Source organism: Bicyclus anynana, chromosome 16, assembly GCF_947172395.1.
Source record: "Bicyclus anynana chromosome 16, ilBicAnyn1.1, whole genome shotgun sequence".
Lineage (NCBI taxonomy): Eukaryota > Metazoa > Arthropoda > Insecta > Lepidoptera > Nymphalidae > Bicyclus > Bicyclus anynana.
Window position 1 is genome coordinate 7,827,637 of NC_069098.1, and position 144,179 is coordinate 7,971,815.

General features: G+C 36.2%; 6 protein-coding genes across 22 annotated transcripts; 3 read left to right on the forward strand and 3 right to left on the reverse strand.

Moving 5' to 3' along the window:
* Window positions 1-1,953: 1,953 nt before the first annotated feature.
* LOC112056039 (uncharacterized) lies at window positions 1,954-13,966 on the forward strand. Of its 9 annotated transcripts, none has more exons than XM_024096376.2 (8): window positions 1,954-2,093; window positions 5,497-5,613; window positions 5,882-6,118; window positions 8,055-8,297; window positions 9,438-9,602; window positions 10,570-10,800; window positions 10,928-11,007; window positions 13,660-13,966. In XM_024096376.2, the coding sequence occupies exons 2-7, from the start codon at window positions 5,523-5,525 to the stop codon at window positions 10,996-10,998; spliced, it is 1,038 nt and encodes a 345-aa protein (XP_023952144.1). In that variant the 5' UTR covers window positions 1,954-2,093; window positions 5,497-5,522; the 3' UTR covers window positions 10,999-11,007; window positions 13,660-13,966. The 9 variants fall into 9 exon arrangements, with proteins under 9 accessions (XP_023952144.1, XP_023952147.1, XP_023952148.1 ...); XM_052886189.1 differs by lacking the exon at window positions 1,954-2,093 and adding an exon at window positions 2,113-2,264; XM_052886190.1 differs by lacking the exon at window positions 1,954-2,093 and adding an exon at window positions 4,939-4,960.
* A 2,221-nt stretch (window positions 13,967-16,187) lies between these two features.
* Window positions 16,188-23,650, reverse strand: LOC112056038 (uncharacterized). Of its 4 annotated transcripts, none has more exons than XM_052886194.1 (9): window positions 23,424-23,649; window positions 23,096-23,222; window positions 22,608-22,782; window positions 22,378-22,470; window positions 21,265-21,408; window positions 20,677-21,162; window positions 20,487-20,578; window positions 20,000-20,061; window positions 16,188-17,998 (listed from the first exon to the last, which is right to left on the reverse strand). In XM_052886194.1, exons 2-8 carry the CDS (start codon window positions 23,167-23,169, stop codon window positions 20,007-20,009), a joined length of 1,119 nt encoding a protein of 372 aa, XP_052742154.1. In that variant the 5' UTR covers window positions 23,170-23,222; window positions 23,424-23,649; the 3' UTR covers window positions 16,188-17,998; window positions 20,000-20,006. The 4 variants fall into 4 exon arrangements, 3 of the variants coding, with proteins under 3 accessions (XP_052742154.1, XP_023952140.2, XP_023952142.2); XM_024096372.2 differs by having other exon boundaries at window positions 23,096-23,269; XM_024096374.2 differs by having other exon boundaries at window positions 23,316-23,649.
* Window positions 23,651-24,017: 367 nt separating this feature from the next.
* Window positions 24,018-29,908, forward strand: LOC112056035 (uncharacterized). The gene is made up of 3 exons (XM_052886101.1): window positions 24,018-24,437; window positions 25,413-25,616; window positions 29,144-29,908. The coding sequence occupies exons 1-3, from the start codon at window positions 24,313-24,315 to the stop codon at window positions 29,460-29,462; spliced, it is 648 nt and encodes a 215-aa protein (XP_052742061.1). The 5' UTR covers window positions 24,018-24,312; the 3' UTR covers window positions 29,463-29,908.
* Window positions 29,797-47,755, reverse strand: LOC112056036 (serine/threonine-protein phosphatase PP1-beta catalytic subunit). 2 transcript variants are annotated; one of them, XM_024096368.2, is made up of 7 exons: window positions 47,597-47,755; window positions 45,474-45,605; window positions 42,548-42,763; window positions 41,630-41,821; window positions 34,762-34,913; window positions 33,444-33,578; window positions 29,797-31,125 (listed from the first exon to the last, which is right to left on the reverse strand). In XM_024096368.2, the coding sequence occupies exons 1-7, from the start codon at window positions 47,643-47,645 to the stop codon at window positions 31,027-31,029; spliced, it is 975 nt and encodes a 324-aa protein (XP_023952136.1). In that variant the 5' UTR covers window positions 47,646-47,755; the 3' UTR covers window positions 29,797-31,026. The 2 variants fall into 2 exon arrangements, with proteins under 2 accessions (XP_023952136.1, XP_023952135.1); XM_024096367.2 differs by lacking the exon at window positions 47,597-47,755 and adding an exon at window positions 47,112-47,310.
* Window positions 47,756-47,984: 229 nt separating this feature from the next.
* Window positions 47,985-72,760, forward strand: LOC112056173 (nuclear factor related to kappa-B-binding protein). 4 transcript variants are annotated; one of them, XM_052886118.1, is made up of 23 exons: window positions 47,985-48,754; window positions 50,242-50,535; window positions 51,357-51,473; window positions 51,997-52,370; window positions 53,060-53,190; window positions 53,731-53,985; window positions 54,330-54,442; window positions 54,946-55,061; window positions 55,786-55,902; window positions 58,232-58,417; window positions 59,198-59,344; window positions 59,793-59,886; window positions 60,853-61,608; window positions 62,092-62,199; window positions 62,961-63,056; window positions 63,148-63,247; window positions 63,993-64,060; window positions 64,132-65,037; window positions 66,069-66,218; window positions 66,835-66,916; window positions 67,736-67,791; window positions 68,543-68,593; window positions 69,818-72,760. In XM_052886118.1, the coding sequence occupies exons 1-23, from the start codon at window positions 48,311-48,313 to the stop codon at window positions 69,941-69,943; spliced, it is 4,887 nt and encodes a 1,628-aa protein (XP_052742078.1). In that variant the 5' UTR covers window positions 47,985-48,310; the 3' UTR covers window positions 69,944-72,760. The 4 variants fall into 4 exon arrangements, with proteins under 4 accessions (XP_052742078.1, XP_052742079.1, XP_052742081.1 ...); XM_052886119.1 differs by having other exon boundaries at window positions 66,838-66,916; XM_052886121.1 differs by having other exon boundaries at window positions 53,785-53,985.
* Window positions 72,761-73,873: 1,113 nt separating this feature from the next.
* Window positions 73,874-85,531, reverse strand: LOC112056172 (mucin-5AC). 2 transcript variants are annotated; one of them, XM_024096544.2, is made up of 3 exons: window positions 84,258-85,531; window positions 81,362-81,493; window positions 73,874-80,959 (listed from the first exon to the last, which is right to left on the reverse strand). In XM_024096544.2, exons 1-3 carry the CDS (start codon window positions 85,299-85,301, stop codon window positions 80,882-80,884), a joined length of 1,254 nt encoding a protein of 417 aa, XP_023952312.2. In that variant the 5' UTR covers window positions 85,302-85,531; the 3' UTR covers window positions 73,874-80,881. The 2 variants fall into 2 exon arrangements, with proteins under 2 accessions (XP_023952312.2, XP_023952313.2); XM_024096545.2 differs by having other exon boundaries at window positions 73,874-80,956; window positions 84,258-85,529.
* Window positions 85,532-144,179: the final 58,648 nt, after the last annotated feature.

Below are 144,179 nucleotides of genomic sequence, written 5' to 3' on the forward strand. Positions count from 1 at the left end.
GCTATCTGCGGTGCTAAGACAAGAGAATCGAATTATTAGTCTGACAAGTTCATTGATGACACTCCCATGTATGCGGGCGACTGGGGGAAAGACATTGCAGGTGTGAAATCGTGCGTGCGGGGAACTGAGGTGCATCAGTCGTGGGTTTTTCATTCATTGCTACCAGTGTGTGGGAGACTAACAGCCTGAGATGTTAAGTTTTCTGGTATTGTCGTTAATGGTTTTCACTTAACTAACGATTTAATCGTAACAGTGAAACATTTTATGCGCCGTAATAAAATTTCAACAGCGTCAATGTGTTACATTCTATAAATATTCGAGACATTTAGAGGACGTTCTTTATTGATGGAGCTGACCTTGCAGACGGTTTTCGAAAAGAAGATTCAATTAAATTCATTTATTACGAGCTTAAATCATAACATCCGGTGGCGTATTAGAATGTTTCAGAATAAATATAGAATAATTCGCTGTAGAAAATTTGCTACGTTTAATGCTCCAATGGGTCCAGTGGTTATCCTGTGTGGTTTAGGATGAGGTCCCTGGTCCTGGGTTTGTGTCCTGAGCTCTATTAAATATTGAGCTTTATAATAAAATGCTAATATTACTGGCTACTTATAAAAATGCAAAATGGTGATAAACTAAAAAACAAAAAAAAAAATCTGATTTTGTTGTGGGCTCTTCTGTGACAAAGGCGCTTTGAAACCTTCGTAACTTTAATTTTAAGTATCGACTAATTATAATTACCTAATAATATTATTATCTGAGGTTTTGAAAGTGCTGGTAAACTAAGACTAATTGAAATAAATGAATTTTGAGTTTTGAGTTTCTTTATAGTTTTTCTTCCAAAAAAAACTGAGCCTGTAGTTAGTAACTTGGTGGTGTTCTCAGATCACAGAGATCTCAGAGAGATCTTTAACACGTTGAACTGTCGGTCCCGGTCACCGGTTTTGTAACGATTCACTATCATTATCTGATAGTGACTGTCAACTTGCATTGGAGCAGTGTGGTGGGTCAAAGCTCCATATCCCTTCTCCACAAGGAGGACAGCCTAACCCTGTTGTGGGCCATTAATATAGACTGATAAAGATGATGATAAACTACATTTGAAATGATGATCCCTTCAATAAACCAAGATGTATAAAGAACGGTTTTGTGACTTTGAAATATGTTTGGGATCGTTTTTCATGTAGTCTATTTATACATCAGCATTTATAAAAAACTATTTATGCACTGCACATCTTGGAAAAAAATGTTTCTTGGAATATCGCAACAATATTTCTAGTTTTATCTGGAAAAATAAAATACAATAAAATTATTTAATTGAATCGAAAGCACTGAATACATAAATAAAATAGAATAGATGACGTCCAACGGACTGTTAAGATCTACAGCGTAGCAACTTGCGTTATTTTAAGTAGTAAAGTATTTATTTTGTAAAGAAATGAATGAAGTTAATTCATTTCTTTACAAAATAAATACTTTACTACTTACTTTACTAGCGTTTATAAACCTTTCTTTGGATTTTTTACGATATTAAATGCTGACAAATATAATTAAAAAGCTTTTTTTAATTATATTTGTCAGCTGATTTTATGTTTGGGTGTAGTTTTAATTGTGTATAATTGTAAAATTTTATTTCAAAATACAAATTATATGATATTACGGTTTACTTAATTTCTTCTTTACTTCTTTAAATATAATGTTTCATCAATGTTAATTGTTAACCGGGACCCAAAGCACAGGATGTCACCCAAATCCAAACTATTACTAAGTATTTCTTTGAATGAATAAAGAAGCTCAATATTTCATAGCTCAGCCCTGAACTTAAACTCAGGACCTCGTCTTTAGAAGCCATATAGTACTGGACCAATGAGATGTTATGAAAATGAAAAAAGTGTAATTGTAATAAATGTGTGAGTTTGAGGCATTTGAGGCTGAAAGTGAAAAGTTCATGTTGGGCGGGCGGGCGGGGGCGGAGCGGACGGCGGGCGGGCGCCGCCGCGCGCCCTCAGTGCGCGCCCAGCCAGGTCCGACACTCGACGTCGGCTCGTCAGACAAACAGCACCTAACATTAACGATCAATATACTAATCGGTAAGGCAAGTGGTTCCTAGTTATTAAAAAAAAAATATGTTTTTGAAAGTGTTACGAATCTTGTGGCCCGAAGTGTAGCCTCTAACTCCGGATGTTTATTGTCCATCTCTGTTTGTCGTTTCGTTTCGCGGGTGTTCGTAGACGTTGAGGGTAACTTTGTCTGCACAGCACGTAAGTTACCTAATGTTTTGTTTTAAATGAAATTAGCAGCTGATGTTGTAACAGCTCATATTTGAAAATTTGAGAAGCTATTCTCGTAATCTGGTGGATAGATGATAGCGGTTGACAACGTAAATGTATTTTCTTTGCGTAGCTACGTGGCAAATTATGCTGTCTTCACATAATTTAAATAATAAATCAAAAGAATTTGTAAATTATGAATAAATGTTAAGAATAAAAGGTTTTTGTAGTAATGGTAATAAAAATAGGTAATTAATTATGTGATTAATAGTCTTGCTATTCAGAGGGTTATACCGCTAGCATATTGAGTATCCATGGGTAAATAAATAAATAAATGGCGAACCTATTATTTAATATTATTTTTAATACTTTCCTTTCAATATTTTTGAAATATTTATGAATATAATAATGTTAAATTATGTAAATTACAATCTACTTTCAATTTTAGAATAAATTAAATTTTATAGTAAATTATTTAAATGGTATTTCAAATGAGGACTTGTATTTTCTTTTATATGTATTTTTTATACAAACTGTACGGATGTTCATAGCCATAAACTACAAGACAAATAGTGCAAGACAAGACGATGTGTGTGCACCTGTTGCGCGATACGATACGACACGACGCAACGCGACGGTCCGTGGCATCGGGAATGTTGTGAATTTGATCCGAGCGAACGCTTCGTCTATTTTGGGCAGCTCACACCCGAGCCAAATTTGCGATCTCGGCAAATCGACGCGCCTTCAAGTATTTTTGTATCCGTTTCATAATACATTTTTTTTGGGTTACCTATCTCTCATCACCTAGTCCACTCGGCCAGGTATGCTTGGCATACGATGGGAGACTTAGTCTAGGATGACTCATATGTATTAAACGGGTCACAGAAAAAGCCAAATTAGCAAAATAAATCTGACATTGGCCTTCATTGTTCATCTTGACCTACGTATTTTTTTTATTTTGTTCCTGTTTTTCCAATATAAATTTATTTATTTTATGATGTTTTAAATATTTTAAATATTTTCTTTTTACTTAATACTTCTATTTATGACGTAAACATATAAACTATTAAAGTCTCTGAATACTTCAAAATACAATGGAAGGACCTACAGTAAAATTACTATGAATTTATAATAACATTCATGAAAATAATTAAAAATAAATTTAATTTCAAATTTTTATAAAATTCCATGATTCCATTTTACAATTTTACTACCAATTAGATCAATTTGGTAATTTGTAAAAAAAGTCATGATTTAAAAAAATATTTTAATTCATTTTCAACAGTTAAATAATAATATTTGAAATCACTACAAAACAATACCTATATTTTTAATACAAATACATAATTGTATTAAATTGAGTTTCGATTTAAAATAAAGCTTGAATCAAATTGCTATTGGATGCCAGCAATTAAAAGTGAAATAAGCTGTGGTAAAAGAGTTTTATTTATTTTTAAATAAAAAAAAAACCAATATCAAAATTCAATTAGTAGGCTCAATGTCAAGTAGTAGGCTTAGTTTATAAGCACTTTTAAAACGTCAAGTTTGACTATTTGTACAGACTCTACCTCCGGTTCGGAAGGCAGGTTCTGCCTCAATATTTATGAATTCTAATAAGAAAGAATAGCTGTAACAAGTTAATAAGAATAAAATATGTTTAGTTGATCAATATTGCTGCCGATATGAAAATTCAATGCAAACGTCTAATACTAATATTATAAATTGCGAAACTCTGTATATCTTTTCACGGCTAAGCCGTTGAACCGATTTCTATGAAATTTGGTATATAGATAGATTGGAGTTTCTTGCCGGTATCTTCTCAGCAGAACCTGCCTTCCGAACCGGTGGTAGAATCTTTACAAATAGTCAACTGACGTGTCAAAAGTGCTTGTAAACTGAGCCTACTTGAAATAAATGATTTTTGATTTGATTTGATTTGATTTGATTTGGATCTTGGAGCAGAACATAGGTTACATTTAATCCCGGAAAATCCATAGTTCTCGCGGGATTTGTAAAAAATAGAATTTCACGCGAATGGAGACGCGGTCGTCTGCTAGTAGATTAATAAATGTATATTGAACGTCTCACCTATTCGATCGACCTGCGTACGATCGAAGTTTTGATGAATGGCACAACTGGCTTGCTAAATATAAAGTATGACGCAAACGCCTCAGATATTCCATAGCACATTCAGGGAACTCATGAATCTATCGAGCAAGACGTAGGCGGATAGTTTAGATTAGAGATTTAATTAATTGTCTTAGCTATCTTCGATCTGTATTTATTTTGTTTAATTTGCTAATAGATATATTTATCTATTCGTAACTTGGCATGACCAGAAGTATATATGGAGATTTTCTTGGCTGTTATACAATATAAACATTGATATTAGTCATGCAATAATAGCTGTGAACCTAACGTTTGTCGAATTACTTGATAAAGAATACTACACACCAAGAGTTACTTAAAATAGAGTCTGCAACACTCCGCTGACTTATTCACAACGAACCTCACAACAAGGTCGCGACAAACGCTAAAATAACTAAGCGATGATCAAACATTGGTAAAAACGATCGTTTTCGAGTTACTCTTCACGCTCGTTAGGTTGGCTGTCGGCCAAGTCCATGGGCCAGTCGAACCGGAGCAGCCACGGAGACGGCTATTTGCGGCTCGGCTAACTACTAACGGTACAAACGTCATTGCTCTATTTACGAGGAACGTGCGCGCTATTGTATTCATTATGTCACCCACCTGGTCTACCCTGACTTCTACTCGTATAGTTTGTACAGAACATACAGAGCAAACTCAAATGTACTCGTATGTATGTATGTGTATGTACTCGAATGACTATTATAAAAGGCCACGTCTCCCTTCTTATAGGACAGGATATTTGAAGTTTAGTTATAATACCAACGATGCTCCAATGCGAGTTGGCTGGTGATAGGGTGAAATGTTTGACCATGTAACGATCACTGTCAGATATCATATTGACCGATACTTTCGGCTTAACATGGTACATGGGTGTAAAACTACCAAAGTTTCCTGCAACTGCAAACTGAAAGTTTGGTTACTTGAGCAGCTCGGAGGCGGGATGTTCATCAATAGTTCATAGCCCGACCCAGGACATACGAACTCAGGTGACCTCATGATTCGAAACCACCATTATACCATCGAGGCCATTTTGATTTTGATTTTTATTCTAAGTAGTAATTTTTCTTTGCAGAAACGAGCTCGACATAAACCACCAAAATGTTTAAAAGTCATTTAGAGATGATTGGCAGAAATGAGTCGCCGTCGAAGAAAGCCAGATTTTGGCAATCCTTCGTGCGATCTCTAAAAGGTAATTAAAACGTCAATAGAATAAATGTATAGATGCAAAAATAAAAATTAGGAAAAAATTAATAAACATCATCTAGACATATCATCTTTTAACGCAAGAATTAAGAATGAAACGAAAAATAACATGGTAACCTAAAAGTCTAAGGCACACCGGATCTACAATCATGAATGCTTGGACAATGTCACCTTAAAATTTATCTGAACTCATGACCATATTTTATTGTTAAAATCAATTGATTCCTTGAGACTGACGCCTGTTTTTGGTACAGGATCGGAAGACATCAGAGCCGAAGAGAGGTACAGGCCGTCGCGCCGCAGCGTATTCCCGGAGCTCTTGTCCACCTACCCCTACAGCAAATCTATCTACGATGACCCCGTCGCCGCCGCCGAGAGGATCACAGTCCCCGGATACCGTTACCTGCCAGTCCACCGCGAAGTATACGGCTATTCCCCACGCCCCATCTATGCCCACAACTACCCTCGCTCTCTCGAACAGTACAGGCCAAGTTAGTATCGAACTTTTGGATACATCGATTTGCCAAGTCGTCAACGGATGTTATGATTGTAATAAAAGTAATAGATTATTGATAGCTTGCTCTAAATTTAAATTCGTTGACGTTATTTGGCTTCACACCACATAACACCATTGCTTTGGCAAAAACGCGTGTAACGTGTTTACTTACTCGCTATATATGTTATCTATATTCTTAATTATCTTTTGTATTATTGTTTGCATTATGTTATTGGCATATTTTCTGATATATATTTAGTATCATCTATTTAAGTACTGCATTGTTTATTCCATATATGCTATACAGAAATATAGTCGTTTATATTCAATGCATTTTATAATTAATCCTAAACTAGGACTAATGTGGTAGGCACACTATAACAATGCATGGATGTATATATTCGCATATTTATTTTGATTGTTTCAGCAAAAGCCTGGGCAGTTTAAATGATTAAAATAGATAACTTACTGCGGACATACTTGTACTATAATACTGATGTCAACGAAGAACAAAATATAAATAATGAACAAAGAAAAATATTTTGTATTTGCCGTTTGTAAATTTACAATATCTCAACAGTTCATGTAAATGATCATTATTCTTAATTAAATGTAAATTTGAAATGTTATATAACATTTGTATACATTTTTAATAAAGCTTAAGCATTTAAAATTATACGTGGAGCCTGTTTAAAGCTCGGAGATTTAAATCATAATGAACATTGTATTACGCACTACATAATACACTATCACAAACAGGCAATTCAATATATTGATATTCGTTATTTATAGCATTTCAATATTACCAGTTATTGATTTAATTATATAACATGGCCATCCACAATCAGTTAATTTTGTCATAATACACTTTTCTTTAGGGGTAGAGATACGTATACCCCGAAAAAATACTCCTAGTTCTTGTGAATCATTTAAAATAACAACAATAGTTATCAATTCAGTAACATATTTATAAAACAACAGTTGAATACATTATTGCTTTTGTATCTTTTTAGCATTAAATGTTTGCTTGCAAGTTTTGTCCGAATCATATTTCATTATTGCATGTATTATTTGTATTAGTATTGACATGACATGTATTATTATTATTATTATATAGAAATCACCTCTTACTCATAACACCTACTCACATTTATAAATATCATTAAAGTTTTCTATATTATTGTTAAATCTTCAAGCATTGGTCAGGTGACACATTTTTTTTTATTTTACCTATTAATAATATGCCCCCTTTTATCCTCCTTATGAGTATAAAATTATATAGTTCATCTTCATATAACAAGTCTTGCGTGAATAGAGGTGAGTTCTTATTCAAAATATAATATAACTTTATTATTAACATTTAATTAAAGCATATAAGCTAATGCTGTTTAACAAATCACTAATATTGTAAATAGTTGTAATCTACTTTCAAGTAACTTTATCTGTTAATTTAATTCTCTATATTTTATTTGTGGTCTTCTTTTAGTTTTATCCTTTGATAATATTTTTTTGTTTGGTTTATTTTAATTTGCCTTGAATTTCATGTCATGTAGTGCATCAAACGTATTATGACGTAGTCTTGATTACGAAAGTTCCATAACAATATCCGTTGGTATCCTGTTCCTGTAATTCGTCACTATTAGGAACAAGTACTTAACAGTTTATTGGATAAATAGCTTTAATTCTAACAAGACTACTTTCGTTTACCTTTAATTTAGCATAAGTATCTAACGTGGGTACTTTACGCGTTACCTACCCTCAGTTACTTATGTTATTAATGTAAAATCTAGATTATTATGCATTTGGTTATCTTTATTTACTTGAGTATTCCATGACTTAACTCCCTTCACTTGATCGGTTAGTTTTCTTATTAATTTGAAACGTAAAATACTTTGCACTTGTATTATATGTGGATGTGTTTACTTCAACAGTTTACCACGTACCGAGGCGTCTGAGGCGAGGCGTCGATCCCTTCGACGCCCACAAGGCTTGGCAGGACCATCTCGACAGACTGGCCGCCATCGACCGTCTGTACCCCTCTCGCTACGGCCTCTACTTGAAGGACCGGGCATACCCCATCACCGACTTGAGCGCTCCCATCATCGACCCTCTCTCTCCTAAGAGCCTTAAAGGCATCGAATATGAACCCGACTCCAAACCTCACTGGGGAACAGGTAAATTCTAAAACAAACTTTTAGCGTATAAATAAGCTAGATTAAGAGCTGCCAAGGTTGGTCCATTCGAATTTCGCTCGAAATTATCTCGCTTTGAGGTTACGTCTATTAAAATTGACATGGTTGAGGTACCTGCCACTTGGTCTTTTAACGTGTCTCGAAAAGACTGATTGTTATTGTAAGTTACGAATGGGCGAAGCTCGGTGAGTAAGCTGGTCTACGTTACGAACTGGATAATAGATGACGTCAATCGTGCTGTAGATGGTTTATTACAAAAGGTATTAAATCTTTTTGCATTTAAATTGAATCGATCTATTTGAAAGCGAATCACGTGGATACAGACGAATGCAAAGGAAACATCACTCTCTGTTGGATTCAATTAACATTGAATTTTAATAGCTTGAGAGATTACCTATCGTTATTTAATGATATAATTGAGTTTATTTAAATCGATTGGAAATAATTAAGATCTTTACAATTTTATATTGGAGACTATAAATTTTTAGAATTTAAGAACTTGAATATAATTGTTTGTTAAACTAGTATACAAGTTTCTATTTATTTGTTTTTCTAATTTAAAAGTCATTTTTGTATATAAAATGTACGACAATACGATTTAAAAACAAATTGATATTATACAAAATCATTGTTAATCAACACATACATACCCATAACTAAAAGTAGGCCTTTTTAATTTTTTTTTTTGTAATTGTATTGTTACGTACTTTATAAATAGTACAAAAACATACTAACCCATTCATATTTTTATATTAAAATTTAAAAGACCGATCCGTGTTTTGATTTAGTAGTTTAGTAACCTTCCTGTCATCTTCTATACGTCTTTGTAAAATAAGACATTCTTAACTTTCTCAAGGATTAAATATAACCCGCAATGTTTTCTACAAAAAAAAAAAATCGTGCATTCATTTTTGTTCATCTGACATGTGCATGAAACGCATTGTATATAGCGCAGCAAGACTCACCGGAACGATCACATCTAATAAGTACGATATTCATATCGGTGAACACTGCACTCTACCTGATCTATCAGAAATCAAAACAAAACAATCCGAATGATTAGTACCGCGCTTGAACGTGTTGTTTCAATGCGCGGTACTGACTATGAGACTTACCGTGAAGGAGCGTGGCCAGCGAGGATATCGGACGTGTTCAAAAAGGATCCATTCTTTGCCGAGGCTGAAAAATGGGCCGGTTTTGACCGATCACTTCGAGGGAGGTCCCCGACGCCCGTGAAGCCGAGAATAAGTCCGCCGCGTGACTCTGAGATCGCATTCGATGCCGACGGTAAGGGCAACAGGCACCCTATCTTCGACAAATCTCTTCTTGTTATAACGCCTTAGCCATGTGGCACGTCGATTCTCTTTCTACAAACGCTAACGCTAACAAAATGTATGGAAATGACAGATCAGATCGACAACTTGTTTACGTGACCTGTCGATAGTCAATGTCATTCCCATACATTTTTGAATTTTCGAAGCGTTAAAGTTTGTAGAAACAGAATCGACGTGCCAAATGGCTAACGGCCCAGTATAGAATCTGAGTCCAAGTTTTTGCTACCGTCTTCTCTCCAGCACTTGTCACATAATTGTTATTAAAGTAGTTAGATGTTTTATCTTATTAAATCAGTGTCTTCTTTTATTTCTCCCGTGAATATGATTTCAGGACATCCTATATTCACTATAAAACATTTTCTATAGTATTCATTACTTTCTGTATTGAGGTCACCTGCATAGATCGTCGTTGCGATTGCATGCAAACTATCATTATTAAATTGTGTGCATATTTTTTAATAACCATTGTGTAAAAAAACATAATATTATATTTTGCACAACAATGGCATGGCACCAGAGCATGTTAGAATACAAATACTTTTTTTAGATTTACAAACCAATAAAATTTCTAATGAAAAGCTGCAGAAAATATAAAACAACTACAAGATAACAGGACTTTTCTGCAAAATCATAATGTGTATGAGACATTTACGAAAAATATGTTCTATCAGTAACATATAACGATTAATAAAAAAATATTTAACATGTTCAATATCACTTATAACGCCTACTTTATAGGTGTAACCAAATGATATTTTAATTATCAGTGGAATCATTTAAAGTAGATTTTAGTTAATATATGTAATGAAGCTTCATATGTGTATCAATAACAATATTGCTGTGCTTATTGCAGTGCGGGAGCGATGACGTCATAATATAAACGTGTCTGTTGTCTGGGCATTAATCATTGTGACATATAGGTGCGCCGCTATACACCGCCAGCGGGCTTCGCCGCAGGCCCTGGGCCGACATTCTGAACCCGAGCCCGGCTCTGCCTTACTCGGCGATCATTCGGGACCCCTTCTGGTACGACTGGCCGGAGCTACGCCCCATGGCCCGATGGGACAGGAGCCCCTCATATATCCGCGACTCTTACCTCTCACCCGTCAAACGCACCTTCCTCTGGGACAAGCACCCGATCAGGCCTTTAGGTTAGTGGGTTGCTGTTATATAGATGCTTTATCGAGCTGTAATATTGGCCTACTTTCTCATCAGCAGCTCTTGATCATTTTTTTTTTAATTTACAATTTGCTAATATTGAATCTCTCATCATGGCAGATCTAATGGTGTACGACAGATTAACAGTGGATGATTTAAGCAAGACAATGCCGTTCATGCGTTGTATATAAAAGTATCAGGTACTTTCTCAGTGGGTAAAGAACAAATATTTGCACTTGGATAATGCAGTTATGAGTATTGTACCTCATGTCAATAAACTCATGTTTGTATCCTAACAACTTTGTCACTATCTTATTTAGTGACTCTACCATTACTCAGATCTACATTGGTAGAGTTTCAGTCTAAATAGAAAACCCTTTGAATTTTGTGTTTTCCCGTTTACTGTAGTTTATAATTAATTATAAAATAGTGCATCAACTGTAGACTCCTCATTATAAATGTGTTTCAAATATTTTACTTAATGTTTCATAACTTTCCACTTTTTCATAATGTCGTTCGCAGCATTGATGCCATAAGTATTTTTATTAATACGAGTACATATAATCTAACCCTATACCTGTACTTTGCCTTAGTTATAAGCCCCCTGGAACTGTTTTCTTTCCGTGTCTGCCTAATACCTATCCTGCTATACGTACACCTTTCATAACATATTCAAATCTATACTATATCTAAACTGACTTTATTTCAATTTCTTTTCTAACTACCTAATCATTGTTAAAATATAATAAAAATATAATAAAAATATAATAAATAAAAGAATAGGTAGTTGGACAAGGGCGTCGCCAGCCTTGTTCCCTTGGGGGGAAAGTTAATACTGGTAGTATTATAGAGAATGAGTACAAAAATAGTAGGTTATCGTAGGCGTCAAAATCACGTAGCTACATTAATTGTAGCGCTACGAGAATACCTCTACGACGATTATTATTGCAAAAAAAATTGACTGAATAGTCTTTTGGTTCAGGCTATATTTTTGTAAATTTCTAAGGAAGGGGGGAAGCTAAAACGAACTTGACCCCCCCTCTCCAACCCCCTTGCGATGTCCTTGTAATATTACGCCTGACAAAGCAGCTGTGATGAATAAAATAAAACACGGAAGATATGAACGAAACGTATAGGGTGATTTTCGGTGATTCCGATTTGATGTTACTTTGTACCTACCTAAGTTAATACAACAACAACTCGAAAATTCCTCGATTCTCATGCGCTGTACTGGACAGCTCTTTGTACGGTCGTCCTCGAATGGTTTTGGATGTCAGTTCTTTTGAGCAGGGATTGCCCAATGGAACAAATTACATTTTTTTCAAGTTTCTTGTAAAATAAAATATGAATTGTAGGCCAAGAGCATACCATATGTACACTAATTGTAGCACTTTACCTTTACAGCGATTTTTATTGGAAAGCGAAGCTCCTGGGTATGTCTGAACATTGAGTTTGCGTTTTTCCAAATAATTTATTAATTATTATTAAGTAGGTACAATGTGGGTTTATGCAGTTATCAATAATAATAACCGTCGATGCAGTTAACTGTATAGTTAACCGTAAAGTTATAGTTACATTTTGGCCACATCTAATTTTTAATTAGAAATATACTAATCTACATTAAGATTAATCTACAATTGAAGCTGCAAGCTGTTTGGGTATAAAGTAGTTTTTTATTTTTATGTTTTTTTCATTTGGATTATTTATCTTCTATAAAAAGCTTGGCAACTTCGTTAATAACACGAACGCGGGGTCGGGGGACGTGTAGCGATGAAAGAAAAGCCCTGGGTAGGGTTCTGTAGATTAAGTTAGCACTTTATTCCCGTAATGCACAAAAATACCGATAACGACACCCTATACCATGGGATAGACGATATAAAACTTCATCCTCACTTTGCATGTAGGGAAGGAACCCCAAGTTTTTTTTTAATTTTCTTTTTACCACTTTCTAGTGTATCTACAGATACTGAGCAATCGTACTGACATTGGGGATTACCAAAATTTTACTAATATTTGCTTTTACACGTAAGAGGCCCGTGTAGTCCGGGGGGGCCGTATCATTGATACGGCTGATACAGCAGCTACGCCCCTGGACGACACGTAATTGCAAAAGGGCAGGATAGTCCTCCTGTAATTGCATTACAGGGGGACTATTCTGTAACGACACTTTTATCACTTCGACTGTGTGAGCTACGAACATTTATCTATCGCTCTCTGTTTATTGTTTCGTGTTAGACAGAGATTGTATAGTATAGAGGTGAATTCAAAACTCGCACTCGAGTTTTACAAAACATCGTTACTGAGTAGTCCTACAGTTTCTATAGATAGAGAAAGTGTGTGCCGGAACTCACTTTACTGTCTTCAAAATTTTCCGTCCATTTTTTTTTAATATTTGCCATATCTTATATATATGACAAATATTCCCATTTCCCTCCAACTAGTCGGGAAAGACTGTATTAGAAGTGGGTACGACAATAGACCAACGGGGAGGGGATCGAACCACCACACCTCGGTGATGACTCCGACCACTCTTACCGCTGAGCTATTAAGGATTTATTTTACTTTGGTTGAACATTTTAATCATTACAATTTGAAGGTAAAAAAAACATCAAAATTAACATCTAAAGAGAGAGAGAAATCTCTAAGTGTATTCACATTGACCTCTTATAATAAAAGATCGATTTGTACTCACTAAAATACCGTCACGATTTACATACCCGTACGACCATACAATTACTCTTTATCGTTTAACATAAATATTATGAAAATAATATTTACCACTAAACCAACTCTACAATATAAAAAAACTTGGTCGTGAGTTATTATTATTAAATAAAAATATTTTTTTTCAGCTGCTGCTTTCTAAAGGGCCGGTCATCGCTCCTTACTTGCTAAGTTACATTTTATAATGCCTACCTATTAAAACATTTATTTTTAATTGTTCATTTGTTTAAATTATGACTATGTTACAAATTAATTATTTTGACATCGCGTACAGTATTTTTCCGGTTCATATTTTTTTAAGATCTCAAAGACTGCATTAACATAGTCACTGCCACGGAAATGAACTTTGTTACAGTGAAATTGTTTTTATTATATTAATTATTATTATTTTTATGTACTACAAAACTTAAAAAAATCAATAAAATACAAAAACTCCGAATTATTTTATTTCTCCTTATTTTTAAATAAAAAGAGTAAAATAATAATTAGGTACTCTTACCTAAATTAAGGTTCCAGAACAACAACCGAAAACATAGTCTGTCATGAATGAGAAGTCCGCCATATTGGACTTAGAGTGACGTCATTTTAATTTTCAAGTTACTCTCAGCAAGCCCTTACATTTGAGTGCAAAAAACAATGCCATGTATAAAAAGATCGCCATATTGGATTTAGAGTGACGTCACATTATTTTTGGAGATATACCCAACAAGTCCTTTCACTTGTACCTACTTGTAAAGTCCGCCATCTTGGTTATTCGTCATATTGTTTTAGAATGACGTCACACAGCTAACTACACATTCTCATCCATACTACTAACGTACAAAATTTCTTCAGAATTTAAAATCCCAAACTCTTAAATAGGCTCTGCGCGAGATTGCAGAACTCTTTTGGGATTTAGCCTCTATGAAAAGTTGAGAGCCTTCTTAAAAAGTTAGTCTTAATAGTAGGGCTCGAAGTTCTGAAAACGAAGACTCCTAAATAGATTTAGATTCGAGGCTACAGAGCTATTTGGTCTTTAAGCCTTCAAGTGGCCTAAAAACAGAGTTAAAAGACTAGAGTACTAAACTGAAACCGCCACTGTAGCCGACGATTCTCTATCTACGTTCGCAAACGCTTCGAAAACTAGAAAAATGTATGGAAATGACAGATCTTGATCATGTGACTTGTCGATAGCAAAATGTCATTCCAATACATTTTTCTACTTTTCGAAGCGTTTATTCAGGTCACGGTTACCTCCTCCAGACAGGTAACGGTTACCTCCTCCAGAATGGCCCTCTAAGCCGAGGTCCGAGTCTCATAGGAGACGCTCTTAGAGAGCCGTTCCGTCCTCTTTCTTTCTTTCAGCCTTCGGGTCACATCAGGCGATGCTTCAGCGCTCGGTGACGCCGTAGTGGTTCCGCAGGGAGCTATCGGCACCTACTCAGACAGAAAAAAAAATGAAGCGTTTGCGATCGTAGAAAGACAATCGACGTGCAACTTGGCTACGAGGGCTAAAGTAGGTACGCATTTGTAAAGGCGTTGTTGGCCAATATTATTTCCTCTAAGTTTCAAATGGAATAATCTAGTAAAAAGACAAGATTTTTAGTACATTTTTCATTTCTGTATCATTCTGAAGAGTGAGCCCAATTTCGGAATTCTCCTTAGAAGCTTCTATGCCTGCTGGAAGTGCCTTAGTTTTGATGATCGGTTAGTCGTTTTGACAGTCTCCGTGGCGCAGTGCTATGTGCGGTGGATTTACAAGACGGAGGTGCTGCGTTCGATCCCCGGCTGGGTCGATTGAGGTTTTCTCTATTGGTCCAGGTCTGGCTAGAGCTAGGTTTGACCGTGATTAGTTACCCTACGGCAAGCGATATAGCGTTCCCATACCACTTCTATCTTAGATTGCATCATCACTTACCATCAGGTGAGATCGTAGTCAAGGGCTCTAAGTTGTAAAGAATAAAAAAAGTCAGTGACAAAATTAAGAATCTTTGACTAGTTAAAATTCTCAGGCTTCTGTGAAATTTATTCTAAATATTCCGTGTCTATACAATGCCGGCCTGGGTATTGAAAATTCAGGATTCTAGATTAATCTACATCGAAATTGGCTAGAATTGCTTCGAGAAATGTATGGTATGGCTGTGCCTCTTCTTAGCTTAACCTGGCGAGGGCCCCCAGATAAGCACTTGAAAAAACACGGTTATCTTGAAATCACAGACAGACACTTCAATTTTATTAAAGTTAAGATTTATTTTAGCCGTGGTAGCCCAGTGTGTAGGACCTCTGCCTCCGATTCCGGGGCATGCACCTCCCAACTTTTCAGTTGTGTGCATTGTAAGAAATTAAATATCACGTGTCTCAAACTGTGAAGGAAAACATTGTGAGGAAACCTGCATACCAGAGAATTTTGTTAATTCTCTGCGAGTGTGAAGTCTTCCATTCCGCATTGGGGCAGCGTGGTGGACTAAGGCCTAACCCCTCTCATTCTGAGAGGAGACTCGAGCTCAGCAGTGAGCCGAATATGGGTTGATAACGAACTGTTGTACACTACAGCTCGCCGCCAAACTCGTTTCACGCACACTAAGAGCGCACTGCTTCAAAACTCCTATTTTAAGTCTGCCAAAAAAGGTCAGCACGTTCTTATGGAAGGCGACTTAATAAAACACAAATATTTTAAAACGTGTATTTTTTATTAATAGATAATATTGTTCTTATCTCTTAGTAGCGATCCTCACCAGGCAACCTTAGGATATCAAATTTAATATAAACTATATTAATTTGGTGAAATAAGGGTCCAAAATATATCGATATCTATTAATAAAAGTTAAAATTTTTTTAAAGAGCTTAATTTAAATATCACGTATTTTTTCAAATTTTCCAAACGTTTTGTGACGTCACTAACACGTGATGTCCTAAACGTCGAACTAATTGTTAGCTAATATTTTTGGTATACGCTCCGTTTGTAAGGGATTTATTATAGTGACGTCATGAAACAGTTGAAATATAGACCGTCATGGCCGACAGGCGTTTTGGCTCGTATTGTCAAAAACATATTTAAAAACTAAAATTTTCATGTAATCAAGTCTTTAAAAAAATATGAAAAATATTTCTTCAGTCTAGTCTAGAACGATAATGAACTATTTATGACCATTTAAAAAAAGTGTCAACTAGCCTATCGCTCTTGTGGCCTGTGGGTTCGCATATGTATTAAAAACTTGCTTTTTTGTTTACATTTATAATTGCATATCTCGCAGGAAAATGGCTTTTCATCAGTGTGGGTCATTGTGTGTCTTAATAAACTACTTTTTTGTGCACATTTATAATTGCATATCTCACAGGAAAATGGCTTCTCACCAGTGTATGTTCTAATATGCTGTAATAAATAACTTTTTAACGCAAATTTGCAATTCACATCTCACAGGAAAATGGCTTTTCATGAGTGTGCGTTTTAATATGCCGTAATAAATTACTATTAATTGCACACTTAAATCTCACAGGAAAGTGGTTTTTCACCAGTGTGAGTTTTAATATGCAGTAATAAATGAGTTTTTCGTGCAAATTTACGTTTGCATATGTCACAGGTAAATGGTTTATCCCCAGTGTGGTTCATCTTGTGTTGTAATAATTGATTTTTTAGTGCACATTTATAATTACATATCTCACAGGAAAATGGCTTTACACCAGAGTGGGTTTTAATATGCTGTAATAAATGACTTTTTCGTGCAAATTTACGTTTGCAAATCTCACAGGAAAATGGCTTTTCACCAGAGTGGTTCATCTTGTGTTGTAATAATTGATCTTTTTGTGCACATTTATAATTGCATATCTCACAGGAAAATGGCTTTTCACCAGTGTGTGTTTTAATATGCCGTAATAAATGACCTTTTCGTGCAAATTTATATTTGCATATCTCACATGAAAATGGCTTTTCACCAGTGTGGTTCATCTTGTGTTGTAATAATTGATGTTTTCGTGCACATTTATAATTACATTTGTCACAGGAAAATGGCTTTTCACCAGTGTGCCTCATCTTGTGTTCTAATAATTGATGTTTTTGTGTACATTTATATTTGCATATCTCACAGGAAAATGGCTTCTCACCAGTGTGGGTTTTAATATGCTGTAATAAATTACCTTTATATGCAGATTTATAATTGCAAATCTCACAGGAAAATGGCTTTTCATCAGTGTGAGTTTTCTTGTGCTTATTTATATCCCTTTTTCGTACACATTTATAGTTGCATATCTCACAAGAGTAAGGTCTCACGTGTTGATTCTCACCAAGTACAACTTTCTTGGGTTTCTTGAATATATCGTGTAACAGGACTACACAATTTGTGAATCTATTTGTATCTGATGATGATCGATTGTCCAGTTCGCCATTGTTAGTTAGAAGGATTTGTTCACTTTTCTGAATAGAAGGTGCTTCTTCAGTTGCCTGCACTTTGTTCTCGTTACTTGCAGCAAGTCTCGCGAACAGTGGAGCGACTGAAAGAAAACATTCTTCTTATAATTTACTCCGACAAACCTTTATTACAGCTCTACTCAAATATCCATTAATCTATACTTATAATAAATCTGTAGAGGTCTGTACATGAAATATATTTCCAAAATAACTATCAGGGGGTGATTAGTGATACTGATGCCAAAAATGCAATCAGTAAAATTTTCGTCTGTCTGTCTGTATGTTCGTTGTAGAAACAAAAACTACTCGACAGATTTTAAATGAAACTTAGTACAATTATTCTTCATACTTCTGGGCAGGTTATAGTGTAGTTTTCATCACACTAAGATCAATAGGAGCAGAGCAGTGAAGGGAAATGTTGGGAAAATGGGAGGACTACATTTTTAAAGCAATACTATAAGGGCTGGATTAAAGAGGTCTAAGGGCGGACTAAGTCGCGGGCGTCCACTAGTACATAATAAGTCTCGGCATAGTTGTAGTACCAGAGGTGCAGGGTTTGATTCCCGGCCATAAGACTATTGTCGTTCTCCCTCCAAAGTCCAAACACGGGCTATTTACTTAAGGGGAGGGGAGAGGAGTAATAGCCTTTCAAATGACTCTCCCAGATCAGAGTAACTTATTATGATGGGGGAAAACCACTGAAAAATCTTGCTATACTTGTGGTGAGGAATTTGTTAGTTGGATGCAAGGTGCTCCTGAGTAGAAGTCTTTACTTACAGCGTAATGATAGAGTACTTAAAATTATACATGAAGCTCAAATTCGTCTTGTAGGCCCTCTTCAATCCTAGGTTATGCATTTATTTAGACTTTATATAGTAAGTATAGTATAGTAAGCGAGTTTGCCGGGGCCTAAATGATGAAGCATTTAACGAACAAAGCTGTTAGGAAGCTAGGACATTTGATACAGCCAGTCAAGATAGCTTGCAACATAAGAATGTCACTCTGATTTCTTCTTTGCTCCAGGGTGTCTATTTTATAGTTACAAACTTCTTCATAATTGTGGAATCGCCGCCTGTAGCCTTGGAAATGCCTATCTTGTACCTATAATATAATAGCGAGGCCAAATATTACACAAATATTCATCTACAATCTCACCTGATGGTAAGTGATGATGCAATCTAAGATGGAAGCGGGCTAACTTGTTAGGAATAGGATGAAAATCCACACCCCTTTTGGTTTCTACACGACATCGTACCGGAACGCTAAATCGCTTTACGGTACGTCTTTGTCGGTAGGGTGGTAACTAGCCACAGCCGAAGCCTCCCACCAGCCAGTTTGATGAAACCTAGTAGTTTGTAGGCTTTATCCGCTAAAACGTCGATGTGTTTATTCATCGATAGTTTGTTATCAATTAATATACCCAGATTTTTGACTGAACTTCCATTGAATATAATGACATCATTAAATTTATAATCGAAATTTATAATCTTTCTTGCGAATCAACAGTGATAACATTTTTTAGTGTTGACAATTACTCTATTCCTAGCATAGTACTCAGTCAAATCATTTAAGTCTTCTTGTAGTTTGAAACAATCATCAAGGGAGCGTATTTTATAACAAATATTTTTGTCATATCACAATTCAAACAATTTCTGTATCGGTGCTAGAGGATTACCAGCAAAATCTTTCTATAACTTGCATTAAGACCTAGGTCTCTATAGAACTCCAGCAAGTTTTATATTAGAGCTGGTATCCAAAGCTGCTCTAGTAGGATCATACCTGATTTGGCTAGCCAAGAACAACACGAGTGGAGAAGGAGAGTGTTAATCAATCGTCAAGGAATTCCTTAACCCTACGTCCTTTGGTCACAAGTTCATGACTCTGTACGGAGTTTTTCTCTCTGCCACGCGATGGACCTGGCACACGCATGGTGAATCCATGTATTGCTAAGATATGCATCTTATATTTCAAAGAGTAAACAAACAAATACTAATCCCACAAAGGAGAGAATCACATCCTTTTGTGTGTTTTGCCACACAAAAGGATATGATTCTCTCCTTATAAGTAAACACTTAGTTACGTACCTAAAGCTTAAGCGCAGTCTGCAGCCGGGAGAGGGACATCATTCAGCCTCAGACTTCCTGTTCTGTGAAATAAAGCAGAAGAATGTGAGTTTGCCAGCTTGACAGCCACAATAATACAGTTGTTATTTTAAGTAGCAAAATGAATGGACTAGGCAGATAGCCCACCTGATGGTGGAACAGTTCGCAGGGTGTGCAAGGAACATCCTACAATTTATCCATCAGCCTGAGGCGTAGGTGTCGAGCCTTGTGGGCCTGTAATTACACAGGTACTAGACCGGAATACTCACAGCACATTATCCCAGACTTGTAGTGCATAAGCAGTGTTATGACACAAAAGTGTATTTCAGATAGCATTGTGCTGGTGACAGTTCGTTTCGCTCTTGAAAGTTAGCTGCGTTTTGCGATAATAGTACGTATTGCAGATGTCATAAGGCAACTGTCACTTTACCCATGCTATCTGAAAAACACTTTAGCGTTGTATACTGACTTGTTCTGCAGCATAAATGAGTCACAGCTGCGGCTCACAGCTGCACGAAGCTCCCACACTTGTGATGCACATGGAGTGTCGCTGCCAGCGTTCTGCCAAATACAAAACACATTTACAACATGTCTGTCTGTCCACAGAGGATATATGATAGATATGCAGAGGCAATATACCACCTCCATCGAGAAGGTACCTGGTGATACTTGCTCATGTGTTCCTTGTATGCAGGCTCTTGCACAAAGTCTGCAAAACAAAATGCACATTCCAAGATAGCACTTTCACTCTTGATCAAACTCTGTGTTGAGGCCACATGTTCTGCTGCTTTCCAACAATTAGCTTCACTTATAGCTTCATCCAGTAGCCTTGACTCTAACTCTATGTTCCTGTCAGAGTATTCATCATCAAAGGCACAGTCATTGTTGGAATTGTCTCTGTGATTGTCATCTTTTTGTGACATTTCCAAGTTATCAGTACTTGATATGGAGTCAGAACTGCCTTCATTTTTCACCGCAACTGTTGCAACACCTCCCACTACAGTTTCCTCTGCTGCTGTCTGTTTTTCTTCATCAGTGTGATCTATGTACAAGTCACAATGGTTAACTCCTAATGTTGTTTGTGTCAAATTACACTTCAGATGTGCAGTTGTGCAGTTCAGCAATTCTTTGTGTTTTATAGTATTCTGAAACAAGGTCAATGTTAACGCCAAACAATCAACTCGTCAAGACTTAACTATGTATTTCAGGTTTACATATAAATGAAATTGTTAATACTAAGTACTCACTAATTCATGTTGTCCAACTAAGTCTGTCATCAGTGAATGGGCTCTCAAGCTCAAGTCTCTAAATCTATTGAAGTTCATCAATTTTTGAGCACACAGCACACAGAGTGTTTGCTTCAGGTTTGCTTGACAACACAACTGAAACAACTGCACAGAAACATGACTGATAAAAAGAAAATATTATAAAACCAGACTACTTAAAAGTAATGAACTGAAAGGAGAAGAACAAATTTCACAATCCTACTAATATTGACACCTTTGACACCAGTGAACCTGTGTCCTTTTACCACGGGAATTGGGTGGAATGGTCCCTAATTTAGGACTGATCACCCGTCTGGCCTCGTCAGACGTCCCCTCAATAAATATATATCCTACTAATATTATAAACGCGAAAGTTGTTGTTACTATTTAGTGCCGCAACTACTGAATCGATTTAGCTTTTTAGTTAATTTGAAATGGAAATAAATTTCATTTTGGATTACTTTTCATCCCAGAAAAATCTATGGTTCCTGAGAAATTTGTGAAAAAATTAATTTGCAAATACTTCAGTAAACACTTTCTCAGTAACAGAGTAATTAAATAATAATCAACAGGCATCAAATTATTAAGTTTTCAATTATCTTTGTCCTTAATAGCTTTTTCCATAGAATACTATATTTTCTTTGAGTGTATTAAATTTTTTACATCCTAAGTAATACATACTAAAATAATACATTTTTCTGAAAAAATGTTGGTAGCCCTAACTGTAGGGCATGCCAAAGAAATTGACATACACACTTACATACGCTCAAAGAACATTCACACAAGGAGGGTCTATCTGACACAGTCAGGTAATGACTATAGCCAGATTTACATTTATCTGACATGTTGTGTTGTGACGCATCAGAACAGAATTGGTTTCATACATTTTGTATGTGACACATCAGAAGCCATCATGACATGTCACAACAGATATATGTAAATGTTACCATACAAAATGTATGATGCCAATTCTGTTCTGATGTGTCACAACACAACACGTCAGACAAATATAAATCTGGCTTAATGAGACAAATGTTGACCTATGTTCTATATCTCTATACAGTTTCAAGTAGTACAATATGATTGTCAACTCACAGACAGTCCAGTTAGCTGTTCATATGCCTCCTCCAACTTATGTTTGCTCATTAGAGTCAGCTTGCTGTCAGTGTCCAGGCATATCATGCACATCTGTAAACATAACAATAGTCACAACTGCTGGCATTGTATTTACATGTTACAAATTAATTAAATTTTATGTACTCATGTTCGTAAGATCTTTTATTATTAGTGATTGTATAGATCAAATAAAAACATAATAAACTTACCTGCACTGTTGACGGAACAGCATTAGAGTGGATCTCCTTCACACTAGTGTTTGTATTAAGGAAGTCATCATCTAAGAAGTGCTGGGAGCAGACCACAGCAGTGTCGGGCAGGTGATGGTCTTCTATGCTGAGGGCTCTGAGCAAAGCAGTACAGAGATTTCCTTCCCTGGGTAATCTAAATCAACATACATGGTATTCACAGCTGTGTCTTCACTACTAAGATTTTTTATTCAATATATTGATAAACATATTGAATACAGAGTTACAAACTAGGCAATGGAATTATTCTAGGATATAACTAGGATCATAAAAAGGAACAACTAAAGCTCAGTCACTTGGTACACAGTGTGTGAGACAAGGTCATAGTTATAGGTATTGTTAAGGTAGCTTCTGAAAGTCAGAAAAAGGCTTGTCGACAAAGAGTTGTTAAGTTGTCTGTGAGATTGGCGGCTACAGCCGAAATTCAGGTGATAAATAATTCTACTTGCCCATAAAAGGTAATGTTCTCTGATGTTGACACATTGTCTGATGTATTTTCGCAAAAAGGCACACAGCACTGCATTATTGCTTCTTCGTCACAAATACAATTGATCTCTGATACTGCTCTTTGGCTCACTGTAAAATGTAATCTGCTTCACTTCTTAGTTCTTAAGAGGGAATACCTAAAATTCACGTTTCACGTGGTATTTAACATTATGATACCGTTACCTTTGTTTAGATTCAATGATACTTTTAGACTTTCTATTTATTGTAATGTGTTTTGTACGGTTTAGTTTACAGGAAGTGTATATTTTTAATTTTTTATCCAATACTAACATTCACAATTTTGCAGAAGACAAATGAAATGACACAATCATAAAGTGTAAATTATTTTAAAGGGGAATTAATGAAGCTATTATATCATTGAACATCTGAATATGAACCACAAAAAATACTTTTAGAAATTTTGAATTTTTAAACCAAACGGCTAAATTTTGATTTGAACAATACTGTTTGGTTTGGTCTGTTTCAGTCTGTTTGTTTTGTTTATTTATTTATTTCTGTGGTTTATTTGCTTGACAGTTGACAGCAAGGAAGTAACTACGACAGTGACACATCATTTGGTTTTTTTACTAACAAGCTTTATGGCTCTGAGTTCTAGCCTTTTTGAGCAACATCACTTGAAATGAAAGGTGAATCTTATAGTGTACATTAACTCTTTGTTATAACCAGGGTTTAATAGGAGCTCATACGCTTAGTTTGGACTACTTTAGTATTTTAATCAAGTACGAACAATTTTTGGATTTACCGCCCAAAAATTGTACGTACTAATACGGCTTTTAATCTATCTACAAAATTCATTCTTTACTTTAGTCTATGGCCATTCATTGATTTTTGGTCTGTGATTAGACTGAATCGCGTAGACTCCCGTGAACGTCAACGATTTGAATTTGAATTAATTGACCGTTGGATTTTGAGTTGACTATTGTTTTTTGTTCTGTAAATAAATTGTATTTTGTTTTGCAAAGAAAATGTTATCCTACGGTTTTGTGCACCCTTAATTAATTTACTCTTTGGTTTCGTGCGTGCTTGTGGGCCAGTATGGCGTTTTAGAACAGTAATAAACAATTTCTGTAAATGTAAAAGTCCGTTGAAAACCATAGAATTACATAAGGATCGAAACACAATTATTAATTCACATAAACGAAATCTTTAATTCTTCAAAATGAGTGAACAAGTAGAAGAAACTCAGGAAGATACTAAGAATGAAACTTCTATGAACATGTCAATGGTTACTTTTGATATCTACAGGATACTCAAAGAGTTTAGCAACATATCGAATCTTGTCACGTAAGGGCTTATTATGTAGTAATAATAAAGATATGATTTCATTGATTTATTATATTATTTTTTATCTTGTTAGTTATACGTACCAGATGATGCTTCGCAGTTTCATATGCATAGTTTAGTTCCCATTCCCGTGGGAATATGGGCTTAAAAGTTTTAGCAGACTCAAAAGTGATTATAAAAATAAGAAAACTAATGTCGAACAAAGGTTATGATTCACAACATTTGTCAGGACAACTTAATTAACAAATCAAACAGTAACCAAAGTAAGACCCTAGAATGGCAGAGAATGACCTTGAGTGAAGTCACATACTTGTGAACGTGTGTAGGGTTAAAGGATCCTTTGACTGTTAACAAACACTCCCCTTTTCTACTCAAGTCACTCTGCCCGCCTATCCCAAGTAACCCATAAAGAATTACACAACAAGAGATGTGGACGGCTCGAACGCCACAAGCACACTGACGCCGTCCGTACTGCAAGTCATTGCAACACGGCAGTAACAAAAGATAGCCAAGACTCACAAGTAACGTGGCTTTCTATCAGTAAAACAAATTCTAAATTGGTTCTGTAGATCTAGAGATCTATCTTTAGACTCCCAACAATCTCATAAACACACAAACTTTACTTCTTTCTTTTATTAGTTTAGATGAATATAATATAAATTTTTTTATATTACAAGTGGTCTAGTTTACATACCACCACTACTTTTGAACTTTCCAGTTTTACTATTCGTATTTATGAATTACATAAATAGTTCGGGGGCCAAATCACCAGTCCAACCAGTCTGCTTGAAACAATTCATGAAATAAGATGCAGCCGCAAGTTCATGCAGTTTATACTTAAAATAATTTCACATGTATGACAGGAAATAGTTAAACTCTGTTATTGATTGCTTAAATAGCAGGTTGGCAGCATAGAATATTGGTCAAAAGCATCCAAGACTTCATTAACATGATAAATAATAATTTTTGTTCTAGAACCGAGGAGTTCCTTGAAACTGTTCCCAAACTTAGAGGTGTTAAATGGGTGCAACTGTTCAATTGTGTAAAACAGAATATTCTAAATGAAAAGGAGCAGGAAATGAGCTCTATGTGGGTTTTTGAAAACATGCCGAGGAAACTTGAGATCCTAGAGAATCAAAAGGCAAAATATGCAGAAACTAATCCCAATAATACTGTATGGTAAGATCTTGTATCCTACTTCCTACTAATATTATAAAGGCGAAAGTCAGTGTGAAAGTGTGTGTGTAAGTATGTTTGTTCCTCTTTTACGCTGCAGCTACTGAAACGATTTGGCTGAAATTTGGAATGGAAATAGATTTTACTCTAGATTAACACATAGGCTACTTTTTATCCTGGAAAAATCCATCGTTCCAGCGGGATTTGTGAAAAAACTGAATTCCGCAGACGAAGTCGCGGGCGTCCGCTAGTGTTTTATAAAAGCAATCTGTACATTGAATATAATTACTAAAATTTACAAGGGTAATAAAATAACACACAAAAGTAAGTTTCTTTGAATTCACAAAATTTTTCATGAGTATTTTATCTTTTAATATGAAAATACCCAAGCGTTCCACAATACTAAACTTCGTAACTCACTTACATTCCAGATGGTCAAAAAAAATCTTGAAGGTTTGATACAATTCATTTAATTAACAAAAACATAATAATATATATTATTTCATATATTATATCAAGCTTTTTTTTATAATGGTTTAGATTAGATAAATATTAGTTTTTTTTTCTTTTATGGTCAATTGGTTAACAGATTTTAGAATTTAAACAAATATGGTGCGAGTGTCAGTGTCTTGTAAAGGTTGATCTTCATTAGAAGTTAGCACATAGACATTTGAAGACATGACTTACTGTAAGTCATGTCTTCAAATGTCTAGGTCATGTGTGTGATAACAGTTCAGACAACTCAGACAGTCATCAGTCTAGAGTCTGTTTCCCAAGATTTTTTTTATTGTTTACAAGTTAGCCCTTGACTACAATCTCACCTGATGGTAAGTGTTGATACAATCTAAGATGGAAGCGGGCTAATTTGTCAGGAGGAAGATGAAAATCCACACCTGATATGTTTTCTACACGACATTGTAATAGAACACTAAATTACTTGGCGGTACGTCTTTGCCGGTAGGGTGGCAAATAGCTAACTAGGGTGGCAGTCTGGGATCAAACCCAGGACCTCCATGTTGTAAATCCATCGCTCATACCACTGCGCCACGGAGGCCGTCGATATGGTGAATAAGAAATTGCTTCTTGTATCTTTCCATTTCATCCTTTACTGTGCAGATTGTGGTGTAACTCATCATTGGTGATAAGTTACAGAGAGTTGGCGTTTGTACCCTTGATTATGTTTTGCATTCTTTGTAGGATGTTTATTATTTAGACTATAGTCAGATTGGGTAGGTATTTTAAACAATGTAAATAAACAAAAACATATGATTCAGGGGTACTCAACATTTTACTAAAGCATTATTCACGAATATTGTCATGAAATAAAACTTCCTTTGATAGACAATTTTTTTATATTTTATGTTCCTATAAACTGTTATTTATCGAACAGATAATGTTTCACTTATATTTAGGGTTCCGTGGTCAGTAAAGAACCCTTATAGTTTTGTTTTTTTATTATGTATAAGCAAGCACCGCTTAGCTGTACGCTAGATTGTAAGCTATGAGGCAGCCTTTGGTAGAATGCGCTTGCCTAGAAGATGCCTATTCACTCTTGACTTGAAGATACCCATACCCATGTCCCTCTGTCCTTCTATCTGTAACTCAATTACTAATAGAAAACTGTAGCTTGACTATGAAAATTATGTACGCGATTATAGGCGTAAATTAAAAACTTGACAAGTAGTTTTTACTCGTTTTCTCGTAGTGTGGGTTATTGTTAGATATACGTTTTTATGTAGAATTTGATGAGTTTGTTAAGACACTACTTTTCAATTTAGGCCTCTATTTGTAAAATATTAAGATTTAAAGTGCTAATTTAATTTCGTACTAAACTAAATAAAATTAAAAACAGTAAACGAACAACAAATAACAATAATAAACAATAACAACGAAACGAGAACAAAACGAAATAACAAAAATTATAACAAACTGGATTTAGTTAACGAATACTGTGAAGTAGGAGTATTAGTCACAGACAAAAAATAAAGTAGTGTTCTGTGCTGTGAAGTGTGAACTGTCAAATCTCAAATCTTCTTTCACTTAATACAAAATCAAAAAATTAATCATAGTTTAAGGTAATTCTGCAATAAATGAAATATTTTATTCACATTATAATAAAAGAAAACATCATTTGAATTACAACTTCTTTCTTCTTTTGATATGATAATACGATAATACGATTTATAAAATTAATTAAAGCTCTTATTTAATTTTATAAATGCATATTAATACCCATAAAACTCAATCTTTGTTTTTCAAAATGGTTTGTGACTCATGTCTGCTTGGGGTATTTAAGGTTCTTTTTATGTCGTTTGTGTTGTATTTCTGCAAACTCTATTTAATTAACATAGAGGAATTAGACATGGAAATGCATCGCACCCAAATGCAGCAACAAAATTGTCTGTCGTTTTTAGAGGGGGACGAGGTAAACTCACACATCGAAAAAATTTAACAAGAATAAATAATAATTATAATCTGTACACAGAATATTCAATTAATGGATCAATGTTTTGCTGTTCGTTCGTTCGTTAGAAGAATAGAATCGATTTTTCTTTTATATATTGTTTTAATTTATTATTAATTATAATTATGTTTTTGACGACCTCCGTGGCGCAGTGGTATGCGCGGTGGATTTACAAGACGGAGGTCCTGGGTTGGATTACCGGCTGGGCCGATGGAGGTTTTCTTAATTGGTTCAGGTCTGGCTGGTAGAAGGCTTCGACCGCGAAGGCGTACCGACAAGCGATTTAGCGTTCCGGTACGATGTCGTGTAGAAACTGAAAGGGGTGTGGATTTTCATCCTCCTCCTAACAAGTTAGCCCTCTTCGATCTTAGATTGCATCATCAGTTACTGACTGAACATCAGTTACTGAGTGAGACTGAAATCAAGGGCTACCATGTAAAGAATAACAACAATAAAATAGAAATATTTTCAAATTAAACGTCACGTCATCTTTTAGTGAATTAGAAGTTGTTGATCGTTTTTCATGCCATTGACTGACTGACTACTTACTACACAAACCGGAATTATTAGGGAGCTTTTTAGACGACGAAAACGATTACAACAATCAAACATCGATACAATCGATAACGCGTTAGATCGTTGGTTGTTTGACAGAGAGGTAACGTCTTGCGGGGCAGGTCTTTCTATAATTGGTCCGTGATAAGTAATTTGTTGTATGTGAATCCGGACTCAAAAGGGCTAGAACCCAGAGCCGTAAAGCTTATTATTAAAAATAAAATGTATGTGAATCGAAACGAAAAGTGTCGCTTAAAAGAACCTTTTTGAGTAGTATTATTGTTGTGTAAAAAACCTAAAGTTGTGGACTATAGTTAAAGTGTTTTTCAGATAGCATGGTGCGGTTGACAGTTCGTTTCACTCTTGAAAGTTGGCTGGTTGGATAATACTATGTATTATGGACATCATAAGGCAACTGTCACCATACTCATGCTATCTGAAAAACACATTACACATGCACTACTCCACAGTTGTGACATGATAATTAAATAGTTAACTATTTTCTTTATAGGAGACCTCAACACAACGTTAAACACCAGCTAAGGGCTTTTGATGCAGCTAGTCTACGAAAGCAAAAGGCATTGCTCATTTCTTTGGTAGAGGAAATTGAATCAAAAGCTACTAGACTCAGAAGATTTATAGGAGCTAAAAGAGTATATTTTAAAGCATTACAAATGGACATTCAAAAATATAAAAAGAAAAATGAGGAAATTGTGACAAAAATAAATGAAAAATTTAAATGTCATGGTACATTAGTAGATCTTATGTATCCCAATAAAGTTGAAGTGAATGACATTGGGTATTCATCAGATTCGGGAGTAGAAGAATAAAGTAGTGAAATATTGAGTAAAATTTATATTTCAGAAATGTACAGAGAATCAGAGAAATTACAACAAAATATTAAATCTAGTTTTAAACTCAATTTACTCTGAAACTATCTTTACAGCATAGAAGAAAAGGTGAATTATTATGTAAATAGAATTACAAATAGAAAATCACAAAATCTATCTCGCAACATAACATTATGTATTAGCTAATATAGAATAATTAACAAAGGTAATTTATATTTTTGTAAGAGCAGACAGGATTCTACATTTTGGAAAAGCAATGTGAATTCTATACTACATAATTTGTGAAAATACGCTTTTGAAATAAAACACATAATAGAATATTAATGGATTAATATTTTAACAAAAAAAAAACAATTACTTTTATATGTATTAAAAGTCAAATACAATGAATATACTCAGAGAAAAAGAAACAAAAAAAAAATAAACTTCTTACTTTAAATAGTAATATTTATTAATGAATATTATCTGATATTGTTAATATAGCTAAAAAATAAAATTGTACAATGCAAAACCTGCATATAATTTTTAATATTTCATACAATATAATATAGCAATTGCACTATTGTTGCGAGGACTACACTGCGTCTACCACCATTAGTAATCAATTCATTTTGAGGCATAATACTAATAATAAATTTGTGAAGTTAAAGCCTCAGTGGGAGATTGTGCCAATCTGCCAAATAATTTTGAAACATCTACTTAACCATTAAGTAATACTGTGTGCAAAATAATATTAATTTCACTGGGACATCGCTTCCCTTGGCTTACCGGAAATTGCAATGGAGTCCTAAAAAATGTAAATCAACTTGTTAGCTACCACTGCAAAATGTTATCCTCTCTTAGGCCATCTCCGACAGCGACCTAAATAAATAAAGCTGATATATGAAGACTCAAAAAATGGAGAATCCTCATGAAGATTTAGTTTTTTGAAAACTCTTAACATTTCTCCTGAGACAAAATTACTTTACATTACCTATAATTTCGAGTCAACCAATTTTTTCGTCACCTAAATCGAGACCTATATAATAATTTACATTTATAGGCACATTAGTTATAGAATAAACAAAGCGTTGGTGTTGATACACTACAACTTAAAAAACAAATTTCAATGTATAAGACGCTCTCGTCCAATGCCCGCATCTTTAAGATCGCTAGCCATCTTCAAACATCAATATTAACGAAACAATTTGTCTATAATATCAATAGGTCAACATAACATAGATCATCCGATGTTGGGCTGCATCGCCAGGGACCGAAAGAAGCCAGTCACGAGACATCGCCGAATAAAAATGACCAACTACCCTCACAAAACCTCTGTAAACTAAACTCAATAAATTAATATCACTCAAGTAAAATTAAAAATAAGAAGGCACAAGCGATAATAATAATAATCAATAAATAATTAAATTTTAACAATACACAGCATCTTATTCGGCTCTGTCCGATGACAACATGAAATGTAGTAATTACAATTGTACTCGATATAACTAAATTATTTGTAGCATCCGTCTCACTGTGCAGCACACTGGATCCCAAATGTCAGTTATTTCTTTTTGGGAGGCGATCTCTGAGGCGTGGCCGGTCTGCCGCTGTTGATGCCGTTGTACTGGTACTTCGCCTTCTTCTCGGAGGGCTTTAATATCTGTGGACAAAACATCGTTGTCAATCCATATTCGGCTCACTGCTGAGCTCGAGTCTTCTCTCAGAATGAGAGGGGTTAGGCCAATAGTCCACCACGCTGGCATGTGGATTGGCAAACTTCACACACGCAGAGAATTGAGAAAATTCTCTGGTATGCAGGTTACCTCACGATGTTTTCGTCACGTGATATCTAATTTCTTAAAATGCACACAACTGAAAAGTTGGAGATGCATGCCCCCGGAGCGGATTTGAACCCACACTCTCCGGAATCGAAAGCAGTGGTCATATCCACTGGGCTATCACGACTCTTTCACACAAAATACATTTCACTTTTGTCCAATAGGCTAGTTGACACCTTTTTTAATGGTCTTAAATAGTTCATTATGGTTCTACTAGACTAAAATTTTTTTTTTTCATATTTTTGTGAGCTTACATGAAAATATTAGTTTCAAATATATTTTTGACAATACGAGCCAAAACCCCTGTCGGCCATGACAGTCTATTTTTCAACTGTTTCATGACGTCACTACAATAAATCCCATACAAATGGAGCGTTTGACAAAAATCGAATTAGTTAACAATTAATTCGACGTTTAGTACATCAAGGGTGTTTGTTAGTGATGTCACAAAATGGTCGACAGCGTTTTTGACGTTTGGAAAATTTAAAAAAATACGTGTTATTTATAAGAAATCCTTAACTTTTATTAATTGATATCGATAATTTCACGAACATTTCAACACGAAATTAATATTGTTTATATTAAATTTGATATGAGTCAACTATCCTATTTCAATTTATTTATTGCACAGTCTAATTTATTTTGAATTACATTCTGACATTTCGCAAGAGACCTCTTTGTGACAGAGAGAATCTTTAATAGTAGATAATGAAATAATAGGCGTTATTAAAGTACAATTATGTTTTAGTATTTAACAATAAATTTATTTATATTTAATTTCATAATTGAAAGAAGACCGACGTTTCATACATTTCTGGGCCCAGATTTGATGAATGAACCATTTAGTTATAGACTAATTTAATTTCAGTTTGATTGACAGTTACATATAATAATAATAATATTACATATAATGAACGATTTCAACAAAAACACACATTGAAAAAAAAATAAACAACTGAATGAAATTAGCGATTTTGATTTATTATATATTTAAAAAAAAAAGGATTTTTTGTCATTTTATTTCGTTGTTTTTACATGCTGGGCCCAAAATATCTGTTTTCTTGTATGTAATAGATAGTTAGTTTTGATTCTACAAGACTATTTTAAATAAACTAACTCTTAATTTATTTATTTGTTTATTTCTGCTGTCAAATCAGTTCTCCTGTGTTCCTTGCATGTCATGCAAAGTGTTGTTATGAACAATGGTATTTAATTCAACTTAACGGTTTAACTGGAAATTAGGTAAACCTTCCAGGTTATTTAGTCAACTTTCAGGTGCTTACAGTTTAATTCATAGTCGTTGTAGGGGCACCCCCAGGGGATCATTCACCCGCTGAGTGTCAAATTTTCAATCAAATAGAAGTTAAAAACTAACTTATTCAAATAAGTTCCAAACTAGCCATACACATTCCAACAAATTCACGTCAATTGAGCAGTTTTATTTCATTTCATTTCAGCTTTTTTTTTGTTATTATCGTAACACAATGAAAATTAAAAACTGTGCTTGTAGCCAAGACGGCAATATCTTTGAAGTTATTTAATTCACTCTTTGAAGTTATTTGACATTCTGGTACCACTATCTGTTAGTGGCATGCAAAGTGTTTCAGACCAGGGTATGCAAGAAAGAAGATGGAAAAATATTGGAGCTAAGATATCAATGGATCCGGGCCATAACTGGATTGATAGCACCATTGATAATAAAATTATGAAAATCACAACCCTCTAATACGCACTATAAAATGTCTCTGGAGTAGTCAGCACTTTTATGCTTGCATGACGTGCACGACCCTCCTGCCTTTGCAAGATGCTGCCTAAAAACCTATTAGGGATATATACATACCTTCAAAATTAGTATGCTAAACGTGTTATTTGTATCTTCTTACATTAAATAATGTGGACTAAAGATATATTTCAGAAACCAGGAGTTTCAGAGAAACAGAGTTTTTTGGTTGCGTTCAACTGAACCAAATAGGGTAGTCGACACTTTTTTAATGGTCTTAAATAGTTAAATGTTATTGACAATACGAGCCAAAACGCTATAATTTTAGCCATGTTTGATAATAAATTTAATATGTCTTTATCGTTTCATGATATTTATGCCATGGGTCGCATGTTAGACTTAATTTGGACAAATCCATACCTGAAATGAGCACATGAGTGTCTCGTCCACGGACATCATGCCCCCGGCGTTGTCGAACTCGCCGCAGTAGTTGGGCGCAGAGAACAGCGTCACCAGCTGCCGCTTCGCAAAGAACTCGTAACCGTCTTCTACAACCTGAAGCAGATTGTAAATATTCACACTAGCGGACGCCCGCGACTTCGTCCGCGTGAAATTTAGTTTCTCACAAATCCCTCGGGAACCATGGATTTTTCCGGGATAAAAAGTAGTCTATGTGTTAATCCAAAAGCGAAGTTATCACAGAACTGATCTGATCGCAGATAAACCCAGAAAAAAAAATGTGTTAATCAAGGCTATAATATATTTTAATACCAAATTTCAACTAATTCGGTTCACTAGTCGAGGCGTGAAAGAGTAACAAACATTCTTATCATCAAAATCATCAGTTTTCGCAAATTTCGGGAAACCATGGACTTTTTCCGGATAAAAAGTAGCCTGTGTTAATCCAGATTAAAATCTATTTCCATTCAAAATTTCAGCTAAATCGCTTCAGTAGTAGCGGCGTATTAGATTAACAAACATCCAAACATCCATACAAACTTTCACGTTTATAATATTAGTAGGAAGTAGGATTCAGATCTTCAGATTTGATCAATTGACATTGAATGTGGAAATCCTACTAATATTATAAACGCGAAAGTTTGTGTGGATGTTTGTTTGTTTGAATGTTTGTTACTCTTTAACGCCACTACTACTACTTTTTTTTATTCTACACAAGTTAGCAACCTTGATTACAATTTCTACCTGATGGTAAGTGATGATGCAATTTAAGATGGAGGCGGGCTAACTTGTTTGAAGGAGGATGAAAATCCACACCCCTTTCGGTTTCTATACACGACATCATACCGGAACTCTAAATCGCTTGGCGGTACGTCGGTAGGCTGGTAACTAGCCACGGCCGAAGCCACCAGCCAGATCTGGACCAACTAAGAAAACCTCAATCGGCCCAGCCGGGTATCGAACCCAGGACCTCCATTTTGTAAATCCACCGCGCATTGCACCATCTACTGTAGCATTTTAGCTGAAATTTGGAATGGAAATAAAATTTACTCAGTCTGGTAAAGTGTCAACTTTTGCTCTTAATTTTTTCCGTCTAGCCCCCATTCGCAACGCGCATTAAGAAACTTCGTTCCAAAAAAAATATGGTTCCCCCAAGATTCATAAAAGACAAAACTTTGCGCCAACGGAGTCTCGCGACTTGTTTGCTTGTTTTCTGATAAAAAAATCATCGTTTTGAAAAAAATCTAAAAAAAAATATTTTATCTCGGTCAGGACATACCTGATGAGCTCTGCAGATCAAGTCCAAATCGTGTCGGTTGAGAAATTTGCTGACGACATCTGGCCCAAACGTGAATGACACCCCGCGGTCGTTCTCGCCCCATCCTTGCACGTCCTTGTCTGGATCCGACCACAGCAGATCGCAAAGTAAGCCTGTAATTAAATGAAATTTGAGTATTATGGTGATGATTCTGCGACTGTGATATCGACTTCATAATTTTATAAAAAAAACTGGCAGACTTAATAATCTATACTAATATTATAAAGCTGAAGAGTTTGTTTGATTCGCGCTAATCTCAGGAACTACTGGTCCGATTTGAAAAAATCTTTCAGTGTTAGATAGCCCATTTATCGAAGAAGGCTATATGTTATATCTTATCACCGTATTCCTTCAGGAACGGGAACCACGCGGTTGAAACCGCGCGGCGTCAGCTAGTAAAATAATAAGTAGGCCCAATGTTTTTATTTACTTAACTAATTTTGGTAAGGCTTCAGTAGACCCTATTTGCATTACGTTTTAGCTATGATTATGATCTGAATTGATGTTTAGTCAAACATGTCCGAAATCCAAACTTAGCGCTATTTAGCACTTTTAGCGACTACTGCAAGGATTACTTATTGATTGAATTAAATAACAGTAAATCTACGGGAATTTTCCATTTTCAAAAAACAGGGTTACTTAAAAAAAGGAGATCTGTTTAAAAATGACGGCTACGGCCAAATTAATACGGCCGAATATATTAGCATTCCATGGTTTGACATTGCGAGTCACGTTGCAGAGAGAAAAACTCCTGGCGGAGTCTTGGACTTGTGACCAAAAGACGTAGGGTTAAGGAGATGATAAAGCTCTAATGTCAACGTAAAGAGAACTAAAATTCAAATGTTCCAAGGTTCGTAATATGTTAACACTAATACTCGTAAGTGAGTATTTCGTAAGAGACAAAATAGGTAGTGATAAATAACAACTCATAATTAGCAAAATCTATATAAGAGTCATCATCATCATCATTATCAACCCATATTCGGTTCACTGCTGAGCTCGAGTCTCCTCTCAGAATGAGAAGGGTTAGGTTCCTTCATCGTTTGAGACACATGAAATTTTATTTCTTAAAATGCACACAATTGAAAAGTTGGGAGGTGCATGCCTCGGGGAACCCACACCCTCCGTAATCGAAGGCAAAGATCATATCCACTGCTATATAAGAGTACCAACTGAATCCAAAATCTAGGTATTTCGTTTACTTCAAAATGGTTTGGTTTAGAAGCACTTTTAAAATGTCTTTATCCGCATGCAGTGACTTTACTACTGGTATACAAACTGTATTTTTATACCCTTTTTAGGTACTGACTTTTATCGCTTTTATTTAAAGGGGAACATAAAAACATCCTGCCAAAATTTCGGGTCAGAGCAACAACTTCGGATGACAAAGAATGATAACGAATAATGATAAGATTGATAACTAATAAATTTATCAACAACAAACCAACAATAGTTATCTAGGTATTGTCCCGCATTAGTCATACGGGTCTTATACAATTTTTGGGACACCTGCTATACTAGATCAAGTCTGGATAGCCCCTTTACCCAATTTTAGAAAGGCTAAAAGTTTGCCATTGCCTCCCTGTGCTCCTACCATACAGTAGTCAATTATAGATTTTGGCCTGTGGTAGATTTGGAAGGTAGCAGGTTTGGGTCCAGATCCTCAATTGACGAATTAAAAACGTGATATTTTAATATTTTCTACAACATATCGCGCCAACATTTCTCTAGAGACCATTAAAGATCACTTGAAAAGTTTTCAACGGTTTTCGAAGAGATGCCGCGAAGCTACGTGACGTCTGACTTTTTTTTCAATTCAATTCAATTTTTGATTTTATGGCTTGCTGCTGTACCAACTGGGTACAATTTACTTCGCCAATGTCGCGTGGTAAGGAAGACACACTTTTAGAGGTTGATTGGTGTAAGCTGGGAATCAAGAATTGATTATTATTCACCTTAATTTTGACACTATAAATAGCGGATTTTTTTTTGTTATTGTGGTTGTTAGTCAAATTTCTAGACTCTTTTTTCAAGAAAATCGCTTTATATTTGCACAATTGAGAATCTGGAGCCTTGAAACCTACCTTCCAAAGCCACCACAGTCCATCATAATAAATAATTAACTACAGTAATTATCTATGGCAGGGGCTGACAAATTTTGAGCTTTCCTAAAATGAGGTATGTCTGGCCAAGTGGCTATTGCAGTCTCTCCTCTCGGCCTAATATTAGATACTATCTGACGCTCCGCGGTTTTACCTGCGTAGTTTCACGGTAAGAATACGGGGACAATATATAGTCTATGACACTCATAAATACTTTCAAATAGTGGTAAAGGAATTTTCAAAAAGGGTTCAGTAGATCCAGAGATTACCCCCTACAATACCACAAACTTTACTTAGATCGATAAGCCGATCACACAGAGAGCGCGTATTGTATCGCCTATAAACCTACGTTTAGCTATGAATGTCCATCGATTTAGATGATGACAGCATTATTGCGTCGTAACCTCCAATGTCAACTGTAACTATACTGTGGCCAAACTAGTACGTTGCAACCAATTTGCAGTTGTAGCTATTATGTATTATGTGGAAGTGCACCTACCGCAGATTTAATATAATGAAATAAGTATTAGCTCGCCTTCGCGGTTTTACCGCGTATGTTCTAATGGGAATATTGGAATAAAAGGTAGTCTATACAGTAAAAGCTCCTTATTCACGCTTCCTTTATTCACGTTTTCACTATTCGTGGATTAAAAAATTGCGACCCAATTCCTATATTCGCGGCTAAAAATTTCGTTATTCGCGGATCTGACTGACGATACTGACGTAAAATCTGCAAATTTAAACTTTAACTTGCAAATACCTATTGCCGAAATTGCGAATGGATGGTTTAAGAATGCCACTGCTTAAAATCACTCTGAATTTAAAGAAGCTTTTAAAACTGTCAAGCAAGAAAAAAATACAAAATACTTCAAACCATTGTCTAATACTGAAGATAATAGTTAATCAATAACTTTGATTATTGAACTTTATATATTTGTTGTTTATTTTGTCACCCAAAAACGTATCCCTTATAATCTGATATGAAATACCATTCCATATTCACGGTTTCTGTATTCGCGACACATTTAGAGAACGCATCCCCCGCGTATAATGAGCTTTTACTGTACTCTATGTGGTAGTATATTACAAATTATAAAATTTATGATAAATGGTACCGAGTTTTTTTATATTACATCTTAGTTATAACTTGGTTTTGTACCACTGGTCGTGTAAATCTAAAAGTTTGATTGTCACTAATAAAGAAACATGAACAATATAATCCTAAATCTTTGAATACATATAAAATGTAACGAAAATAAATACTGCAGATAGGTAACTGTACATTAAAAATGTAAAGCAATTATTTTCACGCACGCCGAAAGGAATGTTTGGATAGAATGGAGAAGCATTTGATGAAAACTTTAAAATATTTAAAATCTAACGCCGACAAGACAAGGTCGCGTGCATCTGCTTGTTCAGAAATAAATTAGTTTGTTAGTTCTAATCGAACATTCGCTTTTATAAAACCGAACGAATAACCTCATAGCGTTCTTATCGCGTAGGCACATCGGAAATGTTTATGGTATGGAAATGGTTGGAAGTATAAACCAACTTATATCGAGTTCAGGTAATAAACTATCGATTTTTCTTGAATCCAACGTTTTTGGTGCGCTCTTAATAAAGGCATTAGATGATTGGATAATAACTTGTCCAAGTACAAGTTATTATTCTGTAGGCACAGTCGGGTGCAATCTTTACGATATTGCCGAAATTAGGAGACCCTACGCGCAGGTCATACATCAAGTACGCTTAAATTCCGCGCAGGGTGATGAACTGCCGCCGCGCCTCTACGTGACCGATGATACCTACCTAAAATCTTGTATTGCATAGCGATAAATGTTTTAACGTACCTACCAAAGTATTTAAATTAGGTACTTTACTGTAGATTTACTGTATGACTAATTATTACCTACTATTATTTATCTGTATACTAGCGGACGCCCGCGACTTCGTCCGCGTGCAACTCGATGTAAACTTTCAACTACCTCTAACCTACCCTACCCCTACCATACCCCTACCCTACCCTTACCCTACCCCTACCCCACGTTGAAATTTTTCCTGAATTTTCTATGCTATAAACCTCACGGTGCCCGAGACCTTTTTAACGAATGCAAAACCGTGGAAATCGGTTCGTGCGTTTTGGAGTTTAAAGCGTCAGGAAGGAAAACCCGACTTTTATTTTATTTTTTTCATTTTTTTTTTATAAAAAGTATCCTATGTGCTTCTTCTGGCTCTAAACTACCTCCTGCCAATTTTCAGCTAAATCAGTTCAGCCGTTCTTGAGTTATGAGTGGAGTAACTAACACGACTTTCTTTTATATATATATAGATTTTAAATGGGTTTATAGCCTGAAATAAAGACATTATTATTATTATTATAGCATTGCTCACGTTGTACTGAAACGCCCAAAATTTTCAACATGTACAATTGAACAAATAGGTAAATACTATCAGTCAATCATGGAACATCCTCTAAGTTAAATTCAGTAAAGTAGATATTCGCAGTAAAGATATTAGCCAGATACCATAAGAATTAATGTACGGAATTATATCATTATCCACCACAACGGGCGGTGCGTCAATCTCACGTCGGATGTTCTAAGTTTGGAAACCATTTAATCCAGTTACTCAACAGTCACACTTAAATCCGATTTTAAACTAATAAGGTCATTTGTAATACATACTCAAATATCTACTTGAAATGTGATATTGACGTTGAATTCATGAAAATAAGGCACCATGTTTGTCAATCTGATATATGTTTTTTATTTTTATTATTTACAAGTTAGCCCTCGACTACAATTTCACCTGATGGTAATGCAATCTAAGATGGAAGCGGGATAACTTGTCAGGAGGTTGAAAATCCACACCCCTTTCGATTTCTATCCAGCCAGGGACCAGCCAATCTGCCCAACCGGGGATTGAATCCAAGACCTCCGTCTTGTAAATACACCGCGCATATCAATGCGTCACGGAGGCTGTCGAAATAGTGTTACAGTAGGAAAGTATTGAGTATAAGTATGACAGTGCAATTTAATATTTGGAGAATCCTATGTCATAACATACAAAATCTACCCGATATGTGTCACGCCACTAATAAAAAACTAGCGGACGCTCGCGACTTTGTCTGTGCCAAAATAGGTGAAAGCCTTCATTCCTTTTTTTTTTATCCCATAACACATTACATTATAAGTGGACCTTTTTCCTACTTGATGGTATGCAAAAACTTTTCTCTAGAATTTGATGGTTATTCTGCTATTTGAGATAAAATATATAACTAAATTGGTACAGCTTGAATGTTGTACGACTTTGTTTAATATATTCTTGTTCGTTAAACTTTGAAGGCGTTTACATAACAAGCCTCAATAGCCAGTGCCAGGATTAAGGAAACTTGATGCCCTAAACAACATTCCCTTATTCGCCTATGTCTCCTTCGGTGAACTACAAAGAATTAATAACAAACGCGCGGAGTTTGAAACTTTGTATGCTCGTTTTTTTGGCTTTCTTTCTTTTCTTTTAATTAATTTCTAAATGGCTTATAGACTAATCTAGAACTGTCAATAGCACCACGGTTGATGATGACCCGGACTTAAAGCCTTCGATTCCCCGCCCGTTAAATACTAATCTGTTTTAGTATCGGGAATCGAACGGATGAGCTCTCGGGTCTTGGGTTTGGTGTCCGGCCTAATGCGATTGGACCATTGCCGTACACGAATAATTTTTATTACATTTTTTACAGAATCCTTAAATGAAACTTTTATATCGACAAAATGTTTTGTCGTTTATCGAACGTTAGATCTAGAACGATAACCCCCTCGGTAAGGTTAGAGTACGATTTTGCTGGTTGTTGGTGACATCGCATGACTGCACCCTTCATACAGATCTTGAAATAATAATAATGAATTCTTAAAACGGTCTTCATATTGTTCAATGTATTGTTTTAGTACGACGAGCACAATAGAATGGCAGTCTATATTTGACAATAACCGATCTGAGATCGTGATAGCCCAGTGGATATGACTTCTGCCTCCGATTCCGGAGGTTGTGGGTTCGATTCCGGTCCGGAGCATGTACCTCCAACTTTTCAATTGTGTGCATTTTAAGAAATTTAATATCACGTGTCTCAAACGTGAAAGAAAAACGTCGCGAGGAAACCTGCATATCATTTTCTTTAATTCTCTGCGTGTGCGCTCTGCATTTCAAGCACGAAAGCGTGCTACTATTGAGCAGTTGCTATTTATTAGCATGTGTATGACAACATTGCTAACAATGACTATGCTTATTTCGAGCTTGCTCAAGAATCAACAGTTGTGCGATTTATGAGCATGATGAAGAACATGCTCGTATGGAGCATACTTAATAGCACGTTTTTAGCAAGCTATTTTAGAGCATGTGTAACAGTACCTTTAGACAGAGAGAGATGAAGGTGAAGAGAATACAGAATAGCAATGCTGATCGACTAGCATACTCAATAAGCAAACCTGTTCAGACGCGCTAAAAGCACCCCCTTCCACCCGCGCAGCAAGTGGCATACTCATAAATCGCATGACTTGATTTTTGAGCAAGCTCGAAATAAACATGCTCACTATTAGCAATGTTGCGATGCACATGCTGATAAGTAGCAAATGTTCAATAGTAGCATGCTTTCGTGCTTGAAATGAGCATGTGTAACAGTAGCTTTAATGATGATGATGATGATGATGATGATGAAATCTAAAAAAAATTACCTGTGTCAGGGACATCAGTGGGTCTCATTATCCGTCTGATCTGCTCCATACCCTGCAGGTCGGGCGACAGGCCTCCGTGGCAGCAGAATATCTTCTCGTCGATGATGGCGGCGATCGGCAGGCAGTTGAAGCAGTCCGTGAATGTTTTCCATAGCTTTATGTTGTATCGGCGTTTGCATTCGTCGTAAAATCCTACAGGTTAAATAAAATTGCTATAGTTCACCGCTTCGTCGTTTTTCGTTATTACTTGGGAATATTATCTACGTTTAAAAATTATCTATGTTCATTTTTGATAGTTATATGCCATTTCATGATGATCTATTTCTATTATGAATTCAATAGTTAGGGCGCAAACAAACACACATCTATAATTTTAGTGTGGATGAATTATAAAAACAAAATAGTAACACTTTATGACAAAGCTTGTCTGGAGAAATACGACAACCATGATAGCCACACACAGCGTTACTGTGTGTTTTGGTCTTAGGGTTGCCAGTGAAATTACTCACATGAGGCTCAAGAGTTATGCCTCAATGATAGGAGTGATAGAAGCACTGAGCGTGCTGTAGGAATAACCATTAGGTGTAACTTATGTTACATTTTAAATATGACCATTCCCCTCCAACTACTATCAACTACAACAACTAGTCGAAAAAGACTATAAGGAATTGGTACGACGATAGATCATTGGGGCAGGGATCAAACCAACACCCCATAATGATGAGTCAGACCGCTCTTACCATTGAGCTATTGAGGCTATAAATACATAATTACACCATCTTTTCTCTGATGTCCCTTGAACTTAGAATTTGGATTATAGAGGATGGAATTTGTATCTTACTTGATTTAAATTATAAGCTAAAATTTATATTAACTTTAGTAAGTCTGTGTATAAGAATAGAAGTAATAAATGTTTACCATATATACGATTTATACTGGCGCACTCGTGATTGCCTCGTAACAGAAAGAAGTTTTCTGGATACTTGATTTTGTAAGCAAGCAAAAGGCATATGGTTTCGAGAGACTGCTTGCCACGATCCACGTAATCGCCCAAAAATAGATAATTGGCTTCTGGCGGAAACCCGCCATATTCAAATAAACGCAACAAATCTGTGTACTGGCCGTGTATATCACCTGCAAACAAAATTTATGATTAATTTTATTCTTAACTAGCTGAGGCCTAGTTCCTGTTCCAGTAGGATTACGGGGATAATATATAGCCTATAGCCTTCCTCGGTAAATGGGCTATCTAACACTGAAATAATTTTTCAAATCGGACCAGTAGTTCCTGAGATTAGCGCGTTCAAGCAAACAAACAAACAATGTATTCAGCTTTATAATATTAATATAGACTAGCACACGCCCGTGGAACCGTTTGATAAAAGCTCTCTAAAGCAATATCCTATGCATGCAATGTTTTGTATCTTAAAGGAATTAGGCAGCGTTTTGCGTTTTCAATGAAACTCCCAGGCGGTTTAACTTTTTTCGACACCTCCGAGAATTATTCAAACAAATTAAACAAAACCTGCTGAATCACTCTATTGATGAAAACTGCATAAAAATTGCAAAAAAAAACTGCATTTTCGAGTTTATCGCAAACAGACAAACAGAGTAATTTATACCGTCTTTGTAATACAATCTGTAGTAGTATAGTATAGAATATATATGAAGTCTTCTCTTCTAAGACGCGCGAAGGCGCGTTTGGAAGCCTCGTAGCTTTAATATTAAGTTTTCGACTTTAATTATCATCATTAAATCATGACATAACTTGACGTTTCTTAGTTGCTTCTATACAAAGCCTAATTGAAATAATCTCAAACTCAAAAATTTGTAATTTTGAGTTTGAGGCTCTACCAACTAGGAGAGCTGTCTTACCAACTAGACCTAAATTACAACACAACAAAATTAACAAAAAAAAAATTTAATAGTGCAATTGCTTATAGTAAGAAAGGCCAGGACTCAATTCCTGGGCCTTATTATCTGAAATCGAACTAGAAAATCACGCGCCTAAAGAGGCAGTTCTCTATTTTGAAACACCGCATCAGCAAGTCATACAGCCAGTTTCTTCATGTAAAGCTAAAGTAACAGTAAAAGTAGTAAGTAGTAAAGAAGACTTTATTTTTCAGTGAATAAGACCGTCACTTTTGATTTATGACGTACTTTGACTGTTACTTGCGATGAAGAAACTGGCCGTTAAAGCGTCGTGTGAAACGGCTTTTATAGCAAGATTATAATATACTAGCAAACGTCTCGCGGTTTCACCCGCGTAGTTCCAGTTCCTGTGAAAATACGGGGATAAAATATAGCCTGCGACACTCACTAGTAACGTGGCTTTCTAGTGGTACAAGAATTTTCAAAATCGGTTCATATCCAGAGATTAACCACTTTATAATATTAGTATGGATATAGATTACTTTTAATCTTCTCTGAAGTTGCAACACATCAAACTGCATATTTATAACCCCATTGGGATCTGTTTTTATATAAATAGCTTGGCAACTTCGTTCGTAACACTCCCAATGTTGCGCGCGGGTCGGGGGGCGTGTAGCGATGAATGAAAAACCCAGGACTGATGCACGTCACTTCCCCGCACGCACGATTTCACACCCGCGCAAACTTTCCCCCTGTCGCCCGCATATCATTGGAGTGTAATAAACGAACTTGCCAGACTATAAGTTTACGTTAGGTCTGAACATTCGCTAATACTCAACAAATGAAGACATTACAATACAGACAGATCTTAGAACCAGAGCAACATTTACACCTTATGTTCAGAGCAAACTCAAAGTTTGGGGCATACTATAACTAACTTTATGTTAGGTCTGCACATTCGCTAATACTCAACAAATTAAGTTATGAAGACATTACAATACTAACAGATCTCTGAACCAGAGCAACATTTACACCTTATTTTCAGAGTAGACTCAAAGTTTGGGGCATACTATAACTAACTTTATGTTAGGTCTGAACTCACTAATATTCAACAAATGAAGACATTAAAATACAGACAGATCTCAGAACCAGAGCAACATTTTGGCACACTTGGTATGTGTGAGTCATTTCTCTTAGTCACATATATCTATAGTGAAATCATTTTATTTAAATGCTCAGGTGGATTTTAACAATACAAAACCATTTCTCTTTATTGGAATGTTAATAGTAAAATATTTTTAGTTTTTGTATTACAACTAAGTTAAACTATACCAGTTATGTTTAATTACAGTTCATTTCATGTAGGATGGTGTAGGTGACAGTTCGTTTCATTCTTGAAAGTTTGCCGCGAATTTCGATAATAGTATATATTAAGAACATCATACAGACGACTGTCATCATACCCATGCTACCTGAAAAACACTTTAATTCTTATTTCTTTGAAGTCATTACTGCTAGTTCTAAACATACAGAAAAGAGACAAAGCCAGACTTGGGACCAGGGTGTAGGATATCCCCTTCTCTGTTCATGTTGTCCCTGCCGAGCTAAATTTGGTAAGTTTAGCAAAATTAGAATGACTTGGAAAGCTTGTAGTAATGTTACATCAATACATAAAATTGAAGTATTAATAAAATTTCAAAACAACCATGTTTTCTTATGTGCTTTTAGGTATTTACACAATGCTAAAACACAATTAAGCTTTTTATAAAATTTTAAGTCTATCTGTTTTCTCTCTAAATTATAAGTCTATTTGAGATTTGGAAATGCTGAACAAATTTTAATAGGACGTTTATTGGTGGATAGAGGCAGTTATTGTGCTGCATATAGGCTATTTTTATTTTAGGGTATTTGTAAAAACCTAATTGCACATGGATGAAGTTGCAAGTATGAAAAAAAATTAATTTAAGCTCACCACAAATTTTCAGTGGGGCCTCTAATTCCAGTAATATGGGCTGCTGTAGGAATATCTCCCGGGACTTTGTGCAGAGCCCTCTCACCTCCGACTCTGACATTTGCACTGTCTTCCCAGGGCGGCATCCTCGAACTGTGACAAAAATATATCTAAATTTATATTTAGTATTAAAGAAATCTATCATTTACGTTGAAGCAACACAACAGCAGATTATGCAATAAATGTATAACATCACTAAATAGCTATCATACAGTTAGCTAGCAAATTTCATTTCTGGAAAGGGTTTTTTTGTAGAAGTCATTAAAATCATTCACACACATGGATAATATTATTATTGAGACAATTCATAAAGAAATAACATTTAACCTGAGTGTTTTAAAATATTCATGGGTCACAAAGAAAGAACTACACTTTGAATTGGTTTCAAGAAATCTTTTGGAAGTTAACTTGTTAAAGACCAATTTGAATGCAAAGCATGCAAAGACATTTACTGAAGAATTAACACAAGATGAAATACAGGAGGGATTTTATTTAGTTAAATTTGACCAACTGTATGGTTGCTAGATTGCTTTTAATGCTGCCTATAATATACATTGCTTGTTGCCTTACGAACATTTTGTAAAAATATTGCACAACATAAAAAGGGACACAGAATATACACCACTAACAGTTAATACTGCAGACATGCTAAATGTAGCACCAACATTTTTTTACACATTCAGGATATTGGAGGATGCTATATATACATTTTTTTTTATTTTAACTTAATAACATAAACCTGGTTTAAAATATTAAAACAATCCATTAACTTTTTTCATCAATTGCCTCATAATGAATAATGAATTATACTCATTAGAGCATTATTAATTGCTTAATTTTGTAAAGTGATTCATGAAAAAAGTGATATAAGACATTCAGCAAATGACTGCACATTGGATACTATCACTTGAGCCCTTATGATAGTTAACATGATCTCACAACAATCAATGTAATTATTTTCTTGATGCTCAAGATACAAAAATTTTTTTACTTGAGTGTCTCTAGTATCAGAGTAATTTAATATGAAATATTCCATTTTACTTTTCAACATTGATTGAAATGAAGTCCACAAAAGTGCCTGATAGAAAATGTAGGTATATACGCTTAATTTGTATTTCCATTTTACATAATATATTGCAATTAAACTTTAAAAAAAATCTTAGATAACACATTTCAGACTAAGGAATTGTTGTCATTCATGTCATGAAATAAGGTATAAAGATTCAAAATGTGGTACCACAAGTTTATGTATGATACTTTTAATGTCAATGTATTAAGGTAAGTTTGTGTATAGCAAATACATAAAAAGTGTCAGGCGATAGAAGCATGTGCGGCCAGGCTTAGCTCTTATATATATTGCAGTTGTGTGCTGTATACAATGAACAATGTGAGTGTTTTGCACCAAAGCAACCTTGTAATATTTTATTTCAATGGTTTATTCATTGGGGAATTTCAACGTACAGCATAATCATAAGAAAAGAAAATCACATGTAAATTGATGAAACAAAACAAGAGCAGTCCGTTTGAAAGGAATAAAATAAGAAAACAAATATAATTTCTAGCTCAATACTGAATATAGAATTTTGGAGGTAACCATACATTCTCCTGAAAAGATGTCTTTGAATTTCCCTTTTCTCCGTGCTGTTTCCTGTTGCAGTCTGTATACTGATGTAACCCATAAAAAGCAGCATGATAAAGTGAAATTAACAAATAAAGTAACATACAATGCGAACAAAGAATAACAATAAGCCCATGAACTGTTCGATGCTATGGATCCTGTCATACACTTGCAATACTCGAGATACTAGACGTTCGGTGACCGTCGTCCTATTTACAATACACGCTATTGTTAACACAAAAATAGCCGTCTACAAGGCTTTTGAACATGAACATCCATACTAGATTCAGATAAGAATTGAGGATAGGTAATCGATTTATTTATGAGTTAGACGTTCTATACCTATACACTCAACGATAATTACGCAACTATAAGCCAAACATATACTGAAATATTGATTTACATAATACTTTCATAGGTGCAGATTTTAAATTTAGCAGTTTTAACAATAATAAATGTAATTTACCTTCTAAAAGCCTGTGAATTAGACTGTCAACATTGAGTTCGTCAGCCATATTTACTACACCACGATTTATTAATGTCAAAATAGAACGAAGTCAAATCTTCCTGCACCGAACATGGACAAACTAAACTAAAGTAAAATGGTTTTGGTTTTGGTTCTTAACAAAACATTTTAGGACTATTGTCTAAGGTCAAACTCAAAAAGCTAGAATCCATAGTTTTAAACCCAGTTACCCACCAATGTAAGATCACTTTACGTGCGATAATTACGATTCAACAAAAACCGGTAAGTATCGTTCAAGTTAAAATAAATTTGTAATCTACGCTATGGCTATAGACTAACTGTCAAGAGCATAGACAACATATATTTTGTTTTTAAATTCTATTTTGAACAAGCAAAATGTCGCGGTTCTGGGTTGTCAAGCTATTTTCTCATCGCAATGTGCCGTTCTGGCGCATAGTATGTATGAAACTCTGCAGATTGTCGTGTGCGTTGTATTTTATTTTAGACAAGACTTGACGGCTGTTTAAAAAACTCCATGGCTCTTTGTTGGATAATGTTATATCAGTGATTCGGTTTTTCGTACACATCAGGAGCAAAACATAGCGAAATATCGTCTTAGTGTATGGAAAATGTTTTTATTTAGCGCGTGATGCATCGTAAATGAGTAGCGCGGATACATGAGATAATTTTTTGCCCCAACCCGTTCGATTCGTCATGGAGGAGAAGGTAGAGAGTGAAATCAGCTACAGTAGTAGTGAGAGTAACAGCAGTAGCAGCTCTTCTAACAGTACCAGTGCAAGTTCAGAGTACGACGAGGAGGTCACCGAGCCCGTGCGCATTCTGGGCCAGACCTTGGAACTTCCACAGGAGCTCTGCGAGAATTATGACATTTTCAAGGAATTCTTTTCTATGAAAACATGGGAATGCTTGGAGGACAAGCAAAAAGAGTACCTCAAAGAGTTCCTACCAACATTCCCTGACAATGACGAAGAGGAGAAAGAGACCACCATCAAAATGCTGTTCAACTTTGAACCATTCCATTTCAAATCGCCAATGAACCATTTCTTTACAAATTTGAAACAAGGCAACTACAGACCAGATATTGCTAGAATGAGGAAGTTTTTAACCAAGGCCAGGGCCAAACAGCATAAACATAAGGTAACTCAATGTATATTTTCTGTAGACATGAAAATCTATCAAATATAACAAATAACATAAACAAACTGAAATAAACAAAAATGTTTCTCATCACTTATTCATAATGTGATCATTAATGATTTTCATTTCACTATTGAATTACAGATAAGTTTGTAATGAATACATTTTGTACAAAATCATTTTATTTTCGAAAATGTAGTATAGAAAGTAACTAGCAGACCCGGTCAAGCTTCGCTTTGACTAATATGCACTTCTTCCCTATCCCTACCCTACACTACCCTACCCCTACCCTACCCCTACCCTAAACCTTGACAGGTACTAAACAAAATAACATTTATTGGAAAATTATACATCTTTCATATTTATTCATCAAGTTTTCATTGTTTTTAAGATGTATTCTGCTTTTCTTGGCGGAGATAAATCCAACGATACAAAAACCATAAAAATCCGTCCAGCAGATCTTGAGTTATAAGTGTTGTAACAAACACGACTTTCTTTTATATATTTTTCGATATTTTTTTTCACATCTATTACCTATTGGTACTTAAAAAAACAGTTAATTGTTGTTAAACCAATCTATAGCACATATAGAAGATAAAAAATAATAAAACAAGTGTTATTATTATACTAACATGTTAAATGCTTTTATGGATGTACCTGAAGTGGAGCTAAGTTGTTGGGTGTTATTTCTTATCCATTGCTAACAGTTTTATACTGAAGCAGATAAAATGTTGAGAAGAGAGCTCTAGGCAATAGCTTGGCAACTTCGTCCGTAACACTCCCGATGGTCCGTGCGGGCCGGGGGGAAGTAACAATGTATTAAAAACCCACAACTGATGCTCCTCACTTATCCGCATGCACAATTTCACACCCGCAGTCTTTCCGCATATCATGGGGGTGTCATCAACGAATTTGCCAGACTATAACACCAGCATTGTATTGGTGTTACTGCATTTATTGTGGCAGAGTAGGCATTTCTTTTAAAATAAACCTTGGCTAGGCTTGTTGGGGGCTCTTCTCGGATCAGGGCAGGTTTGGAACCCTCATAACTTTAATTTTAAGTTTTCAAACTTATTAGCGTGATAGTTTTACACAATTAATTTAATGTTAAATATTATTTCTTTCCCAATCCAGTTGACGAAAGATATCTTCTAGAACAGCAGTAAAAAGCTTAGGAGATATGGGGTCACCTTGACATACACCTCTTCCTATCTTGATTTCTTTTCCTTCAGTCTCTAGTTTTATTTTTGCTCTACTTTTAGAATAAATTTTTAGTATCCTTATATTGTTTACAAACTGTGCTCTTAGTTACCTGGCAACTCTATCTAGTACCTAGGTCTAGGGAAGAAACATAACTTCTAAATATTTCTTTTCAGAAAATTTGATTAAAACAGACAATTGGTTTAACTACTCATAGGGAATTTATATTTATGTCTCAAATTACTTTATTTGTACTTTAAATATATAAAATATTTTTAAATTTACAGACAAAGTCATATTATGCAAAATTGTTGCCAGAAGTGCTAATATCAAGAGAGAGATTGTTGGCCACTGCAAAGTCCGCACCACCTGGACCTATACCCTACCTTCCAATTATGGCCCCAAAACCATCTAATAAGAACAACTATAAGCCAATCTATGTCAGAGCTAGACAGAAGTATTTTGAAGAGTTGTCTGCTATTTGGAGTGAAGTGGGTGGTGATGAGTCTGAAGATGAGAACTATCCAGAAGGACCGCCTGAGAACATGTTTAAGAAAAGGAAAACCATGCACCCAGGACAGGTATTTAAAACAATTAAATACAATATGACGTTTCAGAAATATTTTGTTTATATTGAAGAACATCAGAAGTGCAAAATTATCCCATTCCTTCTGTTTTGATGGCACTTGTAAATAACTATATGTATACCTATGCATACTTGTGCCCAGGCAGTGACGTGCATTTCATAGATGCAAAACTGCCCTGCCTAACTTGAGAACTCATTGATGATCCGAAAACGGCAAAACAATTTTCTATTTTGTATAATTTGTATTTATAGTGCCTACCCTAGGTAACAATGTTGTGTACAACAGTTAAAGTGAAGTCAATTGCATCTGCTGGGAAGGTCATGGCAAGCGTTTTTTGGGATGTAAAAGGAATTGTCCCTTCTATTCCCCAGATTTGGTGTCATCTGAATACCACCAAACTCTTCAAAATTGGAGAAATTTGTTTCTGGAAAGCCAATCCAATAAAGAAGTTACAGAAGCTGTAGATGCATATTGCATATTTTCACAGCCTTCCAGAATCTCACTTCCGGGAAGCAATACTCCTGTTGGAGAAACGCTGGACAAAGTGTTTTGAAGTCAAAGGGGACTACCTAGAAAGAGAAAATCATTTTAAACTGAAAATCGCAGTCCTATATTGTCAAGCCTAGAACTTTTCATCCCACCCACATACATGACAGAACAAGTTACAAATTGTAACTCATTTATGTTGTTCATGTGAACAATCAAATACAGTATAGCCTTTTCTTTTTTTATTCATAGAAAGATATCAAAGTGTAATTTGGAGATTGAAATATGCATCAATTAAATTGCCAAGTTAAATTTCATTTATTTTTCAGAGTAGTGATGCTAATGTGTCTGGAACACTTGGGATGATTGATTCTGCTCACCCTGCCTCTTTGGATTGTTTGAAGGATGTATTAGCTACGCACAGAGCAAGGAGACAGTATAGAGAGGTTTATTCAATATTATTTTCATAATATTAAATTCAAACTACTATTTTATGAATTAAATAAACTGATGATGATATTTTAGATTTCTTTAACAATGCAGCAGACGCCCGCGATTTAGGCCTAGTTTGGACTACTTTAGTATTTTAGTCGAATACAAACGATTTTTGGCGGTAAATCCAAAACTCCTTCATACTCAACATAAAATACTAAAGTAATCCGAACTAGGTATTAGTCCACACTAAGACCTGAGGAGGTCTTAGCCGGCCCTGTCACAAATCTGTTCTAAACAGACATCCACTAACTTTAAAACCAAATTTCATCTTTAAGCATCAAATGGTTTTCTGATGTCAATTATAAAGATGCATATAAGGGACACACCCCGAAGTAATTAATTTTAGAACACATGTTCCTTGAACATTTTTAATAAATTTTCAGTAAAGAACCGTTTTATTAATTATAAATGTATGTAACCCAAGAGTTATGGGAAATACTCCTGCAGCCTGTATATTGTGTATGCTAATTTTAGAATCACCCAGAACTTGACACTACTGGCATAACATTGGATGACATAAAACAAAGAGTGGCATTATTGAACGGAGCAAAGAAGCTCATGTTTGGCAGTCAGAAAAATGACACATGCGTTCAGAAATTAAGAAAGAGTGCCAAGAAAGATACTTCTAAACAGAAACAAGATGGTAAAACAATGCTCAAGAAAATCAAGCAAGAGAATGATAGTGCTGAAAATAATCCACTTTTGCCAAACATAAAGATAAAATGTGAAAAAGAGGATTCTGATTCAGAGAACTCGTCATTCATAGACCCTGGAGCTAGTCCGAAGCATAACAAGAAATTGTTAGACATTGACATTAAACAAGAGGTACCAGATCCAAGGTATTCAAAGTAAGTAAACACTGTACTGTACTGTATTTTTGTAGTCGTAATAGCCCAGTGGGTATGACCTCAGCCTCAAATTCCGGAGGATGTGGATTCAAATCTGATCTGGGGCATGTACCTCTAACTTTTCAGTTGTGTGCATTTTAATAAAATTAAATATCACGTGTTTCTAATGGTGAAGGAAAACATCATGAGGAAACCTGCATACCAGATAATTTTCTTAATTTTATGTGTGTGTGAAGTCTGCCAATCTGCATTGGCCCAGAGTGGTGGACTATCGGCCTAACCCCTCTTATTCTGAGAGGAGACTCGAGCTCAGCAGTGAGCCGAATATGGGTTGATCATGAGGAGTGATTATTTCCAAGAAATTTTCTTTATTGGTCTGTAGTTGAATCATCGGTGTATCTACCTCCCAGTGCATTTCATGAACTTTTTAAGACATAATTAACATCTAATAGTGACCAGATTGTGATAGAATTTACTGACCTGAACATTATTTAAGCTTTAAATTATTACGCAACAGATTATTATCTTGCTCATAAGATAAAGAATTTTACTCTGCAGTAAGCTGTATTAGGGGGAAAATGATAAATTTGTGTACAATGTAGTTTATAAAGCAAATCTATAAATACAAAATTTAATCCAAGTTGTTGATAATTTTTGTTAAATTGCAAAATGTTTGAATATATTTACAGCACAGACGGTCATGAAAATGATATTGAAACAATGATAAAACAAGAGCCCCTCGACCCTGTGCTTGCTATGCAGAACACTTCACGAGTATGTCAACCTGTGCCTATAAAATTGGAAGATTTAGATGGAATTGGTAAGTAATTAATGTTATGAACAGTAAAACGTTAAATTACAAACATAATAATAATGGTAGCTTCGCACCACCGGCCGCTCGGTCGAGTGCATGAACCAAATGTCTGAAACTGAGGTTCCTCTCGTACTGAGCAGTATTACTATCGCAACAACATAGCCATCAGTAGGGTAAAACTAACCTGTCTCACGACGGTCTAACATAATAATATAATTACACATTTCCAAAATTTTAATTATAAAGTGAACATATAACAGTTTAATGAAAGGAAAAAAAAATATTTTTAAAAGAACCTTTATTTTAAAATCCTTTGTTTGTTTAATTTATAGGTAATGTTTCTAAGGAATTATCAGTATCAATTATCACTTCAAAGTTGAAAAGTCAATGGCATTATACTCCTGTACCTTGAAGAGCATGAGGGCGCGCTTAGAAAACTTATAGCTTTAATTTTGCAACTTTAGATTCACCATTATCTAATTGAAAAAAGCTCATGTAAACATTGTTATTAAATAAACTAACATGATGGTGTTGATACATTTATAGACATGATGGCCCTACCGATAGAGTTAGCCGATGATTCAGGAGAAGTACTTCCAGTGGACACCTCAACCGAGCCCGAAGAGAATCACCTCGAAACGGACGAGGCGCTAACTGAGACGACGCACGCTAACTTCCTGTCCCTCGTGCGCGCACTGTTCCCCGCGCGCGCCGCTCACCGCGCGTCCAAGCAGCAGCTGCACGCGAGATGTGCCGCTGTCATGAGATCCCCCATAGCCCCTCTCAACACTTGGTACCATTGTGAGTATGCTACACTAATATCCTCGAGACAGACGGGACGCTAACTGAGACGACACACGCTAACTTTGTAGCCTTCGCTCGCTGTAAGAGCACGAAAGCAAATGAAAAACACTATTGAAGATCAAGCTTTAACAATCTCTAGCGAAGGATAACCAAGAAGCTAAATGTCTGATATTTCCCATATTATCTTAATGAAAATACATTATCCATCACAATTCATAAACATCCCAAAATGCCTGTAGTTTTTCATACATAATGGAGTTTCATAACTGATTGGCTCAGCTGCCCTAAAGCTAGTAATTATTTATAATATTCCTCCTACAATTTATTGATTGTCTTTTCAGTATCGGATGACTGGTGCGGAGAGTTGAATTCGGCTTTAGACTTCCTGGCAGGGGAGAGAGGACCCCATCCTGATGACTTTGTTCCGTATCTGCAGTATATGTCCGACACACAGGTTAGTTGATTTGAAACAATTAAATAGAGAGGGAAACCACCTAACGGCTCCAAACAAAATAAATAGAGCAAACAAACTCAAATTCACAAGTCGTTTTAGAACAAACACACTATCTTAAATGCTAATTCCTAAAAAACTAAAACTGCTAAGAACCGGAAGAACATAATCAAATACAAAATAAAAACACAAAAAACAAAGCAGAACTTGTCACAGAATAATGGGCTTATTATTATTATTATTAAGACTTATAAAGAATAAAGTTTAAAAACTATAACCCGACTACGTAAAAAGGGGTCTAAAAAGAACGAAACATGAAAATATTTCAGATTGAAATAGATAAATGCATAGGAACAAAAATGTTCATGGTAGAGCCGTGGTCGCACCGAGGGTATACGGTAGACTGATAGAGGCCTTGGCCTGCACTGAACTATCAGGTGATCTGAATGATCATGATAAGGCTGTGTGTATGTTCAATTTATTTATGATGCCTCTTAAAATGACAGATGTACCAATGGATCGGCGCCGGGCGGGACTGCGACGCGATACTGGGCCGGCTGTGCGAGCGATGGCTGCGCGCCGTGTCGCCGCCGCCCTCCGCCACCGAGCCCCCTCCGCCGAGGTCACCATCATCATCACTCTCACATCATCATACTGACAAAAAAACTGGTCGAATTCTATACATTTACTAGCTGACGCCGCGCAGTTTCACCCGCGTGGTTCCTGTTCGCGTAGGAATGCGGGGATAATATATAGCCTATAGCCTTCCTCGATAAATGGGCTATCTAACACTGAAAGAATTTTTTAAATCGGACCAGTAGTTCCTGAGATTAGCGCGTTCAATCAAACAAACAAACTCTTCAGCTTTATAATAATAGTATAGATTCGCAATTTGAGATTTTACTTATACCATTTGTAACAACTAACTTTAGTTTGGCATAACGAACGACAGCGCCATCTAATCTATACTTATAATACGAATTCTGTACATTGAAGATATTTTGAAAATTTTTGTTGGGGGGCATTATATAATCGATACTGTCTGTCTGTCCGTGTTTTTTTGTAATTCGGGCATCAGGCTGAAACTACTGAATACGGAGAAGGTCATAGGATACTTTTTATTGCAAAAATGAGAGGGGGGTGAAATAAGGGGTTGAAAGTTTGTATCTAAAGTCATTTATTTTTAGAGCTACAGTTTTAAAATTAGTTCATAAATCATAAAAAAAAATATGCTTGAAAGTTTACATTGATTTCCACGCGGACAAAGTCGCGGGCGTCCGCTATTTCATAATAAACTAATATTAATAATTTACATGTATTAAGATTATTTATTTCCATTAATACAGGTACCCGACGTCATGGATAATCAGACAGCCGACAACGGCAGAGATAACCGACTTCAGAACACAGGAGCGCAAGAGATTTGCCACAGCCTCCAAGCCGTTCACTTACATTCAGTATGGGTAAGATCACTTATTCAGTATGGGTAAGATCACTTACATTCAGTATGGGTAAGATCACTTATTCAGTATGGGTAAGATCACTTACATTCAGTAAGGGTAAGATCTCTTATTCAGTATGGGTAAGATCACTTACATCCAGTATGGGTAAGATCACTTACATTCAGTATGGGTAAGATCTCTTATTCAGTATGGGTAAGATCACTTACATCCAGTATGGGTAAGATCACTTACATCCAGTATGGGTAAGATCACTTACATTCAGTATGGGTAAGATCTCTTATTCAGTATGGGTAAGATCACTTACATTCAGTATGGGTAAGATCACTTATTCAGTATGGGTAAGATCACTTACATTCAGTATGGGTAAGATCACTTATTCAGTATGGGTAAGATCACTTACATTCAGTAAGGGTAAGATCTCTTATTCAGTATGGGTAAGATCACTTACATCCAGTATGGGTAAGATCACTTACATTCAGTATGGGTAAGATCTCTTATTCAGTATGGGTAAGATCACTTACATCCAGTATGGGTAAGATCACTTACATCCAGTATGGGTAAGATCACTTACATTCAGTATGGGTAAGATCTCTTATTCAGTATGGGTAAGATCACTTACATTCAGTATGGGTAAGATCATTTACATTCAGTATGGGTAAGATCACTTACATTCAGTCTTTTGTTCTTATTGTTGAAATATAAGTTTAATTTATCGGCTCTATGTGAATGAAGAGTATGAACGTAAGTATTTTTTTTTATATTAGCCCACAGAATAAAGACTGAAACCCATAAAAAAATAAACGTCACGCGTCTCCTTGACCTCCGCATATACAAACATTTTTATAATTTGTGTTTTAAAATTTAACACTGTGGGGGAGATTCCCCCGGGGGGTGATTTTAGTGGACTGTATTTTAAACGAATGTAAGGTGCTGGTGGAAGGAGTTCATTCGAAGGTTTCCTCCATTCTACTTAATGGGCAGGCTCCTATCACCGATACGAAGGGTAATTCTAACAAACCACCTACCTTTCGATGATCTTCTTGAGCCCTGCTGCTGGAGTCCAGCTCCCACGCCGACACGTGTTGACGCGCACACGCACTTGGCCGCGGCCTTTTTACACCGTGTCTTTTTATCACGATATCGAACAAAGTCAAATAATAAATAAAAAGGATTATTGTCACCCGAATTGATCGCCCGTTCCGAATAAACGGGCAGCGAATACGAAGCGAAAAAATGTCCGACGAATAGGCGAAAGGTCGACAATACAATTCGCGAGCGACTGACAGCAGGGCGCTCACAGCTCCGAGCGCGGTGAGGCAGTCTGTCGAATACCCTCAACATCGGCGACAAAAGTACCCACCCAAATTGAGGAATTTTTGAACTTCGAATAATTTGATATTTACGAACAAACACTAACAACATTTACGTAAATTATTATAATAATCAATAATTACTAATAAAAAAATATTCCATCTTTAAATTTTTTGAACTGTTTTTTAAATATTTTAAGACGCCATTTTTCGTAAATAATATGGAAAATTACTGATGCGACGTTTCGTGTCGTACTGACTCCAGAATGTATTTGTTTTTGAATTTTGTGTTTGGAACGGCTATGACGCCGTCGTGTTCCGTGCCCTCTCTATAATCTCTTTAAAATCTATATAATTATATATACATAAAAATGAAATGCTGTTCGTGTGTTGCTAAAACTCGAGAACGGCTGAACGCATTTATGACGGACGCACGGTCGCTTGGTCTTGAAATGTACGTATAGGGTTTATAAGGTGAGAAAAATTAGAATGATTGCTGGAAAACTATGAAAACAACTCTTTTTTATTTCCCATACAAACGTTTAGGAGACGAGGCTTATGGGTAGGGTAGGGGTAGGATAGGGATAGGGAGGGGTCAAACTTGAATTTTTGAAATACATGTATTTCGGTGCTCCAAGTAAATAAAGAATGTAAACTTCAGTTTATTTATTATATTTTACATGTTAAAATGATTTTTTTTTTGTAAATTAATAGTTTAATATTATTGTGTTAATTGATAGAGCGATACCCCATATACCCGCGTTGCATTACGTTGCAACGTCGCAGTGGTCGATGTGCGTCGTTGTCCATTTATTTTAAATGCCGTGCCACATGAGTGTTGCGTCAGCGCTGCGACGTTTCCACAATGTTTCACTTGTTTCAATCCATTGTTGACACTGACTGGGTGTTTGCGCCGTCTTTTGAAACTGCGACGTCGTCGCAACATAGGTGTGGCATAAAATACGTTGATCTGTTGCGACGACGTGATGCAACGACCTAATGAGGCATCACCCATATAGCTACCGCGCCACGGTGGGCCCGGCGACGGGGTGGCGCGCGGGCGCGGGCGCGGCGGGCGGCGCGGGCGCGGCCTTGCTGGCGCAGCAGAGGCCTCGCGCGGCCACCTTCCTGTCGCTGCTGCGCGACGCGCTGGCCCGCCTGCCCAACGGAGAGGGCACTCGGCGGGACGTCGCCACTTTACTCAAGTGAGTCACCATTACATGAGGAGAAGACTTGAGGTGTGCTTATGAAGAGAGCACTAGGCGGGACTGAAGGATCATTTTACGAGTAAACGAGAAAGGACATGTCCCAAAATGGGCCTTTAATATTTATAATTTATAAGCAGGTCGATAGTATTTTTTACGGATAGAAGATAAAAATTGCTGTTGAGAAAATAATTTTCAGAATATTCGGAAGCCGCATTAATTAGATAAATATTTTTTTGTTTCGCTCCCTTGTCTACAAATTAAACATAAACAATACAGTAAAAATGTTCAAAATAGTCAATAAAATCACCTGGAATTGAATTCATATCCGGTGTAAGCTGTCAATGATAATATTATACATGACATTATTATAACATGACACAAAAAATCCTTAAATTGCTTTAGAAACGCCATAAACGAACCAGACTACGAAAAGATCACTGACAATCTGTCAGGGTGTGAGTTAGAAGCATGTTGCCATAATAAAAATTCTTAATAAATGTTGTCAGCTAATGAAAAAAATACATTTTATTTAATTAATTTTAAAAAAATGCGCGTTCCAAAAAAATTTTTTTTTGGGTTTCAACCCCTATATTTTATATTCTTTATGATAAAAATAATTTGTTCTGCTTAGTTGACACTCGGAATAAAGGACCAGCCTCCATTCAAAATTGGGACATGTCCTTTGTTGATGTCAACAGCTCTAAGCTATCGTTCTATGTGTTTTAGACAATGCTTATTTATCTAGGTATTGTTTGATTCTTACAAACTTGTTGTCAGAATGTCTCAGTGGATAGTGCCGTGCAGCGAGCAAGCGTTGTCCACGGCCGTGGCCAACGCGTTGGAGCGTCTGGTGGCGGGCAAGAGAGATCCTATCGCCAAGTACGACCAGCGGACGGCTATGTGGACTTATCTGCAAAGGCACAAGTTAGTTTCATTAACCGACTTTCGAAACTGTGGAAGTTTAGCTGTATATGTTTTTTTTTTACTTTTTATGTGCCCAGCTACTTTTTCGTCAATTACGGACTTATTTAACAATTTTTTTTTAACTTTGGATCCGACCTACGATGTCCATGTCCTTTTTTATTTTAACGTAGAAACTAATTTGTCAAAATCGGTCATATATATATATTATATCATCATGAAATATCCAAAACAGCTTGACAACTTGACGTACAAACTTGATACAATTTGAGGAGGGAGGTAGATTATAGTTAGTGGACGTCCGTTAAGAACGGACTTTGTGACAGGGTCAGAGTATGGGCGAAGTCGCGGGCGTCCGCTTGTTTAAAATACATGGAAAACGACGCTGCGACGTTGCAACGCACTAATGGGCATCGCTCTTAGTTGTCAATGAATATATAAATGTTTTTAGAAGCGAAGAAGACTGGGCGAAGTCAACCACAGCTCGAAGTCGCGCGAACAAAGCGAATGCGTCTGCCCCAGTATTGAATTCACCCCCAACTACTGTAAGTATTATTTTTAAATAATTTCTATACCTTGTACTAGTTAATTCCACATCAAAAATAAAAAATACCTAAACATTGTTGTCATTTACAATTTTTATCTCTTTTTTTATTGAGAAAGAATTCAATAATGTTATTGCCGCGTTGCAACGACTTGCAATACGGACGGCGTCAGTGTGCTTGTGGCGTTCGAGCCGTCCACATCTCTTGTTGTGTAATTCTTTATGGGTTACTTGGGATAGGCGGGGAGAGTGACTTGAGTAGAAAAGTGGAGTATTTGCTAACAGTCAAAGACGCCTTTAACCCTACACACATCTTTCACAAGTGCGTGACTTCACTCTAGGTCGTTCTCTGCCATTCTAGGGTCTTATTTTGGTTGCAGTTTGATTTGTTAATTAAGTTGTCCTGACAAATGTTGTGAATCATAACCTTGGTTCGACATTAGTTTTCTTATTTTTGTAATCACTTTGAGTTTGCTAAAAATAAGAAACTTAAGGTAACTTATCGTAATAACTATACACATGCCCACGTGGAATGGTGGTATTACTGGCTGCATTTCCGCGTTGGGCTGACAGGGTGTTCCTTTGCCCATAAATTGAGCCAGCCCAATACAATGAGGCAACTAGCTGCGGTAGTAGAAATAATTTGGAGAAATTTATTGGCACTGCGATTCCATGGCCCAAAGATCTCTATTGCAAAATTACCATATTATATGTAACAATGACAACCAAATCACCACTTACTGGGCATTTTCTGCTGCGGCTTCCGGACGTGACACTGTCTCGCTGATATGTTTTACAATAATGGATTTTTATTATAACTAGGCTCCTTCTAGACTCTTGGGTTTTCAGGTCTAGACTCAGCTTTTCGGAAAAATAGTAAAGACACTACAAACAATAACCCTTTTCATTGACATATTTTTATATATAGAGTTTAGGTATGTGTTAACAATACTCTTCTGCCTACCAGATGGAAGTCGACGGCCCCAGCATAGAAGAAGTTCATGAAAACGCATCAGATAGCGACGTAGATGTGGACGACACCGGCGCCTCTTCCTCTGTACCACACCTTTCCTCGGCACAGCTACTCATGCAAGCAACACAGGCCACGCACCCCAAACAAACCACAAACAAACAAAAAGCTAAACTGGTTCCAAATACGCCGAAAGTTAAAACAATAACACCGAAACAAAACGCCAAAATGCCTTCGTTAGTTCAAACAAAACAGACACCCAAACAAGCGAACGCAACACCAAAAACAAACCCACCAAAACAATCAAACCAAACAAACTCCTCCCCAAAACAAGCCAACACAACACCAAAAACAACTCCGAAACAAACGAATCAAAAACAATCTGCTCAAACGAATCAAAAACAAGTGAATCTGACAGCTCAAAAACAATTAGTGCAAATGAATCAAAAGTCTCCTCAAATTAATTCAAAACAAAACAGCCTGTTGACACCGGCGAAGTCAATGCCCAATTTGACGAAGCAGAACGCTGCGAAGCAAACAGCAGCACAGAAGCAAACTGTGAAGGAAAGTGCTTCATCGCCGAAGCAGAAGCAGATAGTTGTACAAACGGTGAAGCAAAACGTCCCATTGGCGAAGCACAACAGTGAGCCAGTGTTGCAAGTTCCGTCTACGATGCCATCAATAGTCGTCACGCCGCAAAGGTCGCCTTTGATGAAACAGAAGTCTTTGAAAATTGAAACGTCACAAGTGCCTGTAAGTTTGTTTTTTTAATCAGTCTATTATGAGTATTTAACACTGTTAGATTCTTTTAAATCTATATAAATTTTGAAATTCACTTTGTTTCCATAAGACCCTCTGGGGTACCATTATATTACCTCTGGACCATTTCTCTGGTCTCTGGACACTTCAGTCTTTTTACCTTTTTAAAAATGACTTACAGCTTGGCAAAAAAGTGTATTCAACTTGTCAGTTGTTAGTGTCTATTATGCTGTCATAACAGTGATTATTCTGTCGGGTTTGAAGGTTATGTTGTTATGGTTACGTTTACGTTTCCTTTTTTTGCCAGACAATTCATACACTAATTTTTTTTCGTATTTTCTTTATTCTCTACTTGTCTTTTAACTTTATATGCAACATGCTCCATTCCATCCTCTGTTGGCATAGTCTCAGTCTAATACGTCTTTTTAAATTTTTTTTTTAAATTTAAATAATCAATGTTGTCTATATTTACTTCAGGTAACACTAAATATACCCGTACAACAGTCGCCGTCAATGTCCACTGTGGTGCAGCCTAACGTTAATGTGGTGTCCATGCACCAGAACACTTTGAATCAATCGGCCAAGGTACAGTATCTTTTCAGAATTTAGGGTATTTTTCAGAAATTCTTGCAGTTTGTAAAAACAATAAGTATTATTATTGTTGAGCCACTTCCTTACTTTGAGTTTGATAGTCAAATATAAGATTTATTTACTCAGTAAAAAAATTTGTTAATTTTTAGTAGATTTTTGTATTAGAATCAACCTTCACCCATTTGTTTAATGGATGAAAAGTGTTTTATGTCAAATTTAGTATGTTATAAAATTATAATAAAAATATTAGTATAAATATATTAAAAATATTTAGAGCCTCAATAGCTCAACGGTAAGAGCGGTTGCACTCATCACTGAGGGGTGGTGGTTCGAACCCCGCCACGTCGGTCTATTGTCGTACCCACTCCTAGCACAGTCTTTGTCGACTAGTTGGAGGGGAATGGGATTATTGGCCATATTATAAAACATATGGCAAATATTCTTTTATAAAAAAAAAAAATATATATTTTTAGTGTAGGTTGCTTAAAAATTTCCTGGCCAAACTATTATTAACGATCATTAATTATAGTTTTCTCAGTAGTTTTTGAGGGAACCTACCCACAATATATTTTTTGATGTCATATATTTGACATCGATATATTTGGGACGCTTATTTTTATATAAAATATTATTATAGACAATATTAATTTCATGTACTAGGAGTGAATAAAATAAACTTATTTCTTATTAAATATAATATAGAATATTGTCAATGAGCCATATTTTTGGTAAAATAAAACCTAATGTATTCTCAGATAACCCAGGTTACGCGATCTCTTCTGATAAGACCTCCAACGATACAGAACGCTACAACTGCCCCTACCATCACTGTCTGTACGCCTACAACTCAGGTACGAATATTTTATTGACACATGACTTTTTTATTGACATTTGCTGTTATTTAGTATATGTTCGTTTATGTGTCAATTTATTTGTTTTTAGGTAACACCCAGCGCAAGACGGGGGATAGTTCGTGTGCTAAGTCCAGCGATGCCTTCTTCAGGAAAGTCTCTTATTTCACCGCGAGCTCTTATGCAACAAAGTATGCTATCTATAAAAATTAAAAAAAAAAATTCAAATTACATTTATTTCAATTAGGCTTAATTTACAAGCACTTTTGCAAAGTCAAGCCATGTCATGATTTAACGGTGGCAATTGAAGTCGAATAATTAAAATTAAAGTTGGAGGGTTCTAAATGCGCCTCGGTCCCAGAAGAACCCACAACAAACTCAGCTTATTATATTACATAATAATTATATTTTGCTATGTTCTAGTTTATATTCTTCAGAGTTAGTGTTCTCTTAAGATGGTAGGTCTAGCATGACACATTGCATTGTCAGTGATTTTGATCGAAATTGATTGTTATCTATACTAATATTATAAAGCTGAAGAGTTTGTTTGTTTGTTTGAACGCGCTTATCTCAAGAATTGGTCCGATTTGAAAAATTCTTTCAGTGTTAGATAGCCCATTTATCGAGGGGTTATATTATATAATATAGGCTATATAATATTATTCCCGTATTCCTACGGGAACGGGAACCACGCGAGTGAAACCGCTTGGCGTCAGCTAGTAATTAATATGATAGCAATCAAATCCGCTGTTTTTGAACACAAGACAGGTGATTTTCAATGGTCAAATATATTTTTTGCTCTCTCTCTCTTTTGCTTTTACTCTTTTCGTTTATATCTGCCTTTAAAAGTGGCCATAGTCACACAACTGTGTTTGAGAAATGTTGAAATCTTTTTTATTATAGTAGTAAATCTTAAACAATTGAATTCTTTTTTAGGTACTCCACCTTCTACTAAAAAACGACTGTCTGTACCAGGTACAACATCAGTCATGACAGTAGCACAGGTATGTGAAATAATGTTCATTCAATTAAGCATTTATTGGAAGCAATACTGAAACATATTTTCTTATTTCAGAGTACAACAAACACAACAAACGTTGTATCAAGTATACCGACTGCTGTAACATCGTCTGTCACCACAAGAACGGTACAGTTAGCAGGTGGCAGGACTGTGCAACTGGCGGGCAACCAAACTGTACATTTGCCCAGTGGACAGGCTGTGCAGTTGTCTTCAGGACACACGTTGCAACTGTCGTCCTTACAACTACCTACCCATAGTGTCCGGTTGCCTAGTGGACAGACGGTGCAACTAGCATCACCACAGACTGTGCAAGCCGTTCGAGCAGTCTCAACAACTCAAGTCAAAAACCCCAGCCCGAGATTGCAAACCTCTACATCATCCATCAAACCCATGAACCAAGTTCAAATACCGGTTTCAACAGTCCAATTGGCTGGACAAACCGTCCAAATTGGCGGTCAAACAGTGCAATTATCCGGACAGAGTGTACAGTTAACCGGACACACAGTTAAACTACCAAGTGGACAAAGTGTTCAAGTTGCAAGCCAAAGTGTTTTACCTCCACAAAGTGTTCAGTTGCCTAGTGGTCAGACAGTACAGTTAGCTAGTGGTAACATGCAGGCGGTGCAGTTAGGACAAAATGTACAATTGAGTGGCCAAACTGTGCAAATGCCTAGTGGTCAGAGTGTGCAATTAGGGGGTCAGACAGTTCAAATTGGTGGTCAGACAGTGCAGATAGCGGGAGGGCAAACGGTACAGTTGCCCAGTGGTCAGACGTTACAGTTATCAAGTGGACAAACTGTTCAGTTGTCTAGTGGTCAGACTTTGCAGTTGGCGAGTGGTCAAACCCTGCAGTTAGCGAATCAACAGGCGTCGAAGTCAATAGCTCAAGTAGTTAGGACGCAACCCACAGGCGACAAGAATTCGCAACCTATTGTTGCGAAATTGTTAACGAATGCTCAGGTAAGTACCAGTTTCATTAACTTTTACTTGGGTTTTTGGCTTAAGAAGGTACTTTGATTAGAGATTTTGGCCCCTTATTTAAAACATTTTATTTATTCGTAAATAAAACTGCAACCTATATCTTGAATGAGTAGTTTTAAGTCTTAATCAAATAAGTACTTAAATTCAAGTTTTCGTAAATAAATAAATAAACAAACAAACAAGATATATCTTCGTTTATTAATTGTCTAGAAAGTTTTCTCTTACCTTTGTATAAAATAGTCTAGTCAAAGTTGACATTTCAACTTACAAAATTTATATTTACATAGTGAAAATTGTTTAAATCCATTTTACACGTATAAAAAATCATTCAAGATCTAATATCATAAATAAAAAATTTTATATAAAAATAATCATAAACGTATATCTTATCTTATTAGACATATAACTTATTAGATATTGTAGGTTCCCACGGTTCATACTGATTTTCTTGTGAGCTTACCACTATTTATCGAGTTTTAGCTTAAGTGATTTAGAATTCAAAAAAAATTCAAAATTCATTTATTTCAAGTAGGCTCAGTTTACAAGCATTTTTGATACGTCATTTGACTATTTGTAAAGATTCTACCACCGGTTCGGAAGGCAGGTTTTGCTAAGAAGAAACCGGCAAGAAACTCAACAGTTGCTCTTTTTAAAAAAATCATACAATATCTATACTAATATTATAAAGCTGAAGAGTTTGCTTGTTTGTTTGTTTGTTTGATTGAACGCGCTAATTTCAGGAACTACTGGTCTGATTTGAAAAATTCTTTCGGTGTTAGATAGCCCATTAATTGGGGAAGGCTATAGGCGTTATAGTATCCCCATATTCCTACGGGAACGGGAACCACACGGGTGAAACCGCGCGGCGTCAGCTAGTTATAATATACAATTGATGACAACATTACGATTTCTTATAGTTTTACTTGCTGTGTGAAGGTGGAAGTTGATCCAACGGCCTCCAAACCTTTTTGTTCTGTGATCCTGCTAATTCAACTGTATTGTTGACCCAGACCCAGATGATTTCACTGGAGGGTATGATGGGTGGTCCGGGCGGGGCGGCGGCACGCGCGCGGGGGGTGCGTGTGTTGGCGCCCACGTCGCGGCTCGCGCGGCCTTTGCTGCTGACCTCGGCTAAACCGTTGCACAATATCATATTACAGGTAATATCATCATTATCAGTTCATTTTTGGCCCCTCATAAAAGGCTCAAAGTCACTCAGCGGGCGATGAACCCGCATCTTCGCCCCCTCCTGACATTGCTGTGGTGGAGGAGAGGGATTTGCAGGTTCAGACAGGCAGTAGTCCTTCTGCCGCTGAAAATGAAGGACAAGACCTTACTTCACGTCATCAACACATATTCGTCTCACTGCTGAGCTCGAGTCTCCTCTCAGAATGAGAGGGGTTAGGCCAATAGTCCACCACGCTGGATTAATGCGGATTGGCAGACTTCACACACGCAGAAAATTAAGATAATTCTCTGGTATGCTGGTTTCCTCACGATGTTTTCCTTCACCGATTGAGACACGTGACACCTAGTGGGGGGGTCGACCAACACTGCGCTTTCCGGTGCGGGGTCGCCATTCCAGCACCTTGGGATATAACTTACAGATAATATAAAAAGTAATGATGTAAAATGTCGGGTCTTGTACTCACATTTCAGAGAATAGCTTTCATAAGTGTATATAACTTATATACGTTTAATAAAAATATCGTTTCCTATTTTCTATATTTTATATATAAGTCAATTTAAATATCTTAATTTTTAACTTAATTTCAGCAGAGCGACGGCACAGCTATCCGGGTCACGTCGACCAGCGGGGCGTCCACTACTTCACAAACAATAGTTTTAAGTAATTTAGGTGAGTTATTTTTTTTACTTCCTTTTTTGGTTTTTTTTTTATATGCCTATGCCTGTTAGAAAGCAATCATCAGGTCTAGGTTGAAGCGCGCTTGTTTATAAGATCTCTTTTGTCTTGAAGATGCACTAATCACAATTGTTAGAAAACACTGACACTGGGAGAGTATTCCACATCTTAATTTCTCAGTAATAACATATTAATTAATTATCTTTAATTCTTCTGATACTGTTTAAAACTAGCTGATGAATGAGCTCAGAACAATCTGTTTTGGCATAGAGCAAGAAGCAGTCTACATAGATATAATATTTTATTGTTATATAAAGAGTTTAGATGTGTTCCACGTTAGTAGTTCCAAGCATTACTAATACATACATAATTGGCAGTTTAGCTCACTAAGCTAAATTACCATTGACCTCTTATAATAAAAGGACGCACAATCCTGTAGACAATTTCACTTAAAAACTGGCCAATTTTGCTTTGACAGTTTTAGAATTATTGGTAAAGAAAATTATACCTAAAGGCCTTTGAATATAGTCCAATATTCAATAAAATTCAGAGATTTAATTGAGTGCCAAGAAGTTGTGTTTGGCACTCATTGAGGGGGGACGTTTATTGGTCACTGATTGTGCATCAACTTTTAATAGGAGATCAATGTAAACTACCAATGATGATTGATATATTTGTGTATGTATTAGTAAGTTGAAAGTTTAAATTTTACAAACTTAATTCAGTCAATAAAACAGTATATCTTGAAAATTGTTGTAGTACGATCATATCAAGGAAGACTATTATTATCTTCACTATCGACTTATATTCCAGGAGCGCAGACGGTCACAACTTCTTCAACTACAACGCCAGTGTTAAAACTACAACAGGTGAATTGAATCGACTATTTTTTTTTACTTTTAATGCGAAATCTTACTCCCTTTTTTGTTTTGCAACTTTATTAATTTATTTTAGAATTTAAACTATCGTGAGTGTTATTCATATTAATTGATTATGAAACACGGCTAAAACTCACGTGATATTACGTCGGAGTATGCCCGACTAGTTTCGAACCCATACGGGGCCCTTAGTCATGAGCTGGTTCTTGCATCGCGGCACGTAATATCACGTGAGTTTTAGCCGTGTTTCATAATCAATTAATATTTATTAATTTAAGTTCCCAATTTTTTTCATTCGAATAATAATTCTCAATTTTTTATTTGTTTCCTAAAGTTATGTTTTACATGGTAATGCAATTTAATCCTTAAGTACAGTCCTTAAGGATCAACTTGCAAACTAAGCAGAAAAAAATGTTAATCTCGGATTGAAACAGAATTTGCTGAATTTTTGTATAAACTTGATTGTTGGTGATCTAGTGAAATGTATAAAAGAAAAAAATTATTGTTTTTTTTTTTATTAGCTATTTTTTATAAAATCTTATTTTTGGCAATTTTGATCTACAATACCTAAGAACACTCACATGCGACTTTCATATGATTCTTTTAGAGAATAAACAGAATTGTAAAATTAATATTTATACAAAAATCCAATTTATTCCGTTCCACTCCAAGGTGAAATTCTTGCATTACTGGACTACTTAAGCCACTCTATGTTACAATATCAGTGTTATAATTATCGCAGGTGAATCCGATACACCAAGTTAAACTACCGCAGGGGATTAAAATTCAGCAGGTGATCATTTATATCTGCATGCTAAAGAAACGAGTTTATAAGTTTTCGACCAATTTGTAGGAAATTGACGTGACCAATACAATACCATATTATCTTATAATATTATAATAATAAAATATTGTGAAAAAAATCATTTAAAATAAATATTTTCACATTCTAAAAACTAAATATTTGTAATAAAATAGAAATATACTAATTATGGTTTAACATGAATTTAAAGAATGCTTAAAATAAATCTAAGGAATTGTCGCGGCACTTTCCTAATATTATTGGAAGAAGACGTTAAAGGATAACAAAGTGTGGCAATGCATGAAAATGAGAAAGCATGGAGATTTTACCACCAAATGGGTTTTTGGGTATGGTTATTAAGTATTAACACTGCTTAAAATCACTTTTAAAATCACTTCGGTATGCGTATTTGATGAGTATGTCTAAGAGTGATGCACCTAACACTTGTAAGAAATTGAATGTTACACTATAAATCAACAAATAATAAGCATAAAAATATATATTTGGATATCTCTACTAGATACTTAGCTATATTATAATGATCACTTCTTTCTTAATTTTACTTTTTAATTTAATTTTTCTTTTCATTTGTTTTTCATTTTGAGTTATATAAATTAAATTTCAGTATAAATATTTATACATAAATTAATTAATATAATTCAGTCAGGCTATTATGCTTGACAAAAAAAGAACCAGTTTTTTATTTTTAGAAAATATTTCAATATTTGTAAATAAAAATAAAATTATATAAACCCTACAAAACAAAAAAAGAATTTTCAAAATCGGTCCATAATTGACGGAATTATCGCTGGACATACATAAAAAAAAAAAAAAAAAAACATACATACAGCCGAACGTAGAACCTCCTCCTTTTTGGAAGTTGGTTAAAAAAACAGTTAAAATATCTAAAAAATATAATTTAATGTAACAAGTACTAAAATAACGCACTTTTGTCTTTTGCCCGGCACTTTCAAATTTGGACCAAAAATGACGACCTTCGAATCAAATCAAAAATTACAATTAATTTATTTCACGTAGCCTTAGTTTGCAAACCAGCTACTTTTAGGACGTTTAACTTGGACTTTTTGTAAATACTACCACCGGCTAGTCAAAGTCAACAGTTGCTCTTTTAAAAAAGTCTTACGTTATTGTATATAACTTCAACATGCGTTATTTGTTGTGTGATTTGGTTATAAAAAGCCTTTTATTGAACAGGCGGTCACAAGTGCCTCAGGGACGCCGACTGTGAGGAGTGTACTGATGGACGGCCAGCAGTTGAAACTGGTCAGTGGCAGACATGTACTGGCGCGGCTGTTGAAGCCAGCGCACCCGCCGCCCTAGGACGTTAGATAAGTTGTATTCTTTAAAATCATCATAATTATCAAGCTCAGACTAATTACATAAGGACTAGTATCGCACCCGAATTCAGGAATAAAAATATTCTCCGTCTGTCATAATGCGTTTCTGGATTTTCGTAATACTTGATAGTATTAAACCAACCGTACATTGTGCGTTATTCTTGATTGATTGCGTATTTTGGCGTCCGATAGAGTAATGTTAGATTCCTAAAAATTTTAGGCTCAGATCCTAAATTACTGAGGCCCCTCGCCCACGGCGACTTTTTGTAGCGATGCAGTCGCGCGTTTAGCAAATGCGCGACAGTATCTCCTCTAACGCGTGTTAGTCGCATTTGCAACGCGCTACTAACGCGCTACTGCATCGCGATTGTATCGATACAAACCCACGACCGCGTCTGACGACATTGGTAGAGAGAACGGACGGGGGAGGGAGTGTACTAATCCAAGGTATTTTTGTGTCGTAACTGTATCGCTACCGATCGCGTTTGCATCGCGACTGAATCTGTTCCCGTGGGTAAGGGCACACAGCTAACGATAGCTTTGCGCCTGTATCGATGCTACGCGTGACAGCATCGCGACTGTATCGCTACAAAAAGTCGTCGTAGATGAGGGGCCTAAGAGAATAAATAAATACGCATGTAGAAGATAATTAGTTTTATCGATTCAAAACGTGTCTTGAATGGATTCTAATATTAAGAAAAACTGAAATAATAAGGTGTTTCAGTTTTCTATATGTCGATGATTTGTTTAGCGACATTGCTATTTTGACTAGTACTGTAAAAATTGTTTGGATTATTTATTAACAACATTGCTAAATGAATCGTCGACACCAGGGTGTTAATGGTTAGGAATATTGTTACTAGTTTTGTAAATAGTATTTATATTATCCATTATATGACTATGTATTGTAAAAACAGGACAAATGACTTTAGTTAAATATTTAAACACTAGAGTATTATTACAGTAGAAATTCAATAGACATTGTAATAACGAATTATAAATATCCTTTACTAATGCATCACAATGTTAGTTATTAGTGTTTGACCAAGGAATTCATTTTATAATTTAATTGCGTTTTGCGTATTATGGTTAAATTGTGCTAAGTTTCATTTAAAATACGCTAAATACATTTAATTTGAATATTTCCATTGTTGTGTTGTTCTAATCACTATTAATATTACAATAACGCAATTATCGTAGCAATTTTTACAATCAAATAATTTAATTTGACCCAAAACAAATAGTTCATCAAATATTGTTTAGGAATTGTTTGTATATAGAGTGAACGTAGGCTGAACCTGGATGTGGCTTAAAATTTTTGCTAGTAAATAAAACAAGTTCACAAAATAGATGATTATGATGAAAAATTTCACTACTTGTTTTGTAATGAATATAACATGTATCGAGTTTTAGATATCTTCATATAATGCCATCTCTATCGTACTCAAGACGTGTATGCATGAGTGACAGAGACAACTAGTGGCGTAGCGTGTCTCGGAGGGGCCCTGTATCAAAATTAGTTGGGGGGCCCATTGAAGGGGAAATATTTCTCACAAAAGATACAATAAAATAAATGGCATTGGGCAAATTTGCCTATAGTCATGACCCAATGCGGCCACTGATGAAACTTATTTTAAAAAGCAGGATTTGAAAGCTGTAAGCCTTAGTAACAATATTATTTCTGTGAGATGTCTAGAAATAGGTCGTCTTTATTTTGTTTTTTGGATTTTTTTAATACCAAACCGTAGAGCTTTGTTGTTTTTCATGACTGAAGGTAGGTAAGAATTTTTTTTATGAAGGTATATGTAAATAAACAAATACAGAGCAATGATCATTTATAAGGTTCATTGCTAAAAACAGAAACTGTTATTTTTACAAATATGTATGTATTTATTTAGCAATTAATTTTACATTTCATAGTAAATGCCAGTTGAAAAAGTTGATTTATCTTCAAACTAGTATTGATTAAGATATTTAAATATAGATATTTGTAATCTATACTGAGTTGAGCTATATATTGTTCTTTATTGGCCGCCCTAATCTCTTGACCGGGTCAAATGTGCCAAATGTCTTTTGACGGTGACTTAACCTTTGTAGGATATTTACAATTTTCGAGCGCACGCTTAACCCGGGAAGCACCAGATTATGTGAGATTGTGGACTACATTTTGCTATTTTTCGCTTTCACACGTAACGGGCCCATTTAGTCCGGGGGCCCATTTAGTCTGGGGGGCCTTCATTGATACGACGATAGCTACGCCCCTGGAGACAATGTTCACTCTCTTCGTTCTATCTCTAAAGCCTGATGTGTTATGTTCACTACTAAGTAGGTACTGTAGCTCTATTCTGTATGATTAAACAGACAGATTCGATACTCAGGTTTTTTAAATTAATAATTTATTTAAGAAGTCCATTATAGTATTGTCTGGATAGTATTTTTTTTATAGCGAGAATTAAATTTTGTTATGCTAGTAAAATGTCATTGAATCGATTACAAGAAATCCGAATTCGCTAGCTGATTAAAAAAATATTGTTTTGAATTTTAATAATGGAACATAAGAAAGAGCGATTTCATTTATTAATTTATTATTATATAAAATATGTATTATATTATTTAGTGTTTTGTAAATTATAACAATAAGAGGTGTATATTTTAGTTCTCAGAAAGGATTAATATGTTCTTATTTATTGTAAAATACGTATGACTTTATTTACGGTGTAGTACTAAGTTGGTATTAGTTTATGTTTAAAATGGTTGCAATATTTGGAATTTTCTACATTATAAGTCAATTGAAATTGAAGTTACTTTTATTTACTTAATCAAAAAAATGTGTTTATTGACTTGATTGCTCATTAACTTTTTCTTATTGATAATGACCGGAACCTATTTATTTACCAGGATTTTTTTTCTATATCTATAGCTAGCTACTCACGGACGTATATACCCATTGCCTGCAGCGCGAATGGTGTTGATAATAATTTCTCTAAAAATATAAATCAGACATGTTTCACGTTACACTCTTGAATGTTAACGAACGATCCATTAAATATCATCATCATCATCATCATCATTATCATCGTCATCGTCATCGTCATCGTCATCGTCATCATCATCGTCATCGTCATCGTCATCGTCATCGTCATCGTCATCGTCATCGTCATCGTCATCGTCATCGTCATCGTCATCGTCATCGTCATCGTCATCGTCATCATCATCAGCATCATCATCATCATCATCACCATCATCATCATCATCATCATCATCATCATCATCATCATCATCATCATCATCATCATCATTATTATCAACCCATATTCGGCTCACTGCTGAGCTCGAGTCTCCTCTCAGAATGAGAGGGGTTAGGCCAGTAGTCCACCACGCTGGCCCAATGCGGATTGGCAGACTTCACACACGCAGAGAATTAAGGAAATTATCTGATGTGCAGGTTTCCTCACGATGTTTTTCCTTCACCGTTTGAGACACGTGATGTTTAATTTCTTAAAATGCACACAACTGAAAAGTTGGAGGTGCATGCCATGGGCTAGTTATTTTTTTAAATGGTGGTTATATAAAGGAAAATAAATGGGTAATGGGGGGGGGGGGCACCTTCAACTTTTCAGTTGTGTGCATCGTGAGGAAACCTGTATACCAGAGAATTTTCTTTGTTCTCTATTGGACTATTGGCCTAACCCCAACAGGTCTGGCTGGTGGAAGGCTTCGGCCGTGGCTAGTTACCACCCTATCCACAAAGACGTACCGCCAAGCGATTTAGCGTTCTGGTACGATGTCGTGTAGAAACCGAAAGGAGTGTGGATTTCATCCTACTTCCAACAAGTTAGCCCGCTTCCATCTTAGATTGCATCATCACTTACCATCAGGTGAGGGAAATAAATTACATAAAGGAAAAGCGAACCTCGGTGGGAAAACAATTTATTTTATTATGTACATGATGGGTGTTCCAGCATATAAAATAATCACACTGCCTCAAGACAAAACTATTACACAAAAGCTAATATAAACTTAACGTCTATAAATATATTATGTGCGATATACATTTGTTATGATATAAAATATTGCTAGCGTGATATAAATGACTTTATGGTTTTACATTATATAAATGCGCGTCAGGCTCTTTATAGACATAAATTTTCAATCAACACCATTGCAAACCTGCTATATACCTATAGGGACTGTGTTACATACAAGTAAAACTGGGTCAAATGTTATACGATCATCAGTTGGGTGATGGGAGGCTTGGGCCGTGGCTAGTTACCATCCTACCGAAAAAGATGTACCGCCAAGAGATTTAACATTTCGGTACGATGTCGTAGAAACCGAAAAGGGTGTGGATTTTTCATCCTACTCCTAACAAGTTACCTTGTTCCATCTTAGATTGCAACATCACTTACTATCAGGTGAGATTGTGTTCAAGGACTATTTGGGAAAGAATAAAAAAATACACACATTTAAATAAAGTTGAAGTGTCTGTCGGTGATTTCAAGATAACGGTGTTTTCTCAAGTGCTTATCACAAACAAGCTTTTTTATTTTGTTTATCTGTCTGTCTTCCTGTTTGTCCAGGCTAATCTTTGGAATGGCTGAATCGATTCTAACGGAACTTTCACTGGAAGATAGAGGAGATTATGGAGCAGAGAGACGAATACCGTGCAAGTGCCGGGCCCATCTTGTGGTAGAGAGAAAAACTCCGAGCAGAATCCCGGACTTGTGACTACTGGATGTGGGGTTAAGAAATTCCTTGACAATCGATCAACACTCCCCTCCTCTGCTCGTATTGTGTTCCCTGCCTAGCCAAATTTGGTGATAGCCTAAAAGGGAGAGGCCACACGCCCTGTATATAAATAGCTATCAGTGGCTAAGGATGGAATTTAGATGAAGGTAAGCCGTCTCAAAGAAAAGAAAAGTCATATAGCGTGATACAAACTCCGGTTTCTCATATAGGATCTCGATACAACAACGAATATGCAGGGATTATAAAGGTAACTCGACGGGAATCGGCTTGCATGAACTCTTCGCCACTGATACCTATGATATGTCGCACGGTGCAGCGTCTCAATTTTTGTAATATTTAGTTCAATTAATGATTATAGCCCGTTTTAAGTTGTATAACATCTAAAAATGCGTGAATGTAAGGTATTTTTTTTTGGACTTAAGCGGCAGGCACTCGCATCGACCGATGTGAATCATATGTGAATGAATAAATTCCAACTTGGCAAGAAACATCTTTGACATACATTTGACCAAGTTTTACTAACTTCCCGCATTTATTATTTCCTATCATCCAGACTGTTCCATATTCAATTACCTAGCTATCTACCTCTCGTGTACTACACACGCCCGTACCATATTTATATACTAACACTGATATATATTATAACACACAAATGGTAACACTAAACTAAATAGTGCCGTTACAAAAATATGTCCAACACTGAAAATTTTCACATCCCAAATTGCTGTAATACAACGCAATCCTATATCAGTCTTATTTCTATACAAAAATGATATAATCAAGAGGTACGTATAGAATGAGAGCCTGTGTGGCCAGACCTTCCGCTTTAGTAAAACATACAAAGACATCCAAATACCTTCTCCTTTTTGAAATTCGGTTAAAAAGTTTAGTTTGTCGGCCCATGCTACTGTGAAGCTTCTGCGTGCTGCTGGTAAAACAGAACATGCAACTATGGAGTTTGGAAAGTTTGGATGGGTTAAAAGTGGCACGTTTCAACGGTCCAAGTATAAAGTACCTATCATTAACGTGCATTTGATAGAAGCATAAATGAACTGCATACCCGGAGGATTCATTATTGAATATATTGGAGGAGGAATTTTCAATTAACTGTACAATTTGTACGTATAGTACATACCATTGTTAAGAACCTTGTGCATGCCACTGATTCCTCTCATTGTGAAGCAAGGTTCAATTATTTGTTTAATATATGGGAAATCATATCGCCAATCATCAATCACTTAGCTTCACTCTTCTGGTACCTAAGCGTTTGTTGATTGGGTACATAATTTCTTATTTATGTACGAAATATTAAAAAAAAAAAAAATTGTGGACTGAGAACAATTGAGCCCAAAGCCACTACGGAGCGTTCGAAGTTGCCTAACGTAGGTACTTTCCTATAGAGCATGAGCTGTCAACTTTTATAAAATGAGGCAAGTCTGGCCAACAGTCTCATAATCCAATAATTTTATGAAGAAATATAGACATTGAATCCGAGAAACATCAAGATTTAATATTAAATTCCATCTTAACTATAGTACATTAAAAAATAAATACATAAAAACAAGTATATCTTATATTGATAATATACCACAGGGATAGTTAATACTGACGAGTTATATCAATTGGGATTTTCAGAGATATGATATAGGTAAAGGTACACAATTATGTTTGTAGACTATTTTCACCCAACTATTGATTTATGTTTCTAGATAATTATGTTTTATAAATCTGATGCCTCGTAATTTCTAAAATCCACTACTAGTACAGTAGTATTAGTAGTAAAGTAGTAGTAAACTTCTAGCCCGCTCGTTGCAACATGCCAAACTGCAAAAGTATACCTAATAGCCCTGCTGGGATATATTTTTGTACACTGCTCAAGTGCTCAGCTTACGCCTTACGTAGTTCAAAGCCGACTAGAAGTTTGGCGAAAATTATCCTCGCCTGATACGAGAAGGGTATTGACTTTGTGACGTCATGACAAATCCAACATGGCTGCGAATGGTAATACACCGTGGAACATAGTATAGGGTATAAGAATTTGTTTCAAAATGAGATGATTCCGATTTTTATATATGTAATAGAAAAAATATTTTCTTTTGTATTTGATTTTAATAAAATCCTAGAATGTGTGTTTTTGAACCTTGATTACTTTATAACATTTTAGGTATAAGTATAGGCCGCGCTTGAATTTCTAAAAATCTTTAGCTTCAAAATAGGTAAATAGCTTCAAATTATTACGAAGGCTCAGAATATATTAACAATTATCAATATTATCATGTTATTACTCTACTATCGATAACATGATTATTATTATTTATGTTGATTGCGATTCTTAGTGTTTCCTTTTTGATGAATGTAGATCTAGGTAGCTTTATGATGCTCATGTTTTACCTTGCTCTATCTAAGCTTTAACCTAGATAAGTAGTAAAATCAATAGTCTATCCCATCTAAAGCTGAATGAGCCCTAAGTATGTGTGGTCGATTCTAAAATGTCTTCAGCCTTTGTGATAAATGATTTCCAATAAAAATACGTTGTAGAATTACACTCGTAACAAAAATATTTTTGGTAGCTTTGGCATTGGACTTTACCTAATTTACAGTCAAAATTTAGGTGATTACAAAATCTTACCTAACTACAGAATATTATATCGTATCTCTGAATAAGCAATCTTTAATGGCTTTCGGGTGAAAAGCCGAATATTTCGATATATACAAATAGGCACTGAAAGTTTTTAAACGTGAAGCAAAGGAGACTTCAGACAAAATACCGGAAACCGAACGACCGAGTTCTTTATTTTGTTAGTATACAAATTAAAATCATTTTGTTACGATTTCAAACCGGCGGCTTAGTATGAAGTCTCCTTAAGAAAACCTCTCGTGTTTACTTTCATGCAAACAATACAGTGCCTGCTTAAATTTTAATAGCAAAGGATAAGCGACTATCTTCAACTATCTAAGATCTGAACGTGAAAACATTTTCAAAAATATTTTGACACGAAAATTATTGACTGACTAAAGCAAGGTCACACCAATGCACTTATAGATGAATAACTTGTTATTCTTCACTAAAAATTTGATGAATCCATACAAATTTGGAGTGAGTGAGAGGATTTTTGTTGAGGTGACTCAACAAGAACCCTCTTCTCACTCCAAATTTGTAGGTGAAGAAGACCTTTACTTTGTAATGTCATACCGATGCACTTATGGATGAGTAACTTGTTTTTCTTCACGAAAAAACATGAAAATTATTGAGTGACTCAAGCAAGGTCACACCGATGCACTTACGGATGAATAACTTGTTAATTTTTCACGAAAAAAACTGATGAAACCTCCAAATTTTGAGGGAGTAGAGGATTTTTGTTGAGGTGACTCAACAATCATCCTTTACTCACTCCAATTTTGTAGGTAAAGAAGACCTTTACTTTGTAATGTCATACCGATGCACTTATGGATGAGTAACTTGTTTTTCTTCACGAAAAAACATGAAAATTATTGAGTGACTCAAGCAAGGTCACACCGATGCACTTACGGATGAATAACTTGTTAATTTTTCACGAAAAAAACTGATGAAACCTCCAAATTTTGAGGGAGTAGAGGATTTTTGTTGAGGTGACTCAACAATCATCCTTTACTCACTCCAAATTTGTAGGTAAAGAAGACCTTTACTTTGTAATGTCATACCGATGCACTTATGGATGAGTAACTTGTTTTTCTTCACGAAAAAACATGAAAATTATTGAGTGACTCAAGCAAGGTTACACCGATGCACTTACGGATGAATAACTTGTTAATTTTTCACGAAAAAAACTGATGAAACCTCCAAATTTTGAGGGAGTAGAGGATTTTTGTTGAGGTGACTCAACAATCATCCTTTACTCACTCCAATTTTGTAGGTAAAGAAGACCTTTACTTTGTAATGTCATACCGATGCACTTATGGATGAGTAACTTGTTTTTCTTCACGAAAAAACATGAAAATTATTGAGTGACTCAAGCAAGGTCACACCGATGCACTTACGGATGAATAACTTGTTAATTTTTCACGAAAAAAACTGATGAAACCTCCAAATTTTGAGGGAGTAGAGGATTTTTGTTGAGGTGACTCAACAATCATCCTTTACTCACTCCAAATTTGTAGGTAAAGAAGACCTTTACTTTGTAATGTCATACCGATGCACTTATGGATGAGTAACTTGTTTTTCTTCACGAAAAAACATGAAAATTATTGAGTGACTCAAGCAAGGTCACACCGATGCACTTACGGATGAATAACTTGTTAATTTTTCACGAAAAAAACTGATGAAACCTCCAAATTTTGAGGGAGTAGAGGATTTTTGTTGAGGTGACTCAACAATCATCCTTTACTCACTCCAAATTTGTAGGTAAAGAAGACCTTTACTTTGTAATGTCATACCGATTCACTTATGGATGAGTAACTTGTTTTTCTTCACGAAAAAACATGAAAATTATTGAGTGACTTAAGCAAGGTCACACCGATGCACTTACGGATGAATAACTTGTTAATTTTTCACGAAAAAAACTGATGAAACCTCCAAATTTTGAGGGAGTAGAGGATTTTTGTTGAGGTGACTCAACAATCATCCTTTACTCACTCCAAATTTGTAGGTAAAGAAGACCTTTACTTTGTAATGTCATACCGATGCACTCATGGATGATTAACTTGGTATTTTTCACGAAAAAACTAATGAATCCTCCAAATTTGGAGGGAGTAGAGGATTTTTGTTGAGGTCACTCAAAAAGAAGCCTCTTCTCACTCCAAATTTGTAGATGAAAAAGACCTTTACATTGTTTTTTGAGGTGACTCAACAAAAATCCTCTTCTCACTCCAAATTTGTAGACCTTTACATTGTAATGTCACACTGATGCACTTATGGATGAATAACTTGTTTTTCTATACGAAAAAACTGATTAATCCAAACAAGTCGTGCTCCTCACTCCAAATTTGTAGATGAAGTACCTTAGAGTACATTATAATGTTCACTTAAAAAGTAACCTTATAAAAAGCCTATGGTGTGGCCTTCATTTTGTCTAACGTCATGTCAATTAATATAATCTCTATTGTCACAGTAGAGGTATTGACGCCAAACAATCAAACATCGAAGAATGTGCTCGTAATTCCAGTTTGTTTCTTGAGAAAAGGAATTGAAGACTATTGCCACGTCAGTCGTGCAACAGTTGGGCTTTAATATCCGCTGCTGCAGATCCTTTTACTGGCGCAAAGGAAACCGCAAGATAGACGGAAGATGTACCTACAACTTCGAAACGGTATGCATCATGTGAAACACACATTAATCAAAAAAATAACTTCTCGCGTGATGACAGACTAACCTGCGTTAATAACTGTCATTCTATTTTGAATATTTTGTAACAACTTTGACACTCTTTTCACAAAATTACTCTTATTACTTATTATAAGGAATCTTCTTGCTTTTGAGGAATTACGAAAATGGAGACAGATAAATTTGCGAAGTTCTGCCATAACGAAAGATATTTAAATTTGCTGCTGTAGTAGATATTCGCAAATTTTTGAATATCCCTATTTTCGTCCAAATTGCAATCCAAAGCATTCTACGATATAGGTAATAGGTCTGTTATATGATCCGGTATATAACGAGTAATACCGCAAATTGTAGTTGTTAGTGAATTTACGAGTGGATGACTGAGTGAGTGATATGAATTGGGTGGTGAATTTGATACTCACTTATTACATATTAATAATACATACATAATATGTAGTTATACATACAAATACAATTACAAACATAAGCACATCTTCAATTTTTAGAATTTCCAATATTGTATTTTGTCTTTCAATTCCATAACGTTTCAATAACTAAACGTAGTATATATAAATTATTTTTAAGTATCTGGCATCTCAATACATTGATTAATTATGCTTTTATTTTGTTTGTATGAGAATACAACATGAGTTTTCAGTTGCTTCATGGCTTGTGACGTCACGTCTTTTGCTTCACAGACATGAGTGTCAATGTGTTGAGGTGTCAGTTACATGTAGGCAACTGTCTCTATTACGTGGGGTATTGTGTGCGTAAAGATACGAAGGCAACTCTATGAAAGGAACCAGCTGTGTCGCCTACCCGCTGCAAGTTTTTGAGGCATTCTGGGAGCAAGCATGAAAGCGTCGAGTGGCTTCACTCCTCAGTTTCTTCTGGGTTTTCTGCTGTCAGCAAGTTGGTGTTGTCGTCCGCTTGTAAGTCTGCGGTTAACTTCTAGAACAAGGGTCCAGTGTTACGAAAACTGTAGTGTATTATCTAAATCAATTTGGAAACACATACCAAGAAGAAATTTTATTTGGGACTTTTCTCTCGTGGTAGGCAGTTGGTTAAGCAGTTATCAATAGAGAAATTCAGAGAGTTATAGAGTTTTCTTTCAGTTGTACTATATCCATTGCTGGTAATGTATTTTTTAGATAAGAATATTTTTGCCATATCCTTTTAAATATTACCAATATTCCCATTCCCCTCCAGTTTGTCGGGAAAGACTGTGTTAGGAGTGGATATGACAATAGACCAACGGGGGCGGTGATCGAACCACCAACCCTCGGTGATGAGTCCGACTGCTCTTACCGTTGAGCTATTGAGGCTATAAATGTATAATGTAAATATAATTACCCCAATTTGTGCTGAGGCGGTTGTGCTTCTCTTGCGGCGCCGGACTGCTAACGCCAGCAAGAAGACCAGCGCGATTGACGACATCGCTGCCACCAGTAACGGCAGCAATAGGTTGTCTCCGGGAGAGTAACCCTGAGAGGAGAAAATAATGGTATTCATATACTCTAGGTGGAGTAGGTACGCTTCCATCAACTACCAGAGGAGCCCCGATTCCTTGAAAAAGCTTCGAAAGGAGACCGAGCATTTTACATACATTGCTGGGCCCAGATTTTATGAATGAACCGATAGAATGCGCAAATTAGTGTCATATAATAAATAGATTGGTTTAATATCAGGTTGAATAACAGTTGTATAATCAAGATTTGTGCCAATACCTACCTACATTTAGTTGAGTCAAAGAACACATTAAACAAGCATATGCTGGAAGTACTCAGAAACATCTCCGATTTTGATGATTGTTTTTTTATGTTATTTAAAATCGGAAATGTTTTGGTGCGGGGGCGAATTTTTTTATTTTTTGTAAAGGGTTATTTCGAAGTAGGTACCATATTTGGAAAAACAATTCCAATCCTAAAGGTAGAAAAACGGTACGATTGATTCATCAAAATCGTAGCTATTTATTCGACTAAGTAATTTTAAAATGCACGATTTCAACAAAACACACACATTTCAAAAAAACTGTGAATTCTAATTGAATTTGGTGATTTTTATTTATAAATATTATTATGAAATAATGGATTTCTTGACATTTATTTTTTTCTGTAACGTGCTGGGCCCAAAATGGTTGGTGTCCTTTTTGTAGCATACAAATTGGGATGCCCTTAAAACCTATCTCTCTCTGTCTAACACCTTACTATAGATAGAAATCACACTGTTTAAATAAAAGCATCTATAAAAAAAATATAGTTAATAGATCATGCCCGCGTCCACGTCTCTGAGATGATTTTTCATGACGTTTGTTTTGCTTACGTTCGATTATATTTAAACAAATTAAACCAACCTGTGAAGAAAAGTTGTATGTCCTTAGTTTCACGCCCACAGGCAACGAGACAAAATTTTCATAAAATCGGTTTTTTACGTTCTGTTACTCTTTTTTAATCACCTCATCTCAGACTCTCTGATTAAATATAAATCCTAATATATAAATGGGAAAGGTTATTACGAAATCTCGAAAACCTACAAAGTACAAAGCTGAAATTTGGCAGGGAGGTAGTTTACAGTTAGTACGTATCCACTAAGAACGGATTTTGCGATAGGGCTGAATTTAAGAGGTCCTAGGGCGGACGAAGTCGCGGGCGTCCGCTAGTAGTATGTACTCGTAAGACAATAAAACAACCTAAGATACCATTAACATAATAATATTATAAAATTCGTAATCATTAGGACGCTAAGTTTTAAAATATATTCAGTGCAAAATAAAAAAAAAAACATCATGTAACGTTAGGTTGAGTTAAATGATCTCTAAAAGCATAGGCGTATATAGCGGGTGGGCCGGGTGGGCCGGGCCCCCCTAGAATGGTCCACTCTAGAATTCTGGGCTACCGATTTTTAATTCTATGATGGACGCCAAAATACAAGATATACAAAGAAAAATCAATAAAATCAGCCGACCCGTTTCAGAGGCCAGCGTCCACAAACATTGTAAACGACATTTCTATAATGACTGTCAATTCTGTTTAGCGGTATGTCAGGGGCTGGCCCCTTAAGGTGGGGCTGGGCCCACCCTAGGAAATAATCCAAGATACGCCAATGTCTAAAAGGGACAGTACCCATGTGGGTAAACGTTAGCTAATACCTAGGAAGAGTTTAATGTAAATTTTATTTGAATATTATCTTGATCTAAAGATTAGTGATGGAAGGCTTGACGGGCTTTGAATAAAGACAAGGCGTAGTTTACATAAATGCATGCAAATATTATGTTAAACGTCCTGAAGCACGAACAAATTTGCCATTTCTGTGTCTTACTACCTACCATCTCGTGTTATAGACATTTGAAGAAGACCCAAAGAAATTATTTTCTGTTTTTTGATCGACGTTATAATAATCTATAACTTGGGTGCAGTAAACTAAAGTTATTTATGCATACAAGGATGTAAATGCATTAAAATAAAATGATGTAATGCAACTAACAACAACAATTACATTACCAACAACTATATTGAAAACTGGAAACAGGATGGTAAAATGTAATTCTTTCGACTTAGCTAATCGATTTTTTAGATGTTATGCATCTAACCTCTGGATAACCATAAACAATAACATAACCATAATTATGTTGAGATACCAACATAGTTTTATAGATAGATAGATAGATATACTTTATTTGCACACCACAAAGACAAATACAAGTGAAAAAAAAACAAATCTTTTATTATAACCAGGAAGAGCGGGGATCCTGAGATACAGGTTTTCCAAACTTAATTCAGCATTAAATACATTTCATATAATTTTCCTAATGACGCTAGTAAATCCACACGTGTTTATTTAAGTCCATTTAGTGTTGCATCATTTTATTATTTTACAAGTGTTATAGGTATATTCGGATACTTATATCGAATTATATTTAAGTTCAGCTATGTTTATAATAACATAAAAATATATATCTCCCAGCAAATTAGAATAGGTACCTACTCGTAGCTGGAGATGAAAGAGCTAAAAGCAAAATGTTAATATTGCATGACCTAGCCACATGTTTTGCAATTTTTTGTATTTTGTAACATTTTGATTCATATTGTAACTGTAATAGTTACGACGTATAGTAACTTAGTAATTTAGCTACCTATTTCATAATTTGTACTACCTCAGGAATTGATTACGAGTAAGAAATATCGATCACGCAATTCACGCTCACGTAAACATACATTACATAAGTTAGGTAATTCATAATCGTGCTCACCGTCCATTGGAAGTATGAGGACGCATCGACGAACGGCCACCGAGCGCCGTACCAGTTACCGTCCGTGGCCTTCGAAACTGTTACTTCGTCTGAATCCGTCCCCGGCGCTGCAGAATCGGGCTTCAGTGGAGGAAGAGAAAACACTTCGTCTACCTCCAGAGATTCCTTAAACTCGTCATCATCGTCCACAGATAAAATGGCATCCTTCAAATCCTGCAATTTTGAATTCGCACTCGTTTGTACAACTTCCGTAGTCATTGGAGTCTGCGTAGTAGTTGCTTTTGTCGTTATCAGGACATCCTCAAATAGTTTCGGCACTGAGGTAATTGGTTTCTCTGTTGGGTTAAAGGCACGGGAGTGGTATCTAAAAATGTTTCGGATCGTTGTAGGTTCAGGCGTTACTGTCGCTCTGATAATTGTATCTTTCTCCCACGGTTTCATTGATATTGCCATGTAATGGTCTAGCAAACGGACGCTTCTAGACGTTCCGACTTGAGGAACTTCTTCACTGTCCTCAGTCGGGATTGGCTGGATAGTTGTTGAAGATGATGAGAACTTCCACGATCTCAGAGCGGGCATATTCCATGGTGGCGTAGTTGCTTTATCACTGTTTCCTGTCGATGGTATAAAAGTAGTGGTAGTAGTTGTGGTTGTAGGTGCAACGCTGGTTTCTAGACTTGTTTTTGACGTCGACGATTCTTCGGAGACTATCTTCTTCAATTCACTTTTACGTGATTTTATTATTTCCTGTCCGGTCGCCGGCAGAGGCGCGCTGGTCATAAGTTCATGTTGATTATGTTGACTTCTCCGTGCATACAGTACACTATAAATTGGAATTGATGCAAAACCTATCGAAACTATAACCCCAACTACTATAAATAAAACGAACTTTAACGCGAACTTTCTATTGGCACGTCGTACATGGATGGAGGGGCTGTAATCTCGGCCTTTGCCCTTCAATCCGCTGTTGCTCAGGACTTCCTCCGTTTGCGGCAGTATGGTATACTGAAGACTGTTCTCACCGTGTCTTACGGTCTTGTACATGATAGTGGTTTATGTCACAGGAAATGCACTACGTAAAATGTTATTTGCGGTTTAAGTCTTATCACATGCTCGTTTTTGTCACTAGTGTAAGATGGCAACGGTTGTGCCCGTGTAAACGCAGCCGGGTGTCGCGATTCGTCAATGTCGCACCCGGTTAGTGCGAGGCATCGGGTCTGTTCCGGCGTTGTGCAGCGCTGATAGTTCTCTCGTGGGTTGGAGCGCGGCGCATGCGTGACAACATTGAGCGGTTGCGTGCTCCCCTACTGTCTTTCCGGCGGCTCAACGGCCCCGGTTTTGAGGTTATGACTTGGATGCCGGCTTCATAAATTCAACATCACACTCGTGACAATAACAATAATATAATACGCTTCGTCTCATTAGCGATGTGACAGCGTTAAGCCCTCCTCAGGCAGCCGGCGAATATTGCATTGTTGTAGAACTATAAAATGTTTAATAATTTTAAAAAGATTATTCAAAATGGGTTTTTTAAAACAACGTTATGTTAATATTTAGTAAGTGTTATGCTTATGTGCAAAGGTATCTAGATGGTCTTACAATAACCATGTCCTAAAGATTATTTGAAGTTATACACTTACCTAAACCTATTTTAAGATATTTTTTTATTTTGACAACTACAAGTAGCTAAAGGTAGGTATCTATCAAAAAACTAAAAAGGTAACCTAAATTAGCACAACAAAGTACGTAATTGGACAAATATAAAATCTCGGTCGTTTATTCCCCTATTTTGCGGCAATCTTTGTAAGGTTTCTCATTTAGAGTGACTCATTCAGGTTTCTCGCAATTCCGGAACTCCAGGTTTTCCGGCGCCTGATCAATTTAGAGACTCCACCCGCGTCGCCGAGAGAATACCTATAGGTGAAATAAGTTTGTTTCATCTACCTACTCCACACTCATTGGGTAGGTACTAGCGGACGTTCGCGACTTCGTCAGCGTGGAAATCGTTTTTCTACCTTTTTTCCGTAAACTTGTAAGAGTCTTTAGGCCTTCTTAATCACGTCGCTAACAATAAACTACCTCCCTGCCGTACACCTACTTACAAATCCCGCGGGAACCATGGAATGAAAAGTAGCCTATGTGTTAATCCAGGGTATTATCTATCTAATTTCAGCTAAATCAGTTCAGTAGTTGCGGCGTTAAAGAGTAACAAACATGCATACAAACAAAAAGTATGATTATATCTATTTGATTACTTACTATTTATTTAAAATTTACCAGCATATTCACCAAGGGATGAAAAAAATGAGGAGTTTAACGTCTTTTAAATAGACGCTGCAGTCGTAGATAACACGAAAATAGAGCTCTCCGAAATGGAGCAGATCCGAAATGGGCAAGGTTTTATCAAACTAAAAGATCATCGAAATCGTACCTAATGACAAATCATTGGCCTACCCAGAGCTGGGAAAAACACATACTTAGCATTAATGCAAATTACATAGTCACATTCTCACACACACGATTTTTTTAGGACATGTATTTAAAATAGGTATAAAATACAGTAGGTACAGATCATTTACAGTAGGTACCTATTTCATATATTCTTAACTACTACCCATACGCCGCCTACCTACTAGAAACCTAAAACTAGACTAATATCAGACTAAACTTGGCAAATTCGAAATTCATACATAAATCAGACCTAGAAATCGAATCGAAGACTTGTTTGCAAAGCATGTTTTTTTAAATTCACGAACATACAAGAATTTACTATCCTAACCAAGAAAGAGTAGGAAGAATAGGGATTTCAAAACTCTCAGTTACTTAAGTACTTACTTATCTGCAGTCATGTACTTACTTACTATACTATTAGATATCTACTTACATACTATTAGATATCTACATATTAAGTTACAAATTATAGTGGTTGGTCAATTTGATTAAACAAACTATCATTAACGTTTCAATTATTTCTGTGTGCTAATCTGCCACAGTTAGGACACCCTGTTCCTAACCGACCTGTTCATTTCAATTAATTTACAACGTTTGAGTGCAATCGATAATGTAATCTTAATAGAGTTAATACGTAATACGAAACTAAGTGTTTTTATACCACCTTTTTTGTTTCCACGTCCATTCGATTACATAAGTTGTGAAACATTAGAAGGAGCCCCGAGTCGGGCAATACTAATCATTGTTTAAAAAATCCCCAAGCAGCATATTAACGAGTTTTTGCGTCCGGTCAAACTGCAAACACACCATACGAATACTAATTCTCTTGACCTTGGACAGAATCACGTTTCCTTTCGAAATGGGTTCGTGAATGCGATATTTTTAGAATAAAAGTAAAAAGTGCGGAGCGAAACAAAAATAAAAGGGTTGGGCGAACGAATCGTCCCACTTTTTGTTGGCCGGCCATCTTTTTCTACTTTGATGAAGCGACGGGTTAGATAAAGGGGACTCGTTTGTTCCGCATCCTTACAAAGTTCTTTACATTGGACGGGAGAGAAAAAAACATTTATTCGACACGGATGATACCTACTTCGAGAGGGAAGATCTCTTTGAAACTTGTCAATTGTCTAGTTTTGTTAAACTCTTTTGAAATACCTACTTGTCCAAGTTTGGAGAAACTTGAAACATTTTTTTATCTCAGAAATGAATATTACGATATTTTAAGTCACGTTTTTACAATTCTTAATTGAGATGTCTAACTTCAAATTAAACGGCCAAGTCTACTTTTCTAGGTAATACATTTAATCTTAGTTGCCTATTTAAAAAACTAATAAGACGATTTCACAAAGCTTGATGTTTGAATTAAAATCACAATGAAACAAAAGTTTGAAGGCCAGATAAACAAAAGCGTGCCGTAATTTTCGGACATCAGAAATCGCGAAAGGTTTATGTTTGCACACCTTTTCAGTTTACGAGTATTTCATTAGTATTTATAAAGGGCATGCGTACGTTGAGAAGGGTTTCATTTAGTACAATGACATGAACAAAGGTGCTATTTTAGTGAGCTTCTGGAACCCAGCCAACGCCGTGGGCGTCGCGTAAATAAACGCTAGCGACTAACGCACTCGCCAGAGAAGATCATTGATGGAACAGATACTGTGGCTAGGGAAAATGTAAGTAGTTTATAGTATTTTTTTATACTGCGATCTCAGTAACGATGCAGTCTAAGATGCAAGCGCTTATTTGGAAGAGTGTACCTCTTTTGTTTGTTTATTCTACCCACATCTCTGACGGTTTCAACGCGGCGTCGCACCGGAGCGCTAAACCCCTTGGCAGGACATCTTCGTCGGTAGGGTGGTAACTAGCCACGGCCGATGCCTACCACCACTGTTATTGGTACTGGTACCTACGTTGTAAATAAACCTGGACACCTTCCTTCTTACTGTATCATAAAAGAAAGTCGGGTTTGTTACAACAATTATAACTCAAGGACGGCTGGACCAATTTGTCTGAAAATTGGCGGAGAGGTAGCTTAGAACCAGGAAAAGGACATAGGATACTTAGGGTAGGGGTAGAGTAGAGATAGATTTGAGTAGGGGTAGGAGTTTTTTTAGAGTGGTGTAGGGTGAGAGTATGGTGAGTAGGTGTAGGGTAGGGGTGGGGTAGTGGTAGGGTAGGAGTAGGGTAGGAGTAGGGAAGGGGTAGGGAATGAGTCAAAGCGAAGCGTGACCGGGTCCACTATTTATAAATATTAACACAATAGTTTCTTTAAGGTTGATTCTTCTATTGCTTAATTAATACTTTTTTAGTAGATTGAGATGAAATCTTCAATTCTTCTTATCGCGTAAACAAACGTGCGTAACAATTACACAGCAAAATTGGCGAAACAATGGACTAGGAAGAAAAGCGCCTACAAGCAAAGATCTCAAGGTCATTTGATTTGCTACAGTTTTGGCTTGGTGATTGGGTTTGTAGCATAGTTAACACCTAATCGATTTGTAAACTCTACTGAATTTTTAATTAAAAAAAAAAATATATTATTCTTTACCAGTTAGCCCTTGACTACAATCTCACCTGATGGTGATGCAATCTAAGATGGAAACGGGCTAACTTGTTAGGAGGAGGATGAAAATCCACACCCTTATCAATTTCTACGCTATCGTTTGGCGGTACGTCTTTGTCGGTAAGGTGGTAACAACGGCCGAAGCCTCCCACCAGCCAGACCTGGACCAATTAAGAAAACCTCAATCGGCCCAGCCGGGGATCGAACCCAGGACCTCCGTCTTGTAAATCCACCGCGCATACCACTGCGCCACGGAGGCCGTCAAAATATATATCTTCAGTGCGTGCTGTGACAACCAATAAGTGGGTCTGCAGTAAACCTATCTACCGCTTTTTGACCGACTTCAAAAAAAGGAGGAGGTTCTCCATTGGAGTGTATGTTTTTTTTCTTCTAACATCATTGTTTTCATATGAACTTTGATAAGACGTTTTTATTCACAAATTTTTACTTTTTATGCTTACATCATCAACCCATATTCGGCTCACTGCTGAGCTCGATTCTCCTCTCAGAATGAGAGGAGTTAGGCCAATAGTCCACCACGCTGGCCCAATGCGGATTGGCAGACTTCACACACGCAGAGAATTAAGGTAATTCTCTGGTATGCAGGTTTTCTCACGATGTTTTCCTTCACCGATTGAGACACATGATATTTAATTTCTTAAAATGCACACAACTGAAAATTTGGAGGTTTTATGCTTATTTTTATTTTTCACACATTGTTAGCTTAGATTCAGAACAACAGGTTTTTTTGTACATTTAATATCTAATTTGCGTGTGAATCCCATGTTAAGCGAGCAGCATCACAAAAACATCAATTGATTATGTCTATTCAATACATAAGTTATTTCCTTATTCACCTCCGTGAATATTTAATTTATTTGAACCCACACGCAATACACATTAATTTTAATCGGATACTTTGGCACAAAAAATCTTTTGATCAACATAATGTACATATCTGTCAGTCATAAAATTAAATATTATATATGTTTTGATTTGCGATCATTAGTGAATAAAATTCAATGATAACTAGAATGCTTCATAATGTTATTTTTATTTTTATTTATAACAACATCCTCTATACACCAATAGGGTAGCTAGATATAATGAATTAAAAACATTTAAAATTCTGTATATATCATAAAATAATAATACAGAATTTTATTAATTTTTATTACGAGGAAATTTCTGCAAATATATTTTTTTAACATTTGAATATCAAGATACCTATTAAAAATTAAAATGAAATATTGAATCTGAAAATAGAATTGAATAACAAAAATCCACGAAATCTATCGCTCCGTATTATTCTGCACAGAAGACATAAAATTCATTCATTGTGAATTATAAATTGTAAAACAATATTCCTTTTAAAAGGAACAACTACTGACTTTGTTAGCGACTCTTCTCAACAGAAGCTGTTGAAGAGTTAGGCCTTCCAAGTTGGTAGAGTCAGTGGCGTGCACGAAGAGTTTGACTAAGGCATTATACGTACAAAATGAATAATTTCCTCTCCAACACAGGCTTATATTAAAACCTTAGGGTAGGCAATGCATTTTTACATCCATGGAGTGCACGCTACTGGGTAAGTCACTACTCTCTGAAAGACTTGACTTTCAAAAGGGTTTGTATAAAACCCTACATGAAATAAATGAATTTGAATTTTAACTTGTAAGAATCTTTACTTTTAAGTAGACATGTAATCAAAGTAAAAACCCATTCCTTAACATACAGGTGCTATTGGGGCTACGAACTTTGAGTTCAATTAAAGTAGGTATAGGATAGGAATCTTTGTATTCGATGTCTTGATAGCCCAGTGGATATGACCTCTGCCTCCGATTCCGGAGGGCGTAGATTCGAATCCGGTCCGGGGCATACACCAACTATTCAGTTATGTGTATTTTAAGCACTTAGTTAAATATCATTTGTCTCAAACGGCGAAGGAAAAACATCATGAGAAACCTGCATACCTGAGAATTTTCTTAATTAACTACGTGTGTGAAGTCTGCCAATCCGTATTGGGTCAGCGTGGTAACTATTAGCCTAACCCCTCTCAGTTTAGGAGGAAATGAGGAGGTTTGTTATTGATGATGAATGATGATTCCATTATATCCAGTGGTATATAATGGTATGGCAGGTATTTTACATTTTGTAATTTGTAATGTTAGTGCCTACCCTAGTTAAAACCTTATGCACGCCACAGATTATATAACGACCTTAAGTTTCTCAGCGATGATAAATTTAAAGATTATGGAAATGTACTAACAACCCGTATTGTAGCCGTGGATTTATACCAAACGATTTACTATTATTATGACGCAGTGCTTTAGCTCTTTTACTATGGCTTTTACTTTGAAATGTTTATCTCATTGACTTACTATTTATTACTGTCCTAAAATGACAAGTAAATAATATTAGAAATTTCTGAAGCGGTTCAATAAAGAAGAATTAAGAATATTAGGTACATTTATTCTCGTTTAAGTTCATCTATTTATATGTCGTTTTTTATATTTTTATGTCAATACAAAATATAATGCAAAACATAATAAAAATTTTAAAAAAGTCCTTGTTGTCTACGGAACCCTAAAGACGATACTCGAGACAAATATATCGAATTTTCCCTATAGCAACCAATCCAATCTTAAAATAAAATATTACGTATCAAATGAACAATAAGTACAGTAACTAGGTCACTATAAGCATATGTATTATATATATATATATATATATATATATATAACGAGTACATTAATTATTTGATTGTTTGATATAGAGGAAAATCGTTTGAAATAGTTTTTTTTTATATTTATAAATCTCTTAACTTTACATATATATAATACAATTTATGTAGACGTGTGACCCTATGAAAGTTTTACTTCTAATTTTTTTTTGTTAATCACCTTAGAAGTGAATTTAAAAATAAACCAGGTTTTCTTAAGGAATCTATCAATAGATATTTGGCAAAAATTTACAGTACATTTACAATAACGTCGGTAACCTTGAAGGTTCAGAACACATCCCGTCAGTTTAACGAGTTCGCCTAAACAAACATACGCACATGTGTTTGGCCACGGAGTACGGACATTGGCGAAACAAGCTGCTTTGACCTTTGACAAAGATCATTATTGCCTTATATCTAGGGTTGCCAACCGTACTATAATATATAGTATTGTACTATAGTTAGGGTCTGCCTACTAAGTATATACTGTCTGTAGTGCATACAGCCGAACGTAGAACCTCCTCCTTTTTGGAAGTCGGTTAAAAATATATAAGTAAGTAGTACGCAAAAGTACTATATTTGTTTACATTAATTTTCAGAAGTAATAACGTGTAGCGTATCCGAACGCGTCTATCTTATTGTTGGTTTTCATTAATTTTGAAATGAAAGGAAAAAATATGTGATACTCTTATTTTAGACAAAAACACTTTTAAAAATGCGAAAATACCTACTATTAAATTAAAATTATAATGAAAAATGCTAATAAATTAGATTTTTATAAAAACAAATAGGCAACAAAAATACATTATGTTCGTCTATTTTTTACTTATTGTATACATATAATACTATGTTTTCTTTAGTGTACTATATTTTTTACAGTTTAAACATGAAAATTATTATATTTTTCTAAAAAGTGTTGGCAAGCTTACTTACATCATGTATAAAAAATCATACATACAGACGCTAGACAAATTTTAGGCGTTTTTGAGTTAAAATCGTAACGTCGCGTCTGAATTTACTAAGCCTGTATAATGTATATGTGTTTTCATTCAATGTGTATGTAGAATAAAGACTTATTCTCCATCAATGTTTATTGTGTTGATTTAAAATATTTTTTAAACAAAAATATTAACCATGTAATATTTGGTCATGACCTATTTCCTTTTACCTCCATTAATTCTCAGAATAATATAACGGCTGGAATCGAACCTAATACGTTTCAAACCACAAAGCTATTAAGACGTATGAAGTTTTAATGTAACTACGAAGTACAAACACTAGACATTTTTTTAAATAAGTAAACGCGGCATAGTTACTCTGCGACGACCGGATATCGACGAATCGCTTATTTATTTTTATCAATCTTTACCAGGAAATAAATATTAAATATCACATTTTTATTTAGTAGAAATGTTTATTTATCTTGCATTCATGCATTTCTACTTTCGTTTGTAGTAGTTTTGGAAGACAGCTGTTCATTCAATGAACGGTCATCTGCAAAGTATAAAATTGATTTACAAAAACTTTCGTTTACCGATAAATATGATGTAAGAGGGTAACTTACCCGTATTATATTTGTCATAACTACTTCTAGCAGCTAAAATATTATAATCTTGGCAAATTAGTAGTTTATCGGGGAAACTAATAAAAGTAAGAGTGACGAAACTTTTACGTAAACAAATCCAATTTCAAACCAAAAGAAGTTCGATATCATTTATTTACAAAGGGTACAAAAGTATCTTAAATTTCAACCTACCTACTAGGCTCTTCGTCTCAAGAAAGTTTTTATGGTTGTTTTTTATCAACAGTTTCTAAACACCACCGTCCCTTGGGGTTAAGATAAGTACTTTATCTTATCCAAGAGTCCTCTTGGCCTTAGATAGTGAAGGTACATTTTAATTTTGTTTAACCGTATTCTTTATTTAGGCATTACAAAAAAATGCAAGCATGTTTTGAAAGACTTTATCTGGCTTTCAATCAATGGTATTTTTGTGCATCCACGGTTTCTTGCCATGCAATTTAAATCTTTTTAAATGCATAGATATTAGATAGCTACCTACGAGTACCTACATTTACATTTTTTAAAGTTCATGATTTCAACTGATGGAAGTTCTCTGTTGGACATATTTTTAAAGGAATACTCTTGTCGTCTGTTTCTTGAGTTTCAATAATTTGGCGGTTAATATCATACGTGTACCTACTATCTAGGAAGGTTTACTAAGCACTTAGGTACTTTTAGGTACTACATTTAGGTACTTGACATATGCCTCGTCCATTTTCCGGGGTTATAACACTTTACCCCCGGGTTGCTACCAAGATTTTTTGTAAGTAACTATATTTTACAGCTCAACTTGAACCTGGGACATCATACAAGTAATCCGAATTCATTATATGAGTTTGAATTACTCGTATGAGACTAACTGAAAAGACCAACAAAAAGAAACGTGTGGGTTCGAATCCGGTCCAGGACATGCACCTCAAACTTTTCAGTTGTGTGCATTTTAAGAAATTAAATATCACGTGCTTCAAACTGTGAAGGAAAACATCGTGAGGAAACCTGCATACTCTAAGTGTGTGAAGTCTGCCAATCCACATTGGGCCAGCGTGGTGGACTATTGACCTTATTCGTCTCATTCTGAGAGGAGACTCGTGCTCATAAATGAGCCGATTTGATAATGATTATGATGGATGATTTATCGTTCCGGTACGATGCTGCATAGAAACCGTCAGGTTTAGGTAGAATAAACTAATAGCTTTTCCAAGTAAGCCCGCTTCCATATTACCTACACTGCATCGTCACTTATCATCAGGTGAGATCGCAGTCATAGGCGTAGCTTATAATTGAATAATAAAAAAGTCCATTAGTTACCTTTTTCAAGCAAAGCAATATCTTATAAACCCGACATATCGATGCGTAGATGACGCGTATGTGGCCATTGTTTTCAAGTCAGCATGTTATTTATAATTGGCGTGTGATCGAGTGTGACGAGAGGGTGCATCGGCCGCTCCTGACCCTGGCTGGCCCAATGCCACTACATATCTGCGTCTGGGCACTCCGCCAGCTCCCAACCTTCCGCATCGTTCCGCAAATTATCTTTTTACAACCACACTTATAACTATTTTTGATATTACACTTTGATTAAATGTGTTTGTAGTGTTTCTAGATGAGTATTTGGAGTTTTATTTGTGTTATTTTTACAATGACCCATTTTATGTTCTTTAAACAACACTAGCTGAACGTTAAAGGAAACTATTCTGTAACGTCGTTTTGTGTAGCACGCAAGTGCGAGTTTCGAATTGCCCTCTATATTTCTCTTTCAATGTATCGTGTTAGATAGATAGAGATAGAGGTAATTTCGTTACAGAATAGTCCTCCTGGACTCATCATCGAGAGGTAATAAGCCCGTCCGCTGAATTATTGTCGTAACCTTACCCACTCATAACACAGTTTTTACCGACTAGTTACAAAAGAATAGGAATATTGGTCACATTTAAGAAATATGGCAAATATTCTTTAAAAAAAATTAAAACATAGTTCGAAGCAGTACAATTTATAGGTGATCCTGTTAGGTACCTAGTCAACACTGTATCTAGCGATATCTGTTGTCTTCAGTTTTAGAAATTGCCACCAGTGCTTAATAGGAACAAAAAAGATTAATTGTGAGTTCAATGTATAGATGAGTAATATTTTCAGAAATATACTACTAATAATACAGAACATACATAAAGCGCCAAAGCTATAAATGCTGTGACTATTGACCATTTTTAAAGAAATTCGACTTCCTATAATGAACTGAATATTTTTGTTCAGTTTTCATCAAACCATCAACAAACAGTCTTCGTTACCCTTCATTAACTCAATCTCTTTCTAGTTTATCTATTTAATGAACTGAAATACCTGAGAGATTGATTAATTACCTCTAAAATCTTTTGTTTCAGAGTAAACACAGGGGCATACGTAAACATAACATTGGTTTGAAAAACCAACTCGACCGTGTTTGTCTGTGAAATCACTTCAAACGGCAGTTTCCAATTCATTACCCGGTGCTATAATGGGTAATTAATTGGGGATTGTTGGCATTGGCATAGACGTAGAAGCCCGGGACGATGAACCGGACAACACACACGTGTGTGTTTTAGTTTAGTAGTTATTCACGCTTCACGAAAAAAAAAGCTAAGTTATATAGAGTAGAAAATCAATGAAACGTCAGGTAATGTCGAAAACTTAAAATTAAAGTTACGAGGGTTCCAAATGCGCCTTGTTCTGAGAAGAGCCCACGACAAACTCACTCAGGATTTTTTGTTTATCACCATTTAACAATATTTAAGTAACCAGTCATAATATAACGCAATGATTTACAAGCATTTTTTTCATTTATAATATAATCATTAACAATAAAATAAGACTTTGGCGCTAAATAAAACTTTGAACTTATTGAAAGACAGGGCCGTGGTTTCATACGGCAGTTTATTAGAAAAACGTATGTGATTAATCTTAAAAGAATTACTAATTTTGTGTAACCCGGTCGCAAGCCACTTAGAGTCGTTACCTTTCGAAAAACTCTTTTAGGTACCTATATATCAAGTTTTAAGGGTCTAAGCTAACTGGGATAGCAAGACACTTAGCTTAGATAGCTGATTTTTTGAGGAATATATAAAAAATTGTTAGATTTTTAATTATTTAAATAATTATAAATACATAAGACAACATATAAAAACTCCTTCTTCCAGATAAATGTTTTAATCTGTACTGTTTATTAATGATAATGGTTTTATTCTGAGGTTGGTAGGGTATTGTGATATATACTCTATGTAAAAGAGGCGAACATGCGATTATGTGGCGTGAAGTTTATTTTAATTAATGTATTATCCATCTACCAAAGTAACGATTTGTTTAAGAATGAGTAATAAGTTATTTGAAATACAGTTTATACATTCCAGCTTGTGTTATTTTATTCCTTTGCTTTTATCAGAAGTGAGAGTACCTACGAACACGATGTCATTACCTACATTAAAGTCGATCTACAGAAAGAAAATGTAACGGCATTTAAATGAAGTGTGAATTTGGGAAACAGTGGTTTACATTACGAGAAATGCGATAAAAATCATACGTGTGTACAACCATTAAGTATGTATACCACTGACGGCTATGGGACGCACGCCGCACTGGTCCCGGTAAAAGTATTTATGCGATGTCGGTTGTCGATGCTTACAATATCTAACAAGAATGAAGAAACGTAAACGTAACACACTTATACCATGTTGACGATATTTATGAGCAAAACAGTCAAACAGTCCAACAGCACTCATAAGAGGATATTATTTGAAAAACTGCGAGAGAACAGAGAAGAACGTGTAAATTAATAACAAAATACAAAGATGCATGTGTGGTGTTAGCTGCAGAGTTATATGAGATGGAATCCTGTTGGTTTGACGGATGAGAAATACCAATGATGTCTAAATATATTAAACTAGGTGTCTGGTGAGTTTTATTAGTTTGATTAAACAGCCTCATAAATTATTCAGTTGTGACTAATATGAAATAAAATTACAAAGAATAAATAATCACTAGGTGAAACTAAGTATGGTTGATAGGTTGTCAGTTTGTCTGGTTTATTGTCAAAACATTTCTGTTAGATGACTATATCTAGGAAACCAAAATCATTTAAGTGAAAAGTACACACACACACACACACATACACACTGCTCAAGAAATTAACGTATGAAGACAGACCACTCTAGGGTTGTTAGGATGTAGGACACTGGCATAATGTAATATTGAGAAATCTTAATTATAGAACTACATTACATCCGTTGCTGACATGGGACTAAAATGAATTAACTAAAATATTGTTTTTTTTTGTGCCTGTAACTTCAAACTATACATTTGTTATATGTGAGTTTTTATGACTGAATAACATAAAAATTAAAAATATATGAAGTTTTATGTAATGGTTCAAGTATTATTTTAGGCCTTGATGTAGGTACCTGATAACAAGTTTTGAGACAGCTATTACAATATTTTCAGATAGGATTTGCTTAGATATATCATTATGTAGATTACTGTATGTACTTAATATAAATTTTTTTAAATCTTTTAAGAAATTGGATTGATAGATTTCTTGAAAAATAAATTTGTAGTTATGTTTGAAAACCTATTTAACTATTCAAGCGTTGACAACATGCCTTCAGCCTATTTAGTATAGAACAGTTATTAACAATCTGCAGCAACACAGTAAATGATTCTTATCCATGAATATTATTATATTCGGCTTATCTACAAGAGTACTAAGAGATATTATGATATTCATCTTAATGAAATCTTATAATTAATTAAATTGGAGATTTTTTTTTAGGGTGATATTAAAAAGTTACTTGTGTGACAATTGAGTAATAAATAATTAATTATAATAATATCATTGATCACAAATTGTCTTAGAGCCCAGTCTGTATGGACTTCAAGTAAAGAGACACAGATTGCCATAAATAGGTTGTAAAATATTTGTCTAAGACATATTTTGACAGTTTTGTGGGTGGGTGACGTTGGGCTCTCTTTTCATTAATGGTCATGTGCAGATGTATAGATTCTACATACAAGTAAATTAACCATACTATTGCTGTTGTTTTAGATTCAATCAATCAGTTTATTATTTGCAGATACACTAGTGTATTTAATCCATGTCTCATTTGTTTATTTCTAGCATTTTATTAGATTGCAACATTTTGTATAATTATGAAAATTAGTAATTATTATGGGGTTGTGGTTAGAATTATATATTCGGATGGTTACAATGATATGTGCATAAGGTTTTAACTAGGGTATACTAGTACACTAAAGGTAAAAAAAAAAAAAAATTAGAAAATTCCTTGGCCAACATATTAAGTGGTATAGGTTTTGAATATAGATTTGTATTGGGTCCTTAGGTAGTCAGTACATTTGTGCATCTACAAAGTGCACGCCACCGAGTTGTTGGTACCTGCATGCAACTGATGGGTGGTCTGCATCAAGTATGAATCAATATAGAGACTTAAATCATTACATCAGTAAAATAATTAATGGATATAGCAAAAAAAAAAAAAAAAAAGAAATTTAACAGAATTAAAAAAAAAAAAGAATATACTAAAATTAATGAATAGGTAAAACCTCTGATAGCAAACTAGAGGTATATAACAAAGGGGGTGGTCTGGTCTAAGACAGGTTTATGCTACTATTATTACAAAAAAGGGGGTAGTCTGAAGATAATTATACAATACATAGTCAAATATCATCTTTTCTTATCTAGTGATAACTACTAGGATTGGATTACATACTAAAATTATTACAATCATAAATCGCAATATTTTCAAGAAGTCTTTATTATCATTAAAAAAAAAAGCATTTCTTTAAGAGAAAGAGTCTTTTGTCTGAATTAAAGTAAATTGATAGATTAACACATGTTTAACATTTTATTTCATTTTATGTACCGGGTCTAAGGTTCATTCAATTATAGACTGATTTTCTCTTGGATGCTAGGTATGCTAGTTATGTTAAATTAAATTATTTGTCAAACAAGTATGATATTTATCTGAACGATTAAGTGACTGAGCTATGTGATACTGTGTGAAAATATTTGATTACAGATCCGAGATGCATGGATATTGATTGATGAATATGGGATATATGAGATTCTCATGATAATCATCGGGTTGAACACAGCCCTATTCGACAGTTGACCCAAATCACAAAGATGAGAGAAGTTACACTATGTATTGATAACACACGATTTAAATTTAGTATTTTTATTTATGATATGATGATATTATAATTATGTATTATATTGAGAGTTATTAGTTTTGATATCATATATACATATATTTTAAATATTTGCTCACATCCATGATGTTATTCATTAATTATGACTTACTGATGACGATTTGTGTTTTGGTAAAATTTTAATATAAGGATAGATGTATTACACAGGCCGACACGATTTTCGTTGTCCAAGATATAATTATTTTTTTTTCTACTGATTTTGTAGTGCTGATTACGAAATCAGACCTAATTTTATCATATCACATCAGATTTTTAGTAAAATTAATATATTCGCTAGTTTTGATTTTTCAGTGAAATTTTCGAGTTTTGGCACTCTTTCTTTGAATTAAGCGACCTCTCATGAGAAATTACTTCAGTTATAACAACGACACACCTATTTGTAACGCGTTTCGTGGAAATAAGCTGTTATAGTGCCTTTGTTAAAAAAATATATATATATATTTTAGTTAATGGTTTTTTTTGTTGTTGGAAAACGTCTGATAAACATAACGTCTTCTATAAAGTGTCACAATAGTCCAGATATATTTTGTTACATTTGTTGAAACTTTATGATTCTAAGCAAAAACTGAAAAATTTGTGGAAAATATGTATAATAAATATGTAGCTTATTTTGACTTCAAAATACAAATAAAATCGTGGACTCTGCAGTTTGTACTAATCGTGTTGAACAATTAAGGCAGTGGACACTGGACATACAGCAAAAGACAATCTCTACCTTTTGGTACTACCTATGATATAGTGAAAGCAAGACAATCATACAGATATTGTTATTTTTGCTGTATGTTAGAAGCTTTTAAAGTAAAATTTGTTTTCCTTTTTGTAAAAAAAATTGATGTGATAGAGTAATTGTGCAGGTATTTTTGTGTTCAAAATACTATAAATTACTGATAATTTTTACTGAAATCAAAACAACGTTCAAAAAGTATTCATTTGTCGGCCGGTGTTATCGATAATATTTTAGATAGTATTATAGTATAGTAGTGTTATGACGACTAATATACCGTTATTTGTTTTGTGAATGATTATGGATATATTTGTTGTATAATAATTTCTCTATTGATTATTACACAGCAAAATAAAATAAATAAATAAATATAAAAAGATTCCAACGAATTGATAAACTCCTTTTTTTTGAAGTCGTTTAAAAATGTATGTATATGTATTTATATCTGATTTTATATTTTGATTATCTTCTATCACATGTCATCTGGAAGTCTAACACGATCATGAAGTCCTGTAACTATATTAGTTCTGAACTTGATGGTGAGGGGTTCGGTGCAGATGCAACACATCATCTGGAAGTCTAACACGATCACAAAGTCCTGTAACTTTACTAGTTCTTGACTTGGTGGTGAGGGGTTCGGTGCAGATGTCACACATCATCTGGAAGTCTAACACGATCACAAAGTCCTGTAACTTTACTAGTTCTTGACTTGGTGGTGAGGGGTTCGGTGCAGATGTCACACATCATCTGGAAGTCTAACACGATCACAAAGTCCTGTAATTTTACTAGTTCTGGACTTGGTGGTGAGGGGTTCGGTGCAGATGTCACACATCATCTGGAAGTCTAACACGATCACAAAGTCCTGTAACTTTACTAGTTCTGGACTGGGTGGTGAGGGGTTCGGTGCAGATGCCATTAATCGATGATGACGAATTTGACAAATATAAATAATGTTTTGAAATGATGAAAATAGATAAGTTGATTGACAAAAGCTTCACATGAACATTATGTTTATTTATAATATGTATCACTCTTATTCTTATTTAACATTTTTATGATAAAAGTATATAGAAGAAATCAAGAATTTCATTATAGTTTCATTGGATTCTTTTAAATAACTTATGGGATGCTGTGTGATAATTAATTATAAAATTTTATTGTTAACATTGTTCTATTTATAGTTGATATTATAGTAATGTCATAATTTCATGATATTCTTGTGTTGTTTGGGGACAAACTTTTAGTAAGGATGGCCGAATATTAGAAGATAAAGACATTACATTTGTAAATATTACATATCGTCTATGTACTTAATGCTTTAAATTAATCTACTACTCTGTCTAAGTTAATTACAATATTTAATAAGTCTCTGTCTAGAGTAAAGCTCCCTCTTGTCATCTGGAAGCTCAGACAAATATTAGAAGATAAAGACATTACATTTGTAAATATTACATATCGTCTATGTACTTAATGCTTTAAATTAATCTACTACTCTGTCTAAGTTAATTACAATATTTAATAAGTCTCTGTCTAGAGTAAAGCTCCCTCTTGTCATCTGGAAGCTCAGACAAATATTAGAAGATAAAGACATTACATTTGTAAATATTACATATCGTCTATGTACTTAATGCTTTAAATTAATCTACTACTCTGTCTAAGTTAATTACAATATTTAATAAGTCTCTGTCTAGAGTAAAGCTCCCTCTTGTCATCTGGAAGCTCAGACAAATATTAGAAGATAAAGACATTACATTTGTAAATATTACATATCGTCTATGTACTTAATGCTTTAAATTAATCTACTACTCTGTCTAAGTTAATTACAATATTTAATAAGTCTCTGTCTAGAGTAAAGCTCCCTCTTGTCATCTGGAAGCTCAGACATACATAAGACCTACCTCGCTAGATGTTGTTTTTCGTCAAAGTACATGATTTACTTGTATGATCTAATGCGATTATAAGAACTGTCTCTGTAGAATCGAGGTTTCATAGTTATAACTTTATATTAACATAACTTTTAGTTTAGTTTAGGAATGACAAAATGACAGACAATTTTGTCATGAATTTGGGTAATTGGACTGAATCTGGAAGTGATTAAAGATTGAATTTATTTCAAATTTGTAAAAACAAGAATTAACATACCAGTTTAACTGAATTTAAGTGTTTGGATTTTTATCAATAGAATCACTATCAAAATCTGTATAGGTCTGTATTCACAATTTGTAAATATTGAATGAGAAATCTGTTAAACTATAATTATATAATTCTTAAAGAATAATTAAATGTATTGTAGGGTGTTTCAACATATTGTTAAATCAAGGTTTAAAATTAGAAAATATCTGTAATGACAAAATTGAATTTTACTACTTGTAAATCAGTGAATTTAGCAAGTAGTAATAATAATAGATTAATTGGGACTCACTTTTGTTATAATTAGAAATTATTGGAGAATTAATGAGTTGTGGTAATAAACATAAATTAAAATTTTAAATACTATGAGACATAGTTCAGTGAATCTTTATAATAATGTAATGTTAGAATTTATTTGTGTTTACAAAGTTTGAGGACAAACTTGTAGTCAGTATGGCCGAATGTTAGATTTTTAATTATTTAAATAATTATAAATACATAAGACAACATATAAAAACTCCTTCTTCCAGATAAATGTTTTAATCTGTACTGTTTATTAATGATAATGGTTTTATTCTGAGGTTGGTAGGGTATTGTGATATATACTCTATGTAAAAGAGGCGAACATGCGATTATGTGGCGTGAAGTTTATTTTAATTAATGTATTATCCATCTACCAAAGTAACGATTTGTTTAAGAATGAGTAATAAGTTATTTGAAATACAGTTTATACATTCCAGCTTGTGTTATTTTATTCCTTTGCTTTTAAAATGTAGTCTTCATACTTAGCCGGATGAAGATCTGGATCTTGGCCCTCAGCACGTGGGCGAAAACTACCTCTTCTTGATTAAGACCTTATTTGAAAGGGAGTTTCAGTATAAACCCACCACACTGCTTCAACGTTGACTTCTTAATGATCGCTTTACGATAAGAACTCGACCAACAGCTTAATGCGCTCCGTTGCTAATCTCCTAAACACAGGGATATAGCAAGCTACTAAGAGTTTTTTGAAAAAGCTCAACCCTCCCGCTGCGGGACATTTGAGTGCCTAAGCAACTGGCGATCAGGGCTCCTCACAATACGCGCTGTCTCAAGAATCACTGGCTTCTGTATCCGACTCTTGATCCAACAGTTAAGCGAATTTTCCTATGGTGTTGGTCGAAGCTTTCCGCTACAAGACCATTGAATATCTGAACAATAGATTTTTGGAAGAATTGAAACTAAAGGTGTTGGCCGACCCCCCACCAGATGGACTGACAACATCAAGCGAGTCGCAGGGATTCGCTGGATGCAGGTGGCTCAGTATCGTGATGTTTGACGGTCCTTACAAAAGGCCTATGTTCTGCAGTGGACGTCCATCGGCTGATATGATGATGATGATGATGCCATAATCTGACTCAAATCCAAGTCTTTATTATCCGTAGATTAGGAATGGCATTTCATCCACAGAAACCAAGTGTAGCCAATAGCCATTGATCTTTTTGGCACTGATTCGTCTATGAGTCACTATGCCATCATGTCATTATAGAACATCGCCTAGTTGCGATTGGCATTGGCATAGGCTCGGCAGGTCAATGAACTCTGCACGTGTATGCACTTGCGCGTATCACAAGTGCACGTTTATCTTCAGTATCTACAAACAAATAGTTCCGTGTCAAAAACTTAACGACTCTTTGTGGGGGTTATTTTTATTTATTTGTTTCGTACGGCTATCCAAATTATATTAATGGAATTTTCATTATGGCGAACATGTTTTGGACTATTTCTATAAAGTCCAAGTTATACCATTATACAGAAACTATATATGAAAGAAATGACGAAAGAAATCTAAATGACGAAGATCTGTCAGAGAGCCTGTCAAGGTTATAGATCTTCGTCATTTAGGCAACTTTGAACCATGGTGGCTTTGCAACGTCCTTAATTGTCGTCGTAAAGCGTAACTTTTTTTGAGATAATAAGCGAAATTATATCCTCAGTCACTGGACATTTAGCTTTTTAGTAACCATGCGCTAGAGAATATAAGGATCTTGGTGTTTTTATAAGCATTGCCATTCGAACGACAAAAAAGAAACTGTAGCTTGCATTCTAGAAACTCTTGTGTATCTAACTGAACCTTTCTTAATTTTTTTTTAAATTAATTATTATTACTTCCCCTCCCCCCTAGCCAAGTGGCAGGTCGATTCTCTTTCTACGATCGCAAACGCTTCGAAAATTAGAAAGATGTATGGGAATGACATTTGCTATCGACAGGTCACGTGATCATTCCCATACATTTTTCTAGTTTTCGAAGTGTTAGCGATCGTAGAAAGAGAATCGAAATGCCATTTGGCTAGGGGGGCTGAGTTGGTATGTTGGTGGAGTTACACCTTCGTGCCTCGGATATCACGTTAAGCTGTCGATTCTGATCATGATATCATCTGGTAGAGAATGATAAAGAGCCAAATATTATCTTATCTTAAGCCCGCCAATACGCATCCACATTGGAGTAGCGTCGTGTGTCTACGGTCCATAACCCCTCTCCTTAAAGGAGGGAGGACTGATCCTGCAATAGGCCGTTAAAATAGGCTGATAATTATGATACTATAGCTTGGCAAATTCGTTCGTAACACTCCCGATGGTCCGCGCGGGCCGGGAGGTAGCAATGCCCCGCTACTTCATACCCGCGCAGTCCTTCCCTCTGTCCCACCGCGTGCTCTACTTCACAAACACACAGTCCGTTCCCCCCGTCGCCCGCATATCATGAGAGTGTCATCAAGGAGCTTATAGCTACTACCCGTGATTCAAAGTCCACAAAGTTCTAAGCCTGTTCATTAGTGATTCACAAGCGTGAGTCTTTTATATAGAATTTTCCCGGTATCTTCATTGAATCTGATATTATCTTCGTTGTAAGTCATTCTTATTGTTAGTGGAATTACCTGTCTAGACTAGATATCAATCTAGACAAGCTATTAAACGTCCCAATCTAGGTTTACACCTCATAGGTTTTAAGGTGTTAATCCTTTTTTAACCGACTTCCAAAAAGGAGGAGGTTCTACGTTCGACTGTATATATGTATGTTTTTTTTTTATTATATCATGAATACAGACAATGATACATAAGTCATTGATTCATCATCATCGTCATTAACAATCCATATGGCTCACTGTTGAGCTCGGGTATCCTCTCAGAATGAGAGGAGTTAGGCTAGTAGTCCACCTCGCTGGCCCAATGCTGCTTGGCAGACTTCACACAAGTAAGCATGCATGTTTCATCATGATGTTTTTCCTTCACCATTTGAGACACCTGATATTTAATTTTCTAAATGCACCTCCTACGGCCTCCGAATCAAAGGCAGTGTTTATATCCACTGGACTATCACGGTCTCGACATCGATTCAGATACACATAATTCTTTTTTTTTAGCTTTTAGAGCTTTCGATGACCAAAATTGCTTATAGAAGCTGAAAGTTTACCATCACATGTTCCTACCATAGGCGAGAATGATAGGCAACTATGGTATTTTGATTATGGTGATTTTACATCTGTATTATGAGTATCAAACAACTATTTATAGTGTTCCCAACATTGCATGTAAAAATTAATACCTAGTTAGCGTTAATACATACCTACTACTAGTTATCTAAATGGTGAATGTATTTGCAGCAAGATTACATACATAGTTGGTAATAAAATTACAATTAAGCTCATTGTAATTAATTTATTCAACAACAAGCCGTGTTCCTTATCCTCCGAGCACGTTACACGAGTAAAACATTGCTCAAGGCGAGCCTACAATATACCTATCATATAACTCGCGAACGACTCGAACCCATAACGTAATCTATACGTACGTCATTACAGACTACGTAGATTGTGTTAACTAAATGTTATTATTATTAAACTTCGCGTAATATGCATGGTGGATAAAGCTGCGCTCCATATGTGCTCCTGAATCGTTCCCACGATGCCTCGCTCCCCGTTCCCCGCTAAAGCATGTGGCACCGACCATTATAAACGGAGCTTTTCTACTCCCATACAATATATTAGCAACATAATACTGACAAGTAAAAGGCAATACGGTTCTATTTATTCTGGTGAATTTTTACCTCCCGGGTCTTCATCGCATTTTAACGCCTAGGGCTTCAGGAGTGACGGTTTGACGCTAATTGATAAATGCATAATTGATTAACGAATTATCCAGGGGATTTTTGGTGTTGTGGAGCGAAAGGGGTTGTCAGTATGTAGTCGTAGACATTAGAGAGACTGGAACGCGTTTGTACAGAACTGCAGGACGCGACAAGGCGTTGACGGATTACACTTTACACTGCACATGTGCGATAACGTGGTGATAAAAGATTGTTTATTTGTCGTGCACTGAACCCTGCGGCACATAAAGTTTCTCAAACAATTGATGCATGTGTCCCTCCGGTGAATGTGGATTTTGCAGATGGCGGACGTAGGCCCACAAAAAGCTTGCAAATCCGCAAGTAGGGTCGCCAATTATAGCTTGATTTTTGCGACCTGACCAATACAAGGGTCACTTTATCACGACTTTCTGTGAGATTTTGCATTTTGAGATGCGTTTCGAGTAAGTTTTTATGACACAATACTTTTAACCCACTGACATAGCTCAAAGATTCGCGAAGTTTCAGTGGCAGTGGGCAGGGAACATATTCGATTCAAGTCGCCGAATTCGAAGAGCCGATGGACGTTAGGGTCCCAAGGTCCTGGAGTAGCGACCCCGATCCTGAAAGCGCAGTGTCGGTCAACACTGAGTCCACCCAAATCCGCGCAAGAGGTCTATGTCCATGCAGTAGACGTCCATGGGAGGGTAATGATGATGATGATGATGATGATAATGGTGATGACGATGATACCTAACCAGGTACACTTATTTCATTACTACCCACATTTCTTTCCAGCTAGGTACGAGTATACCTCCTCTAGAAAGACATTGTAGATCGCCTTTAACGCTATGTAGAGAGAAGGCTGCCACGGGAATTTTTTCTTAAGTTATTCTGCTGTTAATATAATTATGTAACTGTAGGTTCTATAATGATAGCCCAGTGGATATGACCTCTGTCTCCGATTCCGGAGGGTGTGGGTACGAATCCAGTCCGCAAGGCATGCATCTCCAACTTTTCAGTAGTGTGTATTTTAAGAAATTTAATATCACGTGTCTCAAACGTTGCAGGAATAACATCGTGAGGAAACCTGCATACCAAATAATTTTCTTAATTTTCTGCATGTGTGAAGTCTGCCGCAATCCGCATTAGGTTAGCGTGGTAGACTATTGGCCTAACCCCTCTTATTCTGAGAGGAGACTCTACCTCAGCTGTGGGCCGAATATGGGTTGATAATGATGATGATGATGAGGTTCTATTAATTTTTTCAAAGTTTCAGCAATTTTAGCGAGAATGCTTTTACGTTTTAATCGAAATCTTTGGTTTCAACTTCTTTCAAAAGTAAGTTTTAGATTTTTCTTGTACTCAATATCCCAAAATGAAGGATATGAAGCTGGCAAGCCTAGTTGGTACCCAATGCAGTGTAATATGGCTTCGATCAGATTTGAGCACGCTACCTGCTCGTATTTCGTGTAATTTTTCGCGTTTGGCAGTAAGTAATAAAACACCACGTGAATGCTTTTTGTTGACCTTTTCTTGTTTTTTTTTTACAATGGTGTAAGCTCGCTGCACAGTTATTCCATTTCTTTTGTCTAACTTTTCGCTCGTATATCAATTCAATGTGATAATTGTATAATTGTACTTATTTTAACTAAGCCAATAAAGTAGGTTAATAGGTAGATTGACAGTTTATGACAAAGAACAGGTAAAAAACCCGTTCTTTGTCATTAAACTGCTAAAAAAATCCGATATTTTTATAGTTATAACTAGCGGACGACCGCGATTTCGTTCGCGTGAAACCCTACCCCTACCCTACCCTATTCGCACCCTACACCTACCCTACCTTACCCCTACCCTAATCCCACCCTACACCTACCCTACCCCTACCTAACCCTGTGAAATTGCGTGGCGTCGCGAAACTGCTAGTTCGTTTATAAATAGGAGTCAATAATTTATTTGTGTAAAAAAGCTTATGTACATCTGACGGTACAGATAGTTTAGTCTTTAAAAAATGTTTATTACACATTATATTGTTACTCGTAACGCGTATACCTACTGTGTATGCACGCTTCTTTGTCACGAACGGCAATCAACAAGTTTATTTTAATGAACAGGTAAGTAGTAAATGACACTGGTAGTCGTAATTTTTACTGTCAGCCATGAAATTAACCTTTAATTTGCATTTATGGATTATGAGACTGTGATGATCAGACCTGTTTCTTTTTATAAACAGCTGAAATTAAAAAAAATTGTCATGCTCCTGCCATAGGTAAGTGTGTACGATTGATAATTATGGAGTTTGAACCGTGTAGGATTTGGAAAAAAGCTAGTTTCAAGGGTCCAGGCTTCAATTGTTGAAGAATGAAACTTGCTTTTTTCAGATTTTCTGCGAAATATCACAAGACAGCGTTTCCTCAGTCAGCAGACACTTACGTTCGTGGCAATTACCCTTGAAATTAACAGAATTATGTTTTTCGAAGGGTTGTCGCGAAGCTTAGTGACTGAAGACTGGGCACATGATTTCCCTTATTATCCCGAGGAAAATATAAAAAATACGCTGTTATAGTTGTTGGGTGGTAGAGGGTCTGGACTCTTGAGATCTACTACCTTCCAAAGTCACCAAGGTCCAAACTTCATAGCTACCAAACAATATATTTTATAAAATCCTTTATCACGTAGGTCATGCTATCAGAGGCTATAAAATGACGTAAGTCATGCTATCAAAGGTTATAAAATAACGTAGGTCATGCTATCAGAGTATCAAAGGTTATAAAATTACGTAGGTCATGTTATCTATCAGAGGCTATAAAACGACGTAGGTCATGCTATCAAAGGTTATAAAATAACGTTGGTCATGCTTTCAGAGGCTATAAAATCTCGTAAGTCATGCTATCAGAGGCTATAAAATCTCGTAAGTCATGCTTTTAGAGGCTATAAAATCACGTAGGTCATGTGTGCTATCTGTACTAAGTCCGGTCAAAGAAAGTTGTCAGTCTAGCTTTTCTGTAGTAAACGATATTTTATTAAAAACTGGAAGCTCGTAACGAACACAGGTTTGTTTGTATTGTGCGAAGGCACTTGGTACAGTCGGTCCCAAATACACGTGCAGTGGAGTGTGACACCTGACCTAACCCAACTTGCACTTGTGAGGCGACGCCGCTACTGCTAGGGATGGGAATTTATGTTTACGATTGTATTTGTTATCGATAATATCGTGAGTATCGAAACTAACTATTTAAGTATTTGAGAACTTAGTGCTTCTTGGTAATTGTTATGCTAGCTCATAAAATAATTATTATTTGTTGTTTTATGGGTCGTAAAATGATACAATTGCATATTTTCACCACATAAAAGAATACTTTAAAACCTCGTTCGCACGAGAGTTTTTTTTACCGGACGTTAAAAAGGCGTTCAAATACAACAAAACTATTCCCAAGTATATTATGTTCACGCGACAGCGTTTTTAAAACACGACGCTTTTTTATCGAGCAATGAAAAATACTTTAAAACCTCGTTCGCACGAGAGTTTTTTTTACCGGACGTTAAAAAGGCGTTCAAATACAACAAAAGTATTCCCAAGTATATTATGTTCACGCGACAGCGTTTTTAAAACACGACGCTTTTTTATCGAGCAATGTTGCATTTTCAATTTTGGGCGTTAGAAATATACCATGAATTGAACTAAGAAGGTTCTAAAAGCACTAACGCTGGGTTTTCACGAATTGTTTTCTTTACTAGGCCAAATATGATAATGGCCAGGGCTTACACGCATTTCGGAGGAACGAGGAATACCGTGAACTTCCCAAATCTGGGCTCAATATTTTTAATGAAAATTTCTTAATCATCATCATCATCATCATATCAGCCAATGGACGTCCACTGCAGGACATAGGCCTTTTGTTGGGACTTCCAAACATTATGATATTGAGCCACCTGCATCCAGCAAATCCCTGCGACTCGCATGATATCGCTTACAAGTGTGGGGTCGCCATTCCTGCACTTTGGTCCACCTGGTGGGGGGTTGGCCAACACTGCGCTTACAAGTGCGGGGTCGCCATTCCTGCACTTTGGGACCACAACGTCCATCGGCTTTTCGAACTATTTGCCCCGCCCATTGCCACTACAGCTTCGCAACTCGTTGAGCTATGTCGGTGACTTTGGTCCTTCTACGGATCTCCTCATTTCTGATTCGATCACGCAATATACTCCTAATATACTCCTAACATATACTCCTAACATAGCTCGTTCCATCGCCCGCTGTGTGACTCTGAGCCTTCTTATGAGGCCCATAGTTAGCGACCAAGAAAATTGAAAATTTCTTACAAGAAAAAATCTCCGAATTCACTGCCTGACCCAGGACCTCGTGTTTCAAAGCCGCATAGACTAACTACTATGAGGCCATAGTATTTTAAACAGTGCAATTATTAAAACCTTAAATGCTTAGAATCACGAAGATTTACACTTTGTTTAATTTAATAAAAATACGAACAGAAACTTTAAGGATAGGTTGTTAGTCACGTTACTACAAAGTAGTAACAAAATAAAACAAAGAAGTAAACTTTAACTTGGGACTTGGAAGCCAACTTAATACGCAGTACACATCACTAAGTTGTTTTGTTTTCTAAGTGAGTGGGGTTGACGGGACGAAATTCGAACAAAAAATGTGCCGAAGAATGGTGACAACGGAGAAATTTCGGGTCCTCACCAACAGATTTTGTTATTGAATATCTCGCCCTTAAGAGAACCCTCTTAATAGACCATAAACAAGCTTGTGTAGGCACTACTATAAATAACTAATTGACAGTTAAAATTACTTGTGCCATTACTTTTTATGGCATGCAAAAAGTTAAGTTTTCAAAGTTCATTACTGCCGAATATGTTCTAAATATAAACGTATCCTATATTTTATTTTGGGAATTCTTAAACTTAATTTTTTTTTCGATTTTTTGTCTGTCTGTCTGTCTGTCAGTCTGTCTTTCCATGTTTTTTTGTTATTCGGGAAACACGCTGAAACAACTGAATTAATTTAAAGGAAACTTTTACTCGGTTTGAGACCATAATGTGGAAAAGGGTATAAGATACTTTTTTTTTTATTGCGGATTATAGGGGTTGGAAGTTTGTATCGAAAGTCCTTCATTTTTAGAGTTACAGTTTTAAAAATTTGTTTATATATCTTAAAAAAATAAAAAATATATTGTGATTCAAAAATTTTTAAAATTCAATCCCTAAAGTGGTGAAATAGGGCTTGAAAGTTTACATTGATATACACGCGGACGAAGTCGCGGGCGTCCGCTAGTATAATATAAATATATAATGTAAGTAAACACAAAAATTGTGCTTGTGTTCGCTCAGTGGTGTAGCTAAATTCGGATCACTTGTTGCGGTGATTTTACATATCTAATAGTATAAAATCAATGGATAATGATTGAGATTAATTATAATTAATTTAATTATGATGATTGATTAAATCATTGAGGCCAAGATGGACAACCAACTACTAAACTATGAGGAGGCGGGAGAAAGATTCATAACTCGACCCAAGACTCGAACCCAGGATTGTCATCTATAACAGCACTGCTTTACCAAAGAGGCTACTCATAACTAAGTTACAAATCGATTTTATAAGTAAAGCTATGAGGGTTCGAAACGCGTCTATTCTGGGCACAATCATTTATTCATGTAGCTACTTATTAGTTAAGTGTTTAAGGGTCTCGAGTAGGTAGGTTTGTACGAGCATACGATGAATAAAATCTTTATTTTGTGAAATACGATCACGTATCGCGAGCGGATCTCTTTGATTATAGCCGTACGTGGCTTGGCTCGAGCTTTTTAAGCGAAAAGCGAGCGAAATGAATTGTAAGCGAAAATAAATTGCTTGGCTTTGGCGAAAAATGGGACAGGATTATGTATCTACTACATGATATTGCATCGCAAAATTGGTGATAATTCTGTGTGGCGAAAACTTAGTTCCTACCTTATCTAAATATTATCTATACTAATATTATAAAGCTGAAGAATATGTTGGTTTTGTTTTTAAATAATATTTACCATATCTATACTAATATTATAAAGCTGAAGAGTTTGTTTGTTTGTTTGATTGAACGCGCTAATCTCAGGCACTACCGGTCCGATTTGAAAAGTTCTTTCAGTGTTAGTTAGTCCATTTATCGAGGAAGGCTATATTATCTTCGTGTTCCTACGGGAACGGAAACCACGCGGGTGAAACCGCGCGGTGTCAGGTAGTCTTTTATAATACGACCAATATTCCCATTCCCGTCCAACTAGTCGGAAAAGACTGTAGGAGTGGGTACGACAATAGACCAACGGGGCGAGGATAGAACCACCACCCTTCGGTGATGAGTCCGACCGCTTTTACCGTTGAGCTATTGAGGCTATTTGTAGGTTTGTATGTATGTGTGGTTGAACGCGCTAGTCTCAAGATCTACTGGTCCGATTTGAAAAATTCTTTCAGTGTTAGATAACCCATATCGAAGAAGGCCATAGGCTACATATTTATCCCCGTATCCCAGTCCTACGGGAACGGGAACCACGCGGGTGAAACCGCGCAGATGAAAGCTTAAACTAATAATAATTAGTAGACGAAGTCGCGGGCATTCACTAGTATATAATATGCTGTAGGTAGGTATAGAATACGGTAGTAGTAAAACACAAGGCAAAGTAATGAGTACATTGTACTCGTAAATGCCGCCTGTATTTTATTGCGTAGTAGGTATTTGGCGACACAAATGCAACACATGTCCTCACTGTGAAATTAATACACGAATTTAATTTTACGGCTATTTGAAACTATAATAGGTCAATTTTGCACCTTTATATAATTACTAGCGGACGCCCGCGATTTCGTCCGCGTGGAATTTAGTTTTTCACAAATCCCTCGGGAACCATGGATTTTTTTGGGGTAAAAAAGTAGCCTATGTGTTATTCCATGCTATAATATATCTCAATACCAAATTTCAGCTAATTCGGTTAAGTAGTCGAGGCGTGAAAGAGTAACAAATATTCATATAATTAAAATCATCAGTTTTCGCAAATCTCGGGAAACCATGAAATTTTTTCAGGATAAAAAGTAGGCTATGTGTTAATCCAGAGTAAAATCCATTTTTAGCGAAATCGCTTCAGTAGTAGCGGCGTTAAAGAGTAACAAACATCCAAACATCCATACAGAGTTTCGCGTTTATAATATTAAATAAAATAAATATTAGTAGGATACCTTTAACCTGCGATTTCTACCGTGGATTCCGATTGCCTTTGTTGAGTCCGATGAATGTAATAGTACTACCAAATAATTAACTTTAGTTTTACGTTGCTACGTAATGTGACGACGTATACTATACGTACGTCATAAACGTGACGTAGTGAGTGAGGGTAGTGGAATATTTCTCTTTCGACTAGTGGCATAATTTTACGAGTAACACCTTTTGGTGAGGATAAGGAAGGCGGAGGATCGTGTGTGGTGGCGCGCTCTCGGAAAGGCCTATGTCCAGCAGTGGACGAATACAGGCTGTTGATGACCTTTTGGTATCTTTGTGACGCCACAGGGTTAGGCTGAATTAAGTTAAAATGAGAAAAATCTTTAATTAACACGCATAAACTCGTATTAGCTTCACTTGTATCTATGTATGTAAGAAAATCTTGTAACCTCAATTTAATCCACTTCCCGGATTTCGATTAGGATGAAATTTAGCACACGCTCTGAGTTCTGATACATGACTAGCTAAAAACGTCATTACAAATCCAATATGGCGGCCTCCCCAAGATGGCGGTTGGCTGTTTGTAATACACCCCCATAATATTGGTATCAAATGAGAGGGTTTGCTGTTAGGAATACGAAAAAAATAGTCACATGACTTAAATCCAATATGGCGGACGTCCAAGATGGCGGACAGGCTATTTGAAATGCACCCCCATGGTATGGGTATCAAGCGTGTGTTTTAGTTTTATAAACTATTCATTATTTTGATTATGAGTAGCGGACCCGGTCAAGCTTCGCTTTCGCTTTGACTTATGTGCACTCTTTCCCTATCCCTACCCTACACTACCCTACTCCCACCCCTACTACTAGATATAGATATAGATATAGATATAAATATTCTACTTTTGGAAGTCAGTTTGGCTTTACGGTCTAAAATGACAGACGCAATAGTGCGTACGCATTGTTTTATTTCGTAGAAACGTCAGAGGTGGAGTCTGGCATGTAAAACGGGCGCGGGCACATTTTTTTTTTCGTGACAACGCAACAAATGTTAGCCATTCATTGTCTCCAATTCTTTGGAAGCTTATTACATTCAAGCCGTGTAGTTATTCGCCATTATTTTTCTTAAATGTTTATTTTTGTCGTGCGACTACAATTAAGTAGGTAATAAATAAATATTATATACATAATATATTAGAAATAGCATTAATATCATCCTACTAATATTATAAACGCGAAAGTTTGTGTGGATGTTTGTTACACTTTAACACCGCGACTATTTAGCTGAACCAATTTAGCTGAAATTTGGAATGGAAATAGATTTTACTCTGAATTAACTTAGAGGCAAAATCCTCAAAAAAAAAAATTCATCCCGCAAAAATCCATGGCTTCCAAAGAATTTGTGAAAAACTAAATTTCATGCGGACGAAGTCGCAGGCGTCCGTTATTCTAGTCTGGAAAATATACCTCGGCGATACTAGTCTCTACTTTTATAACCCGACCAGAGCCTAGAAGATATAGCTCAGCGATACTAGTCTATACTTTTATGGCCCGACCAGAGCCTAGAAGATATACTTTGGCGATACTAGTCTCTACTGTTATAGCCGCATTTATGCATGACCTCGTGACCCGAAACCACATGCCCACCACTGGACCAACGAGGTAGTCAAAGACTATTATCAACAGTTTAAAATCTTCAGTTTAAAATTCTCTATGACATTTCTATCTTCAACGAGAATAAAAACCGCTTTAAAGACCGCTTTCCACCAGAACGTAGCTTACACTCCAAGCACTGCCATATAGCTCTAGTGGAAATGGTGTAGCGTCCTAAGAGTCGTATGCACAAACACATCTGCATAAGTAAGTACGCATTAAAAAGCAGTGCACGTTTTATAATAAACGTTGAACAGTGTTGATGCTGTAAAGTAATAAGAACATTTTCACCTGATTTGTTTATGATTGTAAAAAAGTCACTGGCGTTATTTGCCTATTATTTAATTTAAACTAGTATAGTAATCTTTTCTTAGAGTTTTTAATTGGCTCTACGTAAAATTCAGTTTCAAAGCTTTCAAAGATGATTAAAATAAAAGTACCACTGAATAAACATCATGCCAATAATTTTAAATACTTACTCTTCTTAATTTTTATGTTATTAAGACATTTTATTTATTTTTTATTTTATAGATTTATTTGTAATCAACAGCGTAACAGTAGGTACATAATTATTAGATTACATAGGCTTAAAACTAAGGCCACAAAGATTACAGAATATACATATTATACAAAGCTACAATACAATTTCGGGTACCTATATTAACATTAAAAGATAAAAGTGTTCTATAAAATCTTAACAAAATTTTGTAAGTTTTGTAAGTGTGTGTGTAAGTTTTGTAAGTGTGTGTGTAAGGGGTGTAAGGGGGAGGCTAGTACCAGTCAGTCTCCCCAACTGCCAACCTCACCTGCTCGTGGTGCACCCTGCAGATGGACCGACGAGGCTCTGGCGACCGACGAATGGCGGTATATCCATTCCCACAGGCTAGATTACGAAATGCCTCAGGCCGGTGTCGGGCAGCAGCGACACCGGCGCGAGTAATCTAGCACTGCGCTGACCAACCCGCATGCCCAGCGTGGTCAGTACTGGGCAAAACTTTGTATGGACGGCAAAAACAAAACACAGCCCCTAGTCCCCGGCAGCCCCGCTATTCCTGGCTCTGGCAGCGGTTATGGTAACGGCGGGGCAAGGGGTGTTAAGAATCTCCGGCAGAGATTCCGCTGCCAACCCCGACGACTAGACCTGGCAACATACAACGCACGCACTTTGAGGTCCGACGAAAAGGTCATCGAGCTGGAAGAAGTTATGAGCAAGTTGCACTGGGATATCATAGGATTGTCTGAAGTCCGAAGAGAGGGGGAGGGCTCGATAATCCTTGAATCCGGCAACATGCTCTACTACCGGGAGGGCGACCAACAGTCCCAGGGTGGTGTCGGATTTATCGTTCACAAGTCCCTCGTGAACAATGTTGTAAATGTCGAGAGTGTGTCGAGCAGGGTAGCGTTCCTGGTCCTCCGAATTACCAAACGGTATTCGTTGAAGGTTATACAGGTTTACGCACCGACCTCGACACATCCCGACGAGGAGGTAGAGGTATTGTATGAGGATATTTCTAAAGCCATACATGCCTCAAACTCTTATTACAATGTTGTGATGGGGGATTTTAACGCAAAGCTGGGCGAACGTAGCGGTTCAGAGTTGAAAGTGGGACGATTTGGATATGGGCAACGGAACGATAGGGGCCAAATGTTGGCTGACTTCATGGAGAAGGAGGGCCTCTTTATGATGAACTCCTTCTTCAAGAAGCCACCACACAGGAAATGGACCTGGATGAGCCCCGATGGTTCCACGAAAAACGAGATCGACTTCATCTTGTCTACCAGACGGCAAATATTCAACGATGTTTCTGTGATCCATAGGGTGAAAACCGGTAGCGATCACCGAATGGTTAGAGGCACGTTGAATATCAACATTCAGCTGGAACGGTATCGACTGGTGAAGTCTACGCTCCGACCTACTCGTGCCCATATTCAAAACCCCGAGTCCTTTCAACTAGAACTGCAGAACCGCTTTGATTGCCTAGCAAATTGCGAAACTGTGGACGATCTGAACAACAGGTTCGTGGAAACTGTCCATTCCGTTGGGTCTAAGTTCTATAAGACCCACCGTGCGAAAAGAACCAAAAAGTTCTCGGACCAAACACTTAAACTCATGGAAGAGAGGCAAGAAATGAGATTACAGTCTTCAGCAGATGCGTCAAAATACCGACAAATCAGTAGACAGATCTCTAAGTCGCAAACCAGCGACTTGCGAAATTTCAATACCGAGCGTATTAAAAATGCGATTGAAAATAATCGAGGCTCGAAAGTTTTCGCCAGAGATCTGTCTATTGGACAGAGGCAGCTGACGCGTTTGAAGACCGAACACGGTAATCTAATTTCTTCCAAGCCCGAGTTATTAAGTGAGGTCGAGAAGTTCTATGGACAGCTATACACGACTACTCAGCAGCCTGTTGCCAATTTGGCTAAAGACCCCAGAGCCAAGTTGACCCGACACTATACCGAAGATATCCCGGACGTCAGCCTATACGAGATTAGTGTGGCTCTCAAACACCTGAAGAACAATAAGGCGCCAGGTGAGGACGGAATCACAGCAGAACTCCTGAAAGCGGGTGGAAAACCGATACTTAAAGTCCTTCAGCGATTGTTCAATTCCGTCATTCACGAGGGCACGACGCCTGAGGCGTGGCATAGGAGCGTGGTGGTTCTGTTCTTCAAAAAAGGTGACAACACCTTGCTGAAGAATTACAGACCCATCTCGCTGCTAAGCCATGTTTACAAATTGTTCTCGAGAGTCATTACGAATCGTCTCGCTAATAGGTTTGACGACTTCCAGCCTCCCGAACAAGCCGGTTTCCGAAAAGGCTTTAGTACCATAGACCACATCCATACGCTGCGGCAGGTTATACAGAAGACTCACGAGTATAACCAGCCACTTTGCTTAGCGTTTGTGGACTATGAGAAAGCCTTCGATTCGGTGGAAACCTGGGCTGTGCTAAGGTCATTGCAGAGATGCCGAATTGATTACAGGTATATCCAAGCGTTGAAGTGCTTGTACGAAAACGCCACTATGTCAGTCCGTATTCAGGATCAGACTACGAGGCCAATCCAGTTGCAGCGAGGAGTGCGTCAGGGAGATGTGATCTCTCCGAAGCTATTTACCGCCGCACTGGAAGACGTCTTTAAGCTTCTGGACTGGAGCGGACTTGGCATCAACATCAATGGCGAGTACATCACTCAACTGCGGTTCGCGGATGATGTAGTCATCATGGCACAGACTCTGGATGACCTTAGTACCATGCTCAATGACCTCAGCAGCGTTTCTCAACAGGTGGGCCTGAAAATGAACATGGGCAAAACAAAAATAATGTGTAATGCTCATGTATCGCTCCACCCAGTTATAGTTGAGAACGCTGCACTCGAAATTGTAGACGAATACATATACCTAGGACATATGATCCAGTTAGGTAGGTCCAATTTCGAGAAAGAGGTGAACCGTCGAATCCAACTCGGCTGGGCTGCATTCGGGAAGCTTCGCGACATCTTTTCGTCCGAAATTCCTCAGTGCCTGAAGACAAAAGTCTTCGAACAGTGCGTGTTGCCAGTGATGACCTATGGTTCCGAGACTTGGTCGCTAACTATGGGCCTCATAAGAAGGCTTAGAGTCACACAGAGGGCGATGGAACGAGCTATGTTAGGAGTATCTCTGCGTGATCGAATCAGAAATGAGGAGATCCGCAGAAGAACCAAAGTCACCGACATAGCTCAACGAGTTGCGAAGCTGAAGTGGCAATGGGCGGGGCACATAGTTCGAAGAGCCGATGGACGTTGGGGTCCCAAAGTGCTGGAATGGCGACCCCGCACTAGTAAGCGCAGTGTTGGCCGACCCCCCACCAGGTGGACTGACGACATCAAGCGAGTCGCAGGGATTCGCTGGATGCAGGCGGCTCAGTATCGTGATGTTTGGAAGTCCCTACAAAAGGCCTATGTCCTGCAGTGGACGTCCATCGGCTGATATGATGATGATGATGATGATGTGTAAGTTTGCGCGCGCGCGCGCGCGCGTGTCTGTGTGTGTGTGTGTGTGTGTGTGTGTGTGTGTGTGTGTGTGTGTGTGTGTGTGTGTGAAAGTGTAAATTATAAAGTTCTTTGTGACTTAATCACTTCTTTTTTAAGTTGTGTTTTAGATAAGTAAAATAAATCTAAATTGTAATAAACTTTATTATATGTTCGGGCCAGACGTAATACTATAGAATTTTGCGCATATATAGTATTACATTTGGGAACACTCAGTAACGCTGAGTTACTGATGAGTAACATGAAAGTTTTAAAGAGTTGAATATCATTTATTGTATTCTGAAAGATACACGTCATCTTATGTTTAATATTTGCTTCGTTGTGTAAATTATTCTATTATTTTTATTACGAACGATTGTCAATGCTCTTTTTTCGTGGCACCAGGAATACCTAGTTGAATACACTATGTGTACTATGTAAATGTGTTGCATGACGTACGTATTCCAAGAGATGTACAATGCACTTTTATAGTTCAACCGACTCGCTGCTAAAGTGAAGTGATCTCGTATGTTTTTATGTAGTTACACTATATAAAGGTCTGCATCTGTAGCCAAGTGGCACGTCGATTCTCTTTCTGCGATCGCAAACGCTTCGAAAACTAGAAAAATGTATAGGAATGACATTTACTATCGACAGGCCACGTGATCAAATTCTGTAATTCCCATACATTTTTCCAGTTTTCGAAACGTTTGTGATCGTAGAAAGAGAATCGGGGTGGGATGGTGATGCGACACTAGCGTGATCTGAACGTGTTCTAGGAATCTAGTCGATAAAGAACACGTCACACAGAGCCGTCGCGATCTGCGCTCGGCTCGCTTGCGTCATGTTGCCGTCGCAGCTGTCGCGTCGCCAAACTTGTAGTTGAATATAAAAATGACGTGCATAACTTCAGGCCACATTTTTTTATTGCCTCGTTCGTCCCGTGATTAGCTTGTGCAGATTCCGATCATAGGTTGTGCTGGCCTATTCACTAATTTGGTCTTTATTAACAACCTTATTAAAATTAATTAACTGAGAGATGTCATCTACCTATAATGTATCCAGGGGCGTAGCTACCGTCGTATCTGCCGTATCAATGATACGGGCCCCCCGGACTGCAGGGGCCTCTTACATGTGAAAGCTAAAATTAGTAAAATGTAATCCACAATCTCCTTTGGTTTGATGAACCTATGAATTCCCGTATATTCATAGGTTCTTCAACCTTCTTTCTTTTTTAAGAAATCTTTACTTTTCATATTGGGCCCCCCAACTAATTTTGATACAGGGCCCATCCAAGGCACGCTACGCTACTGAATGTATCCAGGAAGGCTTGTCAGTAGACACCGGATGACATTTATTGCATAGAATCTCAATTTTGTATGTGTTTCAATTAACATACGTCAAAATAAGTGAATTAGCCTGCTGCTGGCCTATTTCCTATTTTGGTATTTATTTATTAACAAACCATAAAAATGAAAAACAAATCAATTGACTAAATGTCATCCACATACTACGATACAAATTACAAATGTCATCCGGTGCTAACGGTGGACATCATATAGTGTAGATGACACTTTGTTGTCAAATTCAATAGGTTGTTAATAACGACCAAAATAGTGAATAGGCTAGCTGGTCCTGCGTCTAAATCACTTGATATCTTGATTCAAAATGCTTGAGAAATCACGCATAGTGCGACATGTCAAGAATTCAAGATGAATTCGCGCTGCCGTCCTACTGGGATCGCGTTGCTGTCTCGCCATGTCTGCAGTATGCCCAAAGCTTTATTATTTACTTTATTTACTAGTGAATGCGATTTCGTCCGCCCTTAGACCTTCTTTCGGCCCCGTCGCAAAATCCGTTCTTAACGGACCCAGGACCCAACCCAGGACTCGAACTCGAAAAAGGCTACCCATTAGATCAACGAGGCAACATAAAATTACTGCTTATTATAAGGTACCTACCTACCTATATGACTTGAAGAGCCGTGATAGTCCAGTGGATATGACTTCGCGTAGGTTCTTGAATCTTGTCCGGTGCATGCACCTCGTGAAATACATCGTGAGGTAACCTGCGTATTTGAGAATTTTCTCAATGTTCTATGTGTGTGATGTCTGCCAATCCTCATTGGGCCAGCGTGGTGGATTATTAGTCTAACCCCTCTCATTCTGAGAGGATAGTCGTGCTCAGAAAACTGAATATGGGTTAATGATGATGATTGTGATAACTTTCTAAAACTACATCCTCTGAATGCCGATGACGATGACGATGACGATGAAGATGACGATGACGACGACGACGACGACGATGACGATGACGATGACGATGACGATGACGATGACGATGACGATGACGATGACGATGGCGATGACGATGACGATGACGATGATGATTAAATATATAAATACCGATTTTGAAAGAATCACATAGTGTTATATTCTGAAGTGAACAGAAGTTGTAAGTACATATATTTTCTTTGACTGAAATCTAAAGTGTAATCGCATGTTGCGATGCCGGTCACGCACATCCCTAAATGCGTCTCCACGCATTGTCTCATCCGTCGCAAAGTCTTTAGTTCTGGACGGTAATACTTTCTGTTTTTAGTTGCTTTTATTGTATGTTCACTTTAAGTTAATTTACATGACAACCTCTCGTGTTCAGGGGCGTAGCTAACGCCGTATTAGCCGTATGAATGATACGGGGCCCGTATGTGTCATCATCATCATCATCATATCAGCCGAAGGACGTCTACTGCGAACCTCCTCCTTTTTGGAAGTCGGTTAAAAAACAGAAATAAATTTAGCACAGAAATAGATTATAATCTAATATAGTATATCTACTTTAGATTATAATCAAATTTTCCCGATAACTCTACAGTAACGGGATCTACGTGGGTAAAACCGTGAAGCACTGCTAGTTTTGATGGCCTCCGTGGCGCAGTGGTTTGGATTTACAAAACGGAGGTCCTGGGTTAGATCCTCGGCTGGGCAGATTGAGATTTTCTTAATTTGTCCAGGTCTGGCTGGTGGGAGGCTTCTGTCGTGGCTAGTTACCACCCTACCGACAAAGACGTACCGTCAAGCGATTTAGCGTTCCGGTACGATGTCGCGTAGAAGCCGAAAGGAGTGTGGATTTCATCGTACTCCTAACAAGTTAGCCCGCTTCTATCTTAGATTGCATCGTCACTTACCATCAGGTAAAATTGTAATCTAAAATAGCATAACTATCTACTTTAGATTATAATCAAATTTTCCCGATAACTCTACGTGGGTAAAATCCTAAATCATACCTTTGTGAATGGGTAGTATTAAGTACAGTGCTTCCGTTATTGTTTTAATAAATATTGTTAGTAATTTTATTGTTGTTGTAACTGCAGGTAATGTTACTTAGAGCATAAATGTTTTATACCTATCCATTATGTAAAAGTCGGCAAAACACGGCAGTAAATGCATGTAAACATTGTGTGTGTTTTTCCCTTAAGATAAATACCTTTTAAGTTAATATAAATTAGCACCCACCAGGATGTGATGCGAATATATAAACAAGGTTTTTTATTAGAATCTGATAATTTTTATAGTAAGTAAAGTATTAAACAATAACATAACAACAAAATGAATTTTTATTTGTAGCTAAAATTATAAAATATTGGTTTTATCTCAAAGTGACCAAACCTATTCTTCGGAAAATATTTGCCAACAACAGATAGAAAAAACAACACACCAGTTGAAGGTACATATAGCAAACTAGCGGACGCCAGCGACTTCGTCCGCGTGGAATTTAGTTTTTTGAATTTAGTGAATTTAGAAATCCCTCGGGTACCATGGATTTTTTTAGGATAAAAAGTAGCCTTTGTGTTAATCCAAAGTAATATCTATTTCAATTCCAAATTTCAGCCAAATCGCTTCAGTAGTAACGGCATTAAAGAGTAACAAACATCCAAATAAAACTTTCGCGTTTATAATATTAGTAGGATCGTTACTAACCCACCCTTTATATTTTAAAGTACTTTCTCGATAAGGGATGTCTACTTTTCGAAATCGGTTTGGATTTGAATGTTTAACTAAACAACGATTTTTTTATATTGTGGCGTAAATTAAGCGTAAATCTATACTAGTTTTATAAAGAGGTATAGTTTGTGGTATAGTAGGGGTAATCTCTGGATCTACTGAACTGGTTTTGAAAATTCTTTTACAATTAGATAGCCACGTTATCTGTGTCATTTTATCCCTGTATTTCCACAGAAACTAGAAAGAAAGAATTAAAAAGGTAAAGCAGTAAGGTAGTATTTATAAATAAATATAAGAATCTTTGTTCAAACTGAACTGAAATTTCAAACAAAGAGAACTAAATCGGGAACTTATTAATGTGTGTCAGTAGAAGTTTCACTTCCTCGTTTTGGGACGAGGTCACAGTTCTTCCGGATTACGTCATTTAAAAGTAGAGATGATTACATTAAGTGTTGGTTATATTTAGTTATCTGTAGCGAGCTATTTACAATGATTGATCTGCTTCGCGAACGTGAAATTAAGTCATTAATTCTACTCGTATGTTATTACAACGGGTTATTGAGTGATCTTGTGAGACGTAACCTTTACAGAGGGCCTAGTGGCAGTTTGATACTGTTACCGTAACGTATCGTAAACGCGAATTTCTAAGGAATTGAAACAGCGCCATCTAGTGGCACTACTGCACAACTGTTTCAATTCCATATAAATTTGCGTAAACGTCAACGTGATAGTAACAGTATGATATTGAAAATATTGAAAACTCCCACTAGGCACACAGTTGACGATACTAAAAATTTACGTTCATATCAATTATCAACAAAAAATTAAATCTTACCAGTTTACTATATTAGTTTAGACCACAGAATATATTTTAATAGTACAAAGTTTAGACGAAGACTAACACAACTTCCCGTAGATCATTTATAACTCCAGAACTGCTGAACACTCATATAGCATTTAATATGATGATGAGATGAGATGGATTATAGTCATATAGCACCTACAGTTGTCCTAATATAAGTTCCTAAACCTAATGTTGCCTGATAGAGATCGCTACTAAGCGACTTTTTATGCTTCTGTTTTGCTTATTTTTTTATTTATTGGGGTGTACAAATAAAGAGTATTAAATAAATAAAAATAAAAATTTAATAGTACGGAGACTACTTTTATCCCGCTATCCCGGGTTTTTTTGAAAATGGAGCACAGCTAATTAAAAATATATAAAATATTATTACGTTTTTTATGACAGTTCATGGACTTTTTACTCCCATTTATAAAATTTATGTATGACAGTTTACATCTTTAATGTATTTACAGAGTATATTTGCGATACGGATACAAACCGAAAACGACCATGACATTAAGGTTGTGTATACATATCATGACGTGATGATAGACGTGATAGCTCAGTGGATATGACCTCTGCCTTCGATTTGGAGGGCGCAGGTTCTAATTCGGTCCGGGTGATGTACCTCCTTCTTTTCAGTTATGTGCATTTTAAGAAATTAAAAATCACGCGTCTCAAACGGTGAAGAAAAAACATCGTTAGGAAACCTGCATACATGAGAATTTTCTTAATTCTCTACGTATGTGAAGTCTGATAATCCGTTGTATTGGGCCAGTGTGGTGGACTAAAGCCTAACCCCTCTCATTTTGAGAGGAGACTCGTGCTCAAGTGAGCTGAATATGGGTTGTTAATGATGATGATGTTCCTTTTCATTTCATACATATTCGGTACCTAGTACGCTTAAACTACATTAAAATTTCTCATAAATACATTTAAGTCATGCAAAAATTTTAAAACAAATTTATTTTAATATTTTTATTTTATTTTAATAACAATTATATACGTAGTTACTTGTGCAAATTAGAATTTATGAATTCGGCACTAAAGTATGCCCCTCTGGAAAACTCGAGTCCTTTTCTGAAAATTGGTTTTTCCCAAGACAGCGGATTTTACCACTTTTACCGCACGATAAAAGTGGTAAAATCCGCTGTCTTCCAATGTAAAAATCTTAACTAAATATTAGATGTAATTTAAATCTCATGATAATTTTATTCAAATAAATACCTACAAATATATATTTAAAATATGTCTGACCTTTTACGAAAATCCAATTTACGTAAATGGGGTTTTCCGGTGAAAGAACTCCGATAAATAAAGCATAAATTATCAAGCTCCAGTAAGCATAAATTATAGAACTTCTAAGGTACATTAAAAGTAAATACGATTTCTATTAATTGAACAGCGATGTTTCTAAAAAAACTATTTTGCAACCTTTGACCTTCAATATTATATATCCTCTAAAAACTTGAATGTGAAAATGGAAGCTAAATTCAATATTAAAAACGTGTGTCGTTATCGACTCTGCCGACAAAAGAAATGATATCTAAATGGATGTCAAATTCTACAGATTAGGTATATAACTTAGAATACATTGAAGCTCAAGACATATTTTTTATAAATAATTTATATCGTTATCAAATTCTTTATTAGCACGTACTGTTTTAAGGATTTTGTTTGATGGCAATTTGGTATACTATTCCAAAGTTTTTTCTAAAGACAGCTAGAACTCACAGATATCTATGAATTCTATAAGTAAACTTTAAAAACATTTTTAGTAAAATAAAACTTTTACAGTACTTATAATGTGACTTTCTTTTCTTTCCTAACGTAACCCGATGCCTTCTACTACATACTTCTCTGTCTGCAACACATCTGCTTCAAACTCTTCAATATCCAAGAATTCCATTAAATTGCATAGTGATTCCAATAAATAAGATCATACAGCCGATAAAAACCATCTTGCATGCTCAGTGGTCACGCTCACGACAAACCATTTACTCAATGCTTGTCGAATAACAATCATATAAGTTAAATTAAGCGCACAAGACAAAAACCAAACGGTTAGCCATTCAACACATCCTCATTTCAAGGACAGCCGGCAAAGATCGGCAGCCAAATGCTAATTCATGCGCTACGGTGAATAGTGAATACCTTATGCGGACTGTATAAAAAACAGCAGACGCCCCGCGGTTTTACATGCGTAATTCCCGCGCCCGTGAGAATAGGGGGATAAAAAATAGCCTATGACACCCACAAGGATTTCTAGTGGTAGAAAAAAAAAATCGGTTCAGTAGATCCAGAGATTACCTCTCTTACAATATCACAAGCTTTACCTCTTTATAATATTAGCATAGACTACATTATATATCGCCTCGTTGGTTCAGAAACACCATGCTGTTAAAGATTATGAGGTCTTGAGTTTGTTTGATAGTGCTATGAAAGAAGTATTGGATTTGCCTTTGTTCTAGGCAACTCTCAGTTCCAGCCCGGAGTTTGGCAGTGGTATATTACAACCGCTTGTCTCAAAGTGTTAAATCGTCAGTACCACTGTACCAGTATCTCACAACCCTCATAATCACGACCGCTAACCTACATTGAAGCAGCGTGGTTGGACTAAGTTCTATATTGTCTCTCCTGAAAGGATACCCTGTAATGAGCTGCTAAAATAGAATTTTAATAAACACAGTGCTCCCGTTTAATCCTTGTAAATTAAATCTAATGTACATAGTTTCATGAGTTCGCTCCGCAGTAAATCATTAGGTACTTAAACTAAATATATACTTAGCTATATGTTTATTATATGTATGTCAGTGTGAGTATGATTATCGTACTTGAAAATAAGACAAATACGCGAAGTACATTGACCGCGCTATTAGCATACAACGTACCTACTTGATATTATGTATCCTTTGCAACTTTTTCCGACTTCTTTTTATTGGTGACAAGTTTGGGCTTGACTATAGTGATCTTACCAGTTGGCAAGTGACTTTGCTGATAGATAACACCTACATAATAATATGTATATTAATATCATAGGTATAATATTCTACACTTAACAAAGGCTCGTAGGATAACATATTATAGATAATTAATAATTCCACGATTAAGGAGTAATTTCAATGCGAAGCATCTAAGCCTGTTGAAGTTTTTCGCTTATTAAGGATAACTTTAGCTATGGTTAATATTCTTTTGTCTTTGTTGGTCTAGTGGTTAGCCTCTGAATTTCAGATCACGAGGTTATGGGTTCGAATCCTATTAAATACTGAGGTTTTCTTTTTTCCAAGTACTAAAAATTTGAGCCCGGATTTGAAAAACTGGTGGTGATACACCCTGTGCCTCGGAAAGTGCGTTAATCCGTCAATCTGAGTCATCATCATTAAACCCAATACTGATAGTCACAGAATCAAACATCAATCAAGTTCGCCAAACCGCTATGGGGCAGCGTGGTAATTCTAAGCTCCATATCCCTTTCCTGAAGAAAGGCTTGGCCCAGCAGTGAGCCTTTAAAATCTAAAAACATAAAAGCGAGACGTCACTCATCACGATACCTCGTAGAAAGATGAAATTTGGCAGGGAGGTAGTTTATAGTTAATACACGTCCAACAGAGCCGGATTAAGGAGCTCTACGGGCGGACGAAGTCGCGGGCGTCCGCTATTAGGTTTATTATAATGATGAAAATATTCTTTACAAAAAAAACCACCTTCATTTAATGACAATTTCAAGTCTTCACAACAAATGTACTTATCTACTACACTCATAAATAAAATGGCAAGCCTATAATAGTACTTTGCGTTAATATAAATCCTGAATGAAACTACATTTGTGTTTACTACACAGCCATTAATACTCGTAGCACCTGACTTCACTCACAGAAAGCGAATTAAAGTCTTGTTGGCAGCCAGCGTAAGCGCATCCGCCAAAAACTGAGTCCTTGACCTTCTTCGTCCGAGTTTATCTGTATATATGATAGTATTGTTTTATTGTTTGTTTGTACAGACATTATATAAAACACTTGTTGGCATTTAATGTCAAATATCTTTTAATGCTTTAATTCGTTGTTGTAAAAAAATGTCTACGATTTAAATTTTTTCGCCACAGAAGTATGAAACACCAAAAGAGGTTTGACGACATCAGTGTCGTTAACTTACAACTGGCTGGTGGAAGGCTTCGGCCGTGGCTAGTTACCACCGACAAAGACGTAGCGGCAAGCGATTTAGCGTTCCGGTACGATTTCGTGTAGGAACCGAAAGGTGTGTTGAATTTCATCCTCCTCCTAACAAGATTTGCATCCACATTATTAATTCTCACAACAATAATTTGAAATGCCCTTCCGGCGTTTGTATTTGTTAAGACTTATAAACACTTATAATTGAAACACCTTCAAAGCAAGAGTGAATAGGCATCTTCTAAATCTAGGAAAGCGCGCTACAACTTAGATCGCATTAATGCTTTTCTTCAGACTGAATTGAACTCAAGCGCAAGCCTCAATAAAAAAAAATATATTCTACAATTTCACATTACAAAAGTCGCGGGCGAAAGCAAGTCTCGTACAAAAATAAGAGTAGCCATGAACTCTGTGAAACGAACGAGTGTACGTTATACGAGAGCGGAGTCGAGACGGAGCAACGAGCGAGCGACTCGTTGTCGCAAGCTGTCGGCCTTCGTTGCTTCACAAGGCCTCTTTGTCTTCCGCACATCGGAGTGTACTTGAGGGTTACCAAATATCTGCGCCATTTCTAGGATAAGGCCGATTGCTGCAAACTATTAATCTTCATTGTTTGTTTTCTTTTTTACAGAAAACTTTTGGATATTAGACCGAGTATATAAAGCTGCTCTAATAGCAATCTTACCAAATTTGGCTAGGCAGGGAGAACACGAGCAGAGAACGGGAAGTGTTAATCGATCGTCGAGGAATTCCTTAACCCTACATCCTGTAGTCACAAGTTCAGGACTCTGCTCGGAGTTTTTCTCTCTACCACGCGATGGACCCGGCACCCGCACGGTGAATCCATGGAATGCTAAGATATTCGTCTTATGGTTTTCTGTTTTGCATATTACTAGTGGATATTTTTACAATATATCTATATATATAAAAATGAATTGCTGTTCGTTAGTCTCGCTAAAACTCGAGAACGGCTGAGCGGATTTATCTTATCTTGGTCTTGAAATGTTCGTGGAGGTATAGAGAAGGTCTAAAAGATGAGAAAAACTAGAATAATTGCCGGGGAAACCATGAAAACAACCGTTTTCTATTTCTCATACAAATGTTTAACAGTCAAGCAGAAGAAGTAGGGGTAGGGAGAGGTAGGGTAGGGTTAGAATAGGGATAGGGAAGAAGTGCACCTAAGTCAAAGCGAAGCTTGACCGGGTCCGCTAGTTCTAAATAAAAATGTAAAGTTAGCTACCTCATTTATTATTCCAAAACAGCTGAATGGATTTGAATAAAATTTTACCAATCCAAGATCAGCTCATAGGCCCAATATTCCTCAATAAAATTAAATTTTCAATGGCAAAAGGATGTATTTGCGATGTTAAAATATTATTTAAAAACTAATATTATATTTTGTAACAGTTAAAACATTGCTTGTATAACAAAATCCTAATAACATCGAATAGGATAGAAGCTCTCATGAACATACTAAAAACAATGTATCAAATGATCTTTCTCACACTTACAATGCAATCTTCTTCTTCTAATACCGTCTCTATCAGAAATCATCAACCATTTCACCAGTGCTCGAAATTTCTTGAACACACTTGGAAAAAATGGCGTAATTTTTAAAACAAATATAACATTTAAATAAAAAAGGAATCCTGAAAATCATGGTGACCATGCAGCGTTATGTACTCAAACACAAAGATGTGTGGCTTTCAATTTAGGAAGAGTGCTAAACCCGACTAGTTATTACGGGTACACGCAAAACTGTTGTCTGCTCCAAACACGTGCTGCGTTAGAAGTTATGCTAATGGAATTGATGTTCCGCACACTATACACATGATGTTTACGTCTATTGTAGTCTCTATTATCTCAACCATATGTTTCACTAGCTGATGCCGCGTGGTTCCCGTTCCCGTAGGAATACGGGGATAATATATAGCCTTCCTCTATAAATGGGCTATTTAACACTGAAAGAATGTTTTTATGAGATTAGCGCGTTCCAGTAAACAAACAAAATCTTCAGCTTTATAATATTTATTGTTTCATAGACTGTCCTCATCGATGTAACTCGCAGTTCCGATACTTCAGCTGTCCAAAGTCTATTGTTTCTTCAAGATATCATCTCCAGTTACCATAAAGGGAAAACAATTTAGATAGATTGCTATTCTATTGTGAAAACATTGTAAAATAGTTGTCTACTTATACGTATTGAATTAGAAGCTAAGTTAGCCCTCATTCGCACGAGAATTTTTTAACGGACGTTAAAAAAGCGTTCAAATACAACAAGTACGAGTATATGTTCACACGGCAGCGTTTTTAAAACACGACGCTTTTTTTAATTTTGGGAATAGACCTTCATTTAACTTTATACTATATTTGAACGCTTTTTTAATTTCCGTTAAAAAAACTCTCGTGCGAATGAGGGCTTAATGAAGTTGACGTTCAATACACAGTTGATGTTGTTGTCTACCGTAGTGTAATCTCAACTTTAGTTAAGTTTAAGTTGTTTAACATAGTTCATTCATATAATAAAAGCAGAAAAATGGTGTGCTAGTGTTAACATGGCACTTTAACACTCCAATGACTGTCGGTCTTTTTATTTATATGCAGTACTTTTCAGCTAAGCAACTTGTTGGGTTAACCTCTGCGTATGGTTCTCATTAATACTAATTTGATACTTAGACCATATTTCTCAACGTCTCCCGCTGAGTAAGGTTAAGTTGAAATAACAATTTTGAGTGCATTCTCCATACTACTTGAGTTTCAACACTCAGCGACCTACTGGAAAATAAAGCTGTTTTTATTAAAAATATGATCAAGACAATTCTAGGAATAGAGGAATTGTTCGAACTAGTAACGCCTCTACTGTGAGGTTGACATTCAAATTAAGTAGTTTGAATTCAAAGCTCGGCTTTCCTTCCTTAATTTGGAGTTTTGATGTCTGTCTTGAATAATATGTTAGTAAACAATGATGTTAGAAGAAAAAAGAGGTAGATAGGTCATACGCGGACCGCAAGTGACACGTTAAAACTTAGTTACTAACCTATCTACCTCTATTTTCTTCTAACATCATTGTTAGTAAATGCGTCTTGTTTATTTTCTGTGCCATTACAATTAGAACGGACCACTTTTAAGTTACAACGCCCAAATTATGGTATAAAATCTATTTTGTAGTAATAATTGCATCACAAAAATTAATGGTCAACTCAAAACCGAGTAAACATTCTAAGTAGGCCGAGGCAAATGTTAGTTAACGTGAAACGTTCATCCATATTTATATAACGAATACTCGAGCTAATTAACGATGAAAAAGTCCTTTGTCTCCACTTGTAAGACTTTAGCGAGACGTTAGTGTCTTCTTGGAATCTCAAGGCACCAATTAACTCCGGGACGATGAAACAGCGAGCCTTTGTTCCCGGCGAAAATTTGGCACGTCTTGGCTATTTTCGTACATCAGATAAAACGGAATCTCTCGTATTCCGCATATAAGGCATTTTTAAAGAGTAGATACGTATTCTTACTTACGTTACGTTACTTAATAAATTACACTGGTTATATGACATCCTTCAAATTAAGCTTCCTTGAGTGCCCAGCGTTTAATTGTTTGTTAGATCATGTTATGTCATGTTAGACTTTATTATAGAGCTTTAAACAATTAATTATAATCATCATAATTATCAAGAACATTTCTATTATGATCACCATCATCTTTAGCTTTTCATCCCACAGCTGGCTTCATAATTTCAATAGTCACACCAAAGTATGTTTTCTATGGTCACACTTCTTCTTCTTGTAGTGGAAGTACGAGTCCATAATGATTTCCATCAATTGAAGTGTTTCTTTAATTATTCAGCTATTCATTCCGAAGCTGCACAAACGAAAGGAACCGACTTTACTAACCAGCACAATCAATTGTTTTGTACAATACCAGCTTCGCATTTAATCGTAGAGAGAACAACGATAATTGGATATGATTTGGGCAGTTTCAAAGCGATATTCAATAGGCTCAAAGTCACTCTTCGGGCGATGGAGCGAGCTATGCTTGGAGTTTCTCTGCGTGATCGAATCAGGAATGAGGAGATCGAAGACGATCGGATCGACGGATCGAGATGACGAACCAAAGTCACTGACATAGCTCAGCGAGTCGCGAAGCTGAACTGAACGTTGGGGTCCCAAGGTGCTGGAATGGCGACCCCGCACCGGAAAGCGCAGTGTTGGGCGACCCCCCACTAGGTGGACCGAGGATATCAAGCGGGTTGCAGGAAGCCGCTGGATGCTGGCGGCTCGAGATCGTTGTGCTTGGAGGTCCATGCAAGAGGCCTATGTCCAGCAGTGGACGTCTATCGGCTGATAAGGTAAGGTAAAGTAAGGATTCAATATGCATGTTCTGAGCCCACTGACTTGGACCTCAGCATTGCTTCCATCAAGTATAGGCATATCACTGTGATGAATGTTAAAGTAGATCCATTTTGGAACATATCTAGCCCTAAGTAAGCAAAAGTAATTTTCGCTTAAGTACAGAGTATAAAGAGTGCCGTGAGCGGAACCAGTTCTCAGCTTGCTTTTATTTTAAAATAACAGCTCCTAGGGTAGGCTGTTGTGGATTTATTCTCGTACAATTCTCCGAGAACAGTAATCGTTTTAATTATATGCAAAACATCGAGCGCATCTGTTTACGCAGTGTCGCAAAAGCTCTTTTGCATAATCACTTGGGACCTCAGACCAATTATAGAAGGACCTGTATCGCACTCATAGTCACGAACAAAATTGTCTGTCATTTTCTGAGAAAAACGAGCTTAGATTTTGCAAATATCTTATACTAAACTAGAAGTTTTTGTCCGTTTTTTACACAATGCAATTACACAAAAAAGGAATTTTTACGGAGCTCTTTAACCGACGAACACGATTACAACTATTTAATATCGATTCTATAGAGACAGTTTTTATAATCGCATTAGATCGTTGATCATATACTTTGATAGAAAAGTAACGTCTGGCGAGGCAGGTCCTATACAATAATTGGTCTGAGCTTGGGACTTATTAAATCTTACGTTAACAAATTTCAAGCGTTTGTGTATAATATATTTTTTTCATTTTGAGTTTAATAAGACGCAATCAGGGCACGGTCGTTTAAAAATGTTTGTTTTATTTAAATGAGCCTTGAGATGCTAATGATGCTAATACTGAAGATATATTGTATTTATTTATTTATTGATTATTTTTTATTCATGACTTATACTCCTCTTTTTATTCTTATTACTCAAAATCATCATCATCATCATAATTTTTATTCTTTCTCCTTTTATGGAGACATTTCATAAGTGTCTGACACTACAAACGTACGGTTTAACTAAACAGTTCGACTGTTCAGAGGGCCTAGTGGCGTTTTGATACTGTTACTGTCACGTAACGTAAACGCGAATTTCTAAGGAATTGAAACAGCGCCATCTAGTGGCACTACTGCACAACTGTTACAATTACATATAAATTTGCGTAAACGTCAACGTGATAGTAACAGTATGAAAATATTGAAAACTCCCACTAGGCACACCGTTCTAACTGTATAGTTACAACTGCACGTCTATTGCACTGGTGACACAAGCGTAAGTACCGCCACACACGGACCACACACGCCACAAACGCCGCCACAAGAAGCAAGAAAGGGTTGCAAAAGTAGCTGAAGCGCACGACAGCTACTTGTGGCCGGTGGCTGCTACTCTTCGACTCTAACAGTTTCAGGTGAGATAAGGGAGAGACAGGTGCGGAGTCGCGCGAGTGGCGTGTAGGTGCATTTAGTGCGGGCCACAAGAAGCGAGCAGCGACGATTGTAGCGTGTGGCGGCCACCGTGGTCAACCGTGTGCGGTGAGTCGATATAAAATGTTTTGTGGTTGTGGCCGGTGGCCCGTGTGTGGGAGCCCTTAGATCTAGCGTTTTCTATGTTCTATGGATCTATGGTTTAAATTGTTACAACACTTATCAGAAGGTGCTATCAACAAGATTTCAGCAATATCAACCAGAGAAGAAGTTTAGGTTCATCATCATTAACATCCGATGAACGTCCACTGCTGGACGTGCCTCTTGCATGGACTTCCAAACCCAACGGTTTCGAAGCGTCAGCATCCAGCGGCTCCCTGCAACCAGCTTGGTGTCCTAAGTCCATCTAATGGGGGGTCGACCAACACTGCGCTTTCCGGTGCGGGGTCGCTATTCCAGCACCTTGCGACACCAATGCGAATCGACTCTTCGAACTATGTGATCTGCCCATTGCCACTTCAGCTTCGCGACTTATAAAACGAAACCAAACCAAATTTAGGTTACACAGTATATAATAAGAACAAAAACATATAACTACTTATCACTTTTCTATATGCACCGACGTAATCACCTTTTACACGAACGTAACATTACACACGAATGTTACAGCCGTCACTCAATACGTTTAATATAACCTTTAAGTATTAGTTACGCAAGTTAATTCGTTATGGTAATGCATAAAATCTTGAAATGCTTTTCTTATGTAACCCATTACCCATAGTGTGGGGAACTGTCGCCGTTGTATGCCACAAATATTTGACCACAATTTTGTAGATTGCGTCACTATTACAAGATATCAGAAGTCAAAGATTTTCAAGTATCTAAGTCTATGATGTTGTTTTGTTGTAAGTGTGCTTGAATTTAAGGAAATGAAACAGCTAAATCACAACTTAGCCAATATTCCTAACTAGTTTTGACTAATATAAGAATAATAATAAGAATGACGTGATAGCCCAGTGGATATGACCTCTGCCTCCGATTCCGGAGGGTGTGGGTTCGAATCCGGTCCGGGGCATGCACCTCCAACTTTTCAGTTGTGTGCATTTTAAGAAATTAAATATCACGTGTCTCAATCGGTGAAGGAAAACATCGGTGAAGGAATATTACCAATGTACTAACTCCGGGTTGAGAAGTTTTACTTAAAAAAAATCTTAGTATAAAGAAAAGCTCATTTTCACAGTCTGTCCTTTCAGGTACAGCCAAATACCGTGATACAAAGTCACATAGGCAGTTCTAAAAAGTTTTAATAAAATCCATTCATGAGTAATTAAGTAACGAATCATCACGTGTAGCGAAAGTATCTTTCATCTTTATATAGACATGAAAATATTTTTGTGTAGTAGACATACGAGTCATTATTTAAATAAAATGCATGATTCATTCATTAGCACTATTTCGACATATTTTGAAATATAAGAGTAAGGTCATCTGAGGCTATCAAACCATTATCAACGCTTAAAAAATATATTATTTTCAATGCATTTTTAATGTAAACTTGCGATATTTAGATTTTATCGCTGACTAATTAATGTATAACACTTAAGAACACGCATTCTAAGTATACCAATTAATCGCAACAAAGAGAGCTTATCGAACACATCAGAAGACATGCCCGGACAAAACGGACAAACAGCAAAATAGTTGTTTGTATAGTCTTTCTTGATTAATAAATAAAAAAATAATAATAAATAAAATAAATATACTTAAACAATACACATCATTATCTAGCCCCAAAGTAAGCATACAGAGTAGCTTGTGTTATGGGTGCTAAGATAGTTGATATTATAATATTAATATACAATTATATACTACATATAAATACTTATATAATGTTACACACAGACACTGGAAAACACCCATGCTCATTTACGTCGCCTTTGCAATGTCTCCAAAACATCCAGACCGTCCAAGTATAACGCATTTTTTTTTTTTTATTTTCTGAGGGATATCAAGAGAAATGAGTCGAAACACTAAGCTTCGTAGTATCTTTCGTAAGATCTTTAACATTATTATTCGATGAATTATTAACTTCCGACTAGGGACAGTTCTTCTATCAAGCAGAACAAAGGAAAATATCAATACCTAAGAAAAATATAAGCGGTTGATTGGATTTGACCCTTGAAACCTTAGATAAGTTGTGATTTTAGCGGTATAAATATATGTATTATGTGTATAATATATGTATTTTGTATTTACCGAACTGTTTCTCCTTAGAACCTAAACTACTCATCTGATTTTTATGAATAAGCTGTCAACCGACTCGCTATTATGTAACATAGTCTACATTTTAACTGACCTCAACAATAGTAGGACTCCATTTTTGCGTTCTAAAAGTAGTTGCGGTAGTAGTTACTTTGTCTCTATGAGCTCCACTACTGCTATAAAATGTTGTGGACATAATGTTTACAGTTTATAATTTTTTTAAACATGCTTATCAGTTTTTACAGCGACTGGTCAATCTCCCACTGACCTCACTTGCCACATTCAATTAGATCATGCTGCGGCGTTGTATAGATAAGAATAACGATTAGCGACTCATTTAGTGCACAGATGGGTTAAATATCATTAGAGCAGTCCCGATTCTCGTAAGAAAGTTTAATTTCATAAACTGCATGGTTTGCCTAACTAGGGAAAATGTAAAGTAACTTGTTAGTACCTTTTCTGTAGGCAGGTTAAAGTGTTATATTATTTTATAGTTTTTTAATTTAGACATTGATGTTTTTGGAACAAAAGTCATAAAGTTACCTAATTAACAAACACTGAACAAACAACAATGAACAACAAACACAAAAAAAATTAAAATTAACAAACACTGTGCGATGAGTACTTTGCAGACAATGGCAAGTGCTTTGGAAATTCAGTATTCAGAAAGAATTAAACTATTACGGCCTATTTATAAACAAGGATTAGATTTAAACCTCAATTTTTTTTCAAAATAAAGTAATATTTAAACGTTAGTGATTAGGTCCACTTTCCTTCGGAGAAAATTGAGGTTTAAATATTAATTATCATAAATATGGGCGATATGTACCTACATATCAGAATGCCTTAACTAAAGCACTTTCAGCAAAACTAAGATCTCATTTATATTCTGAGTCATATTAATAATTGATGTGATGATTATATTTCCGCTATATAATTTAGTTGACGACGATATTACCATGTGTTTTGCATATTTGACACATTTTGCAGTTCCCATGAATCACTCTAAACTGTATGCAGATTATTGCGAATTACATTTTCGAACTAACTCGTACGGGGAAACGCTTTGTGACTGTTGTTCAAACTTATTGCCTATACTCCGCGCCACGAAACAAGTCCTAAACAGTACAAGTACTCAAAATTTTAATAAATATTTCAACAAAAATATAAAGCAAGATATCCTGTTGTTTTCATAATAACTTTCTTCATATTTTTTTTCTTATATTCTCTTCGTCGTCGTCTTTCACAATAAATTAATATCAATAAGCCCCCATTCGCACGAGAGTTTTTTTTAACGGACGTTAAAAAAGCGTTCATATACAACAAATGTAAATGTCCACACGACAACGTTTTTAAAACACGACGTTTTTTTTCGAGCAGAGTTGCATTTTCAATTATGAGCGTTGGAAATATACCTTCATTTAATTACTACTACTATGCACTACGCCTGCCAAGACTGGGTTTCAAAGCATCGTTTTTTTAACTCTCGTGCGAATGAAGACATACGTTTCAATTCTAAAATATACATGCCTACATAAAACCTCTGCACTCTGCAGGGTAAGTTAATATAAGGACAAAATAGTTTAACGTGAAAATATCAACCAGTTACAAGAAATGGGAAGCGACTACACGACACGACGATATACGACATATATGGTCCGGATTCCGGAACAGACACGGCCTCGTGTGAAGCCTACCAGGAAGCATTGCTTCCGAGCGGAAGGCTGTGACGGAACGCCGTCACTTCCGGTGCGCTACTCGCTCGACGCGCCTTATCAGTGTTCGAGCAACTTTTGCTCATTTTGCATCGATTACGTAATTACAAAGTGAGCAAAAGTTGCTCGATGTTGTTAAGTTGTGTGTAAAATGTAAAAAGATGATCTTCTTTTTGAGCTTTGATGCTCGTAGCTCCACGAATTTATAGACTAAAGTCGAGTAGTGTAAGTAGTGTAATCGATATCTATTTGTCGGGATGTTAAAGTGCATGCACTTGCTCCATCTTAGATTGCATCGCCAATATTACCATCAGGTGAGATTGTATTCAAGGGTTATCTTGTAAAGAATAAAAAAGTGTCTAATACCGCCATCCTATCCTAACCAACTTACCGTCCATCTGCTTGGTCCGTCGGTTACTAACTACTTACTATAAAAAAGGATTGATAGAGACGTCAAATAACGCCTTCAAATTATACACTTTAACCACAGAACAGACATCGCTAAAAGCTAACGCTTACTAAAACCTATCTGTGGAATATGCTTTTAAACAACTAAAATTCCATCAAAGTCGATGGACGTTGGGGTCCCAAAGTGCTGGAATGGCGACCCCGCACTAGAAAGCGCAGTGTTGGTCGATCCCCCAGCAGGTGGACTGACGACATCAAGCGAGTCGCAGGGATTCGATGGATGCTCAGTATCGTAATGTTTGGAAGTCCCTACAAAAGGCCTGCAGTGGACGTCCATCGGCTGATATGATGATGATGATGATGATGATGATGATGATGATGATGATGATGATGATGATGATGACGCTGTGCTACAAACTTACATTCATAAATACATACAGATTGAATACAATAGACGTTAAAAGTCGGTTGGAAACTTTTTAAAAGTCCATTCGGACGCCGGAATCAGTTTTTGAATACATAGTTAAGTACCTACCAAGATATACACAATAATAACCAATGGGAAGTTATGGAGACGGAAGGCCGCGCGACTTCCTATTGCTCTCGATTTCGTTTATTTATGCCCTCGCCAATGTAAGGAAACTATCAGTATACAATCCAATTACATTAACATGAATTGTATGTACCTATGGAGTATTCGTAATATCCCAGTCGATATGACCTTGATTCGGATATTCGAAGATTCGAATTCAGTCCGGGGCATGCACCTCTAACTTCTCAGTTATGTCCATTTTAAGAAAATTAAATATCTTTTTTTTTCTTTCTACAAGTTAGCCCTTGACTTCAATCTCACCTGATGATAAGTGATGATGCAATCTAAGATGATAGCAGACTAACTTGTTAGGAGTAGGTACTGTTTCTACACGACATCGTACCGGAACGCAAAATCGCTTGGCGGTACGTCTTTGTCGGTAGGGTGTTAACTAGCCACGGCCGAAGCCTTTCACCAGCCAGACCTGGATCAATTAATAAAACCTCAATCGGCTCAGCCGGGGATCGAACCCAGGACCTCCGTCTTGTAAATCCACTGCGCCACGGAGGCCGAAAACGTCTCAAATGGCGATGATAAAACATTTTGAGGAAACCTGCATAGGCACCTGAAAATATTGTTAAATCTTGTATGAAACGTGTATGAAGTCTGCCAATCCTCATTGGGCCAGCATGGTTGACTTTAGCCTAACCCCTCTCATTCTGAGAGGAATACGTGATCAGCAGTGAGCCGAATATGGGTAGCTAATAATGATGATGATGGCCTATGGACTAATGGCGCTGGATCAACTGCCCCGTTGGTTCAGTGGTTAGCCTATGTGGCTTCTGATTACAAGGTCCCAAAATATAATCTTTTTAACATAAAAATGGAACCGACTTCAAATACGTATTTATGTTATTTTGATTTTAACACAAACTAAAATAGATTTCTCAAAATTCGACGAAATATATGACGAAGTTATGAGGTAACAAAGATTATTAAAAAAAACATACGCGTGGAATTGAGCAGCTCCAGTTTTTTAAGCCGGTTAAACTACATAGTTATTTTGAAATCACCAGACAATTCAATTTTATTTATAGGTATATGATTATCCCCCTTATGCCCGCCAACCCGCATAGGAATAACATGGTGGGTCCTTACTTCAAATCACCTGCCCTGTTAGGAGAAAGACTTGGCCCTGAAATTAAAGGCTGATGATATACCGCAATACATTTCTATTTACGGCGTAATTCAATAATACATATGAGGAAATATTTTAATAGGTTTTTGTTCGCCATAATTCACACAAAGGTCAAGTTATCGTGAAATAATACTCAACGCAAATAGTTTGGTAACTATCTTGAGATTATTAGGAGTCCACTCGAAAATTGCTCATCTTTGTACAAGCGTGTCTAATCTTACAACAAACATATAATCTGCATTGCTGGCTTAGATCTATATTTAATTTATTACGTAATGTAGAAAGGGTAATGTACAGTAATATTTGCGACAGTTGATCTTTTATGATTGTGGTATACCGTAGTGGTGGATATCTTGGAATAAATACAGATTAGTAATCATACAGTTTGTTTGATGTTAATGCATACTTACAAATTACTTCGACTAAAGGAAAAGGATTTCTTCATTCTGAATAAGGACAAGGATACTTTCATAATAATAACAATTAATGGGCAAATTAAGCAAATACGACCTGTCTTTGCTTACTAGTATTTATAAACTAATTTCAATACGAAACTTCGTTGGCGTATCTATCTTGTGGTATTACAGTACGTTAATCTTTGGAACTAGTGAATCGATATTTAATTTTTTTAATCCTCATTTTTTATAACATTTTAGCCCCGTATTCACACGGGTACTGGAACTACGCTAGTGAGGACGAAGTTAATTATAGCCTAGTAAATAAAATATACAAATAGTACAGAGTTAAATGATTGTTAAACTGTGGCATAAGGTGGTTGCGTGGGTTGTATACGAGTTACAGAACGAGTGGGACCGGTCCCCAGGTGTCGCATCGTCCAGCGCAATTGTAACGTTTACAATTTATTTTAATTACAATATGTAAAATTGTAAACCAATTCAATACTTTACATCGCTTGACGACGCAGCTGGAGTGTAAATATCCTCAATTGAATGCTTTAAAATAAACGAATGAATTGTAAACCAATATACTGTAGTCTGTATTCTTTATCTGTATTTCGTTCTTGCAATCGTATAATCAATGTGACTTCTTGCTTGTTTATGACCTCATTACCAATTTTTTTTAATCTATATACCTATCTATACAATACATTCAAGTATTGTAGGTATAGTTAAAAGCTTGGTGTTAAACTGTATTATACGACTGTGTGCTTAGTTTTAAATAAGTTTGTAAAATGGTGGTAAATTAAAAAAATAAACCTTGTGAAGTTGCTAACTTGTTAGGGGGAGGATGAAAATCCACACCCCTTTCTTTTTCTACACGGCATCGTACCGGAACGCTAAATCGCTTGGCGGTACGTCTTTACCGTTAGGGTGGTAACTAGCCACGGCCGGAGCCTCCCACCAGCCAGACCTGGACTAATTAAGAAAATCTCAATCTGTCCAGCCGGGGATCGAACACTACATATTAAGTTTTTTATAAGAAATTAAATATGTTAAATTCTCAGCCCGCAGTTGGGAATTTGTTTGTGTTACATTCCCGTGCCTCGGAGAGCACGTTAACCCAGTCCCGGTAATTATCATATCTGATAGTGGTCATTCATGAACTTAACAATACCCGCCAGACTGCATTGAAGCAGCGTGGTAGGTGTAAGCTCCCACTAAACCCTTCTCCTATAAGGATCCCTCCTGACCCTGTGGTCTGTTAAAATAAGTTGATAATGATGGGGTGCTTGTATAAAACTAAAATAGTGATGCTTCAATACAAAACCTCTTCCTATAGGATTCCACCTTGTCCTGTGCGTATAAGAAATGTATGTAAGAAAATATGTACGAAACTGCAAGAAAAAAGTAGTTTATTATGCATATTCTAATCGATAAAAAGTGACGTGATTCTATTCGTTACAAGTATTACGAGACCTGAATTTCTCTTATCAGCACATGAAACATGTTTAATCAAACGCTTTTATATGATACCGGGGTGATTGACACAATTCTTAACGTAATTAGTTTTGTTTGTTGCTAACACCACTCTCGTAATTATTGTGTATGTATATATGATTGCTAGGTAATCAAGGCATGGCAACAAAGTTGACGTTTCCGCACTACGAAATAAAAATGTATTCACAATTATTTTCGACACCTTCACTTCACCATGAGCGAAGAAGTGGAGCGTTAGTTAACTGTCAAGACTTAGTCGAGGTTACTACACCATTGATGAGTTCCTTAAAGATAAAGGCGCTTGGAGGCCATTGGATCAGCTTCCACCTTCACACAGGAAGTAAAACTATAAGAAATTGTAATGTTGTCTTCAATTGTAAATTATAACACTGTATGATTTGTTTTAAAAAAACTGTTAAGTTTCTTGCCGGTTTCTTCTCAGTAAAACCAGCATTCCGAACCGGTGGTAGAATCTTTACAAATAGTTAATTGACGTGTCAAAAGTGCTTGTAAACTGAGCCTACTTGAAATAAATGAATTTTGAATTTTGAAGAACGTTCTTAAACCTACACTCATCGGTCACAAGTCCAGGAATCTGCACAGAGGTTTTCTCTCTGCCACACGATTAACCCAGCACCCGCAAGGTGAATCCATGGAATGCTAATGGTTTGTATTGTCGTTTCAGTTAATGATATTTCTAGCGCAAAAGCTTTAACGTATATTGAGAAACTTTCACTTAGTTGTTGTATCCAATCAAGGGAGGCAGTAATGCTTGAGACGCCTCTGCTGTGGATGTTCTTCCTTATAGAGCCCTGAGGTTTCACCACAATAATGTATCGACATTTCGTACCACTAAACTTATCGCTGGATTGTTTTGTGCAGCGAGTTTGGACGTCATCGACCATTTCATCCACTCAATTTGTATTACTTACTGAGTTAACATTATAAGACGGACAGATATCATGGTTTTGTAAACGGTTGATTACAACCTTTTACAATACCAAAATACAACAACACAAGCGGAGAAGGGAATGTTAGTTAGGTTAGGTTAGGGAATGCCTAACCTGCCTGCCTTCCAAACCGGTGGTAGAATCTTTACAAATAGTCAACTGACGTGTCAAAAGTGCTTGTAAACTGAGCCTACTTGAAATAAATATTTTTTGTTTTTTTTTTTATTTTGATTTAGGACAAGGACAAGTCAAATCAAGGACGTCCTTAAACCTACACCCTTCGGTCACAAGTCCGGGAATTTTCTGTTTTTACTTTTACCTGCGCTTGGCCCTAAAGTCATGGAATGGGAGGAGAAATATTTTAAATAGTCAAGAAGGTCAAGATTAAAATCCTTTCAATTAAATTAGTTTAATTAAGACATCATTCCTGCTCCTAGTAGGTAACAATAATAAGAATACATATTGTAACAAGTGTTACAGATGCATTAAAAAAATATGTAAATAAAATATTTAACGGAATACAGTAAAATTTTGCTGTAATTATTTCTGTATAAAATGTCAATTGACATCAAGTTGTAAATTCTATGAATTACGGTCGAATTTTAAACGCTATACGGTTTCCAATAAATATTCGCAATTTACATCTTATTTGTGAGCGAAAATCGAGAGTTGACATTATCAGTTTAACTATTTTAATTTTATAGTTCACAATAAATCGTAAATGTCCCGTAACTCATAGAGTATTAAAGTTTATCACAGTGTTATCGCACAATGCATTGCATCAAAACTCGTATCATTTCTCCGTATAGCG

Bases quoted from the DNA above. Each gene is read 5' to 3' on its own strand.
- LOC112056039 (XM_024096376.2), top strand. From the start codon at position 5,523: ATGTTTAAAAGTCATTTAGAGATGATTGGCAGAAATGAGTCGCCGTCG. The intron at 8,298-9,437 runs GTAAATTCTAAA...CTTACCGTGAAG, and splicing joins CAAACCTCACTGGGGAACAG to GAGCGTGGCCAGCGAGGATA. The intron at 9,603-10,569 runs GTAAGGGCAACA...TGTGACATATAG, and splicing joins GATCGCATTCGATGCCGACG to GTGCGCCGCTATACACCGCC.
- LOC112056038 (XM_052886194.1), bottom strand. From the start codon at position 23,169: ATGCAGTGCTGTGTGCCTTTTTGCGAAAATACATCAGACAATGTGTCA. The intron at 22,471-22,607 runs GTAAGTTTATTA...TTATGTTTACAG, and splicing joins CTGTTCCGTCAACAGTGCAG to ATGTGCATGATATGCCTGGA. The intron at 20,579-20,676 runs GTACCTTCTCGA...TGTATTTGGCAG, and splicing joins ACATGAGCAAGTATCACCAG to AACGCTGGCAGCGACACTCC.
- LOC112056035 (XM_052886101.1), top strand. From the start codon at position 24,313: ATGAGTGAACAAGTAGAAGAAACTCAGGAAGATACTAAGAATGAAACT. The intron at 24,438-25,412 runs GTAAGGGCTTAT...TTTTTGTTCTAG, and splicing joins AACATATCGAATCTTGTCAC to AACCGAGGAGTTCCTTGAAA. The intron at 25,617-29,143 runs GTAAGATCTTGT...TTTTCTTTATAG, and splicing joins AATCCCAATAATACTGTATG to GAGACCTCAACACAACGTTA.
- LOC112056036 (XM_024096367.2), bottom strand. From the start codon at position 47,295: ATGACAGGATCCATAGCATCGAACAGTTCATGGGCTTATTGTTATTCT. The intron at 41,822-42,547 runs GTAAACATTTAT...TTTAACCTGTAG, and splicing joins CAGTATAAATCGTATATATG to GATTTTACGACGAATGCAAA. The intron at 31,126-33,443 runs GTATGGATTTGT...TTTTGTCCACAG, and splicing joins CACTCATGTGCTCATTTCAG to ATATTAAAGCCCTCCGAGAA.
- LOC112056173 (XM_052886118.1), top strand. From the start codon at position 48,311: ATGGAGGAGAAGGTAGAGAGTGAAATCAGCTACAGTAGTAGTGAGAGT. The intron at 64,061-64,131 runs GTATGTGAAATA...TTCTTATTTCAG, and splicing joins CAGTCATGACAGTAGCACAG to AGTACAACAAACACAACAAA. The intron at 68,594-69,817 runs GTGATCATTTAT...TTTATTGAACAG, and splicing joins AGGGGATTAAAATTCAGCAG to GCGGTCACAAGTGCCTCAGG.
- LOC112056172 (XM_024096544.2), bottom strand. From the start codon at position 85,301: ATGTACAAGACCGTAAGACACGGTGAGAACAGTCTTCAGTATACCATA. The intron at 81,494-84,257 runs GTGAGCACGATT...TTCTCCTCTCAG, and splicing joins CCTCATACTTCCAATGGACG to GGTTACTCTCCCGGAGACAA. The intron at 80,960-81,361 runs GTAATTATATTT...CCCTTGTTCTAG, and splicing joins CCGCCTCAGCACAAATTGGG to AAGTTAACCGCAGACTTACA.